Here is a 141,060-nt window from a genome sequence, read left to right on the forward strand (position 1 = left end):
TGACAAACGGAAGCACAAAGAGACTTTCCCAAGGTCACACAGGAAGCCTATGGAAGGGTCTGGGAATCAAAACCTGAATTTCTGGGTTTGAGTCCATCATTTCACTCAAAAGAGAAAATAATAAATGAATGTATAATAAAGAAAAAGTTATTTGCTATATGATATACAATGCACATTCCTTTGCCTGAATAGGCTATGTTGAGGATAGGAGATAAGAAGTTAAGAAGAGAAGCAGCTAATAATGAAAGTTTCCCAGCTATTGCCAGTGCTCATGCCATACTTTCAACTGTTTAAATGGGAAGGGGAAGGTGTGTCACAGGCTGCAGTCACTGCTGTTTGTCATCATTGTCCTGATCCACGCGAATGAGCAAGGATCGTGAAAGAGAGGTGTTTCTGGACATCACTTGTTGCATGACTTTTCTTTTCCAAACTGGTACAGATTATTCGAACAGAGTCTTTTGGTAACAGAGTAGTTCAAGATGCTCATAGCACATAGTGGAAAACACTGATTATATTGTCTTCTTTTTTCCTTTCCTTTATGAGCCTCCTCTTTATTTTTATTTTTTTTCATCTTGTGGTCCACATTACTCATGGACTGCAAATGATTCCCAAGAAAGCCACAGTCAGTGGATTCTCCCTCTGTCTGTAAAAACAAGACTGGATCTGACCTGCCGTGAGGGCATCACTAGCAGCTTTTTTTTGGCTGGAACCAGGCAGAGGAGTCGGTTCACACACACACATTGCCACCCCTCAGCAGGTTTGTGTTGCCGCAGCCTTGCAGCACTCCCACGGGCACTGCCCATGGCTGGGGCTGAGCATGGTTTCTCCGACCACCCCACAATCTGCTGTGCCACGTGGGGATTATGCTTTTAAAACAACTAGGGGTATAAATTAAGGAGGGCACAGAGGAGGACTAATCAGCAGCAGGGAGTGGGGATGGCAGAGTTTGGCCCCTCATGGTGCTGAGCTGCTCAGATGTGGTGGAGACAGGGCGATGGAAAGGGCTCCCGAGACAGCCGTGGGCAAAGTGCCGTTGCAGACCAGGATTATCTGGTTTCCAGTCTGCAGCACTGTGACCTCAGCTCCATTCCCTGCAGGCTTAACCCAGCAATGCTAAATTAGCACCAGCGTCCTGGTTGGCAAAGTCAGCTGAAGCTGTTCTCCTCCCTGGTGGAGACCTGAGTCACTCTGAGGGCTGGGAGCCAGGTGGAGGAGGCAGGGAAAGGTGTCAGTGAAAACAATCATCATTTGTGCTAATGTGCCCTGGGTACAGGGGGCTTTGTTCTTCCCCAGCTTGCACCAAGACGAGAGACCCACCTCTGCGAAGCACAGACATCCCCTCTGCCAAACGGTAGACCGAAGAAAATAGCCATTACCACCAGATGCGCCTTTAAAGGTGGCAGGTTTTAGCTGTTCTTAATCACATTAGAGGGGCAAATTAATTTTAAGTTATCGCAAAAGGTGACAGAGTTGTCTTGCTTATGAACTGTTGCTGATTCTGTGTGTACTGATCTGTCGAGGAGAAAAGAGCCAGAAGCCTTTATTGGCTTCGCTGTGCCTAGCGAAAGTGTCTGCCCTCTTCCAGAAGATAAGTTCAGCCTTGTTTATTTTCCTTTTAGCTATTCAGAAAGCCCCGTTATGTGCCGTACCAGACAATATCGCTGTGCCTTTAAAAAGGAAAGGAAGTGTGGTCCTGGCAAACGTAACCGGAGCAATAAAATATAAATCTTTGTAATTGTTGTGGAGACAGAAAGCAAAACAAACTGTACTTAAGTACATTGTAAGAAAATGTCAGAGATTTGAGGGAATGGTCATTAGCATACGAAATCATTTATCTCCCATGAGTAAGTGAGTTGGACGGAGCCCAACCCATTTAATTTTCAGTATTTTTCCTTTTGGGATTTCTTGGAATGTCAGAACTACTATTTTTTCCTTCAGAAGAGAAGCCTGGCTTCAAGGCTGGTGTTCGGAGACCACAGAAACAACCCAACAGTGTCGGCTCCCCCCGGCCTCCCCGCACCAGCTGAGGGTGCCAGCGCGCACAGGCTCCTGTGCAGATGCCCCGTCCACAGCATCGGGCCCTGCACATCCCATGGGGGCTGCTCGGCATCGTCACCCATCTCCCAGGGGACACACGCCGCCTCCTCCACCATCACCCCCGCCCATCAGGGCTGTCCCCAGGGTTTACATTTGCTCAACTGAAAATTACAGTTTCTCGTAGATTTGCAATCCCCACTGCATAAATGCATCCCGAGAGCAGCAGGATCCTTTTAGCCTCACCTCCGACCACCCGCTGTTTAGCTGGTCCCGCTGGCCCCTTCCCTGCCGGGAAGCCTGCCCAAAAACCACTTTCACAGACGGGCACTTCTTCACCGTGCCTGACTCAGTGTCGACCTACCACCACCACATCTACTTTCTGTCTTTATTGAAAAGTTAAATTATGGAGAGAGAAAGCTTTGGGGAAAAATGTGACATAAAAAATCTCCACTCTCTACTCAGGTCATATCAGGTGATGGGTGAAGGGTCCTACCTCTCCTCAGCCCCCATCTCCCAGGAGAGCCAACGGATGGAGATTGGGGATACGGATGGGAAAGGGGATGGGGATGAGGAAGGGAATGGGGATGGGGATGGGGATGGGGATGGGCATGGGGATGGGCATGGGGATGGGCATGGGGATGGGCATGGGGATGGGGATGGGGATGGGGATGGGGATGGGGATGGGGATGGGGATTTGGATGGGGATGGGGATGAGAAGGGGAATGGGTTGGACCTGACAGGGAGCCCCACACTCGGTTACACAGCTGACGAGCTGAAACGCATGAAGTTATTTGAGACAGTTACGGAAACATTTGGGTACCCTGAACTTCTCCCTGCTGGATTCCTGTCCCAGATGGAAAGAAAATGAAGTTCAGATCTTCTGGGATTAATATAATCAGAGAATCTGGGGGGAAAACTCATGAGTCGTTTTCCTTCTCTCTTTGATGAGAGGGGTGCCTCCAAAGTTAATGAACTGCATCCCTCACAGTAGGCAAAATGATATCACACGTGTTTCAGAGTAAAGCAAGCTTGGAGGTACCATGAAAAAGGTTTATTCTTTTAATTATAGAAGAGGAAAATCACGTTTCAGCTCCCTAGTAAGACTGTTTCTAGCAAGAAAGTACTGAACAGCACTAAATGCAAATATCCTTTTTTTTTTTTTTTTTTTTTTAATAATAAGGTGGTCAAAAGGTCTAAGGGGAAGCAGGGATTTTGGAAGTATGCACAAAGTCAACAGTGCAGTTAGCAATGGGATAGTAAGATTTCACAGCTCTGCTTTGATCAGTATTTCAGAAAAGTGAAGCCATAGTACAGAACGTCCTCTGAACTGAAACCAAGGCAGGCTTTGTCTTTTATCTCAAATATCAGCTAAGAAAATTAGAATGATATGAAAATGCTGAACTCATTACATTTTGTTTGCGGTTTCACAAAACTGCTGCAGCAAGGCATATGGTTTCTTAATGAAGGTAAAAATTGTTGGGACACTCTACATGCTTTGTAGGGGCTATGAGTGAGCCAAAGAAGTCATCATCTCCCCAAAATTTGAAGCTGCAGGCACTTATTAACTGCCCTTGATTTTTGGAGCATACTGGTGGTTTCACTTTCTTTTTAGAAGAGACTTTGAGAATAGTAGCTGCTAGAAATCATGTAGAAAGGGGCCGACAGATTTTGCTTTTCAGCCTAATTATTTTCTCCTTCCTCTCATTTTTAGTCCTTAATGATTTTACTTCTGTGCAAAAGTCTTTGTGATGTCTGCTTGAACAGACATGCAGGAAAAAAAAGTACCCATCCATAATTTGAAGCAGACACAGCTTTGGTACACATAGCTTGGATTGTACCTGAAGGTTGTACTATGGACCTCCCTTCAGAAAATGGTTACTGGTGCCTTTGGTGACTGGTGGATTTGGGTCAGACCTACCAGTTGTACAATAGAAATTTATTTGGTTCTTCCACAACAAAATGGAGTCCATCACCTGTGTTTTCACAGCAAAGCAGAAAAAGCCTTGTCTAGGTAAAGGAGATCCTAATCAGGTGAATCAAGCATGATATTAAGAGCTTTAGCTAACACTTTTCTACCTATTGTCTTTCTTCTAGAGAACTTTTCCTCTGGGAAACAAAGTTATTATTAATAAATAATTAATTGCAGCTTGGAAATGTTCTCTGCTTTCCTCTTATTCATGTCAATGAGTAATTTCAGATAGGAAAACTCCTGCCATACATCTTATCAGAACACCTGGTGACCTACAGCCGGCTCACACTCTAGTGACAAATCTCATCCTCACCTTGCACAAGAGGACCTCAGCCTGTGCCGTGGTGCTGGTCCAGATCCAGACGTCTCAGATGTAACAGGAGATCAGATGGAGCCAGAGGTCAGGGCCTATTTGTGTAATTAAGCAGGGTCTGTTGTTCTTAGCAAAACCACCAGACCTCGCCAGAGCAGCCTCACCCAGGACGCTTCTACCCTATGGGGATAACACGGCAGAGCAAAGAGTTTCATGAAAATCTGTTTTCTCTTCTTTAAAGCAAGCTGAGATTTTTAAATCTTTTCTGAGGCTCGGTGTCTTTGTTTTTGCCTGAAGTGATCTGCAAACAATGAGTGACAAAACCAAACCCATCCTGTGGGCAAGAGCCCAGCCTGGCTGGGGAGAGGAGCGGTAGGCTGTGGGGAAGGTCAGAGCTGTCTCCTCAGCACTCTCTGGTTTCTAATCTACAAATTTTATCAATTCCTCTGAACAGCAGTACCAGACTAAACAATTACTGAACACACCGTGGAAAATAAGGAATGAGACTGTCTCACTCCACGGAGTGGTCCCAGTGGATGCTCAACAGCCCACAGCCTTCTCCAGCCAGCTCAGGGCTCCCCAGCAGTGGAGGAAAACCAAATTTTGCTGTCCCAAGGATGAGGAGCACTTCTTCCATGTGGCAGTGAAGAAAAAAGGGAAACAGTGCAGGGATTGGGGTGGGATGACAATGCTGGAGCCCTGGTGGCATCTGGAGCAGGAACCTTTTGCATCACAAACTTTCCCTTGACACCAGTGCCACCGTCACCTTTGGTTTCCACGGCCACTCTGCTCTCTCCATCAACTACTTTGCTTTGGACTTTGCTAGAGAAAATATTTCTACATTGCATCAGCACATTATCAGGGAAATAAAATCCTGCATTGACACTAGAACTGCCCCATATTAATCCAGTGGGGGGAAGCAACCAGCTCCATCACGCTTGTTTATCTACAATTGGGCTGCTCAGCAAAATACCTGAAGGAGCAGTTTGCAAATGAGTTTAATTAAATGTAGTTTGAGAAGTAATTGGCCTGGCAATAATCCTGAACAGAAAAAGAGATTAAAACTGTCTGGTAAAATGAACAGTTGGCAGTTAATTCTCTGGCCTCTTGCTGAGATGCATCTCCAGCAAGGAACAGGAGGAGGAAGGGTGGTACAGGGCAGGAGAGCGGAGAGTTAAGCTGCTGGTTTGCTGTGTGCTGTGCTTGGACACAACCTCAGACCCTGGCCTTTCCTTCCACGTTACCTTCCCCAGCCCCCTGGGCTGAAGAGTGCTGTGGTGGCTCTCGCAATTTGCCCACATCTTTGCTAGCCTGGATTTTTCCAATAGCAGCTGATTGACTTAAGGTCTCACTTCTAACCCCAAACCAAACCCCGAGCATGACCAGCTCCAGGGAGGTTATTCCAGCCTGGTGATCTGGACAGAGAACAGCCAACAAATGGAGGAACAAAAAACATAGATGTGTTTATCTGGGATGCTCCAGTAGTGGGTGACTAACCTCCCCCTGCCTTCAGCTCTGGGATGCAGCATGGCTCGGTTTTTCTCTTTGCAAGCTGGCAGGTGACATTGCAGCACCACAACCCCCTTTTCCACCTCAGGCTCTTTTTGTGCTGAGACACACCACCACCCTGGGGCCTGGCTCAGCATGAAAGCCCTCAGCTCCCAGCCCTCAGTAGTACCACGGTGGCTCCAAACCCTTCCATGTACCAGCTCTGCACATTTCTGGATGCATCTCAGGATGCAAGACTTGTGGGAGAACATTACCTGGGCCTCCTGTTTGTAAGCTTCCTGATGCACTTAAGGGTTATTTCTCTTATTCATCTTCCTGATGTATGTGGGAGCATTATCAGCTAGTATGAGTCTCCCTCCTTTGAGATATTGAAAATATTCTAAAATATTCAAAAGCTATCTGGACATGGTCCTGAGTAACCTGGTGGTCCTGCCTGAGCAGGGAGGTTGCACCAGATGACCTCCAGATGTCCCTTGACATCTCAATCAGTCTGTGGTTCTGTGATTTACAGATGATGGCCACAGATGAAAGCTGTACATTTTTTTTTTTTTTTTTTTTTTTACAAATTCATTGCTAATCGACCCATTAAATGACATTCATCTTCCTCCTTCTCCTCCCACAGCCTCCTCCAGTTTCTGGTTCAGGGACACCAAAGGAACAACAGCCCACCAGCTCTATGCCCTGGGAATCCACTGAAAACTTGGGGACCCAGTAGTCCCCAAGATGACCCCTGCAACTGCTCTAGTCACAGAGGTGCTGTAGGTTGAGGCAACACAAAGCTTTTACAGACACTTCTGTGGGGGGAGAAACGAGGAAATTTACTCGTTTAAAACTGCATTATTTTTGGGTGGTGGTGGGAACTAAAACAAGGCTTCTGGAAGGGTCATCCATAAAAATGCTTCTCTTTTCATTCAGAAAAAATTGGAACCTTCCCCTGCTTTGGAGGATTTTTATAATAATGAACAATGTTTTCATGTATTTAAACAACTTTTACTTCATTATTTTTTAATCCTGGGGGTTTCATAAGAACCTCCCTGTAGCCTGAGAATCCACTTAAAACCTTGCTGCCCATACGTTTTCCATTGCAGATGTTTTGGAATGATAGACGTCTTTTGCTAAGGGTTTCTCCACAATGGAGAATTTATTAATAGTAATTAATTGCACACCAAATAGTGATCCACTGCTTGGATCCAGCTCACCCTAGACTCCATTTGCTACTCTGTTGTGCACAAGTATCATTGCCTCTCAAGTGGCAAGAAGTGCTGACCTAGCAAAGCTTGTAGGCAGATGCAAAAGTTTAACAACAACAAAAAAAAAAGTTTAACCTCTAAATTTCAATGAAACCACTCCTAGGCTTGGAGTTAAGCATACACTTGGAGTCTTCACTGTGCTATTGCCTATACATAGAAAATAAGGCCAATAATAGTTTTGTTTTTTTTTTTTCCCTTTGGCTTTGGTGGTCCTTGTGTCATCACAATGTGGTGATAGTCAATTTTTTCCCCTGTAGCATCATGCTGGTGTGTGCTTGTTAGAGAGTTTTGTATCAGCAGGATGTGCCCTCCTGAAGAAGCTGAATGGTGATAATCGGATTATACCAAATGGAGCCTCTCTGTTATCAGTGTCCTTGGAGGCACGGAGAGGCAGTTGGCCAAGGGGAAAACAAGCCACAGAGCTGCTCAGCATGATGAACACAGCTCATGGTTCCCTCCACTACTCGATGTTAATGTGTATTAATACAGGCACATTTTTACCTGAACACAGGTTCTCATCTTGCCAGAGAGCTACTGTGGTTGTTCGACTTTGGTTTGTGCCCCATCCTCAGCAGGTAAAGGTTCAGTGAGGTCGGTGCTGACTAAGGAGCCATGTCATTTAGCCAAGTTTTAATAAAAAAGTCTGCTACTATGCTCCTTCCTGACGGAAATCTATGTGTTGGTTCCCTGTTCACAAGAGTCCACATTTTTTCTCTAATCCAAACAAACTCATGAGAATTTACTTCATTGTAATCAGTTTTGATAGAAGTAAAAAAAAAAAGTTCAGAAAGAAAAGTAAGAGGATGAAAATTCCCATGAAACAAAAACTCTATGACAGCAGAATCCATATAAACAAATAAGAAAAGAAATACCTCATTTAATTTTAGTGGGGTGCCATGGCTTTTCTGGCTTGGCTAAATTAGCTGAGAGCGCGAGTCCCCATGCAGTCCCATCCCCGTACAAACAGAGGAAGTGGTTTCCTGGGAACAAAGCCCACATGAAAGTTTTGCTGATGGCACTTCACTTCCCGTCATTTCCTCCTCTCTTCACAATTCACACGTAGACCCGTCAGCAGGACGAGGCACCTGGTGCCCGGGTCAGATTCATTATCTCATGTGAGAAAAGATGTGGACAACAGTCTGCTGGTGTAAACCGAGTTCCACCACTGCTCTGTTCAATGCCTTCCAAAGTAGTAGAGGGTCATCGCAGATTTTTTCCAAATGGTCTCCGTCGTACTAATTACTGGTGGGACAAGAAGAGCTAAAAGCACTTTTGCCCTGTTATTAGCTCTGGTATACATCTTTGTCACGATGCCATGGCTGTGTGGCCCTCAGGTCAAATAGATGTTTTATGTGCCCCGATTTAAAGGGTTGCCATTGCCTTGGCTACTTTCATTTAAGAATTAAAAGGTGTCTATCTCAAGCTCAGAATTGTTGAATCTAAAAGCACTGTTGGAGCAACCAAATGTCTATGGTGTTCACATCATTTTTGTGGTCTCACTAGGATCATACAAATCCAAAGGATAAGGCCATATTACCAGTTTCCTGACCTACCCAATCCTTTCTCTTTAATAGAATACATTAAAGACTACAGAAGGATTAAAGCCTAGTCCCTTCCAGAAGCATGTTTCTCATGTCATGGCAAAGATGAAAAGACTTTGATGGATAAAAGAACCACAACCCCTTCCCTGAGGTCAAGACTGCACCCAGAATATGTGGGTGCAAGAGCAGGGATGTGCATGTCCTCTGAAAAATAGTACTTAACAGTGGTTAACAACAGGCTGTTGATGGAACCACATGATATTTCATCAAAAAGAAAGATAGCGTCATAGGACTGGATGTGAATAATCATGGAGCTCATAATCAAAAAGGTTCTATTTCCAAATCAAGACAGTAATGTTTTTCATTATAAAAATGAGACGGTTTTTGTTTTGTTAATTACTTTACATTAAAACACTGAAAGTCTACATTTTGCAGAACCATGAAGAACAACACAAGGAAAGGTACTCTGCTGAACACCTCAAATGTTAATAATCTGCAGGTTTTACAGTGGTTTATGTCTTGAAAATTAAGCTTTTAACATATGTTTGAAGATTTAAACTTCAGCTGTTTCAGTTAATTAGAAAGCTTAAAAAATGCAACTTAATGAATTCAGTGTTTGTTTATGTTAAACTGTCAAGGAGTTAAGCAATGAAAAAGTGTGATTTGGGGAACATCTGATTGCAGCCCATGTGGAATTCCATATGCCAGAGAAGCTGGAAAGCATTTTATTGAACCATTGTCTAGAATGTGAATTAATTTCCTACTACTTCATGAAAGACTTCTTAGTGGGGTTGACAAAGGATTTATCATAATTATTGCTCTGGCCTGGACAATGTTTATAAATTATACGTGTGTGCATTTTGTTTATAAAATTCCCAGTTTGCAATTAAAACAACCTGTAATTTTCTCTTTCCCTCCTTTCTCGTCAGCGGCTGATCTGGAAATACACCATTTGTTTTCAAAATTAATACCTGTCAAACATTTCTTCTGTTTTGCAGTACCAAGAAACAAGAAGCTAAAAAATAAGAAATGTTTGAATGATTTTAACAGAAGAAGATTGGTACTGAGCTGGTAGAGAATAATAATGCTTCATATTTGTTAGGACAAAAGCTGCAACCACTTTTCTGCGCATAGCTGTTTCATTGCTCAAGAGCCAAATCAAACACCCTTCATTATGTCAACCACTGGCATTTTGTTTGATTTTAATGAAATCACATCTAAGGTTCTTGGTTTTTTTCTAAATTATCACCAAAAGTGTTTGCGTGATTTTTGTTGCAGGTGTGGATGTTGCATGCATGAAAGGTGTGTGTTAAATTAACAGATGACATTTGGATGCAGTTCCAGTCAAGGAACAGAAGCAGCATCATGGGATTTACCTGGCCAATTAGTCTCAGTTGATGCATATTGAGTAGGCATGTGGCATCAAATAAAAATCATATGGTTGTATTAGGACAGAGCTAGGTGAGTGTAACCTACTGTCCAGGCTTGGTGTCCCATGGAAACTGCAGAACACCAGCACTGCCCAGAAATGCTCCACCAGATGAAAAGGAAACTTTGGCATTCATAAATTGGTGAATTCTGGATGCAGAGGGTTAAGGTGGGACTCAGACATGCCTTGGGTCTCTCTGGGGTCAGCTCTACAGCAGTAATGTGACCTGGAAATCTTGGCTCTCCAGCTCAGGACTATTCATGTCCTCTGCTACTCTCATTTCAGATGTACATACCAAACCATAAAGCTGTGCGCTCCAGTAATAAATATATAATAGCATAATTCAGTTCAGGCATAGTAAGTCTTTTGCCTTTCCTCCTCTCCATCCCTACTGCCTGGGAGCTTTCATTTACTTCCCAAACGTTTGACCCCGTCCTTTAGGATGCGCAGGAGGCTGGCTGAGAAACTGACTGATACCGGATTGATGCCTTTGGCATTACAACATTACTGTTATTATTAAAGCAGCTATCTCGTGAAAGTGGAAAATGCTGGTGGAAGAGAATATTCCAAGTCTGCTGAAATACTCACCTGGGGGGGCTGAAAAGAAAAATTTGATGAAGCTTATTCCAAGGTAGCATTTTGAACACCACAAAAAAAAAAAAAAAAAAAATTAAGGTCACCTTTTCATTTTTTAAACTGTGTGTGGTAGCTTTAAGCCTACCACATCTATTTTAAACTCCTTGATACCACCTCTTAAGTTTGCAGCTAGAACCGCAGCCGTCCTGTGCTCCTTGACTGCTGCAAGAATAAACAATTCTGCAGACATCACCCAGCCTGCAAGTCACTTGTGTCACTTGTGGTTTGCATAAACCCATGGCCCACTCTTGGAAAATTTGTTTTAAATGCTGTTGCAAACACTGGTGGTACTGGGTATACCCAAAGTCAATAGATAGTCCATAAAACATAGCAGCTAGCTTTCCCAAAGCTTTTCCCACTCCCAGTAAATTCAGTTCCTATTTTCCATTCACAGAATTTGTGTGTGTGTCTGTGTGTCTGTGTGTTGTTTTTGAAGTTGACTGTTTTGGATGGTGTTCAAACATCGATACATTTTTATCACTTTTTTTTTTTTTTCATATGAAAGTTAAAAGTCTAGTGGGATCACTGCACAGAGACGGAACAGTTCCAGGGGAGGAAGTAATATATGATAAAAAGAAGGGTGTTTGATTTCAAAGACTTCTAATATAAAGTTTCAGAAAACCATGAATAGAAAACACTTAGACTAATACTGCCAGCCTACATTATGTATATCAAATTGGGAAAAAAAGAAAAAAAGAAAAAAAAAAGATTCTTTTTTTAGCTCTTGGGGGAAATTAAAATAACATACTTGTACAGGAGAATATGCAATCTAAATGAATGCTTTAGTTATACTTAATACAAGAGGGGGAAAGTATTCTTGAATTCACCATAACCAATCAAGCTGAATACATTTTGGCACCCTGGACTGACCGTAGCAATGAGCCTCGTGCAGGGCCATGTCCAGAGCTTAGCTTGGGTGCCACCCCACTGATTTCACTGATTTACATCACCGGGCATCAGACAGAACTCAGACGCTAATTAAAACCCCTTTCATAATCTTAAATGTGTTTCAATTCTTCTCACTCTTATTTTTTCTTGTTTGATGTGCAGTTTTCCAGTGTGTTTTTCCTTGGAAACTCCCAATTTTTCAGCCCAGCAGAGGCTTATCAAACCTCATTGCATGGATGAGGCAGGACATTCGTTTCTGTTCATCCCATTTATGGGAAGTGTATTCACAAATTCTTGCTAACTGTAAACTGCAACAGAATTCAAATTTGTGCAATGGCTTTTCTTCATGTCTTTTTTCTTTCTTTTTCTCTGCTAACAATATTTAGCCAGTATTTATTTGTTTGAGTGTTTGAAGAGGGACTTTTATTCATGTGAATATAGGTATTCATCACATAAATGAATGTATTTATTCTATAAAGGCTCACCCTGTCTCTGCTACACTCATGCAGTTCCTTGATAGGAATGTGACAAGAGGAAATTGAATATAAAGTCCACTGGACAGCCAATAAATCAAGCTTATATCTTTCTCTACCTCAGACAGGAAGGAACCCAGCTATTTTTAAATCTAAGGTCCATATAACTAGCCAGAGCTGTTTCTTCTGTTAAAAAAAAAAAAAAGAGATTTTAAATGTCCTGCAATTCCTCCTTAGACTTGCTTACCTGGCCATGTGCCTCCCCTTCCCAGAGACGCACAACGTGTGAAGGACACATTGAAACCCAACCAAGAACCCAGCATTGGATCCGGATCTCACAATGGGAACGCTCCCCTGTCCTTACCAAGAGCTGGATCAGTAACACAGCAGTAAAACCAGTATCAGACCACTGTCAACCCTGTGAGCTCTGGTCACAATTCTGGGCAAACCCTCCCTGCTAGACAGGTCTCTCACCGGGCATTTTGGGGAGAGGTGGTTACACACCCCTTGGCGGAGGGGTTACACACACACAACCTCAGCAGGGCTGCTGGCTCAGAGAGATTCCTTCCCAGCAATCCCCCAGTGAGCATCTTTGCTGATTAACATTTTCATTTGTCTCCCTTTAACAAGCAAGTTACTGCTGATGAGGAGAGGAGGGATTCTTAAGTTTCCTAGAACTGAATTAACTATTCCCACTCAATTCGCTCTGCCTGGACTTACCCCATATTGCCCTCAAGGCTGCTAATTTGAAAAATGCTCTCGGATTTTATTTTTATATTTTTTTTCTATTTTTTGTAGTGTTCCTGATAGAGATCCAAGTGCTAATAAGGAGTTAAGTTACATTTCTTGGTAAGATTTCTTAATTGCCAGTGCTGGCTGAAACTTGAACAGTTCAGAGATTCTGTTGATTATGTCGGCCTGAATATCATTACATCGAATTCCCTTCAGGATAACTGCAGCTTTTGTTGTATCCTTTGCACCATTTTCTTAACGTTGTTCAAACCCAATGTTATAATCATTTTGTGGATTGGAAGGAAATTAACTGTGTCCACGACGCTGTGCCTCTTGAGCAGGCTCTGTATTGTGACTGCCTTGCAGAAGCCTTTTAGCTTGCACAGGGTGACTTGTAAATACACAAAGAGGTTGGCACATAGCTCCTGCTGGACTTCAGAGGCATCTGATTCATCCCTTGTGCCTCCAGAAAGTCTTCCCTTGGGATATTTGCAGATTATTCAAGAAATGGAATTTGGAGGACTACTTTCCCCTGGCTTGAAAATCATCATGTATGTTTGCAGTGCCACCTGAGTGAAGCTTCACAAGATTCTCAAAGAAATATTCACCTCGAATTCTTCACCCCCAAAGCTCTGTCTTAGAACTGTATGGGAGAAGTTTCAGTGTCCCTGAGCTCAGAAGAGAGGGCTCCAGAAGAGTTAAGCTGCAGATTTTCTCCATGGACTTCCAATTTGGGAAGGCTGCTCTGGTCTGGTGGAGATGCCCATTCTTGGGCTGGGGAGATCTAGGAAGGAAATGGACACCTGAAGTGAGCCCACCCGAGACAGATACTTATTTCTGCACAGAAGTAAAGAAGACCTGGGTCTTTTGAAGGCTGATGGGTGATTTCACGTAGCAGATGAGCTGAAGGATGGCTGGTGGTACCCATTCCACAGGGAACACCTCCTGGCACCCCTGTCCCCATACAGCTTTCCAAGCAAGCAGCTGTAGTGGGACATGCCCCCAGCTATGTCACTCATCCCAGTGATGCTTGTCACAATGCCAGGCATGGAAACCAGCAGGGACACCAGGTCAGCCCATCTGCATGAGGTCTGCAGCGAACCTCTCGCTCCCATCAGAGCTCATTTAAAAATATGCCATTTCTACACTTACACCTAAAAAAAAAATCCACCTCCAGACATCTCATCCGTTACTCCGAGTCACCACCAGCTTCACAGACCATTTGTTCATTTTGAAAAATCGTGCCTCCGAAGGTACAATATTGGCTTTAAGCTGCAGCTATCACTGTCTCGTATATCAGCTCATTAAGAACACGGCTCGTCTCGATGGGGCCGATGCAGATGATAAGAGACATCAAGTAGCAGCCCGTGACAGGAGGAGCGCGAGAGCCCGAGCCCGGCTGATTGGACTCAGCTGTCCTTTCCTCCCCATCGCTGGCTCCGCCAGGAATTCACCGCTATTTATTATGGTCACGGTTGCTTTCTGATTCCTCTCGCTCGAGTCGCAGTGTGACTTCTTGTTTGTTTTTACGTTCTTTGCAGGAAATGCATCATTTTCTTCCTTGCCGCTTAGATAAATCGGTGTGCTCGCAAAGTGTCCTCCTCAAGTCCCGGCTCCGCCAAAGAAATGTGTTTCTCGTTTTCCCAGTGTCAGCTTCTCAGAAGCGATTTCTGTGTAAACTTTCCACCCTTCTTCTCCTGCTGTTTTCTGTCTTGTTTTCAAAAGGCCTTAAACGCATCAATTTTCTGCCTCCTTCTACAGTATAACAATCTTTTTAATAAATGGGATAAGCATCTCTGTTGAAGATGTAAAATTAATCCACTGTTGTTAGCTGTGTGTTTTCCCACATGTGGGGTAGGCACAAGGAATAAACAAAGATTTCTTACAACACACGAGGTTAGATTGGAGCTCTGAAATTAATACAAGCACTAGGAAAAATACAGTCAATGTCATTAAAAATTGTCATTTATTCTGCATTTACATCTATGTGTTATTTACAATATTCCCTAAGCCTAGGAGGAGTAGCACAAATCTCATGTTAAATGGAGTCTTTATGGGTGACAAGCTTGGGCAAGATTAATAATATATGGAAGGGTTTTGGGAACTTTTTCTCCTGCAATATTTGCTGTTGTTTCTCATAATGCCTCTCTGAGAGGAAAAGTGGTTGCTTTTGTCGCTCAGATTAAGGAAATCAAGTTTTCAGTCTTGGTTTCTAACTCTGCCACCCACCTCCCATCAGACCTTTTTGGGTCCCTCCATCTCCCCATCCTCCATTTTTGCCTCCAACAGTAAGTTTGGCACTGCCGCAAGAAGCTGGTTGAGCCTGCAGCTAGGAGGAGACACAAAACTGCAAAATGTTAATTTTGGGGTTTGCTCTGCTAAATTTTGGTAGCCAAAAAATAAATAAATAATAATTAAAAAAATAACAAAAAAAGATTTTTTTCCATGCAGGGAAAAGGAGACCAAAACCTTCCTGAGTTGTTTGCTTTCCTCCTTATTCAGCATGTTCATCATTTTGTTCACCGTCACCCAGGTTTAGCCAAAGCCACAATGCTCAGACCCTGCACAGGTCACGCTGTCACATGAATGTCACGTCTGCTCAACGCAGCTTGCTCTTAAAGTGTGAACAGGTTCTTGTGAGGTGAAAAGTTCAGATCACAAATATTTCCATCCCGACCTAATCCTCCTGCCATCAAAACCAATTGCCAGATTTCCACTGACATAAGTGAAAGCAGAATCGGCGCTCGCATAATGGTGAGCTTTGTTTTTTCGTGGTTTATTGTTACTGTCGGTGACTCCTGTGTTACTGAGGATTTATTCACGCTGTCTCCTGGATCTCTCCCTCTCCTCGTGTTCATTTTTCACTTCTTTGCACTGTTCCTACTTGGGCAGATTAGATCACGGACCTGGCAGCGTGCTTTTTTGCCTGTTGCTTTTGGACAGCCTCTCCCCTTATCAGATGGGATCAGAGCATCCCAGATACAGACTGTGACTACTCCACAGCTGGTGCATCTTGGAGGAGCTCATTTCCCCAAACCAGCATGTTCATTCCCTGACCTGAGCCTCCGTTTGGTCGGGGCTGATGGGGGCAGCACTTCTGTCCAGCCCTATGCCCTCTGCATGGCTTTTCTGCAGCTCCCCCACGGCGGGTGGGAGCCCGGGATGTGGGGAAGGAAAGCATCCAACCCTGAGAGCAGAGGCTGTGTGGTAGCAACCACGGGTGGTGTTTTCCAGTCGCCTGCTTTGCTTTTCCCAAATGTCATGAACAAGGGCTGGCCAGAAAAACAAGGAGGGGAAAGGGCTTTTTATTTTTTTCCCTTTTGGTCAGAATCTGAAATGTTAAGAAAGCTTCTGCTGGCTTTCAGAGTAATGTTTGGTCTGCTGCCATTCCCATGTAAATGGGAGAAATTGGGAAAATATCATATAACCTATGACTTCTTAAAGCAAGAGTCTTCTAAAGAATGAGAACCAAATGATTTTCCCCCCCTTTGTCTTTAAAAAGATCACTACCCTCTGATTTGGACTACATTTCAGCTTCTGCTGCAGCTCTGTAGGATGAAATAATCCATAGAGAGTGATAATCTAATTTATTAGGATGAGGGCTGAGAAAGGGAGCAAGTATATGGGACGAGAGAAAGGGAAATACAAAAGAATATATGAGAAGACAGAAACTAGCAAAACTAAACTCAGATTTTCCTGTGACAACTTCTGAAGGACTTTCAGTGATGAGCACACTTTTCAGCACCCTTATGGTCCCACCTCAGAGGCTGAGCTTCCCGTGGGCTTTGCGAGCCAAGGTTTAAATGCCACAAGCCTGTTTGGGGTCCTGACACCTATTTGGGGATCCACAGTGGGAACGGATGCTCCAGGCAGACAGACAACTTTTAATGCACCAACAGACTTGAAATTGCATCATCTTAAGGAGTGAAAATAGTAAGAGCTGAAATCTGTGACTTGATCCTATGGATCTTGTTCCAGTCAGCAAGGGAAACCTTTATCAGGTGAGAAGGTTTTGTGGCATTTCTAAAGACAGAAAAGCTTTGAGTTCACCAGAAGCAAACCTGATGTACTGGGAACGAGTAAATGATTTGGGGACGAGCAAGGCAGTGTGCTTAATCACATACCTTCACCCAGCACCTCCAGCTGGCATCCCACCAAGAGGATTCAACATTCAAAACATTCCTTTGTTTTTCTAGGGCATTTTTTTCCCTTCAATTTCTGAACTTCTGAGTCCCAAGCGCGATTAGGAGCACTACGAGCAGAGCCCAGAGCGCCGTCAGAGAAGACAGTTTGCTCTTCACCAGGAACAGGCGCAGAGGACAATCAGAACATACTTTTGAACCAGATAAACCAGTTCCCCATATTTGTCTTCTGTGATGCACCAGTTTCATTTTGTGCTAAGTGAATAGCTCGTTCTCTCTGCAGAAGAGAAAGAAGATTGATTAAATGAAGGAAAAGAGAACATCCCCAGAGCCAGTATCTCATTAGCAGATGCCCTATCATAAATGGAAGGAAGTTAGAGGATGATTTCTAGCTGTCAGAGCCTTCTCATGGTGCTGAAGAGGGGGAAAAAAACAGGGAAAGTTTAAGATAGGGGTGATTTGTTTAGGAAAAAGATCAAATGAAAGCAAGTGACTGTGCTTGCAGAGAACTTCGCTTAACGATCCGTATAGTTTTCCTCTCTAGGAGCAGTGTGAAAATAAAAGTTTTTTCCCCAGCAGCATTTTCTGCACAGTATGCAGCTTTTGAAGAGCAGACTGAAGCCTCCTCAAAAGGTGGTTGATTTGTTTTCCATGTCAGAGCTTGCAAAAAAAAAAAAAAAAAGTGAATCCTGCCACATATGAGAGCAAACTCAGGGATCCCATGATCTGATCTGTGTTATGCAGGAAGGCTGAGACGCATACTCATAAAAGTTTATGACAGCACCAGCATGCTCTGCCCCTGGGAGAGCTTATCGCTACAGAGGAGAGCGAGGTTACAGCTTCGCCGGGAAGTAAATCTTGTAATGCAGACACTGCTGGTATGCCATGAGATAGCAGCCAGGGGAATTCATTGCCCACCTCCGATTTCTTCTCTAGCATACCGCTTTCCTGGAAGGGACAAGTTTATAACCTCCAACATCCCTTTAGGGTAAGGCAGGGAGGAGGAGAGGTGGGCACTGTCCCTTCGGCTGCTGGTGGGGCCTCCTGAGAGAGTGCCCTGTGCCATGCTTCTGTCACTCAGATCCAAACACCCAAAGGGGCCGAATCCAGAGCTGATTTATCTGCCCTCACTCTCCCGGCACCAGCTTAGCCCAGACCCAGCCAGCCCAGTCCGAGGGCAAGAACGTGCAGCCTCTGTTTTACCCGCTGTCACCAAGAGAGGGATCCTTTCGCCTGTCCCTGGAGGCTGGCCTGACATTTCTTTTAAAATTAAGAAAACAAAGCCATGCGAGTTGAGTGAAAGTGCAATTACACAACGCTTTGAAGCTCCTCGCTAATCCTCCCGCTGCCCCGGGACATGGGGTGCAGGTTTGCAGAGCCACAGCCGCGTCCCTGCGCGCAGGTGGCGCGGTGCTGGGGAGCTTTGCACAAATGCTGATGCTGGTCACAGCAGATGTGCTGGAGGAACTGCTGCCTTGGGACCGTGCTGCCCACACGGGGATGAAAGCAGAGAGGGCTACGGTAGGAACTTGGTCTCTGTACTATTTTAGGATGGCTCAGCACAGCGCCCAGGATGCTCTGCAGATGGTGGAAGGTCAGGTGAGGCTTGTGCAGACCCTACCCTGCCTGCCTTCTTCTTAAACCTCTCCCTGCTCCAAAAGGAGATGTAGTTTCACCTCCTGCCTTCCTAACACCTCCCTGCCTGGAGCCAGGTGACGCCACAGCTGCAAAGAGAGCAGTGTTCCCACCCTACCTCCAGCACCTTGGCAGAGCTTTTGGCCCCAGTCTGTTTACACAGTGCTTAATGCTCTTGATGTCAGTGTGGAGATGTGTTAATAACCCAATTAAACAGCTCATCCAGCTATGTCAAATCCAACCACTTGAGGAAGGCTTGTGTGTTTTGCTTTGTAATTCTGGCGCTGCGTGACAGCACGCAGAGCTGATGTCCTCGTGGCCGACACCTAGCCCCAGCCCATCATCAGCCTGACCTCACGCAATATGAGGCAGTGAGGTGCTAACATCTAGAGCTGTCTTCCGAGGAGTTTAAGAGCTTTTTCTCCCCGGAGAAAAGCTGCTGAGGTTCTTGAGTCCTGGATGAGATGAGCTCCAGCTCCTCCTGCCGTGCTGCAAAGCTCGGTGAGGAGAAAATCCCCAGCCCTTGCAACCCCACCAAAGCCAAGAACACCACCTGCATTCACTCACCACCTCCTCCCCATCACAAGGGAGGAGGAGAAGGGGCACAAAAACACGGGATCAAGCGTGAACCTTGGCAGAGGTGCTCAGGAGCAGGTCGTGGCCCTCTGAGACACAGCACCCGTGGCAGCTGCCGCACCAGCTGCGTGCAGGCAGCGGGACGAAGACTCAGGTCTGCCTGAACATGCCTGTGCATGGTCAGCACGGCGGTGTCTCTGCTTTCCATCCCTCGAAGGAAGGCAGGAATGCTTCCCTGCCCCACTCAGCTGCTTGGGAGGCTGCAGGCCCGCCTGCCTGTGAAGGCACCACAAGCCCAGGATGCAATTTTGCAGGGATGTTTGCCACACAGGACCGGCTATTAACATCCCTCCGTCGCTGGGAGGGACACCCACAGGATGTAAGCGAGAGGCCTGCGAAGAGCAGCACATCTGCAGGTGTGCACATGGCCATATATATCCATATGCATACAGCCCTGACTGTCCTCAACGCTGTCCCCTCTACAAGGAATTTAATACAAACTCTTTCTGAAGCAAAGAAACTGAAAACCCTCTAACATGGTCCCAGCAGAAGAAAGCATCTCCCTGCCAGACAGTTCTTAAGCAATTCTAGTCATGCTTAACTCCAACTGATATCCACCAAGCTGAAAAACACATCAATAAAGCTGAAGTTAACTTCAGCAATTCACTGAAGGGCTATCCTGAACAGGGACTGACTTAAGCATGTGCTTAAATATTTCTTGACTCCAAGCCGATATTAGTGGAAAAGTCATTGTTCCACACCAGATTTTTATATGTCTGTGACTTTAGGATAGTTTAAGTATTCTCCACAGATCGTTTCTTTGGATGGATTCCTCCACTCATCATTAATATTTGGCGTCAACTGTCTTTCTTTCTCATCCATTCCCAGAGACAAGGAAAAATTTTCCCTTCTTTCCACGGATGTATTTATGTTCCCCATGGAAATTCTTCTTTGTGATATATGAACTATTTTCAGAGAAGTTTAGCAAAGCCTAAATCACAAAGGGGAAGAAAACCTCCTCGGCTTGAGTTCATAAGGGGAAAAGTTGGGATTGCAGTGACCTGTGGTGTGAATTTTTTCTTGAGTTTAATTGTTATTTCCATTCAAATCCCTTATATCCTCAGCCATAAATAAGACCCCTGAAAAAAAAATAGAAAAAAAAAATTAATTTTGTCCCCATATCTTCCTCCCTTAAAATTAGGAGGGAATATTTAAGATCTGTCAAGATGACAGAGTGTCCTTTCTGGTGGCCGAATAAAAGAAAGGATATAACTTTGGGAGAAAGCAACATGCTTTTCTTCAGCGTAGGATTTCCTCCACAGAGACATCATCACAGACTGTCAGAAGCTGGGCAACTCTCCAAAGGTTAGAGACAGGGCCAAAACTTATAATTTCTGCTTTACAGAGGGCCATTTCTGTCTCTGAGATTTTAAATACTGTCTCACCGCAGCTGTGAAATTCAGAGCTCGCAGATTGCAGCGAGCACAAGCCGTTAGCTCGCCAGCCTGGGATATTTCATCCCGAGGGCTGTGGAGACTATTTCTAGTAAACTAGCTGGAAATGAGATTTAAGGCCTGGATGCCAGGACAGAGGCAGCCCGATCCCATGCGATGCCTCGCAACCGCCCTGGGAAAGCTCAGCCCCAGCACCCTCCTCCTCCTTCCCTCCATTGCCAAACGCATGGACGGCCCCGCGGGGTGCCCACACCAAACCACCCTCAAACCCGCTTCCCCGAATAACCTCCCCGTGCCCTCTCCTTGAGTGTGGTCCTCTCCATCGGGGCCGTACGTCCGTGCCGGAGGAGCTGAGTCACCTAATTGTTGTTGGGGCGTTGTGTGCAGCCCGGGACACTGGACCCTTTGTGCGAGGAGCTGTGTGGAGACACAGGAAGACAGCGCGGTCTCGGAGAGCTCGGATGTGAAGTTTCCGTGGTGCAGGAGGTCACCCCCTGGTCCAGCCCTTCACTTGGGGCCCGACTCCTACGCCTGCCGCGATGCCTCAGCCGAAGAGCTCTGGTGGAGAGGGGCCGGGCTTTTCCCAGGCCACCCAGGAGACCCCAGTTTTCTCACTGAGGCCAGAAAGTGTGGTGACTTCACCTCTGACACCACATTAAACACCCGTCTAACAGCAGAGGGCATCACCAGAAGATGCAGCCCTCTACAACACGCCACATCCCTGGAGAGACTTGACCACGACCCTGTACAACCTTGACCTCCCTCTTGCATCCCCGCACTTTCCAATCAATGCAACAAAACGTGGGGAGAGGCTGAGCCTGGGAAAGGTCTGTGCAGCCCCTCCCAGCTCCCCGCAGTCATCTTTTGGGTCAAAACCGAGCTGCTGGTCTTACCCTCGCTGAGGCCAAGTGCTCCAGGATTTACAGGTTGACAGGTGTTGCCCTAAGCACGGCACGCACAAGCAAATGAGGGCACGGGAACCCCCGGCTCGTCGGCTCACAGATCCTTCCCACCCCTAGGAAATAAGTGAGGATGGGTTTTCCCTTAGACATCGTTAGTGAGAGAGAGCCTGGGAGGTAAACGTACAGCCCTGGCGCCGGTCCAGCCAAGTAAGCCTGGGATAGGTTTTCTTTCAAGGATTTCAACCCATTCGTGTAGTTTCTTAATGATCCAAAATCTTCAAGGAATTGCCTTTTAGCCTCAGCTCCCTTTCAATATTTGTCAAGTGTGTCAAAGTTGATATTTCATGTTTCCTCCGTACCTTAATGCTCTCAAGGAGAAACTGCGTTTCTTAGACATTTGAAAAATATCTTTTCCCTATTGATTTATTTTATTACTGGAAGGAAAGATAATGACTTTTAAAGTAAGCAGCAAGGAGCTGAGAGTAGAAGCAGCATATCTCTTTTGGAGATTTAATGCTCGTGTCCTAGCATGGAAATCTTAATGAAGAGCTGGAAAAGAATGGGGATTCACTGTTATCCCTCACTATAGTGGATAGAGAAGTGAGTTTGGGGGCAGAAGTGATTTCTTAAAGCTACCTGAGCAGAAAGAAATTAATCCCTTTTTTCTTTCTGGACTGGGGCAGGGTTGGGTAGCTCACACATTCCCTGTCCATGTGCACCAGTGCATCTGCATATATGGGGGCCAAGGCCTCCCACCCTCCAGCTTCTCTCCGTGTGCTTACACCTTTGGAAACTCAAGGAAAGGCCACCAGGTCTTCAGCATTTTCTGAGCCATCAGATGGGTGGAGGACTACTAGTCCTGTCTTGATTAAAGACTTTAGAAAAGCGTTTGATAGAGCAAGGTTGAGTGAACAATCCAAGAAAGCCTTGCTAGATGCCTGCCCAGACAAAGCCAGAGTACTGCAAAGTAAGTGTTCAGTGATGCTTGCCTGAGTCCTGACAGCGGGAGAGGCAGAACCTCTGTAAAAAGTGCCCGCGGCTCCTCCTGGCCCCGGGGGGATCACAGCCAGCCTTGTCCCCAGGGCTGAAGTGGCAGGAGAACACCTCCAGGGCCAGCTCCCAGTCCTATCCCTGCAGCGCTTTCATCAGAGAGTTGCTTTCTCTGCACCAGAGCTGGGATGCTTCAGCTTGCACAAACCCTGCGAACACCAGATCATGAGACATCTCTGAGACATCTCTAATAAAAATTAATATTTTTCCCTCTCTTCGCAGCTTTAGCTCAGTTTGTTTTTTTTCCCAGCAATGGAAATCATATCTGGATGTGAAAAAGATCAGCCCACGAGACTTCAGAGGGCTGACTCACATCTCGCTCCTGTCTTGGACTCTCTCTGCTCAGCCCCAAATCCTACCACACAAAGGTATTTTTGAACACTTCACTACATGATTGCACTTCACACTCTAAACAGAACTACTTTCTCAAATTTATCTAAGCTACAGATACAGATTTGTCCAGCTTTGCTTTGCCATCAGCTGACCTGTGGTTTCTTATTGATGCTCAAGCCATAAGTAAAACATCTCTGAAATGAGCTACAAAAAATTATTCAGTCGAAGGTTTCGAGACCTTCTATCATGCTACAAGGAGCACAGAGCAGCTAGGTGCCTGTTTTAAGCTTTTACTTAGTCTGTTACTATTTACTCTCATTAAATTCAGAGTCATTTGGCTTAATTTGGTTTGCCTGGAATTTACTTGAAGATAATTTAAAGTAAGATCAGAGTCAGTAGGCTTTTTTTTTTCTTCCCTTTTAGGACAGAGGATAATAATAATAATAATAGAGGATTTTTTTTTTTTCCATGAAAGCATATGCAATTTCCTCTATAGTCATCCAAAACAAATAATCAGGAGATTTCCCCATGTTTACAATGGGGTTTTCTACTGACCTTCCCTGCAAAGCACTTTAGGAGAAATCAGTGAAAAATGCTCCATAAGAAGTGGACCACAATTGTTATTGCTACTTCAAGTTTATGTAGAGTCTAATCTGAAACCAGACACAACAATTAAGGGCTTCTCTTTGCCCTTTTCATAACAAAGCAATTATATTTAACAGTAGGTACAGTTAAATTGGAATAAATCTGGTTTGTATACGGAGACATTTCGTGTTTATTAATAATCATTGTGTCCCCACTGCTCAGACCTATTCCAAATATGAGCTATAGCAATGTATAAAAGTGTTTCTCATTGGTGTAATTGGGTCAACATGAATGACTTGGCTCTCCTCCTTTTTCAGTGACTATAATTATATCAGTGCAAAGCTGGATACATGAGCTTCAATTTGTAGTAAAGCACATGATGGACAAAAGTGAAGGTAACTCTTCCAGATCTTCATGAGGAAAGAGATTTTCTGGGACCCTAGTTTGGTGGCTTATAACAAGCCTTTGCAAATTTCTTTACTTAGTACCTGAGCTTGGGGAAGCAACTGCAGGGCTGTTATTAAGTCACATCGCTAGCAGTCCACTTGGGACTCCCTGGTCTAAGTCCACAGCAGAAGGAAAACAATGAGGTCTTCCCTCCACTGCAGCACAACCCAACCAAAAACGGCTTGGAAGAAAAACAAAAAGAGCTTTTGGGGCAAGTTTAGAGAGAACTCTGTTCAGACAAAAGGGGTTTATTGCCCTTGCCAAGCAGGCTGACAGCTTGTCTGGAAGAAGCAATATCTGCTGTGGGTGGATTTCCTCTCCCCTGATTCTCTAAAGTACAGACCTCATATCAGCTGGTCATCCAGCTTCTCCGCATATAACCAAGGGGTGATTTTAACTCCCTAAAGATTGGGCTTGTGGTCATTGGAAGATCTACTCTCTGACGGTGTTTTGCTTTCCTGGAAAATTAGGGAGAAAGCCTGGGTGGCTAGCTTAGATCAGGTGTTGAGCTGTCAGATGACTAGTGTTGATTGAGATGAAATCCACACAAACTGCCCTGCTTAGGCTTGCATGAGTAATGACAGAGAGGTAAAGAGATCTCTGGGAAGTAGCATCCCCACCTCTGGGCTTTGATGTTTGAGGATGTGACCATGATACTTTTATACAACTTGTACCTGAGCCCCGTATTGCCTTTGGGGCTCAGATTGCTGTGGTGGGAACAAGAAAATCTCTGTCTGCTGAGCTCAAAAAGCACTGTTTGGGGATGCTCTTACCAAGACGGGATCTGGCGGATCGCTGAGCTGATGTTCCTACAAAGAACTCTAGGAAAACCTCACTCATGTGAAGTTCTTGCAAAAAGGAGAAGAATATTGCTTCCCCAATGATGGGCAATTGCTATGATATAAATGGCAAGCGTTGAGATCTGATGTGGCTCCAAACAGTCCTGAGAGAGACATGAGCATCTCTGCAAGGACCAGGGCTGGTACAGGCAGCGAAGCACAGCAATAGACCCCCCATACACTCAAGGACCAGCTCTGCCAGTGTTGTAGAAGCGAATGCTGCACAGCTCGCATGCACAGAAGATAAAGTAAGAATAAAGATGATGAAATCTCTACCTTCCCCTGTTCTGTGTATCCACCTTTAGGGAGGTAGGTGCTTTCCGTTGCCGACTCAGCATCTCGCTCGTTAGGTCTCTGCGGTGCTGATAGATGGGTGGATGAGCAGCTGAGACAAGTGGAAAGACAGCACCAGTTTTCGCAATAGATGAAGAGCTCCTTATACACTGCGAGATCACAAATCCATCACATGAAGCCTAATGAGGGGGCCGAGCCAGGACAAATACAACTGTTTAACAGTTTATTTTAACCGTCCAATGAAAATGAAGTAACTTAAAAGGATTCATGTTGCCAACAATCTTTTTTCTTTTTTTTCTTCCTTGCATGGTATTTGTTAGAAATCAGGATTTTCCTTAACTAAATGTCTTGTGGTCTCCTTAGCTTTGTTTCTTAACAGGGTTGTCTTTATGTTAGTTTTCTTTGGCTTCCCAATAGAAGAGTAACAGATTTCTTTTGAAGTTTTTATTGATGAATGAGCTCCTATAAATAACTCTGTGTGGCAGCAGCTTGATCTCAGAGTTTACTCTGGAATAATAGTAGCAATGGGAATGGAGGAAATTTATGGCAGCATGACATGAAATAGTTTAATGGGCTTCATACTGTTTAACTTAATCTTTACAGATGTAAAAACAGAAATACAATTATTTTAACAACTATTATTACATATTGCTTTTGTAATGAAAACAGTGACTTAGTAAGCAACTGAAGATAGATAGTAAAGAATTAAGGGGTCCTCCTCAGTGCAGATCCAGGAAGATCCAGGTGTAGGGTCCATGTGTTCCCAAGCCTTCACCTGCAGGGCTGAGAGAGCTCAACCAACCCTGTGACAGTTTCTTCGGGGAAAGGTGGAGGGAAAGGATGGAGATGCTGCTCCAGCCCTCGGATACTGACCTAAAAAAGGATAATTTAATTCCTTACCGTAACAAGTCTGCTCGTCTTCCCTGCATGTGTTTGCCTCATTTCTCTAAGGCAAACTCACATACCTTAAAGGTGGCCCAGATGTGCCTCTTTTCCCCAGGTGAACTCAGGAAGGTGATGCTGGAAGAAAGGAAAGGAAAAGCTTAAAATCATCTGTCTGCTGTCTATATGGACCGAAGGCTGTAATTTCCAGCAAGGCTGCCTTGTCTCCTGCTTCAATCACCATCCAGCTGAATTAGCTCACGGTAATGTAAAGGAGGCCTTTGTAGAGCACCATGTCCTGTGTTTTGCCGTGCTAGGAGTGTAAAAAAGGACTCAAGTAAATGAGCACGCATCCGAACTGTTGCCTGCATCCAGCTCAGGTGAGCCCCAGCACCGCGGAGCAGCTCTGGCGTGGCTCAGCACCATCCGCGGGCAGGATGGCATCGAACCCAGCGAGGACTTCAGCAAGGGGCGGGGGTCAGATCCAGAGTCCTAAGGACTGGGAAGAGCACAGGACCCAATTCCAATGCAAGATTTCCTTTGCAGGGGTTTGGATCTGGCTCGAGGCCAACCGCAGCTCCGCTGAGCTATTCAGTGCTTTGCAAAGAGCTTGAGTAAATATTGAAACATGTTAATGCCCTGTGTAATTTTTATAACAATAGCTGACTGCTATTAGCGTTGTTTCCTCCTTGAGGGAGTGTTCCTTGAAATGGAATTACAATGAAAATTATTAGCATTGTGTTTTAAGCTGTCTGCTTAGTGGGAAATTTGCATTATTCATAAAGCTTTCCAATCCACGGAAATTGCCCGTGCAAGAAATAACTTGCAAATTCTTACTCGATTTCCAAAAATGTGGGAAAGTTTATTTATTTCTCCATGCATTCCTGATTTGCAATGTGCTCTCTAAAAATGTCGCTAAGATTTAGGCTAACCAAGCTCATGCTAAATTTAGCAACTATATTTTAAATAAACATTCTTTACGCTTTACTGAACTGGCTTTGAAGCTGGCTTAAAACAAATTGCGTTCACATGAACATTAACAATGTTTTACTTTGGACTAAGAGAACATCTGAATAAGTAATAACGTATTATTCAGTATAATCTGAAAATGAGATTTAAGGGTTCTAATTCAGCCAATTTAGGAAAGATTCCTATAAGGAATTCTGAATCAGATCAGTATTTATTTTTGGAAGGGCCGGTTCAGTTCTCCTTGACCACACAAAACTTTCTTCTGGTGTCTTATTAGACACTGCGAGCTACGAGCCTCTGTGAAATCAGCTGTGATTTAGCACGCATTGCATTTGAGGAATCTGGCCCATTTTAAAGCACTTAATGATTTGTCTGGATAAAGCACTAAAAATATACTGTAGGGAGCAATTATGCAATGTCCAGACTGATGAATTGCATAACCTCATAGACCTTTTCCATCTGTAACTTCTCTCATCCTGTGATCTTGTCTTCTTGGTCTTTCATTGAAAATCAAGTATGCGATCTGTTTAATATCCAAGATGCCGTCTCCCAGGAGACCTGTTTTCTGGGTGTGCGGGGCTATGAATCAAGCAACGGAGCAGATCCTCCTGCCCTCTTGTTTCTGGAATTGACAGCTCTTTACAACAGGCTGAAGAGCAATTAGCAGGAGGCCAGAGGGTTTTGGTGTGAAAAGGGATGTTCTCTCCAGTGCGTGTCCTCCTTGGGAAAGGATGAAGGAAAAAGGAATTATTAAAAGGGACCAAAATGAAATAGAAGCAGCTACAAAGTCCCTTTGGGTTGTGTCACCTTGAAATCAGGCATGTGCAGCCAGGAACTTTGAGTGACAAGTCCTGAAAGCGGCTTCTGCACATATGTAAATACTTGATGTTTTATATATATATAAATATACGTGTATATACGCTGTGGGACCAACTTTAAGAGGACACATGCAGTGTGAATTTCAAGATTGGAAGCCCCACTTATGAGAAATAAAACTCCTGAACTGTTTTAATAGGCTGCTATGCAGCGTTTTCAGTTCCCCTCATTGGAAACCTGTGTTCGGAGCAAGGCTGCTCCGAGACCTGAAGAGGTCCGCCACAAACCTCTTCCAGCTCTTCTGTGCTCCAACGAGTTAAAATTGGCTGCAGAGCTCGGCGACGTGAAACCTTGCTCAGCTGGGAGAGGTCATTCCTCCCCGGAGGAACGGAAAAGCATATATATCGCCCACACAAGGAGTATGCTGTTTATACTGCATCATAGGCTATTTTCTCCTTTTTCTTCGCAGTATTGCAGACTTGTGTTTATAGCCAAGCCCAAGAGGTTGGGAAAGCAAAAGGGGGGAGATTCCAGGGATGAGTTAAATACTGGGTGGCAGTTTTGTGTTTGGCAGCTGTTTTTGTTTTTTTTTTTGGTTGTGGAACAGGTGTGAAACCATTGACATTGAATATTTGCAGCTTGTCAGGCCCTTTGTATTTGTAGGACACGGTGTCTGTTTTGTACGGCGCAGCACCAAGATTTGGGTGATGTGCAGAGGAATCGAGGACATTCAGCCCCACGCAGATGCCAGGTACTGGCGTATTGATAGGCACACTTCTTTCTCAGCACCGAACTGCAGTTGTTTTTATTGTACCACTAGTTCTGCTCTTCTATATATAAACATATGACGTGCAAAAGCCTTGTGTGGTTAGTCATTCTGCGAGCTGGCAACAAGACCCTTTTTCTCAGTATTCATCTCCTGCAAGTTACACCGATGGCCTGATCCCAATTAATTCCGAGTTGCCACTCAGAGCTATTTACTTGGTTCTGAGTTCACGCGAGTTAGAGTCACCCTTGTGCAGAACACATGAAGCCTGTTAATTTTTCTCTCCCAAGTGAAACCAAACTCAGGCCTGGTGTAGCTTTTAAATACTGCAGCTGGGCTCGGTCCCACTCCACTCTAACAAAACAGACATAAAACCAAATGTCACTGTGAGCAAAGCTTCAAGGAAACAAACTCCTATCACGCAGAAAAGGTTAAATCCCCCCAAAACACGCCTGTGACAAAAACATACAAGTCAAGCTGCAGTACAACTTCAGTTTTATTCCTTCAGGTGTTTTTTATTTCTTTATTTATTTTGAGCAGGGTCTGCCCTTGTACATAAAGGACTTCGAGGTGGAGGCCATCAGTGAAGGAAATGGTCGCAGTGGCTGCTGATGGTTCCCCCGTGCACCTGGATACACCTGTGTGAGCAGGAAAAACCCAGGTAGCAGGACCAAAAAGGTATTTTGGGAGCTGGAATAGGATCTGAGAGGTCCCAGGACTGGGGCACCACAGGTCGGGGGCCAAGTTAGGAAAAAGGGATCCAGCCAAGGCTGGAGACACGGATAAAAACATGTGATGGGGCTGCCCGGGGGGGCTTTAGTGGATTTTTCTTTGCATGTGGCTGTCCCCACACTCTGTGCACACAGAAGCAAATGGCCACTTGCCAGCGTACCCTGGAGGTGTGCAAATTCCCAGGGACCATGCCCTGTGCAGCTGCAATGGGAGAGCTCTCCCCGGGGCTGGTGGGAACATCTGCTGTGTGTCAGGAGGGGCTTCACTCACAAAGAAAAAGGGTTTTCTGTCTATAAACTTCCTTGTGACTGAGAGCACGAATAGTCATCCGGGGGCAAAACCCTTCCCCAGGCCAGGCTGAAGGGAGACGAAGGATCCAGCATCTCTGCTGTGGGACCAAGCTCTGGAGCTTGATGGAGACCTGGCCTCATGCATCCTCAGAGGCAGGATTAACCCCCCCGTTTCCCACGCGTGACCAAGCCCTATGACATGCAAGCAGCTGGGGGGGGAGGGATAATGGGAGGTCTCAAGGCACCACTGGGCAAGAACTAACCCTGACCTCCCTGCCCCTGCTGCTTCATATGGGTGATGTTAGCACCCAGCCTCCACAGGGCTTGTTCAAACCCTCCTAGTAAGGCTGCCATTTATTTAACTTGCTCCAGTGCCTGTCTGTAATTACACAGGAGTGGCACTGCAGGGACAAGGGAATTGATGAACCCTCCCAGCATGTGCCCAGCTCTGTAGGTGATGGTGGGAGCACAAGTGGCTTTGAACGGGCAGTGACACCTTCACTATCACAAGATTTTCCTGATTTGGTGCCATAGCTTTAAAAAATGGACTCAATTGTTATTTAAACAGAAATTACCAGAAATAGGAAGCATATAGTGAATGTTATTTTGTCTATCTTGCAAATCTATATAAATATTCCCCCTGTCCTTTTTTTTTCTCCTTTTTGTCTTTTTTTCGTTGAGGGTGTTGGCACACTCCTGGGAAAAGCTGTATCTGTGTCTGCCCAGGGATCCATCTGTGAGCATCTTCCTTTTGGGAAACTCAACATCATTCCCACCTTTCAGGGATTTTCTGTACTTCCCCACCTGAGAGCTCTTTGCTTCGTGTTGATCTGAGCCCTGCTAAGCTCCTGGTCCAAATGTCAAGGCAGGCAGGCGAGGTGTTAGGTGCCGGCCATCCTCTGGAAAAGCTGACCCACAGCTCACCTGAGAAACCAGACTTCCATAGCCCAGGTAAGGCCGTGAGAAGGGGTAGGATGGAGGGAGGAGAGAGACAGAATCACTTCAGGAAATATGAGATCACAGTTACAAGAAACAGGTCACTCCCCAAGCCCCTGTATTTCTCCTGAGTCCCCTTTTACCTCCTCCTGGCAGCGTCACCCCACCAGGCTGCACGAAGCGATGGGAGTTCGACAACGCATCAGCCACGGTCCTGGACCAAATGCTTTTATTGGATATAGGTTGGTTTCATAATGAAAATTGAGAATATAGACTTTTTTTTTTTTCCAAAAGGGCATTTATCCATTAATATACAGAAAGCCTCTATCATGGCAAAAAAAAAAAAAAAAATATTCCTGATTGCTCCTAAAGAGTCTTGATATTTCTTTCTTTAAGAAAAGAAAAGAAAAAAAAAAAAACTTTGAGAAACGTAGTTGATGGTTTCTGTTGGTTTGTGTTTTTTTTTCCTGGTAGTTGTCCGGGTTGTTAACACAGCTCCTTTGAAATGCCAAGACCAGCCTCCACAACCCGGCTTCAGTCTTTTTTGGTCAGAAGCAACCGATCCCAGCCACCCAGGGAAACGGGCCGCTTCTCCACGTTCAAAACGTCTTTGCTCATCCGTGCCCCCTCTCCACAGCCACATGAGCGAGACAGAAGTGAGACACCACTATCGCGATACTCAAGAAGCACAAGTGCTGGGCAGGAAAACAGCTTGCGTTAACGTCGTGAGTTATATACAGTGCTGAGTCAAAGCAAGCAGGACTGCGCAGAATGAGCCTGGATTATTTTGTCTGCCCTTGTTTCAGCTCCGGTTACTCTGGTTACCTGCCTTTTACCCACTCGGAGGGCTGGGCTGAACTCAGGAGCGATGGTGTGCAGCAGGCCCCCATGGGTACGCGTGGCAAAGCAAATCTCAGCCCCCTTCCGTGAGAATAAAAGGGGCGGTTTGGGTTTTCAAAAGGAAAAAATAAAGAAAAAATAAAAAAAATAAAGAAAACTGGAGACCAGAGGGGGGTGGCAGAAAGCAGGTCTAAGAAACGTGATGGATGCAAAGGCAAAAGCCGCAGAGCAAAGCCTGCAGGGCGTGGAGGCCAGCGTGGGACCCCCCCCAGTGCCCCCTCTCTGCGCCTCCGCCACCGAGGTGAAAAGAAAACCCCTTTACCTTGCACAGTCGATCTGGTGGGGGGGGCTGGGGGGTGGGGAGAAGCAATCCCTAAGGAGCTCTCCGCAGCGAGACGTGCCTTGAAAATGCCCTGAAATCCTGAGTCACCTCTAAGAGCGTTTTTTGGTCTTTTACCCGCGTGGCGAGGTCCGAGTCCGGGCTCTGCCCTCCAGCGAGCAGCGAGGGGGCTGGAGGGGTGGGGGGCACCTACTGGAAATTCAGTACGGCCTCGGAGAAGTGGAGAGGGAAGCAGGAGAGGAAGGGGATGCCGATGTGGTAGAGCCTGCCGTGCACCTGGGAGTCGAGCATGAGGGAGGCGTTGAGGGCCGGCCCGAAGCCCCCGCTGGCGACCAGGGAGCCGCCGAGGCAACCGACGGGGCTCTCCCGGGCCTTGGGGGCTGCCCCGGGGGGGGGCTGCCGCAACCCCTGGGCGAGGATGCTCTCGATGCTGAAGCTGCGACCCCGAGGACCGCTCTTGAGAGCCGGGGGGGCGGCGGGCGGCCCCCCGGAGGCGGCGGGAGCCCGGGGGGCGGCAGCGGAGGAGCAGCGGGGGGGTCTCCCGGGGGCAAACCCTTCTTCCCCCCCCCCACCGGCAGCCGGTCCCGGAGCCCCTTCGTCGCCCGAGTCCGCCGCCGGGCTGTGCCCCGCTCCGCTCCCCTTGGCCCGCTTGGGCTCGTCGGGGCGGCCGCCGTCGGGGGGCACGGCGCCGCTCCGAGCCTCCGGGGGCCCCGCGGCTTTCGGCTTCCTCTTCCTCCGTCGGTAGTTGCCGTTCTCGAACATGTCCAAGCAGCGAGGGTCCAGGGTCCAGTAGCTGCCCTTGCCCGGCCTCCCCTTCTCCCGGGGCACCTTGACGAAGCAGTCGTTGAGGGAGAGGTTGTGGCGGATGCTGTTCTGCCAGCCCTGCTTGTTGTCGTGGTAGAAGGGGAAGCGGTCCATGATGAACTGGTAGATGCCGCTCAGGGTCACCTTCTGCTCCGGAGCCTCCTTGATGGCCATGGCGATGAGGGCGATGTAGCTGTAGGGGGGTTTCTGCGGGGGGTCCTGCCGGGAGAGAGCGCCGCTGGGGGCGAAGCCCAGCGCGGCCGGGAGGTAGAGCATGGACGGGCTGCCCATGGGGGAGAGGTGGCTGCCGTAGAGGTGGCTCATGGCCGGCGGGCGTGGAGCTCCGGGTCTTCCCCCTCGGAGCCCAGCGAAGGGCCAGGGCAGGGCAGGAACCTGGGGCGAGTCCGCCGGGGAGCTATTTGTGCGAGCTCAGATCCCAGCCCTGCCTCAACGAGCTCGCTCTGCCTCTGTCCCTGCTTCATAGCTCTTAAAAAAAAAAAAAAAAAAAGGAAAAAAAAAAAAAAAAGGAGGGGGGGGAGAAGTTAAATAATTGTTGTAAGTTTGCTATTATATGTTGACTTAGCACTGGAAAATAAATTGTCTCTGATAAACAGTCGTTTGTGTTCTCAGCCCACCCACATTAATTAAAATTTCATTGCTACAAAACTCCAAGCTCTCTCCACGTGTCTTGCTGGTACCAGCCAATGGTCTCCGGGTTATTCCTTCATTTGTTTATAGAATTAGTCTGTTGATAAGTCTGCCCACCCAAGTCGAATCAAGCTGTGTTTATTTGGAAAAATTTCCGGGCACCCAATATATAAACGCACTGATCTGATGTTTGAAATATCACGTCCACCCTTTGACGCTGTAAGCACACACAGCAGAGCAGGATGTGCACTGCTGGAGCTCGGGGAGGAGCGGGCGAGGATCCCCGCAGGAAAACGGGGGCATTAACCAAAAAAATTAAAAAAAAAAATTAAAAAAAAATTAAAAAAAAAAAAAAGGAGAGAAAAGGAAGAAAACCGGATCGAGGAGAGGAGAAAGCAGCGCTGCGGAGGGGAGGAAGGAGCAGGGGACTCCCTGCCGGAGGAAGGGCTCTGTGCGGGGGCCAGGTGCGGAGCGGCTCCGGGCCGGAGGCCGCAGCCTCCCCGTCGAGGACCGGCTGGGGGCGGAGGCCGGGCCCGGCCCTGGCCCCCCCCGTGGCCGGCGAGCGCCGTGCGGGCAGGGGCCGAGCCGGGAGAGACGCCCGGGGGCTGCAGCGAGCTTCAGACAAGGGGAATTTGGCAGGCGCGGGGAGGAGGGTCAGTATTTGTGAATGCGGGCCTGTTGCTTTATATTATGTACTTTCCTGTTTATAACAAGGAGGGGGATTATAACAACTTTACAAGTGCACACAGCTGGCCGGTGCTTACATTAGGAATTTGTGATGCTCTTTTTCTGTATAAACGTCCAGGTTTGGGTCTGTGTTTTCTGTTGTTGGATTTTTTTTTTTATTTTTTTTTTTAATTTACTGATGTAACAGCTTTAATCCGAAGCCCTGAGGTATTCCGATGCGGTTGGAGGTGTCGGCTCTTTCCCCAGGCCACCGCGGCTCAGACCTGCGTTAGAGCCGGCGGTGGAGCATCATTTCTCCGGGGGAGGGAAGAGGAGGCAGGGGATGGGGGGTGTATGGGTGTGTGCCCCCCCGTTATAGGGCCGTGGAAATAAAGGGAGGGTTTCAGGAGAGGGAACGCCAGCACGGGAGATGCTCCCTCCCTGGTTATTTAAGGAGGGGAGCAAGATCTGCCCGGCCCTGGCCGTGCCCCCCCTCTCCTCCCGTCGGGTTTCTCGCCCACCTCTGCCGTTTCCCCGAGCAGTGCAGAGGGCGAGGGGCTTTCAGCCCCGGGCAGAAATCTAACGGGATTTTTATGGGGCCGCAAACGATCCCAAAACCTATAAAGCACCATCACCAGTCCGGGATGCGCAGCCGGACTGCCCAGGGAGGTGGCTTCTGTCGGGGAGAGGGGCTCGGGGCTCTCCTCGCTCACTGGCTCGTCCCAGGCAGGTGGGGAAGGGGAAAAGGAGACAGGGGAGATTAAACCCACCCCGCTAACACCGCCCTTGCGGGGACGCCGCATCCCTCCCCCGCGCCGCGCACACCCGCCGGCCCCCGGCACGCCATCCGGCGTGCCATAAATGCAATAAAAGCCCAGATAAATCAAAGCAGAAGGAGGGCTCGGAGGGAGGAGCGCCTCGAGAGTGGGGACCAGCATTGCCGGGCAGTCTCCCCCCCACACACACACCCCCCCACACACACACCCCCCCCCCGGTAGCATCCTCAGCGGGGAGGGATGGTGCAGAGCCCGGCTGCTCTCACCTGCTCGACGCTCCCGCAGGGCAGCGAGCCGGGGCCGAGGGTCGTCTCCCACCCCCACCCTCCGCACAGCCCCACCTCGGGGAATCCCCCCGCTCCCAAGCCACCCCAAACACGGGTTATTAAAACAATAAATACTCGCGTGGACTGCAGGAGACGGGCACGCGGGCTCTCCCGAGCTCCCTCCCCCAGGAAAATTGTTGCTTCCTCCTCCCCCCCCCTCCCCCCCCCTCCCGGTAGGAAATCCTTGGAGGCGGGGATGCGGCTTTTCTGTCTGCTCCTTCTTCCCAGCCCATGTGCTGCCTGGTGTCTCTCTCCTGCCAGCGGCATCTCCGCGTTATCTGCCCGGGAGCAGCCCCCTCGGACGTGCCTGCAGCCGAGGCGGCTCTGACGGCTGCGGGGTGGCCGGGGAAGCGAGCGGACGAGAGCGAGCAACGCTGCGGAGAAGGATTTTTGTTGTTTTGTTGATGTTGTTGTTCTTCCCCTGAGCGGAAGAAATGCGGAGCCGGCGACGGAGGCGCTCCTGGACGTGTTTCCCCTCCTCTCCAGCTGACAGGCCCCTTTTAAAGCAGCAGCGAGGAGCGCTCCCGCCCGGGGATCCCGGGGGGAGAGGGGGATAAATCAGTGCTCCCCGCTCCCGCCGCAGCCCGTAATGGTGGGGAACGGGGGATAAATAAATCAGTGCTCCCCGCTCCCTCCACGGCCCATAGCGGTGGGGAACGGGGGATAAATCAGTGCTTCCCACTCCCTCCACGGCCCGTAGCGGTGGGGAAGGGGGATAAATCAGTGCTTCCCACTCCCTCCACGGCCCATAGCGGTGGGGAACGGGGATAAATCAGTGCTCCCCACTCCCTCCGCAGCCCATACTGGTGGGGAACTGGGGATAAATAAACCAGTGCTCCCCACTCCCCCCGCGGCCCGCCCCGCCGCAGGGTCCGGGCCCGTCCAGCACTTGGCAGAGCGGTTTCGGAAGGGGTTAAACCCCCCCGCAGGTTTACCAGCGGCAGTGGCTTTCGGCTTGCCCCAGCCCCTTGCCCCAGCCCCTTCCTCCTTCTGACAGATGCGAGCAGCCCTGAGCCACAGCCAAGCGCCCACCCCTCGCCCCGGGTGCTCGGCGCTGTACAGTTGCAAAGTCGCTCGAAATGGGCACAGTGGCACAGTTTGGGGGTACATTTCTTTATCTCCTGGCCTCTCACTGCCTGGTATGGACAGTCTGCAAAGTCCCCTCCGAAGTGACAAAAGACCTAGCGGCCTTGCCCCAAAAGCTCCTGTCCGATGCCTTCCCACGGCGCCCTGCCGAGCTCTAGGGGATTTAGGATGGCGTGGAGGGAAGGCAGACAGCTCCGTGCCCAGGCCTGTGCAGAGGTCGGAGACTTTCCTAAAGGCAGTGAGTTTTAACCGGGTCCTGCAGCTCTTGGGAAAGGCGCTCTCGGCCGGGGCACGGTGACCGCCGGCGTGGGGACATTCCCGGCAGCGCCGCGGGGACGAGCTGGGAAACCGCCGGCCCTTCCCCTCCCGAGCCCCGCAGCTGTCTGGGCTCTCAGACAGGTTTGCAAAACCGTAGGCTGATGGCAAAGCAGCAAGAAAAACCCATCCACCATCCTCATCCGCTGCCCGGAACCGCGCTGGGCCCCGTCCCGGAGCATCCTTCAGCTTCAGCCAGCCCCGCTGGGGCTAAGCTTGGTCCCCGGACCTGCTTGGGGGGGGAAGGAGGGTGCTCTGGGGGTGCTTCAACTGCAAACGTTGTCCTAAGGACGTGGTGGTGGATTATTTGGGGTGGGAAAAGATGCATCAGGGCCGTCACAAGGCCGTAGGCGCTGCCCTGTGCCTTCCTCCTTCCTTCCTTCCTCCCCCTCTGCCTCGGGCTGAAGTCACCTGTCGCGACAAACGCCTATCGCGGCATTGAACCCCATAGCTCGGCTTCTAAATGCAGCCACGGAAAGATGCCTGAGCCCCGCGCTCCTCGCCTCGCCTGCAAAATGAGCCCCAAAAACGCTCCCCTCGGAAAGGCCGGGGGCTCGGGGAAAGGGGCAGACGAGGTCTGACACCCCCCCTCCCCCAGGACACAGGGTGGGGGCTCAGCAAAGGGACCTGAGCCCCCAGCCTCCTCCGAGGGGGCAGCCGGGAGGCCGCCCTGCCCCGGATGCTCTTCCCAGCTGGGGGGAAGGCCTGATCCTGCAGGAAGCAAGCTCCCGAGCTCCTTGCTCTCAGCACCTTCGCGAGGGCTTTTCTTTTTCTGCCAGGCTGCTGAAATCCTGCCGCCCCACGACGGCAGCACAGCGGGGATGGGGGATAGGGCTTGGGAACACCGCACACCCCACCGGGCAGAGCCTTCTCCCCCTCTTTACATCCCTCCAGGATTATTGCCGACATCGGCTGCTGGTGGCAGTGTAAAGGCCACCTAGCCCTGAAAAACCCAGCCGGCACCGGAGGGGGGTAGCTACGGGCTGGGCTGGGGGGGCTGGCCCCCTCCCTGCTGCTTCCGTCGGGGCTGCCCCTCGCCGGGACGGGAGCGAGGCAGCAAAACCAAACGGGGGTGAAAGGGGACCCCCAAACCCTGCTGCAGCCCGGCCGTGTCCCCCAGGAACTGTCCAGCAGCAGCACGGGGGGGGGGGGGACACAGAGCAGGGCAGGCCCCCGCCCGCTGCTCCCCAGCCTGCGGAGAAGAAAACCTGCGAGGAAACACAGGGCTGAACCCGGGGAAGAAATCTTCCCCGCTTTATATTTTTGTTATTATTTTTTACCTTCTTCCTCTTTGAAATAGCTCTTCGGATTTTGTTGCAAGAAAAAAAAAAAAAAAAGGAAAAAAGAAAAACTACCCTCTGAGAGCCAGGAAAAAGGGCAAGAGTTTTACAAGAATGTTCCTTAAAATACAGATCAAGTGAGTGTCGGACATTTTTTCTCATTTCAAACCGAGAGTTTCTGTGCCTCTTGCCAGCTTTCCAGCGCATGCGAAATGTACCCGATCAAACCCAATTTATGTCATCGATTTTAACAGCCTCCCGCGAGCAGAAGGGGCTCCGCGACCCGGCCACGGCGACACGGGACATGGGGGCGGCGGGGGGGGTGGAAAGGGAAAAGGGGGAGGTGGCCCCGGCAGCCGGGCAAGGAGCCGGGCTTACAAACCCTGGGAAAGAAGCGGAGTTTTTTCCCCCCCCACGAAGCCCGCAGCATGCCGTTAGCATCGCTGCCCCCGGCTGAAGTTGCTTTAACAGGTTGGTTCGGGGGGAAGGGGGGGGACGGAGGGGGGAAAAAAAAAAAAAAAGCCGGCCCTAAAAGCGGCTTAGGTAGATAACGAGAAGGTCAAACCCATGCAAACCTTCAGACGGGAGGGGATTTAAAAGCTGTAAAACGATTCCTAAATGAACTTCCCGCATTATTCCTAGACTCCGCGGCGAGCTGGGGTTTAAGCGAGAGCTCTTCTCACCCGCCCCTGCTCGCAGCCCTTCGGGTTTCCTTAAAAGAGGGGAATTGGGGTTTTTCTTTTTCTTTTTTTTTTTTTTTCTTTTTGCCCCGTGTGGAAGCAGCTGCAAAGCGGAGCCCGGGCCTATGATGCAGGGACAGGGCAAGAGGAAAGGCAGCGGCAGCAATCCGAAACCCCTGGGGCCTGGGAAATGCCCCGCCGCAGGGGCTGGGGCGGAGGGAGAGCGGCCCCACAGCACCCAACAGCCCCCAAAATAATCGGAACGAGCCCTCGTGCTGCAGGAAAAGGACTTGGTTTGGGAAAAGAAAAAAAAAAAGAAAAAAAAGCAACGAGTGCCACGTTTTTCCGCGCGAAGGAAAGGTGGAGGGAGAAAACTTGCAAAAAACACGTATATACACACACAAGCGCCAGACTTGGAGCAGAAAAAACAGCATGGATTTATTTTAAGGTAAGTACAACAATTAAGACCACATAAGACAAACGAACTTTGAAGCAGGTTAAAGCAAATAGTCCTTAGGAATGGTCAAGGTGAAATCTATTATACAAAACATCACACGTCGTAAATAATAATAAAAAAAGTATCAGATACTTTGTCTTTTTCTTTCAAAAAAAATCCACCAGCAAAAAATAAATTATTTCCTCGTCTTGCGCAAAGAAGAGCTCTAAAACGAAAGAAACTCTATTGCATAATTATACAGAGAAGAAGAAGAAATCACTTGTCATTAATTTGGAAGTTAGGAGTCGTTGGGCGCGACAAAAATAATCCAGTGAACTCAACTTTAAATATTATATTAATGGCTCTGAAAATTAGCCTGATTAGAAATCCACACATTTTTTACAGCACAACAGAGAACTTAAAAAATACCCAGGACATATATTTATATATATATATTTATATACTTTTTTCTTTAAAATCGTATAAATGGTCGTTGCGATATTGGTCCATAACTTATTTTCTGAGACCCCCTATACTTTAGCATATAAAATTTGCCACTTTGTTTAGATAGACATATATATATATAATTTGTTGGTTTTTTTTTTTTAATTTTATTTTTTTTAGGAGAGATCCCCTTTTCAAGTAAAATTTACTTGCATTTCAGGAGGCCCGAAGGGGGGGGTAGGGGGAAAGGAGGGGGGCTTGGGATCTCCAAACGCCGTGGCTCGCAGGTCCACGGAGAGGTTGTGAGGTCTGTCCTCAGTCTGAAGGGTTTGGTGTGGTTTTATTTCACCTGATTTTCGATTTTTTTTGGGGGGGGAATTGTTATTATCGGTTTTTTTTTTCCTTTCATTTTTTGGGGGTTTTGTTTTGAGGCTTGCCCTAGAGGGGAGGGGGGCGGTGGCTACTCAGTACTTAGTGCAGTCGTAGGAGTAGGGGGCGGCGTGGCGGTATAGGGACGGCGCGGACCTGTAGGGGAGCTGACAGGCGGAGTTGCTGCTCACCTGGTGCTCGCTGAGCGAGGCGCTCTCCATGCCGAGCCGGTGCGACGTGAACATTTCCCGGACGTTGGGGAAAGTCTGCTGCTGGGTGCCGAAAGTGTGCCCGGGCAGGTGGCTCAGCTCGGCTCCGTGATTGAGGTACCACGAGGCTGCCGGTTGCGCCGCCCCCCCGCCGTGGGGATGCCCGGCTCCCAGCGCTCCCTCCTGCCCCGACGGCAGGCTCAGGGCGCCCAGGGGCGACGGGGCGCCCGTGGGATGCTCGGCCAGGCCTTCCTCCAGCGGCGCTGGGGGCACGCACATGTGGCCCGGCCTCTCGCCGCTGTACAGGCTCATGGCCCTCATGCTGCAGTGGTAGCTCCCACTAGCGTCCAGCGCCTGGCTGCACGCCGCGCTGTAACCCGACGGCTGCCCCGACGGCGGGTAGCCCAGCGGCATTGCGGCCCCCGTCCGGCCCGAGGCGGCACTCACCGGGCTCAGATCCCCCGGGGGGGAAGTCCGCAGGGTCATGATGTTCTCCACGCTGAAACCCCCCGGCAGCCCGTTGCCGGCGGGGTGATGCTCGGGCAGGGAGCCCTCGGGGGAGGCGGCGGGAGGCGAGGCGGCGCTGCGGGGGCTGTCCCGCAGGGCCCCGCCGCTGGCCGGGCTCAGCGTCTCCACCTTGGTGATCACCGGCAGCTCCGGCGATGCCGTCTCGCTCTTGATCACCACCTTCTTCTCGGAGGCCGGAGCCGAGGCGGAGGAGGAGGAGGAGGAGGAGGCTTCCTTGGGGAGCTCGGAGCCGGGCAGCCCGGGGGGTTTGGGCTGCTCCTTCAGCAGCCTCTCGCGGGCCTCCTCCTTCTCCTTGGACACGTCCTTCTTCTTGAAGCGGCGCCGGCGGCGCAGGAAGCTGCCGTTCTCGAACATGTTGTAGGAGTCGGGGTCCAGGGTCCAGTAGCTGCCCTTGCCCGGCTTCTTGTCGTCGCGGGGCACCTTGACGAAGCACTCGTTGAGCGAGAGGTTGTGGCGGATGCTGTTCTGCCAGCCCTGCTTGTTCTCGCGGTAGAAGGGGAAGCGGTCCATGATGAACTGGTAAATCCCATTGAGCGTGATCTTCTTGTCGGGGGCGTTCTGGATGGCCATGGTGATGAGGGCGATGTAGCTGTAGGGCGGCTTCACCAGGTCCTTGGGGGCTGCGGGCTGGTGCGGGTGGTAGGGCCCGTAGGAGCGCCCCATGCCCGCCGCGTACTGCTCGGCGTGGCCCGAATAGACGCTCATGGGGTTGCCCATGCCGCCGTACGTCCCCGCCGTCCGGTAGTAGTTCTGCTCGCTCAAATAGGGCACCACTCCCAGGGCGTTGGGGTCCGAGACGGAGTAGCGAGCCTGCATCATGGAGAGGGCTGCCCGCGGGGAGCGGAGCCGCGGGGGAGAGGAAGAGGAGGAGGAAGAGGGGCGCGGGTGGAAGGGCCTCACCCTCGGCAGGGACCCCTCTGCGGAACAAGGAAGAGGGGAGAGAGGGAGAGAGCGAGTCCCGGACACGAGCTGAATCCCAGCGTGTCCTCTAGCAGCGGCGCCGCAGCAGCATCCTTCGGGTCGCCGGGGGCAGGGTGGTCTCTGGCGGCCTCTCCCTCCCTCTTTATGACTGTGATTCTGACCTACACACCTAGCCGTGCCCCGCGGCGGCGGCGGGCGCTGCTGCGGAGCGGGATGCCGACGGGAGGGGAGGGGAAATACGATATTCTCGCGGAAAAAAAAAAAAAAAAAGAATTTAGGAAAAAAAAAAAATTAAAAAGGGAGGAAAAAATTAAAAAGAAGAAGAAAAAGCAGCCTTGCGGAAACCCAGTTCTGCTGACAACCAAGCCGCCCGAACTCCTCCCGGAGCCAGCAGCAGCGGCGGCGGCGGCTCCCGGCGGGCGGCGAGGGGTGCGCGGAGCCGCCGAGCTCCCGGCCGCGCTGCGCAGCGTTCAAACCCCGGCCCGCCGCCGCCGCGCTTTTACTCCCCGCTCGCCCCGCCCCGCGCCGCCGCCGCCCGCCAATGGCGTGCCGCGCCGCCGCCGCCGCAGCCAATGGGAGGGAGGCCCCGGGATGCGGTGGCGCGCCGGGCATGGCGCGCGGGCGCGCGCACCCACGCGCGCGGCCACCCTCGCCGTGCTTTAATCTATATATCCAACCCTATAGATAGAGTTTTTCCCCACTTTTTTTTTTAATTATTTCTTATTAAAATATCTTTATTCTTGTTAAAATACTTCATTATTAAATACTTCATTCTTATTAAAATACATCATTCCTATTAAAATATTTTATGTCTTAATCTTTTATTACCGCTATTACTACCATTTATTATTATTTCATTAAAAGGGTCCCCGCTTTGCTCCCTGCTCGCCCTCCGCCCGCACTCCACCAGCCCTTTTTTTTTTTAACTTTTAAGCCCATTTTCAGCCCATTGGCTCCCCAGGACCGCGGTTGGGGATCCCAGCTCGTTGTGCTCCGTGCCGGTCGGCTCTGCCCCTGCCTCGATAAATTTGTTCGCGGTGAAATAGCCCCGCGGCTCCCCGCTTCGATCCGCCGAAGGCCGCCGGTTCCCTCCCCGGTGGCGGTGGAGAAAGGACCCGGTCCCCGCTTTGCCCCCGCTTTGTCCCGTCTTTGCCCCCCGCTCCCGGCCCGACGCCCCCCGGGCCCCGTCCTTGGGGGCTCAGAGGTTCCTTGGCCTCTCCGGGGCACTTTGAGGGGGGGTTTTAGTTTTTCCAGTGCTCTTAGGTGGCTTTTTTCGTTCCGGCCGTTGAGGCGGATTTTCTCGTGCATGTGAAATCCGCCCCTCTGCCTCTCTCTAATGAATTCATTAGAGGCAATCAGAGCGGGACAATTAGGGACGCATGGTGGCCAAGTGTAAACTCGGGTGCTTGGGGTTGCTGCCGCGAGGTGCCCCGGGCTGCCCGGCGGAGACATGAAGGTGGGAAAGGGCCAGTTCCCCCCTCCCTCCTGGGCCAAGAAAACAGTCACTGCAAAATCGATTCGAGCCCGGAGGGAGCAGATGAGACCGGAGTGAATTCGCTGTCACCTCGGCGGGGCTTCTCCCCGCTGCCTCCCGCAGCCCGGCTGCTCCTGAGCTGATTTCTGAGCTGGGATTTTTTTTTGCTTTCTCACCCTGTAATTCCGCCTTTCCCTCCTTGCGATCTGTGGGGCACCATGAGGCTTTAAAAAATAGATTTTTTATTTTTTTCCCAAAGCCAGAGAGGGATTTTGCTGGCTGAAATGTCCCTTCCCCGCTTCCAGCCACCGCGGACGGGGGGAGACCGCGGCCGGCTGCGGCCGTGGGAACGCGGCGGGGCCGGCGATTGCCGACGATTTTCTTCGTAAGAAAGGAAACGATTTTATGCGATTGCCGAAAAAAAAAAATCAGGGGCAGCTCCCCTGCAAGGAGGTACCGCCAAAAATGATCCGCGATGGAAAAGCGTTCGGGAAGTTTTCGTCGGACGCTTCGAAATTGTTATTCGATTTTGATGGAAATAAACGGAAATTTAGCCGGAGGGTTTCGCCAACTGTGCAAACGTGCAGGAGATTTTTTTGGGGAAAATAAATACTAAATTCTGCAAGACCTGCTCATATTTTTCTGTTAATCTACGACTATCGAGACAACTTTTTTTTTTTCTGGAATAATTTGCGAACGACTTCATATTTTCATCTTCGGTTTTCAAAGAAATCATATTTCTCATAAAAAAACTGGGGCTTTTTCTAAGCGTATATAAGCGCACGGGATTTTTTAAACGATGCCACTTTTTAAAAGCCAGCAATTTTTAACTGCAAAAGCTTGACCAAAGCAACCCCGTCCTGCGGCGTCCTAGAGCTGTCCCTTCCTAGAAGCCTGCTCCGCTCTCGAGAAATAACCTGGGTTGAATCTTACCTCTCCTCAGCTGAAAACTTTACCGAGATGAATTGCTACAGAAAACCGAGGAGCGGCCGCGGGGCTTTGCTCGCTGCAGCTGGGAACTTTAGAGAGACTGACAACAAGCTCACAAAAGCCCGAACTTCAACCGCGGGGAGGAAGAAAAAAAAATAATAAAAAAGAAAAAGAAAAAGAAAAATCAGCGGTATGAAACAAAATGCTTCCGAAAGAGGGGAGAGCAGAGAGGAATCCCTGCAGGCAACAGGCAGGGGCAAGCACTCGCCCCCCGGGCATGGCCCTTTTTTCTTCTCGCCCCCCTCCGGGGCTCCGGCAGCGCCGTTTGCCCGAGTTAAGCCCCCCCCGGTTTTGCCTTCCAATTCTTTTCTTTGCCTTTTTGTCCCGGAACCGAGTGCCTCAGCCCCGACGGTGCCGCCCGTCGGGGAATTTTCCCAGCCCGGCTCCCCCCGGCCCGGCCCCGGCGCCCGGTGCTGGCGCTGCCCGGTGCCGGTGCTCGGCGCTGCCGGTGCCGGCGGGCGCTCACCTGCCCGGCGGGAGCACTGCGCGGCGTGTGCTGCCCCCCAGGGGGCACCGGGGGCTCTGCGCCGCCCGTCCGGCACCGCACCGGCACCGGCTGCCCGTGGGAGCCGGAGCCGTGCTCCGGGAGAGGAGCCGGAGGGTGAGGGATGGGGAGGAAGGAGAGGGAGAAGAAAGGAGAAAGGGGAAAGGAGAGGCAGAGGGGTGAGGGAGCCAGGGGGAGAGGGGGAGAGAGAAAGAGGAAGGGAGGGTGAGAGGGAAAGGGAATGGAGAAGGAACAACGGGCAGATGCGGGACAGTGGCAGAGGGGAGAGAGAAAGATGAGAAAGGGAGGAAGGAAAGGGAACAGAAAGAAAGTGGAAAAAGAAGGAAAGAAGGAAAGGAAGAAAGAGAGAGAGAAAGAGAGAAAATGAAAGAGAGAAAGAAAGAGAGACAAGGAAAGGGAAAGAAAGAAAGAGAAAGGAAAAGGAAAAGGAAAAGAAGAAAAAGGAAAAGAAGAAAAAGGAAAAAGGAAAAAGGAAAAGGAAAAGAAGAAAAAGGAAAAGGAGAAAAAGGAAAAAGGAAAAGGAAAAGGAAAAGGAAAAGGAAAAGGAAAAGGAAAAGGAAAAGGAAAAGGAAAAGAAAAAGGAAAAGGAAAAGGAAAAGAAAAAAAGAAAAAGAAAGCTTTGCCTTGGCAATGCAAACAGTGGCATCACGCCGGCAAAGCCCCACTGATCCTCCTGGCTGTACACTCACACCCCAGTGTCACCTCTGTTCTGGGGACCGACCCCAGGAAGGGCACCAGGGCACAAACCCCACGGCTGTTTGCAGCAGCAGGTGAGGTTGCTGGGCTCAGGCAGGTTGGTCCGGGCCCTAACATCCCTCCTTTGTGGGGTTATTTAGTAAGCACAATGATTCGGTCACAGGCTGTTTATTCACACATGGAAATCCATTTCACAGTGGTCAGAAATACTAATTGCGAGTACCCCAGTTAATGCACCGCAAGGATGAATTTATCATCAAAACAGCTTGACTTAAAAACTTGCAGCTGATTTTTAATTTCAATATTGAAAATGAACATACGTAGATTAGCATTCATCTTTGGGTACATCCTGTCCGCTTTCTGTGGCTGCCCTTACACGTTCGGTCTGTACTCCAGGGCAAGGACTGCTGCAGCACAAGGAGTTTCTTTCTGCATTGTCCGCAGTGCACCCCGGGGTCTGTAATCCCAGCCTGCGTGAGGCAGGCACTCCCTCTTATAGGGTTTTCATAAACTATGAGAGCTCCAGTTTGTCTTCCGTATGAAATGCTTGGATCCTTTTTTGACCTCTTTCTAGAAGTCAAAAATTTTTGACTTCTTTCTAGAGGTCAAAAATAAAAGACCAGACTATTATATTTGGTTTTGTAAAATGAAATCTAGAAGTGATGCAGTCACCTCGAGTGGACTAACTCCACTTACACGGGGTGTTGGTGGCCCTGTACGCTTCCTGCTACAAAGGGACTTCCCAGTGACATCTGTGCGAGCCACGTGAGGCTGTGAGAGCTAATGGGAATGGCTGCATGAAAAAAAAAAGATGCCATGGAAAATCAATTTGGTGCACACAGGATTTCAGAGCCGTGGAATCAAAGCGGTGAATTGAACCGGTCGAAAAAAAACGTCACCCAGCAGCAGACTCCTAGGGCAAAGTATCCTGATCGCTGCAGAGCCAGCTCGGGCCCCTCTTTTTGGGAAGCCAAATCCACGTGTGGGACTGAATGGCCTGCAGGGAGGTTGGAGGGAGCTGTGGGAAGGACCTGAGCCCCCCTGATTGCTATTGCATTAATTGTCACAATGCAGTTGCTCTCACTCGCTTCCCCTTTCCCAGAGGAGAGGAGGAAGAGTGTGTCAGAGCCGCATCCATCCCGGGAGCTGCAGCACGATGATTTTGGGGTGACAGCGGACAGACGGAGAGCGCTGGCTCTTGCAGCCCCGACGGACACGAGGAGAGCTAAATGCCACCCGGTGTCCCAGCACGGTGAGCCCACGTGAGGTCCCTGCACCCTCTCGGGAAGGAGGACGACGCTTCCATTTCCTCTGCCGGCAGCGCAAATCATGAGGCTGACTTACAGAGAGGCCGTAAATTGCTCACCAAAGGCCCAATCCCGAACTCCCCGCTGAGATATCAAAGTCGCTGGGAGTTTTCCGTGAGTAGGAAGTGGAGGAATGAGCTTCAAACATTTAGGCCCAGCTCCACATGGGTGGTCTATTATGCCTGGACGGATTCCCACTGGCTCCAGCAGCACTCGGAGGTAGTGAAAAGGCTCTTCCTAAGCGCACCCCATTGCGGAACCAGGGCTCCGAGTTCTTTCTCCAAATGCTGACGAGGGGTTTCGGTGGGAAGGTGAAGCCCCAGGCTCACCACAGCGTTTAGCCCAAGTCCACGGTATCGGTTTGAGCTTGAAAAACAAATTGTTGGAGGGGGAAAGACTCCCGGGCCCAGTGGAGCCATGGCCTTCGCTTTGCGCTGTGAAAAAAACAGCTCGGCAACCGACAGCAGCCCCAGAAAGAAAATGCGCTTGCATCTGCCCAGCGAAACATCTGCAACTATTCAGAGAAGAGCATCCTAATTTGTTCTGCTTTTTGGGCTGGCAGAGCAAGAGTCAGCTCCGGCCGTGGACGTGTATCGGCAGCACCCGAGCCAAGCAGATCAGAAACCGAACCCCAAAGCCATGTCCCATTCTTCCCTGAGAGGCTTTAAGACAAAGCCATGGCTCGTCGCTCCCACGGCCCTCCTGTCCCGCTCTGCTTTTCTCGGGGTGCTTGGGGAATGCATCCGTCCCATAAATAATAAATCGGGCAAATAAATCGTTTGCCATCCCATTATATGTGGGTGAGAAGCGTGCTTCGCAGATGCTGGCGGACCTGGAATCGCGCGTAAAGGCTGGGTAGTGCTTTATGTATGACTGGATGACTTTAAATGGAAAAATAACTGATGAAATAGTTGATTTGGGAGTTTGTTTTATGAGAAGTGTGCTTTTTTCCAGGTAAAACATATGACTGAAAGGAAGGCTATGGGATCCTGGGGGGCTGTGCTGCGCCCTGTTTCTGTACATAAGCTCTCCCTGATTTCTGCTCTGAACCTTAAGTCAAGACGCGGCCCCTCGGGGGCTGGCAAAGCACGGGGACATGGCCGGGATTTTGGGGCATGACTCAGGGAAAGGCCCATGGGTTGGGCTTGGGGTTTTCCTCACAGCGTGTGGCACTGCAGAAGGGGCTATGGCGGGAGAGGGGGCTTCTCTTTGGGGCGTTCATTCCTATTCCTATTCCTATTCCTATTCCTATTCCTATTCCTATTCCTATTCCTATTCCTATTCCTATTCCTATTCCTATTCCTATTCCTATTCCTATTCCTATTCCTATTCCTATTCCTATTCCTATTCCTATTCCTATTCCTATTCCTATTCCTATTCCTATTCCTATTCCTATTCCTATTCCTATTCCTATTCCTATTCCTATTCCTATTCCTACCCCCCCCCCATTTCCCCTTCGCCCTCGAACCTTTTTGTCCCCTCCGCCCCACCGTAGCCTCCCGGAGCTGTGGGCGGAGCCAAGCCGGGGCCGGAAGCCCCACCCCTGGGCGGCTCTCGCCGCCATGCAGGGGGGCGCGGGGCCGCGCGCGGGTGAGGGGCGGGGGCGGGGCGCGACGTCACGGTGGGGGGCGTGACGTCACGCGGGGCGTTACGTCACGGCCGGGGGGGGCGCGAGGGTGACCGTTGGGGGGCGACCGTTGGGCTGAGGGGATTTGGGGGGGGGGGCGGGGGCTGTAGCTGAGCGCTGCCCCCCGTTCCCTCAGGGACATCTAAGGGCGGTGTCCGGGAGCTGGTGTGGGGCTACCTGGAGAGCAGCGGCCTGGCGGAGAGACCCCGGCCCGTGCACGGCCGCATCCCCAACTTCAAGGTACGGGGGGGAGGGTGAGGAGGTGGGGGTGGTGGTGGAGGTTCTGGGGGTGATGGTGATGGAGGTGGGGGTGGTGGAGGAGGAGGAGGAGGAGGTCCTGGGCGTGGTGGTGGGAGCGATGGAGGCAGTGGTGATGGTAGTGAAGGCAAGGATGGAGGCGGCGGAGGTGGAGCTGGCGGTTGAGGTGGTGGTGGAAGTGGTGGTGGTGGTGGAGGAGGAGGCGATGGAGGTGGTGATCGTGGTGGCGGTGGCGGCAGAGAGCTGAGATCGTCACCCCGTGCACCTCCGGTGCGCTGCGGGTCAGCAAATGCAAAGCTCTGCCGTGCCTGGGGTGTGCCCCTGTGAGGAAAGGCCGGGGGTGTGCAGCTTGCAGAAGGGAAGCATCCGGGAAGACCTCGCTGCAGCCTTTCAATGCTAAAAGGGATAAAGAAAAGGATGGAAGGGGGCTCTGCTTGGGCAGGTAGTGATAGGGTGAGGGGGAATGGTCTTAAACTAAAAGAGAAGAGATTCAGACCAGGCATTAGGAGGAAGTTCTGCGCTGTAAGGGTGGTGAGGCGCTGGCACAGGCTGCCCAGAGGATGTGGCTGCCCCATCCCTGGAGGTGCCCAAGGCCAGGCTGGATGGGGCCTTGGCCAGCCTGATCCAGTGGGTGGTGTCCCCGCCCATGGCAGGGGGTGGGAACTGGATGATCTTTGAGGTCCCTTCCCACCCGAGCCGTTCTGTGATCTCCCACAGATAGGCCGTGGCAGGTGTGCGCTGCATTTTGTTTGTGTTTCACCAGGTTTTCGCACCTCACTCTAAGAACTTAATTTCTTGAGCTCCATATAGGCTTTGCAAAGAGAGACTTGTCCCGAAAGTGGTTCATCCAAAACCAGCCTCTGTGACCTTTGTTTAAAGGAACCTGTTTGTGTTCATTGTCTAAAAAGGGAAATTGCCCTCCAACTTTGAGTCAGGAGTGAATGGAGTCAACTTAGGCAAAGTGAGTGTACCCAGGTCCCCTTTTTTTCTGTGGCCTGCAAGATGTTAGTCGAGCCTTCAGCCACTGTTGGTATGTGTTTCCTTCCCATAGAGAAGGTCACAAAATTAGCAGTGTGTCCCTCTTGTTTAAAATCATGGGAAGTTAGCGTCTCTACAGGATGAAAGAGTAAAAATTTCTCCTCTCTGCTTTGAACTCCTTGGTGATGCATGGTTATTTTATGAAAACAGGGTGCCTCTCATGCTGCGACAAGGCTTCTGGCTTTACAGGAGTTCAAAGCCGCCAATACTGTAAAAATAAATCCCGATGTTCCCCAGAAGAATGCTCGCTTTCTAACACTAGAAGTAAGTGAATGCATTCCCTTCTCTCCTGATTCCTTTCTTCACACAGGGGTCCCACCAGGCTTGCTGCTCTATTAAAGAGCTCGATGCGTTCAGCAGAGCAAGTGTGATCAAAGTGGATCCTGATAAACCTCTGGAAGGCGTTCGGCTAGCCGCGCTGCAGGTAACTGAGTGCCTTGCAGCCCTGAGGAGGAGGAGGAGAGTGGGACAATGGTGCGGTGCTTGGCAGCACCTTGTGGCCAACTCCTGCTATTTTTCCTGCAGGAGTTTTACCAGTCCTGAGCTTCCCAGGGCTGCTCATGTCAGCGTATCATTGCCTTTTGGGCAAACTACAGAGGTTCACATAGAGTTCTGGTAAAGTAGTACACTTCTGTGGAACAACAGCTGTTTCCATGGTTTTGTGGTCTAATTCCCAGAAACACGTCAGGTGGCCTTGCCTCAGATTGCCATAAATTTATCACAGGGTGTATGTCAGACCCATAAATGTTTGTTCGCTTATTATCATGAGTACCTTATTTGTGCATGCATACTTTAGACCAACAGGCATGTTTTGCCCTGTATTTTTTAAATAGTTCCTTGTCTGAAGCTGTACCGTAGTGGAGAGGATTCCTCTACAACCACTACACAGTCACCGATGCTAACGACGCATAGCAAATAAGATGGTTGGCCATATGGAGATCTATGGGACAGTAAAAATGTTTCTTCTGTGTAAAACGAGCCCGCCTCATTTTAATGTGGTGACTCCTTTTGTTTCACAGGCAAGGAAGACTTTGTTGGTTCCCACCCCGCGGCTGAGAAGTGGCCTGTTCAATAGGATTGTGCCACCCTCAGGTGCCACCAAGGAGATCCTGCGGATATGTGCTACTTCTCAAGTAGGGACACAAAACGGGCAAAGTCTGAATTAACATGTGGAGGAGAGTTGTGTTATGACAGTCTAACTTAAAGTTGGAATACCAGATGCTACGTGACAGCTTGTTCTGTTAGTGTGTCACTCCTGGTTTTGTGTACACATCCACCAGGAATACTCTTTTGGCAGCGCTGAAGTCATGATGCAATTTATTTTTTTCATGTCTATTTAATTTATTAATAGAATGGTATATTTTGTGAATGCTTTCTGGAACATTATGAACAACTTTCATAGGTGGTTTGGATCTTTAAGCTTCTAATAAATATTATTCCTGTATTATTTTTGCAGTTTTGAGTTGGTAAACCCCATAAGGAGTATTTCAGTGTGTACAGTTTTTGCCTGATCTGGCCAATAAAATATTTGGAGTTACTCAATAGAAAAGATTGGTTCTTCTACAGTCTTAAGTTTAAAGAAACATAAATTCTGTCATTTGCCTCAACTGGCAGTATAAAAATAATGTATATGTAGTGGTTTACTTTGAAACGTGGTGCGTTGCTGCCCTCTGGTGTTAAAATGTCATACTGTATAGCTAAAGTCACTTGGCAGAGAAACCTGTCTTGGTTTACATACATCATTATTTGATGTGATAATTTAACTTGTATAAAATGAATAGTTCTGCTATATAGTTTTGTTCCCTTCTTTATCTCCTGCTAAACGCAATAAAGTTCTAGAGTAACCTAGTATACAACTGAGGATTGTAAGTGGATGGTAATTAGTAGCAACTTTCTTTGTTGGAAGTTCTATTAAGGTCATTAAGTTTTTCAGGGTTGAAGAGCACTTTTTTGAAAGGGACCTTTCTTTTGACCTGCTTCAGGCCTCGTGTCTGATCTAGGATTTTACCATCACGTCTGTTTCTTCCCCAAATAGGCTTACTAATGAATAAATGCTATTAGTTTATATCGACAGAGCACTGTGCAAACTGATTGTGGCACACTGCTGTGAAGTGCATAGTGAGCCTTATTACTTAAAGTCATACAAAAATTACCAATCTTTTTGGTTTTATGCTTCACCCTGAAAATGTTTTGTTTTATTTTTTATTGTGAGGATTAACTTAGCACGGGGTTGAATTGGTGTGAAAAAGATTTGTTATGCTGTATATGTGTATTAAGAGTGAATGAATACCAAGGTATCTTTAAGTTCTAAACATCTGATGTTTGAAAGCTAAAATAAAGTTCTGTTTTTAATTTCTGCAGCTCTGGACAGAATTTTATTAGGATGTGTCCTTTAGAGAGGAGCCTGAAGGGGGCGAGGGGGCAAGAGAAATTAAGAAAGGTTGCCAGGGCTATGTAAAGCTTTTCTTCTGACTTGTCAGGAATAATGTGGTTTTCTTCATCAGTGTTGTAGTTAGGAAGTTTGGGTAAAGATAGCTTGGCAGTGGCACATCCTGAATAATGGTCACACAGCAAAGTGTTGAGGAGTGCAGTCTCAGGGAACATGTAGGCAGCTTGGGAATGTGCTTTTAAAGATTTGGGTCTGGAGATGCTGGCAGTGCCGTGTACAGTATGAAAAGGAGAGTAATCCAGCATCTGCACCTTGTTGTGCATTTTGGGTACAGTTTAACATCTTCAGGCTGTAGCTGTCTGTCTAAATTAACCTTGTGATTTGTATGTGAGAGCTAATTTAAGAATTTGTAGTGCTCTGGCGTTGCTCATGAATGTGAATCTATATCTTATGACTTTCACTTGGTAGGAGTAGGAGGGTAAGTTTCATTTGCCCTCATTTTCAGAAATAGATGCGGAATTAAGGGTTTCAAATACAAGGTTTTGACCCTAAAAAAGCAACCTTGTTTAGAAAATGGCCCACCTCCCTTAGCTCTCCCTGAAGTGTGCCAGAATCCTTGTCACTGTAGTAGAAAATGTATTCTAGGATTCCCTAGAGGGAATCCCTTTCCAGACATTTACAACTTGGCTATACATGGAAGAAACACTTAGAAACACGGGGAGTCACTTGGATTTATCAAAATACTCTGGACTTCAGCCTCACTGGTTGGAAGACTCTGCACTGTGTGAACCTAAAGCTATGTTTTTCTTGCAGGGTATAAAAGAATACAGTGTGCCTGTAGGTCTTGATGGGAAAGTACGAGTGGACTTGGTTGTTGTAGGATCAGTGGCTGTCTCTGAAAAAGGTAAGATAAAACCTTGTAAGCTTTCCAGGCGGAGGGTGTTACGGTTGTGATTCTCAATGTTACATCGTCACTTTGACAGACCTGAAAATCTCCTTGGAGCTTAATTGTGGCCTTAAGATTTGTCTTTTCTGTGTGTCAAATCACTGATCCTAGTCCAAGCAGGAAGATTCAATGCCTGGTTTACAACAAGTCCCGGTGGCATTGATGGGCAGGCAGCAGTGTGGTTTAGAGCATGCAGGCCACTGTTCTGGCCTTCAGTAGAACTACTCAGGCAAGCTTTTCTTTTTTCTTTTAAAGGAAGCAGGGAGACCCACGTGTTCAGAGACCTGCACTGCTCTAACAGGCTGTATAAAAGAATGGGTGTTGCAGCTGCTGATTCAGTACCTATCTGGGGATCAGATTTTGCATATTCTAGTCTTTTGAAGAACCGCTGGTGGTGAAAAAATATGTTGACTTCACCCATTGCCTAAAAATAAAATGCTCTTTGTATGTGACCCAGATTCCTCTTTACTTACATGAAGTTAAACTGTGCTTGATGTGAGTAGGTGGTTCTAATTACAGTGGGTAAATAGGTTGCTGTGTTAACCAAATTGGATCGGGTTTGGTTTATTCTCAGTGGGAGGATCCTGGCATCTTCCAAGTGTTTGTTGAAACTAACATTTAATTTTAATTTCAGTTTTAATTCAAAGTAAGGTTGCGTTCTGTGAAAGACGTTGATCTGAATTCTTGCCAGGTTATAACTCTGTGCTTGGTTTATCTGTTGCAGAGTGCTTAGTTTAATTTCATGCTTTTGACAGTTACCATTCTTTCCACTGTGCTGTTTGTGTCTACTATCACCTTTTGCTTTTGTGTGTTTTAGGCTGGAGGATTGGAAAAGGTGAAGGTTATGCAGACATGGAATACGCAATGATGGTGTCAATGGGAGCAGTGAAGGAGGAGACACCTGTAGTTACTATTGTGCATGACTGCCAGGTAAGATAAAATACCTGCTCTGAAGTGGCAGCTTGGAATGATTTTGGGGTAGCACCTTTACTTTGTTTCCAGGGTCACTGATAGATTTGCATATGTTACAAGACATCAGGAATTATGCACAATTTTAATGAATTTGTTTTTAACAAATCTCTTGCTTCTTGTAGGTGCTTGACATAGCAGAAGAGCTTCTTGATGATCATGATTTAACCGTTGATTATATACTCACACCAACGAGAACCATCAAGACTAATTGCAAACGACCAAAACCACAGGGAATAATATGGCATAAGGCAAGTTACCTCTGTTAACAATGGTTTTCTGGTACCAATATTCTGCTGATAAGTTCCCCATTTTTACTCCCGTAGGGAAAATTACATATAAACACATTGGTTACTTTGGAAATAATTGGAAAAGGAGCAAATGTGTTTGTTAGATGAAACAAAAATACAGCATAAATGTTCAGTGGTTTGTAGATGGTGATAGTGACAAAGTATATTACTGAAGCTGATTTTATGGTATCCAATGAATTATAGGGTGAGAGTTGCCAAAAACATTATTCATGGAGTTTTAAGAAAGACATCATTTCTTGTAGTTGTTTGCAGTATAACAGCTTATGTAAGATGAGGGACTTCTCCATCTTGTTTTATATCTAATTCTTGAGTGCTTAATAAAACTGCCTGCCTTCTATTTATGAAGGCAGTACTTTGGAGACAACTTTATGGCATTAGACTGTGTGGAATGGGTGGAATACATGCTGCTCCAGTTCTAAAAGAAAAGCGTGACTTAGTGGCTGGTACATTGCTGTTTACATAGCGAATGTATGGGGTTGGCTTCCAGAGGACAGATGAATTTGTAACTGGAGCTCATTATCAGGTGCAGGAACAGTGACTTGATACTGCTTTAAATCATGTATCATTATTTATTGACAACGATTGTATTATGGGTTTGGAGTTGTTGTTTTTTTTTTTCTGGAGATTGTCAGAAACTTCAGTGGTTTCAAAAATGGTTTTGGAAAAGCATTTAGGAAATTATTCTACTGGAATTGCATTCTGTGAAAACGTTTTCTTTGTCATTAGATTTTCATTCCAGAAGTCATCTTGTTAGGGAGAAGACCCTGGGTAGCAGGATAAATGCTAAAATGAGGCATAGCGTACCCTTTCTTTGCAGAAAGCTCTGGAGAAATACTGGTGAATACTTTCAGGGAAATCAGTTGTTTGGCAAGTGGTTAACAAAGTAAAAAGTTGCGTTTGTTAAGGTAATGTATCTACAACAAACAATTCTAGCCAGTACTATTTTTATTCCTATGGTGAGAGAGTGATTTACCCTGACTGTGGTTGAGGATTTGAGGTTAAAATTAAATAAATAAAAGCTTTCTCTGTTCTAGTGCATTTTTTCCATTGAATTATTTTTGAATTATAATTTTTAGGGTATTATTGAATGTAATTGTTTTGAAGGCCTATTCGTTGTGCTCTATCCATCTTGCCAACATACTTTTGATTATAGTCTGTCTCTCTTACTGTCAGACCAGTCTCAGTAAGCAGCCTTGCTAATGCTTCCCCCCCACCTCCCGTCTCCTTCCTTTTGCTGGCAACATTATTTAAGGGTCTGGGGCACAGTCTCTTGCAGGGGCCCTTGAATCTTTTGTGTGGCTTTTGCCATTGGTAGAAAGTCAAGTCAGTCCCCAAGCAATTTATCAAATTCAATGTTTCTTTTGCATTTCTTTGCTTTGCAAAGAAAAAGTCAAGCTTTGTGTTACAGAATGTTGCTCAAAAGCTTACAAAGTATTTGTCGCAACCCCTTGTTTCTAAAGCTTGAGGAGATGCTTAGTAAGAGTTTTATCTAAAGCCTGCACCACATTGACTTCAGCCAGTTTGTGTGTCATAATGAAAGTTTTTCCTATAGTAATCTCTGCGTTAGTGGTGGTGTCTGAAAAATACAGCTCTCATGGAATTTTTTACAGCTTTCACTGAGAACAGAGTTCTTTACACGACCGAGCTTTAAGAGTTTGAGTGTTAATTTAACATATAAAACAGCTTTTGGCTGTTCTTCAGAGCTTGTGTTGACTAGATAATATTGGAGAACACTAGTCAGTGGGGATGATTATGTTTCTGTTATTTTGGGACAACAGCAAAGCGTTGTCTGTACGAAGAAAGAATTTAGCATTATTCTTGCTCAGTTCCCTGTGAAACTTGTATATATGTTGTTTGTGGCTGTGGAGGTAACTGTGATCTACTCCTGCACAGAGGGTCTTGGAGGTGGGAGGTCTAGTTAATTGTCAGGTTGTTAAAATTGTAGGATTTGATTGAGGCAATTTAAGTGTTTGTCCATCAGCTTTATCTGGATGCTTCTACATTATTTTCTCATCTTTTTCTCTACATCCTTTTCTCCTTCAAATCCTGGCTTTGCTGTTGCATTCCTATTCCTCTCAGCAAAACTAAACGAATCAAGAGGTAGTCAGTAAATAAATACCCCACTTCTGTATATGGTGTTTTGTCAACAGAAAGTCGCTTAACTGCTTTGAGGTAGGCAATGTGTAAAATACATTGCAAAAAAGAATTCATCCTTCACTGGATCAAGCCAAGACAATGACTTACAAAATGAATTAAAGGTGTTTGCAAACATGGGATTACTGCTAAGAATTGTTGTAAAGGATGTGCTTTCCTAAAGCTGTTAGGATAAATAGCCATTAATAGGTACCCTCTGTTTTCAGCTCGTAATGAGGTAAAAGAGTACCTACAGAGTAAACAAAATGCATATCTCCAGGCTAGGTTTCTGTGCTCAAAGAGGCACTGTGTTGTCTTGGAGTGTTTGTGGTCCTTACATGCTGTGTAGGAAGGAAGTAGTGAGTCAAGTATGGGAACAGGTGCAAATAGTTATATACTGTGATTTTTGTCATAGAAATGCTGATTTTTTTTTAAAGACTTCAAAGGAAATATAAGAGCTACAGTGTTAGTACCAGGGAAGCATTATCAAAATAAGTACTAGGCACTCTAGAAACACATCTGAATTACAAAGGCAATACTGGAGCATGTATACAGGTAAGCTTTCTGCACTGGAGTTGAGGGGTTTGAAAAATGTGTAAGTGCTCTTGGAGGGCAGCAAGGGCCGCTAAGAGCTGAGCTCTCTGGAAAACTTTATTTGGATACCAGTGGAGAGTTATTTGGCTTCATCTGCCTCGAAAATCCGACCCATTGTTTCTGGGAACTCTGAATTCATGAACCAACTTACTTTCTCATTTAGTATTTTGTATGGGTAGCTGTGATCTTTATCTGCGACGCTGTCAATTATGCGTGTCGCAATTGTGAAGTTATTTGTGCTGTGCTTATTTTAAATTGAAACTGTACAGACCAATTAAAATACTTGGGGGCATGAAGAGGGAAATGAGAATAGTTGGTAGAAAAATCACTAGATTCTAGCAAGCATTTCCTTCTCTTTTTTTTTATTCACTCTTTTGCTGAGAATTTTATAGAAGTAGGATTTTTTTTTTCCCAAAACGAAGTGAACTAGAAGAATCCCTGGGTCTGATGTTGAAAGAGTTTAATATGCAGTGGCAGAGAGACACTGACAACAAACAGCTTTTGATTTGGGTCTGTGATAGAATGGTTGGAAAGTAAAATAATGCCGTTTCAGAGCTCAAAAAATTCACACACTCAAGCTGGCAAAACCTTTAGCAGGGACGTGCTGTTGCCATCAGAAAAAAATTATTGTCGGTTTAGCTAGGGCTTTTTGTTTTGTTTTTGGGGTGGGTTTGTTTTGAGGGATAGCGTGAGCAGGGCAGGCTTCCACGCGTGGTTAAACATCTCGACACCTTTGCAAATCTGACCCTTGCTGCGGAGTCCACGGACTCGGTTTTTGCTGATGGATTCCAAATGTGGGTTGCATAAGTTTCTCCTGAGGGACACTCGCAGACTTCATGGGCTGCCAGCTCCCAGAAATATGCCCTCGGATTGCGTGCACATATTTGGACATTTTATCATTCATTTGCACAAAACGTTCGACTGTGCTGGCCCGTCCTAGCTGTCTTGGCTTTGTGCTTTAAACCCCTGTGAGCAGAGCGCTCCTTGAAACAAGCAACTGATTAAGGAGACAACGTGAGAAGTGGGCTCTGTTCTGGAGGCCTTTATGAGGAGTCTCGGGTCAGGCATCCCCCACGGTGGGCAGGAAATGAATCTTGCAAACACTTTGGCCTTCCAGCCTCGGTACTTGGAAGGGTTGGTGGATCTACTCTACTGAAGATCGTTTGGTCTTGCTCTCAGCCTTCCAGGGCAGGGCAGCAACACCTGTATCCATCGTGAGCCATGTGTTCCTCTATCATTTGGTGTGCCCAGATGGGTAGCTATGAGAAGCAGAATTAAATAACAGACTTAGCATCCTCTCCAATCTATAACTGTCCTTCCCGTACGGGCCCTACATCAGAACTGCACTGCCTTTGCTGCCAGGGAAATCAAAGCAGTGTTTGGCTTGGCCTGCACTGTATCAGGGGTCAGCATTACTCATTCTGTCAGAGGACAAACACATCTTTCATTTTCTCCAGCAAAATATTGAAAGTGGCTACGTTCGCTCTTCTGGAATAACAGTGGCTGAGGAGAGCCCCGACGTTCCAGCAGAGACTTTGCAGAAGTCCATCTGCCACTACGTTGTTTTGGGACCAAACCAGGTGTCGTAAGAGTGGATGCTCAGGGTTAAGTGCTGGGAGATTTTTATTGGCAGGCAGCATCCCAGAGTCTGTTTTCTTCAGGTTTCTGTCAGAGAGGGGCCACATTTCCCTTCTCAGCTTCTTTCCCATAGCCCGGTAATTGTGTGCCAGAAGAATTCATCTACCCTGCTGTCCTCTTTCCCCAAGGCTCTCCCAGCCATGGCAGGGAGTAGGCAGGATTGTTAAATGATTAATTGCCTTTGGTGGAGTTATTTTTAACCTGAATCACTTCAGTTACTGAGTTCATAGCACAGCCCCAGAAGCACTTCTGTTGTCCGACCCCAGAAGGCTGAAGCGTGGAAGCGGCCTGGGAATTGGTGGTCAAGGGATAATAGGAAACTTCTTCAGCTGGCTTCGCTGCCAAAGCCAATCATCTAAATCCCAACACTCAATACAAAGTTTACAAACATCAATAAATGGCTTGGCTCTGACTTTATAGGGAAAGGGGGAGCAAGGGAAGGAGCTTCCGCCACTGAGGTTGCCCAGGTCTGCATAACGGGATCAACAAGACGCGGGGCAGAGCCCAAGTCCCTTGCGTCCTGGCTTAGCTCTAAGTGCTAAGCAAGGCTAGGGAGGAGTGACCAGCCGGCACAGGACCAAGAAACGTGCAGCTTGTTTAAAAGAGAGGAGGAATATCTTTGGAATCTCTCCACATGGAAATAAATCATTGCAATCCTCCCCAGCTCACAAGACAAAAGAAACTTTTTTTCGTGATCGTAATTAGCAACACATTGTACTACCACAAAGGAGTTCTTTTGTTTGGTATTTTGCAACAGAGCAGAGCAAGTTTTTTCTCCTCCTGTGCCACCCACTGCCCCTTTTGCCCTTTTGTCTCTCACCCCCTGCACCCCAAAAAAGGTGGTGAAATGATATTCTGGATTCCTAAACTGAGTTTTTCTACCATTCTTTGACGTAAAAGGAGTGAGAAATAGGGAAGGATTTGAAAGCTTTGGCCCAGACGAAAGATTCTCCTAGACCCCAGGGAAAATATTCTTAAAGGTGAATTCTCTGTCACTCTGTGGCAGAAGGATGTCAGTTGACAGTATCAGAACTAGTTTAATATATTTTTTTTCCAGATTTATTTTTTTTTTTTACAAACAAATCTAAGTGCCAAATCAACTGCCTTTGTTGCTTAGAGGCTTCTTACTGGTATGCCTACCCAGGGCTGCATTTCAGGTAACGATAGGCTTGCTTTGTGGTGTTTTTTGATGATCAGAGCTTCAGCTCTTACAGAGAACTAGTTCGTAGTCCTTCTGAAGACACACATGCTATTGCATGTACATCTGCCTGAGGCTGCAGGGACCCTGAACCAGGAGCTCCAGGCAGATACCAAAAACTGCTGGTCACTCCAGTGAGAAGAGAGGCAGTGCTGCAGCCTGGCCAGTTGAGCTCTCTTTTAGAAAGTATGCTGACCCCAGATTATCTAAGTCTTCTCTTCAGTTTGTCCTTGAGAGACAGGGAGTTCCAGATCCATCCTCTGAGTGGCCCTGCTCATCGATTCCCTTAATCTGCAAAGTGGGTGAGGGCTCGCTCTTGGTAGCATTGCTCTTTCGAGCTAAAACCCCCCGTCTTTGCCTTAGGAGCTGAGTTTAATTTCAGGGTGAAAGGAACTGTGCACACACTTGGTAATAGGTTAAGGTTGTTCTTTGGGTCCAGGAGTGATTAGTTGCATGAGAATAGAAAAATGTTTTTCCTGTTTGGTTTAATTAGCATAGAGCTTACGTTTCACATAGAAATTTGACAGAGGACAACAAATGTTCCTAATTGTTGGCCAGTAAAAACAAAGATGGCTTCAGCCATTGGTTTGATGTTGTATTGCCCAGGGAAGGGGAGTTTGCCGTCAAACCCAGCAGTCTGAATTCCTGGCTGAGAAAAACAAATCAGTCCAGGAATCCACAGAGCAATAAGTCTTCAAAATCTGAAAATGGCATGTACCTTTCAGAGTGCTGAGGCTCCCAGAGCCCCAGAGGAAGTCCTTGCCTCTCTGTACTGGCTGCCAGATCAGGCCAGATTTGTACAGAAATTATTCTCAGCCGTAAAGTTTGCTTGTTTAAAGGGCCTGATCCCAAACACCTTGTCTCTGGGTCTGCAGTGTGGCAGAATGGAGGTTGCCTCTGCCCGCGATGGTTAGCTCTGTTCCGCTGTTTGATATTATATTAACAAGGCGGAGCTGGGCTGTATGGAAATGTATGTATTTAATTTCAGCCTGAAGTAAAGCTTACTTGTTTGCTCCTCAGAAGAGGAGTCCTGCCTGGAAACATTTAAGAAACTCCTGCTAACTGCCTTTCCTGTTACCTAAGCCTAACATTGCCCCCACCCTGTCTTCAATTTTACTCCAGTCACGTCAGAGTTGGGTTCCTTTCCCTAGAGATCTGTGAATTTTAGACTTCTTGTGGTGCAGTTAGATTGAAACTCCCTGACAGAATTGTAGAACCAGGAGTTCAGGGGCTCTGAGCTGAGCCCTGCAGGCATATTCTGGCCTGGGTACGCTGGTGCTGGTCCAGGACAGCCTGCCGAGGTCGTGGCTCATATTCTTGGGCACAACACCCTGCGAGAGTGGCTTGCTCGCACTGTGTGGGCTACTAGCTTGGGACTCTGCTAGCTCAGGCATCACTTCCCCAGGCTCTGTTTTGCTCCCTAAATTTAAGAATTGGATCTTGTGTTGATGGATGTTCTGCTTGTCCAGCAGCCAAGTACGAATTACTGCTGCTTCCAACTGCAGTCTGCAAGCCAAGAGCTAGACCACATTAGCTAGGGAACCACTGCGTTTCCTGCCAGTCACTGAGTGCAGCCTGGGGCATCTCATGCCTGAGATGGATAGGGTTCAGCTGTTGAGAGGAAGAGCCCTTCCAGAAAAGCTGCTTATGAAGTGGGGCTGGATGGAGGGACAGAGAGTTCACAGTTTTGAAGTAAGCGTTTGGACACTCTTCCGTTCTGTGATCCAACCCAGCAGAGTGGTGTGGGATCTGATGAGTAGCTGCGGGTGGTGTGTGAGGTCAGATGGCAAGAGAGGGGCTGTGGTGATGTGCCACAACCAGAGAACGTGCCTCCAGCTGGGCCCACACTCGGAGGAGCCTCGCTACAAGGCACGCTCCTCAGCTGCAAGCTAACACCATGGTCCCTCCTCATTGTATGAGCCAGCCTACGGGATATCCTGTTTTGGGGGGAAAAGAAAGCAAGGAGGTCTGCAGAATGAAAGTGCCTGATGGTCTGATGAATTGTAGGCATGTAAGATTCTGCCAGAGCAGGAGCACAGGCCCTCGGTCAAAGCAAATATTAAGGGATAACAATGAGAATGCAAATCTGAAAACGCCCTGATAAATAAATGTCAAAATCACATAGCTCTGAGTTTGGTTTTGATTTTCCTGCTGGATCTACATTGTACTGCTCGCTTAAAGAGTAACTAATGTTTATTTTTGTCCTGCAGTGTGTATTTAGGGAGCATCTTCAGAATCCAGCCAACAATTAGTAGCATTTTGAATGCTCTGGCACTTCGAATGGCAGCAATATAATAAAGTTCCGCTCTTTTTATGGTACAAATGGGTCCTGATGGTCATCTTTTTCTGGAAAAAAAAATCTCATAATTGTATCTGTCTTCCTCCTTTTTTAGGTCAGCTATGAGATGCTGGCAAAAATCCCCATCCTAAAGAGTCTTCGATACAAAGAGAAACAGACAGGCAAGGATGTTACCCTCCAAGACGAACATCCAGACTTGGCAAACGCCAACAAGTCAGCAGCGTTAAATGAGAAGGCAAGGCCTGGAAATACAAGACCGCAGGCTGCAATGGGCTCGGCTCAAATGGGACAACAGTATGTTGAAAGTGATTCTTTAAGTCCCAGATTAGAGGGATCTGGCACGATTACTACTGTGTATGTGGGGAACATACCTCCCAGCGTAAGAGTGAGCGAGCTGAAATATGCTTTAAGGGAATTCCATGCAACTCCTTTAAAAGTGAATTGGCAGGGAGCGCAGCACAGGGCTTTTCTCGATTACAAGGATAAAGCAGCCGCAGAGAGTGCTGTATCCTCTTTGAAAGGCTTGAGCCTCGGGGGTAATACTTTGCGAGTTGAGCTGGCCAAGAATCAGAGAAACAAAGGGCAAGTAGAAATCAATAGTTAGAAATTAATTTGAATAGAGGGGGAAAAAAAAAGGCATGTTTTTATTGTTTTGCAAGAAGCTGACCTAAGTTTTCAAGGTTATTAGTATAGGCTCTGATTTCTGCAGGCTAAACAACAAAGGCAAAGCCAGCTTTTGAAACAAATGAGGCATACATCTCACAGCTGACTTGCCTGCCCCATTCCTGCAGTTGTACGTGCAAAGTGCATTTGTCAAGATGGATGACAGAGGAGCCTTTTCTCTGAATGGTTGTCCACAAAGTACCCACGTTCTGTGCATTTGTTTTTCATTGGCCCTGGTTTGATTTGCTCTTCAGAGTGTACATCTGTTAGGCCTGGATCAAAAACCTACCCTTTGGTAGCTGCGCGCAGCCACATGGAGCGAGGTGGTTATGTTCTGTCATCTACAGATTGTACCTGCAGATTCGTGCTTGTGAGCTTTAAAGCCAGCTGCAGAAAATCTGTCTTAAAGGTTACAGCTATGTTTACTAAGAAACGGTGTTTGCCTGATGTGAGTTTTCAGCATATTTTTCGTAAAAATGGGGGAAGGGACCTTGGCCTATTTGTGCTCTTAAAGAACTGCTGTAAAAACACTGGCTCAGCCCCCATGTTCTAGTAATAACTATTAACATAAGGTGGAAGAGAAGGTAGCCCCCTTCTCAGGTTTGTTTTGTTATTTCAGCCCTCTGTAAACTTTGTATGTTTTATTTCAGTCTGGGAGAGGAAACTTTCTCTCCCCTACTCCTCCCCAAAACACTTCAGGTGCCTTTTTGATGGATGTAGATAATTATAAAACAGATTATTTTCCTGATTGTCTTGTCTCTTATAATGTGGTGTGATTCCATTGCCTCTGGGAAATTACATTAATAGATAATCATTGTAGTGGAAATGAAAAGCAGACAAACCACAGTCAAAACTTGTTGATGATTAGTCCAGTTCTTTGAAAAGTTGCTGGAGATAGCGGCAAAGCCTGTTCTTACTGTGTCTTTGTCACCACCAGTGTGGTCTTCCTGCACCCACAGCAGCAGACAGTGATGAGCATTAGGGAGCAGCACTGACAAATCTTGTTTGCAGAAGTGCTATCAACTACTAGCTTAAAGTAAGTTTTTACACACACATGAACACTTACAGTGTAGAGGAGAATGATGATTTATGTGGTATGGCTTTTATTATATTTTTTCTTCAGTTCTTCATTCCTGAAAAACAAGCTGAATTTTGGCTGAACCATCCTTTCTAAACAGAAGCAGTTTTGCCATTGATGCTGGGCACATAGTCAAAGTAAGCATCCAAATGGATTTTTTTTTTTAACATATAAGTTGGAAACTTTTTTTAGCCTGAGGGTACTGTTAAGTATATTTTAAGTACATTATTATGCCTCAAGGGTCAGACATTTCATACAGTATTAAATAAAAAATTCTGTTATCATGAGCTCTGCCCAGGAGGGACTCAAGGAAAGCATTGCTTCAACTTTCTGTAAGGTCAGCAAAGGAGAGGTTTCTGAAGAAGCAGGGCTGTGCTCTTAAATGCTCTCTTTTCCTCCAGCTCAAAATTATTTTCAGTGTCACTTAGTATGAATTCAGACATGAGCACTTCAGGGGCCTCTGCATCTTGTTTCGGTAGTTGTGTGCTTCAAGGATAGGAGTCAGGGGTTATGCTACTACTAAAACATACTCATTACATCATTGGCTTAGAAAGCAGGGGAAAGAAAATCAAAAAATAATTACACATCACTGCTTTCCCCTTCCAAATGATGGCGAGTTAAGCAACATGATCATGTGATGTTTTTTTTCGACTCTCGCAATACTGCTTGCATTGGTGATGATGCCCAGGTGACCTCAGCAGTTAAAAAGCATTATTCTGCCAGGGAAAAGTTCAGTCGTCTCTAACTTCCCCTGTTATATTGCAGGTTGAACCAGCCTTCTCTGGTTTGTGGGAATTTCATCCTCTGCCTTATTTCTGTGTTTTTAATCTCTGAAGTTTCAGTGCAGATAAGAATAACCGCTGTTGATCTCATAGGGTTTTTTGGGAGGAAAATAATGGTTTTTTGCTTTCACTGAGGCAGAATGAGTCAAAAGAAATTTATAAGTGATAAATTATTTGTATTCATGTGTAAATACATACTTGAAGGTATTCCTAATATATTTTTTTATGCTAACCTTGGTCATCTCTGTTTTTTGATTGCCAGAAACCACAACATATAGTTCCAGGTCAGCTGACCTCCAAAGGTAATGAAAAAGAGGCATTCATACCGGTTTTCTCTGTCTTCTCCTAGTAAAATCTTACATTATGCCAGGGGAGTTACGTTTGTGGTTCCATAGCCTGAGCTGTGCTAGATCTATATCCGTGTAGCCAATCTATGTAATTATCTTCCAGCCTGTCACTTTTTTCAGTCTTATGCTTTGTGAGGTCACATTTCACAGCAATACCTAATAACCTGTTACTTTTCCCAAAAGGCAATTAACAGTCCAAACCACGCTGCTGGGAAGATATTAACTAAACAGAGATACATAACTGCAGTTAGGCTCTGAAAAGAAAAATAATTACTATACGCTTAAGATAATGGACAATTCATTAGCATTTTGAATGAACTGGAATAATGTTGATGCTGTGATAATATCCAATTTAAGTAGTCCTTTTTGATCCAGGTTGTTAATAAATGGCAAGGTCCTCTAGGCCTTGGCAATGTAAAGTCATTAAAGCTTGTTTTTAATTCAAGGTAGCAGCTGCTCCAGGTCAGAGTTTGGCAGCCCACTGCAAACCCATCTGTATCAGCAGCTTCAGCAAATCAGTAGCAACTAGTGTGGGTACAAGTTCACTTGTCATCTCTGCATCAAGAGCAACATCATGCAGGAACGAATTAGTACAGGCAGCTGCTGAAAATAGAACCTGAAGCTACAGAAGGCTCACCAGGGTTCAGAGCCTCTGCGGAGGGTTTAGTAGTAAGAGGTTATATGAAGGCAGAGCAGTAGTCATCAGAAATCAGGGGTGGCTTCCCCATACTCCTGCAGGTTTAGGGTGGGTGCTTTACTTTCACCAGGGTTTTCTGTTGGCAAATATGACTGAAGAACGTAACCTCTCCCTTTTCGAGATGAAAAATCATAACAAGTCCTAGCGCGTTTATGGATTGATATAGGATTCCCACAGTGAGAACCAGAAGTGATGTTGTAGGAACTTAAGTATTTACATTTTGAAAAGAAAAAAAAAAAAGCAGAATGACTTGCAGCAAAGCTGTTCTACAAGCTAACCTGTGAGATACACCACTGTATAGCTCATACTGTCTGAAATGCACTGTATATTAACACATTCAGTAGGAGTTTGACCTTGCACATGCTGAAGTCAATGTGATTTCTGTCTTGGCCAGCAAGAGAAGCAGTGACAAGGACGATGCCCTTACTGCCGCTTGGGAAGTTGCTCATCTTTAGCTAAGAGACATTTCAATGCAAGATGCTAAATTGCTGTTTAATTAAGTAATGCAAGACTGCCCAAGGCACACGCCTACACGGTTTTCTGGCATCTCTAGCTGTATGATGTGGATTTTTTCTTGCAGGCTGACCAAAATTCTACTTGGGGAGACAGCAGATTTTGAAGAAAAAGTGAATGGGGCAGTTTGCATCTCTTAGATCTATTGTTTCAGGCTCTCTGCACGGTCAGGAAGACATCAGTTATACATGAGTCACTTCTGACTTTTCTCTGAATCCACAAAACTGAAATATAATGCTTTTTAGTGAATCCTTAGACTCTGATCTCATAATGAAACTCGAGGAACTGAAGCCTGCTTATGTTTCACTTTGGCCCAGATCAGGACTACGCAAGATATTTTAGCAACAATCAAACCACAAAGTCCGTGCCCTGAAGAATTTACAGTCTGAATTAACAAGCTTTAAAGATGCGAACTTTTACTAAAATAATAACTCTTCATTTTCTGCTGGTTGTACTTGTGGCCCTGGTGCTAGCACCTAGGATGAACTTGGCTATATATACATGGATAAGGTTTGTGCCTAATCTCAGGTGGATATTGGCCCCTACAGTCCCTCTTTATTGCTGTGACTGAAGCGCTAGTCTAGGACTGTAGAAGCCTCAGTGCTTCAACCCTGTTCTCTGTAATTGCCTTTTGGTGACCGCTCATGCCCAGAACAATGGAGAGAATGTACTTCTAAGCACTTAACCCCCAGTCTCCTTCTGTATGAATGGTGGGATATCCTTGCTTTTTACGACTCTCATGATAAAAACATTTACAATGAGAAAGAAGTGCCTGGGTGCTGAAGGAAAAAAAGAGGTCTGAAATGCCTGTGATAGATGTGCAGTCTGCATTTAATAGGAAATGAAGTGATCCCTAACACAGACTTGATTTTGGTTCACTTGCAGCAGCACAAGAGCCTGTGTTTCACTGCTGTGTGATGAGAAGAAAAGTTCAGCAGTACAATGGGAAATACTTTACTGAGCCAACTTTGTTCAGAAGTAATTAAAAATGAGGTCTTTCTATTCTCTGTGCAGCCTGATGTCCTCGCTTGTCATGTGGTTCGATGCATTCTTTCCAGCTCCTTTCATGGCACAAACAAGTTAGGATGTTGTTATTGCATGCCCCTCTTTTTAAGGGTTCAATGGGGAAAGATGCTGAACAGCTCCGGAGGCTGGTCAGCGTGAGCAAACCCAGCTCAACTTTCATGGCAGCTGAGAGGGTGCAGAGTCCGGCAGCGACCACCCTAGGTGTTACAGCGTGTGTGTATGAGCTTCCCAGAGTGCTTCTGCCCCCTCTGCTCATCTTCTGTCCCCACTTGTGGGAGAGATGCAAAGAGAAAACTGCATCGGATGAATGGAGCCTCCACCAGCTCCATTAGGCTCGAGAACATGGTCACTTTGGAGGGGATTTTCTTTTGTTGAATGATATTAGTCACAGCGTGGTGTGTGGCACAGAGCAGTGAGGCAACATTGTGATCTGCTAACAATAAAAACGAGGTGGCTAAATGCCACTCAGCACTGAAAACTATACAATCATGAGGGTTTTCCTTCAGACAGCTATGTCCATGCATTTCCTGGAACAAGGACAAGGCCACACAGCTTCAATCCACCAAAGACAACAGCGAGTAAACAAGCCATCTTGCTGTGTAGTCTCCTCTGAGTGACAAGAATCAGAGATTGTTTGTTTCCATGGAGAGAAAAAGGAAAAAAAAAGTCTCAACATCAGGGTGGGAAGACAGCAAAGCCTGCTCCTGTGTCACAGCCAGGTCCCCATCCAGCCCTCCAGTGCCTCCATTCACATTTGTCCCTGGTTCCCTCCCGGAAAGCAGTCTTTAAGGACAGAGGACTTAGCTCATTATCATTGGAGACCAATAAAATATCTGGGGAAAGGGATGGTTAAATACTGGCTTGAAGTCATGTCTTTTTTTTTGTTTTAAATTTAATCGTCTTATAGTGCTCCAAAGGGAGAAACAAACGTTTTTAAGAAAATGCTTCCATTGAAAATCTAGCACTGGCTCTGCATTTTTCTCTATAACTGCAGCAAGGGTTGAGGAGGGGGAGGAAAAGCATGCGCTGGGATTTCTCTCATTCCGGTTCCTTAGAAGGAACAGCCCCATGCAGCAGTTCTGGCTCTGGAGGAAACATCTGTGACTGTGACCATGTTAGTCAGGGAAACGTACCCGTCTGTGAGGTAGGCTCTTGTGTATGAATGCCTCTATTTCCTCATTGCCATCTATTAAAGATTATCTCTCTACAAGAAAAGTGCACCATTTCCCATGTTTTTATGTATAATGTCTGCAATGCCTGCTGTAAACATCATGAAAAGTTTCTCTGCCCCTCCACTGACATAGGTAGAAAAGTCACTGCTTTTCATCTTTCAAAGCACTGCAGAAATGTTTAGGGTCGTGTATCCTGCCATTGTTCTGGGCTGGGCATTTCACTGAAGTCACTGGGAGAAATGACTTCAGGATACGGACCTATCTAGTCAATCTTTATGGTGGCCCCAGTAACATCCACATTTTACAGATGGAAAAATGAGGAAGGTGGAACTGGCTCCTGCTAGACCAGATGTGACTGGTAATTCCCAGCACTTGGGGAAACAACTGGCGGGACAGGTTAGAAACTCATCAGAAGCTCTCTCCCTCAAAAAATAAAACCAGCAGGGTGACCTTTTGACATTTCTATGTGACAGGTGGGCATCTTGTATCTTCCCAACGGAGCTGAAGCATCGCACCCACTCTGCCTCCTCACAGCCCTGCTGTGGTTGGGGATCGTGTGATCCTTTGGATCCTCCTGCTCCAGGAGAGCCTTCTAGTCAGTCAAAGCACTTAACTGCAAGCCTCTCTCCAGTCCAGGGACATAAATCACGGCTCTCTTATCCCATGAGACAAGATGGGGGACAGAAACTAAGCTCCTTTCCCTGAGACGTGCCTCCTCCAGAGGTCTAGCAAGTCAACTATGTTGTGGTCCACCCATCCCATGCAGAAACATGTGGGGCTAAAACGGGGCAATTTTTTTCTTTGAGGAATAAGGCAAACATTCAGGACTGTTAGATGAGAGGAAAAAAAGGCAGGGAAGGAAGTGAAACATTCATGAAAGGTTGCAAAAACCTCTGCATTTCCAGGCATTAGTGTATCCACTCCTGCCACTCCTTAGTATCTTTGAGCAATCCGTTAGAATAAAGTTAATCATTCAGACAAGAGTAATACTTAAAGTTTTTCCAGAGGGATATCGTGTTTTCAGAGTCTTTCCAGGCACTTGCACTGCTCAGATTCCAAAGTCTGGTGTTTCCACCTCTCTGAAGGAAGCGATTACTCAGGTAGTTGATCTGCAGCGTCTTTTCTTTACCACCGTATAGGAACACAATCGCTGTAACAAGTCCAGCTCCAAGTGAACTCTTGGTACTCTAAGTCCCTGCAAAACTTTCCAGGCTCTGACATACTGCTTTCTCAGGTGTGTTTGCTTATTTTTTCAGTAATTAGCCTGAAGCTGAGCTGAGCCACAGAACTGCACTTTCTGTACCATTCTGGGTCTTTCAACTCCCGCTGCCTCAAATAAAGAAATGACTATGTCCAGTCTCTAGTATTCATGTCACTGTAAGAAATACTGAAGTGAGGTGGCACTGCTAATGTCCACGCATCTCATTCCTTGATCAAGCAGATCTGATCTCTAAGATTGACATTTGCTCTGATCTATGTTCCTGTGACCATGAATTTCAACCTCTGACCTGCAGGCTTCTTGGGATCTCTCAGAGAACCTGCAGGAAGTGTCTGAGAAGAGGAGATTCATGTTTGCCTCAGATAACAGGGAACTGGTCTCAAAGAACCTCTCATAAGTCTGTGCAAATAGACAGCTCTCCATCCTGGAAGATCAGTAACAATGAGCTTTATTCCTTCTTTTATCGCTCCTTAATAATATTCTGATTTTAGTTGCTTACTGGGCAGGATGAGTACTGGCAATGAAAGTGATTTAAAAAACAACTGAGTTGCATGCCTCTCCTCACTTCTTGAGCCAATCTGATAATTGTTGCTATGAATAACATCAGCTCACAATTGCGGAGCTGCTGCTAGCACTCTGGGCATCTCCTGCTCATCATGGGGGTCTCCTCCAGCCAGACGCATGCTCCCCTACATCAGTTATGTCGCTGAGGTCGAATCCCAGTGCCAAAGACTTTTTGGCACAAACATGCAAATGCCAAGCCTGCAGGAACAACCCTAGCACTGTCTTCCTGCAGAAATTGGTATCAGGCAGGAGTTATGCTTGTAAGCACGCATGGAAAGTGAGCAAATGTCCAGGTTTGGTCTTCTGAAAGCGTGTGGTCTTCCAAAATAAGTCAAAGTCCCCTTTTGAGAAAGTTCCCTTTTGAAAAGTGAAAATTACTGTAACTGAGATCTACTGACGCGTGTAGGTCCCAAACTTCTCGGATTCAACACAGAAGTCAGGCACCCAATTATCCTGGTGGATCTGAGCCTTCACCTGCTAAAAAGTACAGACCAAACTCAGAACTTGGCCTCCTAAATAACCTTTTAAGATTCAAAGGATCTGTTTCCACCAGCAAAGTCTCCAAAGTGCCTAGTTTGCTGCTAGTCTCCGTAACCACCCCCATCCAAGAGCATCACGTGCTGAGTATACATGGGATTCTCTATGCAACCCCATGCCACATATCCCCATCCATCCCACGTGGGGGTAGAACAGGCCTAACCTAGAAGCATCCCATAAAAACGGTTTGTCCGATGTGCTCAAGCGCCAACGTTTCGATGCTAGATTTGAAGATGAAGGAAAGGGCCGTTCACCTTCGGAGCTCCGGCTACCAGAAAGCGGAAGGAAAAAGAAAAAATAAATAAATAAATAAATAAATAAATAAATAAGAAAAAGAAAGGAAAAGAAACCTCAACCCCAAGCCCGCAGCACCCACCCCAGCAGGGCGCACGGAGGAAAGGGCGGACGCCTCCCGGAGCGGTGCGCGGTGCGCGGCACCAGGTGGCGCTGCCGCCAAGGGAACGGCTCCGCGCCGCCCCCGGGCCCGCTCCCCCTCCCCAGGTGCCGCCCCCCGACCAAAGGAGCCCAGCATCGCCCCCCCGACCCCCCCCCCGGCGGGGACCTCAGCCCCGCACCGCCTCTCGTGGGGTTCCCAAGTGCAGCTCTCGCACCCTTGGGGCTTTCCGCGCCCTGCCCGTGCAGGACCACCGTGTGCCCCCCCCCAGAGCAAGCAGCTGTGCGCACACGAGCGTGCAAGGAACAGGGCAGTGAGTGTGCACATCCAGCTTCGTGGCAGGGGAAGGAAACGCCCGGGAAGCATCAGGGCCACCAAGGCTCCTTGCCACCCAAATGCTCTTCTGTGGCACCACCTGGCCCTGCTGCCTGGTGCCTTCTGGGTCCCCTTGTGCCACATATAGTCGGAGGCACCAGGCCTGTTTCTTGCTGTGCATCGAATTTCAGCACAAGAGCCCTGTATAAAGCTCACGGGCCACCGCAGGGCATCCGCAATGGGAAACTTTCCTATAGTAGAAACACCAAAAACAAAGAAAACCAGGTAGTTTTATCACCTATGGATGGGGCAGCGGGTGATGAGTAGTGAGCAGATCCCTGATGCTCAGCGGAGCTACATCAGCTGACCACGGCTTGGAGCTGGACAAGGGGAGGCTGTTGCGTGAGCAAATACCGTATTTCTGAGCAAGCCTACTTCTCCTCTCCTCTTACAAGGCTCCACCAGTGTTTCTGAACAAGCTTATTTCTCCTCACCTCCCAGCAGAGCCCACCCGACCGCACAGACATACACGCAGAGCTGCTACAAAGGGGCCGGTTGTGATAGCAGCTAGGTTTTTTGCCATCCGCCGGGACAACACATGCAGGGAAAAAGCAGGTTTGTCTCGTGCAGAACAAGGGCTGGGGGCAGGAGCCCGTAGGGTTTCATCCTCTCCTCCCTAGTGGAGGTGTCTGAGATGGAGAGCTGCCTGTTTAGACTGCGCTCACTGGCTTGAGGAGTATGTGGCGTCCACGGTATGCAATGGTTCTGTTTTTCCAGGTTTGGCGGCATGGGGCAGGGGAACCGATGGGAGGGAGGAAAATGAATCACGCGAACCTTTGTTGGGGACCAGATATCAAACTTTGCTCAGGCTGGACCCGCGGATTGCAAGGTGTCTGCCTGCCCTTTCCATCCCCTGCAGACACCAAGCTGTGAGCGGATCGATAATACACACAGAGGAGCAAGTTCAACGTGAATCTGAAGGATGAAACGAGTCTTAGGAGTGATAGTGAGATTTCAAGGAAGGAAAAACCACTTGGCAGAGACTGAACTCCTCACCCTGAGCCTCTATCTCAACCACACCTAGCACAGATATGTGCGTCAGGAGCGAAACCTCAGCCTTCAGCTTGTACGTTAAAAAGATGGTAACAACACGGCTCACCTCCAGCAGGGACGGTCAACAGTGCAGGGAACAGAGGGAAGGATCCATCCAGAAAGGCGCAAAAACAGGGGAACCCCAGTAAATGTTGCACATAGTTCGCCATTAGCCTAAGCAGACCTACCCTTGAAAAACAAACACCCAAAAATAATAATAAAAAGAAAAAATCCCGGAGAGAGGCCTCTACCAGCTCTGACAAAGCCTTTCCCACCTGCCTTAATTAGAAGAGCAATTAGAAAGATATTTTGTTGGTTTGTTACAGGCTGAGTTTCCTTTTAATTAAATTCATTACATAAAGCTGAGCTAATTAGCGCGCTGTAACCTAATTTGCCTGTAAAAAGAGAGAAATACCCGACGAAGGAATCAGATTTAGCCGTATGCATCTCATTTTTTTATTGTTTTTACTCCATGGCTGGCTTCGTAGCATGAGCTGATGTGGGCGCGTTGGCCTCCGGGTATCGTAAAAGGGGAATTGCCTTGGGAGAGGGGGTGACAAACCCCACTCGGCAGCCACCGGCCTGTCCCCATCCTTGTCCCCATCCCCGTCCCCAGCCACCCGCTGTCCCGCAGGCACGGAGGGTGCGGGTCTGTCCCCGCCGAGCGCAGCGCGGTGACCCCGCGGGAGCCGCTCCAGCCCCCCGTTCGCCCGCTTGAATTTCTTATTTTTATTTTTTTTAATTATTTTTAATTTTTTATTTCCACGGCGAGGGAAAAGCCTGCGTGCACCTCCGCGGCGCTGCCCCAGCAGACGCGGCTTTGCCGAGCCGGCCCGCGGCCGCTCTCCCCCTGCCGCGGAGGTTCCCCGGGTGCCCGAAGCCGCCGGGGTCCCGGCCGGCCCCGAGGAAGAGGAGGAGGAGGAGGAAGAAGGAGCCGAGAGCTGGGGCTCCGCAGCGACCCGCCACGTCCCCCAGCAAGGAGCAAATTGCTGTCGGGCACCGCGTTTCGCTTTCTCCTTGGGCAAGGCGATAACAGCAGCAAAAAAAAAATTGAAAATCGCCTCCGATTTGCCTCCCTCCTCTCTTTATTCTTCTCGGGGTTTTTTGCCCCAAACACCCGAAGGTTTCCGCGGCCGGGCGGCCCCTCCGCGCCCCGCGGAGCCCCCCGACTCCTCAGATATAATTACGCGTCTTACACCGCATGCTCGTTTATTTGCTGCTCATACAATCGTGAAGCCCATGTACAAATAACATACATGTTTTATTTCGGTCCGATTTTTTTTTTTTTTATCCTTAGGGACGAAACGTACACAAAAGGGCAGGGCGGAAAAAAAAAATAAACCAACAAAAACAAAATCAAAACCAACCACATAATTACAATTTTATACAGTGCAGAAAGAAATTAAAATAGGTGTCACCGAACTGTACAAAGGGCAAAAAAAAAAAAATAGAGGGGGGACGGAGGGGAATAATCCTTCATTATATATATATTTCTATAAAAACATATGGAAGATTGTCTTTACACAAAGACCATAATCGGTTTAAAATTTACAAAGGTTAACTAAAAAAAAAAAAAATCTATATGGCAAATATTGCCAACAGAGCTCCACCGCTTTAATACTGATCAACTGAGACTACTCGTGTCTCGATTATTAGCAACAACAACAAAAAAAAATGTAGAATAAATAACAGAATGAGCATGGCTGTCTCTTTTCAAAGTGCCTTATTCTCTCTGCATAGGGTCTGATCCTGCAGTCTTTATGCAGGCAAAAAAAAAAATTATATATATAGTTACAAAAGAAAAAAATCCCTCTGAGAGATTTTTGCCCGCTGTGTGTTTGCCGGCAAAGAAACAAAACTAAGAAGATATTTCTCGGAAGTAGGGGCTCGAAGTGAGACGGGACCGAAGGGCCGGGCCGGGAAGCCCGGAGGCGACCGAGGGGGCAGCGCGGAGCGGCCGCGGGCACCGGGGGGGTCCTTGGAGCCCCCGGCCCCAGCCGGCTCTGCCCCTACCCACCGGGGTGGTGGCATCGCTCAATGCACTGACTTAGAAAACGTGGTTAGCAAATTCTTTTTCTTCTTTCTTTCTTTTCTTTTCTTTCTTTCTTTCTTTTTTTTTTTTAAAGGAAATAATCAAAACCTCATTTGTCAAACTCTTAACCCAAACTCGCAGTCGGGGATTTCGGGTGAGGAGGCGGCGGTGGGTGTTTCGGGGGGCTGCTTTTGCTTTTCCTCTCACCCCAAGCCGACCCAAGCGGAGAAGCAGAAGAAGGCAGAGACCGTCTCTGATTGAAGACACGTGTTGGGGCCGGGGCCGGTGCTCGGCCGCCGCGCACGGCGGTCCCCGGGGCTCCCGGTCCTTCCTCCCGGCCCGGAGAGACCCCCCTGCGCCCCCAGGGTCCGGGGGGGGGGGGGCTCGGTGCCCGGGTCAGGCCTCGACGGCCCCGGGAGGTGGCTTTTCCGCCCCGTATCACATAACGCACGGCTTGATGTCCTGGTATGTCACTTGTTGGTGGTAATAGGAGCCGCTGCCCGCCGAATGCATGGAGGAGGAGGCCATGGCGTTGAAAGAGAAGACGAATTCCTTTCTGTCGCACATGCTCGGAGACTGGGAGTGATACCGCGGGATGCCTGCGGGACAGGGGGGAAAAGAATTGTCAGCCGTCGTGGGTACAGTCAGTAAAAGAGGTTGAGCACGGCGGAGAAGCCGCCGCCCGCGCCTCGCAGAGCCCGGTTGGGAATTTGGGGTTTTACACCTCAATATTGGGGCAGGTGGCGACGAGGAAAACTCCACGGCCTCGGCTCTCTCTTAGCCGGCCCGAGGAGACTACAAGGAGATGGTTTGGGTTTTGTCTCGGGTGGTTTTCATTTTATTTTAATTTTTTCCCCCCACTTTTTGCGCCCTCGAGGGTGCCGGGTGCTCCCCGCGGGGTGCGGAGCGGGGCAGTGCGGCCGCTCTAAGCCCAGTCCCGACGGGCCGGCCCCGGAAAGCGGCCAGAGAGGCCGAGGGCGAAAAGCAGCCGAGGGCGGAATTTTCTCTGCCTCTTCTGCAGCCGCCTGGGGACGTAAAAAGGCCCCGAAGTGTTGGGGTGCGCTCGGGAGGAGCCGCGGACCCCGGGCCGGCGCTGGGAACCCGGGCGATTTTGAGGAGCTGCTGCCCTCACGCTGCGGGCGGACCCGGCGCCTTCTCCGGGCGGCTTTTTGCTCCTTTTTCCAGCGATTTGGGGTTCGTTCAAGGTCTTTCCAAGCGAGCTGTGCACGGCAGATAACCACCGGCGCGGTGGCGGAGCGGGGACCGAGGCGGGAGCCCGGCGGGACCCCGCAGACGGCCGCTGTCCCCGCCACGGCCCGGCCCGGCTCGGCTCGGCGCTGTGCCCGGGCCAGGCCTCGCTGTCCTCCCTCCAGCGCCTTTCCGCCCTTCCCTCGGCGCTCCTGCCCCGCTGCCGCTGTTTTACACCCTGGCCGCGGGGTTTTTCTCGCTCCCCCGAAGGCGCGGGGATGCTGCGCAGCCCCCAGCCCCGCTCCCCGCACCCCGACAGCCTCCCCGAGGGGACTTTGGACCTCCGCACGAAGGCCAGCCCCGGCCTCCACGGCCCTCCGCAGGCCTCCGTGGTCCAGCAGAGGCCGAAAACACGACACCCCCCCTCCGGGCCAGGGCAAAGCCTCCTCCGGGCAGCAGCAGCGGGGCTGCGGGGGGGCCGAGGCCGGGCCGAGGCTGCGGGGTGCAGGGAGCCCCAGCCTCCGACTTCCGCATGGGCGGAGGAGCGGAGGCCGGAGGGAGGCGGCGGGCCTGGAAAACACAGCCCCGAGGAAAACACAGCTCCGGCAGGAGCGGGTCGCGGGGGCGGTGGGGGCCGGAGTCGGGAGGAACCGGGTGGCGGGCACCCCGGTGGGGAAATCCCCCCCATTTCTCCCTCCGACGTCGCTGGGAGCCTCCGGAGCCCTCGATAACCCTAACCCTAAGGCCTCGATAGAGGTTGAAGACCGGAGCCGAGCTCCCCGTCAGCCGCTGTGGGGCTGCCGGCACCCCTTCGTCCTCCCCCCTCGCCCCTTCCCTGCCCCGTCCCCACCGCTCTGCCCTCTCCTACCTATTCGCTCCGAGCCCCGGCACCCCCGGCACCCATCCCGGGCCTCACCTTCCCGCAGCCCCGCTCCTGCCCGAGCCCACCAGTCCTAGGCCCGGGGCAGCTCCGGCCGCAGAGCAGCCCCCGGGGGAGCGGAGCCCGGGGCTCGGCGGCTCCCGGCCCCGCAGCAGCGACGGGGCGAGCCCCGACGGCACGAACCGCCCGGGCAGCATCACCGTGGAGCCAGCCGGTTCCCCCGGGAAAGGAGGCGAGGAGCGAGGGCACGGCGGCCTCTCCCGCGGCGGGGGGATGCCTAAAAACGGTCCCCGACCCCCTCCCCCCCCCCCCCCAGCTCCGCCGGCAGCCCCCGGCCGAGCCGTCGCGGCGGGCTCGGGGCTCTCCCCACGCGTGTCCGCGCCTCACCTTGCAGCTCGGCGGTGTTGTGGCTGTTCTGGTGCAGGTAGGACTGGTCGAGGGAGTGCGTGGAAAGGCTGGAGGAGAGCGGGTTGGCCGTGGGGTTGCAGGGCGACAGCGGCTGCTGCTTGATGTAGGAAGCTCCCGTGTTCAAGGCGGCCGAAGCGGAGGGAGCCCAAGCCGAGGCCGAGCTGGAGTAGACCGAGTGCGGCTCCATCACGCCGCCGCCGGCGAGCAGCGGGGAGGCGGGCACGGAGCCGTCGTGGTGCGGGTATTCCCCCGCCGAGGAGCCGGTGCAGCCGCCCATGTAGGAGTGCCCGCCGTTAGCGGGCAGGTGGGGCACGGAGTGGCCGGCCAGCCCCATCCCGTCCACGTTGCCGGCCAAGTGGCCGTTCATCATGCCCAAGCCCCCCTCGAGGGAGAGGCTGTTGGGGGGGCACGAGAGCCCTCCGGCCGAGCCCTGGAAGCTGTAGCTGTCGGGGAGGTGGTTGAAGCTGAGCCCGTTCATCATGCTGTACATGGGTTTCAGCGCCTGGCATTTCCTCCTGAAGCCTCGGGGCCGGCGGCGGAACGAGCCCTCCTCGAACATGAACTCGCTGGCGGGGTCGATGGTCCAGTAGTGGCCCTTGCCCGGGCGGCCCAGCCCTTTGGGCAGCTTGATGAAGCACTCGTTGAGCGAGAGGTTGTGGCGCACCGAGTTTTTCCAGCCCTGGTAGGAGCCGCGGAAGAAAGGGAAGCGGCTCTGCAAGAACTGGTAGATCTCGCTCAGGGTCAGCCGCTTGGAGGGCGAGCTCTGGATGGCCATGACGATGAGGGCGATGTAGGAATAGGGCGGCTTCTCCGGCCGCCGGATCCCCGCGTTCGTTTTCTTCGCTTTAGGGCCGCCGCCGCCGCCCGCCGCTCCGCCGCTGCCCGCAGCGCTGCCGGCCGGCCCGGGGGGGGCCCCGGGGGCGGCGTCCATGGCCGAGCTCTGCGGCTGCTTCTCGGCCACGGAGGACATGGGGCCGTAGCTGCTGTGCGCCGGAGGAGGAGGGGGCTGAGAGGACAGAGCCTGCTGCGCTTCTGCAGTCATCTACGGCCAGGTCCGCGGCGGCCAGCCCCGGCCCTCCTCCGCCACCCCCCCCCGCGCACCCCCCCAAAAGGCCACGCTGCTGGGGGCTCGCCGCGACGGCCCCCCCCCCCCCCCTTCCCTGTGCCCCCCTTCCTCCTCCTCCTCCTCCCGGCGGGGTTTGTTTCCACCGGGAGACTTCACCCCTCGGCGGCTAAACAAATGGCAGCGACCCCCCCCCCCCCCTTTTCCCTCCTCCTCCCACTTTATCCCTAAATCCGAGCCCGGCGAGCGAGAGGCGGAGGGCTGGGGGGGAGGCAGCCGGGGCGGGGGGGGGGGGGGGGGGAGAAAGAAGCCGGGCTCGGTGCTCGGAGGGAGAAGCCGCCCCCTCCGCTGCCCCCCGGGCTGCCACCGCCGCCGTCCGCGTCCCGCCGGGCCCACCCCCCCCGTTTAGCTGGGCCGGTGCCTCGGGGAGCTGCTTCCCATCGCCGTGCCTGCCGAGTCTGCCCCCGGCCCCGCCGCTCGCCTTTTACTTTTTATCTCTCGCCGCGGCCGTCTGCCGCTCCTTGACAGACGTAAGAGCGCCCCAGCATCTCCCCGCCCCGAGCGGCTCCCCCACGCCCTCCCGGGCGGCCCCCTCGGCCCTGTCCCGGCCCCCCTCCGCCGCCCGCTCCCCGCCGGGGGGCAGCTTTTAAAGAGCCCTTTCCGCGCCGCCCCTGCCGCATCCCCGCCTGCACAGCGGGGGGGGGGGGGGCTTTGCCACGCGTGACCGCGGCCGTGCGTGGGGGGTCCCCCTTTGCAGCCCCCCCGCCCTGCCCCATTTCCATCCCCCCCCCCAAATTCCCACCGTCACCATCACCCCCCCACCACCACCACCAAGAGCCTCCTCTGCTGGAAACCACGGGGGGAGTGGGAAGGGCCCCACGCGTGTCGCGGGGAAAGGGGCCGGGACGCGGCAGGCCGGGCCCGCGGGGGCAGCGCGCAACTTCCGCGGGGCGCGCAGGGAAGCGGCGGCCGCTCCCCGGGGGCTCGGCGCAGCGCGGAGCTTCACCCACTTTAAACCCCCTCTTCGTGCGCTCTTTTAAGCTCGGCGGGCCCGGGCAGGATGTTTATACTGCGCAATGTAAACACGGGCTCGGGGGTGCTTTAATAAAAAGAAATCGGCGAAAAGTCCCCGCTGCCGCGCGAAATGCCCTTCCCTGCCTCCGCCGCCGGTCCCGGGATGGGAAAGGGCTTCGGCCCCCTCGCCCTCTCCGAGGTTTCTTTAGGGCTGGGTTGTTTGGGGTTGTTTTTCTCTCTTTTTTTTTTTTTTTTCTGGGGGGGGGGGATGTTGTGTATAAATCTGTGCTGAACGTTCGCTGTTGAATGCCAGGAGCCTGATGCTCAGCTCCGTCGGATGCCACAGGCACACACACACATGCGAGGGGTGGGGGGGGGGGGGTGGAGGGGAAGGAGAATGGGAAGGAATAGTCCTCAGCCCCCCTTTTCTCCTCCTACCCCTTCCAAAAAAAAAAAAAAGCTCCTGTGAGCATCTTCCCATCGGGAGAGCTGTCACTCGCTCATCAAGGTAAGTCCCTTTAAAGCTTTGTCACCTTCTTGCTCGTGGAAATCTGCGCTCCGGGGGGGTGCCGGGCGGGTGGGGGGCACGGCTGCAGGAATCCGGGCTTTGCCGGCTGCTGGCTAGGAGCGGAGCAGATGTGCTGGCTGCTGCGGCGTTCTCGCTCTCAAGATTGGGGAAAGGAAGAGAGAAAGGAAGGAAAAAAAAAAAAAGAAAAAAGAAAAAAGAAAAAACTGCCCCCCCCCCTTGCAGGCCGCACCGCAGGGCTGTGGGTCTGCCCCGCTACAGCCTGCGCAGTGAGAGAGGGGATCCCCCAAAACCCCCGTCCTCCAGATTCGCTTTTAACGTGTTTTTTTTTTTTTATGATAATTTAATACCTTTTAAAGGAAAGATAGATACCGATCGGGTTTCCAAACTCCCTTCGCGTTATTCGCGGGCAGTTGTTAGCAGCCTCCAGGGCGCCTGTCACATCTGTGATACAATCAAGAGGGATTTAACATCAGGGGCTTTTTTTTTTTCCTTAAAAAAAAAAAAAAAAACCCTCTCTCCTTCCCCTTCTCATCGTCTGCCCCCTCTCCGCCAAATAAATCCTCCTGTTCCCGGGGCAAACGAGGAGCTCTGGGGATGGAGACGGGCAGGGCGAGCCCGCAGCGCCGTGCGGGGCAAACCCCGAGCCTGGGGGGGACGGGGGGGGGGGGGGGGGACAAGAGATGCCCGTGTTGGGGGGCAAGGGGGGGCTGCTATTGCTGGAGCTTTTCGCTGCAGGCAGAGGACAGGAGGCTGCTCCGACTGCCCGGGCCGGCCGTGGCCGCTGCTCCCTTCCCGGCCGGGGCTCGGAGCTCGGCAGCTGCCCGGGGGGGTTTGGGGGGGCTGGGGGGCACAGCACTGACTCTGAGCTTCGCTCCGCATCGAATGCCGCCCCCCAGGCCTCCCAGAAAGGGGGTTCTTTGCTATACAAAGCTCTGCGACTGAATTCCCCCCCATCCGCCCCCCAAAACGCCCGGGGATGGAGGTAGGAAAACGGCACAAAGAGCTCGCGTAAAGCCCAGCACCGCCGCAGGCAGCGTTTCCACTCGGAAATAAACATCTCCGAGCAAGAATCTCCCCGTGGAAATCAAACCACCCCCCTCCAGACAAGCCCAGTCCCCGCACAAACGCCCTTTCCCCCCTCGCCCCATCTTTTCGGAGTGTGAAGATTTGATTTCCGATGTATTTATTAGGGCCAGCAAGCATTAAAATGGAAATATATTGCCCCCGGTTTTATAGGCCTCGCAGTGGGAATAGCAGAAAATTCGGAGCGTTTTATAAGGTAAACCGAGCCCGTGCATTGGGGAAAGGAGAAATCTGGGGAGGAGAAGCCGGGCCGTGCTGTGCCTGGTGGCTGTACGACCCTCGGCAGCGCTTGGGGGGATAACGGGGACAGGAACACGGCCTGGGGGGGGGGGGCGACGGTGACACTTTATTGCTTATAAACCCCCTCGCAGGTCCCAGCGGCACTTTCAGATTCCGGATCTGCCTCGGACGGCCTTTGCGGAGCCGCAGAGCCGGGCTGGAGCCAGCCCCGCAGCAAAGCGGGACGCGCTTTTGCTCTTGTTTGCTCTTCTTTCGGGGGTTTTAATCGGGCCCGCCCCCCCAAGCCCTCGCCCCTGGGAGGAGGTGGGGGGGAGCGAGCAGGAAAAGAAAAAAAAAAAAAAAAAAAGCTCATCAGGAGCAATTAGCCCTGCGCTAATCCCGGCACCGTTTGGGGCCCGTTTTGCCCGGCACGGCCCCGCCACCCCCCCGGCCCCCGTCCCGGCCCCGCTGCGCTTCCCAAACGGCCCCATCCCTCCCCCGGGCCGCAAGCCGGCCGTGTTTTGTGTAAAAATAGACAAATCCGAGCTTTCTTCCTTTTCCTGCGCCGAAGGTATTTTTACTAGCTAATTGCTTAAGTGAAGTCAACTTTGCGAGCAGGCCGTGTGTAATCCGAGGCTGGAAATGTATATAGGTGGTATTGTTAGAGGCGGGCTGGGTGCTGCTCCGAGAGGGGCCGGGGTGTTCCTGCGAGCCCGGACCACCCAGGGCGAGGGGAGTGACCGGCCCGTGTCCCCCTCCCCGCTGCCCCTGCTTTGCATTTCCCCCTCCCGGAGGACCCCCCCCCCCGCTTTCCTCGGCACCGGCCCTTTCCCTCGGCTGCTTTTTCAGCCATCCGTCCCCGTGGCCGCCGGCCCCGAGCCGGCTGCAAATTGATCCCTAAACGTTTATTTAAGGTCGAGGGGCTGCGTCCGAGAGCGGGGCCGGAGGCAGGGCAGGGGGCTGGGGAGCGGAGCCCGGCTGCGGAGTCACTGCGGAGTCACTGCGGAGCCGCCCGCAGACAGCGGAGCGCCTTTCCCCGGCCCCGGGGGCTGCTGCTGGCGGCTTGGCAGCACGGGGGGGGGCGAGACAGGTTTATTCGGCCCGCTACGGAGTGGGTAGCAGGGCCCCAGCCTGGTGAAACCCCCCTTTCCTTAAAATCGAGCCAAGTGCCCCCCTCGTCCGCTTCCCTCCCGGCTGCACCTGGGTGCAAAACGCCCCCTCCCCAGCCGTTCCTGCGGGGTGGGGGGCCCGGCACACGGCAGCACTTCGCCCCACGCGTGTCCTTGTACGCAGCTCGTGTCCCGATCCCGGGAACCCTCAGCCCGGCCTCCGGGACCTGGAGGAGTTTTTGGGAAGGAAAAAGCCGAAATCGGGAGCGGGTGCAATGCGAAGCTGCCGGAGAGCCTAAGCCGGCTGCGGGGAGGTGCGGGCTGTCTGTCAGCCGCCGTGTGTCGGGCAGAAGTTCAGGCTTTGGTCAGAAAGGAAAAAAAAGGAAAACCTCACACTTTTCTCTCCCCCTCTTTGTCTCTCTTTTCCCCCCCTCTGCCCCGTCCTCAGCCTGCCCCCCCAACCCCCAACCCCCCCCCCCCAAAAAGCCCACATTTTCCATGACGTCCTTCGATGAAATATTGCAGCACAGGAATTTACAGCCCTCTTCAGCGCAGGATTTTTTCGTTTTCTGGCAGCACCCACTCCCCGCGATGCAAATCGGCTCCAGCGATAGTAAGCTCCGAGCGCTACCACTTAGACACAATCGCTTCCCACAGAGATCTTTAAAATATCTCCGGGTATTTATATCCCTGCTCAGGGACGGATAGCTAGAATACTTTCCCGGAGGGATGCTTTGTGGCTGGCTGGGGCTCAGAGCTGAGCACCAGGGCACCGAGACAACCGGCGGGGCTGAGCCGAGCTGAGCTGGGACCCGGCTCGCTGCAGCGGGTGATGCTCCCGGACATCCCCGCTAAAAGAGTTCGCCCTAAAGGCGGCCCGCAGTGTAAATCCAGGTGTAAATCCGGGCTGGCATTATCGCTGGGGCTTTCTCTCACACAGTTTCCCTGCAGGGTTTTCTTCCAGTGACTCCAATCGGAGCTGAACTGGAGGTCCAGGAGGTGCGGCGGGGGCTCAGAGTGGGTCTTTGGGGGGGAGAGGTGGGGACATCAGCCATCCCCGATAGAAACTGAGCTGCTCTGAACGACGGGCTACAGCAGAAAACGTTTGAGAATTATCCCCCCTCGCAGCCTTTCCCCGGGCACCCAGCCGCACTGTGGCCGAGAGCCGCCCGGGGGGCAGATAAACAGGGACCCCCCGCAGCCCCCTCCGTGTCAACGCTTCCCCAGCTCGCCCCGAGCCCCGGGAGCCCAGAGCAAAGGTCGGATACAAAAGGGCCGGGGGTTAAAAGGATCCGAACAACCCCCCCGACGGGAAGGCATCCCGCTTCTCCCAGCTCCTGCTCAGAGCGGTGTGGCACGCAGACAAAACTCAGCTCTTGGGTAGCCATTTCCAGCTTTTCTAGCCCCAAACTCCGGCGGTTGAGGGGCAAAATGGGGACGTCGATGCCTGCGAAACATTTCGTTCCTCCGAGCCTTTCTTTTGGGGCAGGGAGTCGCCTCCGTTCCCCCTGCCCCGACGGGTCCCGGAGCGAAACGCGCGGCCGGGTGGAATTGGGGAAGTCCCCTCGGACCGGGGACGGCGAGGGGCTTCCCTGGGACCGGCCACCCCGCAAGCCTCAGCCTTATTTCCAGGCTTATTCACCTCGATTCGTTGTTTTCTTCCCGACCCGAAAGTAAAATCCCCGACGAAACGGCCCGTCGAGCCGCAGCCCCGTCTAGCACAGGGCAGGCGAGGGCCATCAGCCCCCTCGACGGACTCGTTTCGGGGTTCCCTACAAAACTCATCTGCATGGGGTGTCACAACGGAATAGCCAAAATAGAGGGGAAAAGGGATTTTTTTCTTGCACGGGTGCGAAACGCCACGGGGACGGTGTAATGCCAGCCTAAAAACCAGCCAAGCAGGCGGCTTCGTGTCCTCCTAAACAGTACGGGGAGAAGAGGAAAATAAATGGGGTATGGGAGGGGGGTGGCTTTGCTGTCCCTCGGTGCTCGGTGCCAGGGGACAGCGAGGACACCGGGCTCCGAGGGAGGAAAAAACCCGGGGGGGACCCGCACGGTGCCGGGGCCGTGCAGCCTCCCCGGTGCTGCGGGAAGGGTCCTCGGGGGGAGAACGGCTTTTTGGGGAAGCATCACCCGGCTGTGGGGGGACAGGGGGTGACAACCCCAGGACAAGTGTCCCCAGCGTCGGGGTGGAAAATAAAACCCACTCTGAGCCCTGTAAATCAGGCGGTGCCCCCTCCCGGGGAGAGGGGTGAGGGCTCGGGGCCGTCGCCGTATGCCATGTGTCGTGTCACCTGTCGTGACGAGAGGGGCGACAGGGGTACAGGGATCCGCCAGGCCATCCGGCAAGGCGACCCACGCAGGACACGGAGGTCCCCCGTGGGGGATGCGGCAAGAAGAGCGGCTTCCAGGGAAGGATGCTGAAGGCGAGGCGAGCCCTGTGCCGGGCTCCCTGGGGACCTGGTCGTTTGGGGAAAGCCCCAGGCGGGGCTCGGCGTGCCGGGAGCCCCCCCGTGTGCCAGAGGGGCTTCGTCCCTTTGTCCCCTGCCCGTGGGGTCCTGCCTTGCCCTGCCCGGGGACCGGCCAGACCTGCCTCCACCTGCCAAAACTAAAGTCGGGGCATCCCTGGGGGCTGCGGGGGGAACAAGAACGCCCTCGGGCCAGGGACAGGTTTAGGGTTAGGGTTAGTGTTAGTGTTAGGGTTAGGATCCCCAGGGCATGGGGGGCGCAGGGGGCGGGCGGAGGTGGCCCGGGCAGGCAGAGGCCGGCGGGGCTTTGCAGGGCGGTCGGGCTACAGCCTGTGTCCGAGGGGGGAACCGCCAAGGGTTTTTAACCTCGATCCTATAATATATCTCGCACCTCAACCCGTTCTCATCCCCCCGCTCCAGAGCCCAAAGGGGAATGTGTTTTCGGGACTGTTGTTCATAAACAAGGAGGAAAAACCCCGCTGGAAACCATTGCGGCTCCCTGCTCGCTTGGCCACTCTTCGTCAAGAGGTGCGGAGGGCTTTCCTGGGGTAAAAAAAAAAACAAACCCACAAACTGTTTTCCTGGATTCTTCTTTCAACTATTTAATTCCCAATTAACGATGTATAGCTTAATTGCGGGACCCCGGCAGCTCTATAATGCACCAGCGGGCTCTGGAGCCACGTTACGGGATGCTGCAGATTCGCGCCCCCTTCTTTGCTTTACGATTATCAGCGCAGAGATAAAAAACGCTAAAAATTGGTTAATCACCTTTCCCACTTCATTAGAAAAAGAGAAGAACGAGTCGTAAAACGACCCCTTTTACACGGCTGGTCCCCCAGCTAAACATTATCAACGATTTTTTTTATTTGAGGGTTGGGAGGGAGGCTTTCAAAAATATTCTGCGGGGAACAGCGAGCTCGGTTGGCATCCTCGGGAAAGGTGCTCAGTGAATGCCTGAAGCACCCGACCCTAGGTGGAAAGGCTTTCCGGAGCACTGAGGATTATACCCTGCAGTTACACGGCTTCTGCAGCAAAGCAGCTGCTTTTTGTGAGAATCAGGCTGATAATGGGGACCGGCGCATCCATCGTCTGTTTTTTGGGGAAGAGGGTGTGCGTGGGTGAAAGTCGGGGAAGGAAAGGGGAAGAATATCTGGAAAAAAAAAATCAAAAACCAAAACCAAAAAACCAACACCACTGCGCAGATCTAGCCACAAATTCGAACAACGAACCCATGCGTTATTTTGTTTTTCCTGTTTTCAAAATCGCCCGCTGAACCGTGAAACGTCGCAGCACGTTTTGCAGAACACCCTCAGCTCCGCGCTCTTACTCTCCCTTAAATTCCAGTTCTTAAAACGTGCAAAAGCATTTTGCATCTAACCCCGGTAAAATCGGTGAAAGAGGGAGCTTCTTCCTTCCTTTTCCAGATAGAGGCGTCCAGTGCCTTTCTCCAGCAGATTTTGGGGGGCTACCTGCTGGGAGATGCTGCCGCAGGGCCAAGTTACCATGTAAAAATTCTCCTTACAGGATTATTCGTTTCCCCTCTGGAAACGACCTAAGTGGGAAGCTCAGAGCCCCGCGGGGGCTTCTCCCAGGCGGAGACCCCCGGGCTTAGGGATTTTGCTCCCACCCCAGCGAAGGGCGAGGAGCTCCCGTGGGTGGGGGCCGGGGGAGCCCCGGGTGCCCTGGCCGGGAGCAGCCCCGGGCCCCCCGTGTCCCTCCACGCGTGGGACGGGGAGAGCAGCCAGCGGGGCCGTCGGGGCACGGTGCTGAGCCCTTAAATCGCATCGAAATCTGCCGTCCGTGGAGCCCTGGTTTGGGGGGACGGAGCGGGTCCGACCCGCGGGGGCGTCCAAACGCCCCCCATTGATGCTAAGCCGCGGGGACGAGCAGAGATGCGGGTGTGCGGGGGAATTAGCGCTCGCACCTCGGGAGCGCCTTTCCCTGCCTTTCCCTTCCCTTCCTTCCCTTTCCCTTCCCGGGAACAGGGAACCGGGCTGCAGCCGGAGGGGGCCAGGGGCCGAACTGGTCATAGGTGGGGAGAGAAAAGGTCCTGGGGGAGAGGAGAGGGGGAGAGGCAGGGTGAGGAGGGAGAAAGACGGGAAAGGCAGAGAGACGTATGGAAAGGGCTAGGGCAAGGCAGGGAAAGGGAGAGAAAGGGAATGAAAGAGAGAGAGACAGAAAGGCAAAGAAAGAGAAAGAAAGAAAGAAAGAAAGAAAGAAAGAAAGAAAGAAAGAAAGAAAGAAAGAAAGAAAGAAAGAAAGAAAGAAAGAAAGAAAGAGAGAAAGAGAGAAAGAGAGAAAGAGAGAAAGAGAGAAAGAGAGAAAGAGAGAAAGAAAAAGAAAAGAGAGAGAGAAAGAAAGAGAAAGAGAGAGAGAGAAAGAAAGAGAGAAAGAGAGAGAGAAAGAGAGAGAGAGAGAAAGAAAGAAAGAAAGAAAGAAGAAAGAAAGAAAAAAGAAAGAAAGAAAGAAAGAAAGAAAGAAAGAAAGAAAGAGAGAAAGAGAGAAAGAAAGAGAGAAAGAGAGAAAGAAAGAGAGAAAGAGAGAAAGAAAGAAAAAGAAAAGAGAGAGAGAAAGAAAGAGAAAGAGAGAGAGAGAAAGAAAGAGAGAAAGAGAGAGAGAAAGAAAGAGAGAGAGAAAGAAAGAAAGAAAGAAAAGAAAGAAAGACGAAAGAAAGAAAGAAAGAAAGAAAGAAAGAAAGAAAGAAAGAAAGAAAGAAAGAAAGAAAGAAAAGAAAGACGGAGAAAAAGAAAGAAGGAAAGAGATAAAGAAAGAAAAGAAAGATAGAGGGAAAAAGAAAGAGAAAAAGAAAATAAGGGAAAATAAGAACGAGAGAAGAAAAGAAATAAAATATAGAGAGGGGAAACAAAGCATGATAAAGAAAAAACAACCACTGTAAAGAAAGTAGAGAGAATAATACAAATAAACAAAGAAAACAGAAAAAGAAATTCAGACAAGGAAATGAAGAGAAACAGAACGAGAAGAAGAGACGGTGAAAGAAAGAAACGGAAACAGAGAGGGGAAAAAGGGAAAAACAAATAAGAAAAATAACGAGAAAGAGAAAAAATAGAGTAAAAGAACGAAAATGGGAAGAAGGAAGGAAAGAAAAAAAGGATAAGAAAACGAGAAAATGAGAGAAAAAGTAAAAATAAATGGAGAAAAGGAGGTAGAGGAAGAGAGAAAAAGAAAGAAAGCGAGACGGAAAACAAGAGAAGGAAAGAGGGGAAGGGACAAGGGTGTCCCGCCGGGCACGCACACGGCGGCGTTTCCCTGGCCCGGGGGGGACAGAACAGCCCCGGCCTCGGGGCTTCGGCTGCTTTTTTTTGGCTGCTCGGTGCTTTTTGGCCTCGCTCATCTCCTCCCGGAGCGGGGACGCGAAGGGGACCCCGGCCCCAGCCCCGCTCCGCGCAAGTTGCGCGCCCCGCGCAGCGCCCGCTCCGCGCCGCCGGTGCCCGCGCCGAGAGCGGCGGGAGCGGCTCCTCGTTTACTTCCCCGGCTTAGTAGGTGGCCGTGTATATTTTTGTTGAAGTAGTGTTTATGTTAATGAAAAAGGCTGAGATTACAAACAGACCACTGAATGCCCGGGATGTTGCTGCCGGATTGGTCTAAGCTGTGTACTTTAAACCTAATCAGTTTCTGGGAGCAAATATGATTTTTTTTTCCTTTTTTTTTTTTTTTTTTTCCTTTTTAGTAGAAACACATTTGGGATGTTCGGGGAGCCCCGTGCCACCCCTGCCCCTTCCCCTCCGCTTTCGGAGCTGTGTTTCCCGGCGCGGCGGGGACGGAGCAGGGCTGCAGGGAGAAGCATCAAAGCAACTCGCCGAGAATTAGCCGTAAAAACAACGAAAACGAGCCCTCGGCTCCTGGAGGCGGGCAGGGGAAGGGGGGGCTCAGCTCGTCCTCCCCGAGCCCCCCCCTGAGCCCGCAGAGGGGTTTCTGCGTCCCGCTCGCAAACGGGTGCACATCCCTAAAACCTCGGCTGTGCGGGCTGGGGCATTGTCGGGGGTTTTCCTTGCCGGGTGGAGCTCAGAAAAACCTGAAATCTGTTCCAAAAAATCCCCGATAATTTGCCATTCAGAATAGCTAAAAATATATAAATTTAAAAATATAATATAATGTAATATAATATAACACAATACAATACAGTACAATACATATGATACATATATACATAATTTCAGTCTTTTTTTTGTGCAAAGTAAGCAGTAATCAAGTAATCAATTGCACAAAAATAAAAATAATTTTATTTTTTTTTTACATTTTTTAGGGAGGGAGAGAGCAGTGACTTTGATTTCAGAGGCTGAATTTTGGGGTCCATTCGATTCTGGTTTTCTTAGGAAAAAGATGTCTCCAAAATTATCCCTGGCACCCCCCCGTTTCTACCCAGCCTGTATTTGTGCGCTTGAACTGTTGCTAGCGATAGTTAAAAAATCGGATTTTGACAGCCTTTCTTCTGCCGGTCGATAATTTGCCAGCTTGCAGGGATGCACCCTGGGTCCCAGCGAGAGGGTTTCTTTCCTCCCCCCCCCCCCCCCCGGGAGCTTGGCGAGCAAACGTGCTCGCAGCTTTGGCATCTCCCTCCTTTTCAACACTTTCCTTTTGTGGGCAAAAGCTCTCAGCCGAGCAGCCTCTCCGGCAGAGCCAGGCAAACCTGGAGGATTTGTACGCTCGGATGTTTTACTACTGTTATGATTCCTCATTGACCGAAGTACAAAGAAAATCGCCGCGTAAACAAGTTGCCCCCTGAAGGGGGACGTGAGCAAAATTTGGGGCGAGTGAAACTTTAGCAGGGAAGGGATGTAAGGAAACGAGGAAAAACGTGAAAACCCTGCCCCAAGGTTTCCCCAAGCAATGGCAGCTTCACTGTAGAGCTTCAGGGGGAAGATTTTTCTCCTTGTTTTGAGTGGCCGAGGAGAGCCCCCAAAACAGCTTTTTCTCCCTCAAAATATCTGGGGGGGAATCAAACCATTTCCCGGTGGAAAGGGGACATTCCTAGCATGGGGCTTAGCACAGAGCCAGGGGTGTTCCTTTGTTCTCTCCTGGCACCTGGAATTAACCTTTTTTTCCATGATGCTTTTCTTTCTTTCTTTTTTTTTGGGAGGGGGGAAATAATTTTTCCCTGGCGACATTAAGCAATGCAGCGGAGGGTTTATCAAGGCAAAATAAATAAATAAATAAAAGAGTACAGCAGATGGCTTTGGAGAAAACATCACCAAAATTACAGCAGAGCTGTTAGGGCCAGGTAGGCCCTGTGGAGGTGCCTGGGGTGGGGGCAGCAAGGTGGTGGGCTCTGGGTCCCCAAGGCGCTGGGTGCTGCGCTGGCCCCTGTGCCCCTCGGTGCACGCAGCCCCGCGTAGGGACCAGCCACAGGATGTCCCCTGCCCCTGCACACCCACGTGCAGATGTGTTCTCAGGGATGCACGCACACGTGCACACACGTACCCATACAAACACGTACCCACAACACACACACAACCCCTCCAAACCCCGCGGTTGAGCGCGCCGCTCTCCTGCAGCCCTAATGATGCTGCAGACCAGCTATGCGGTGTGAGGCGAAAGCAGATGAAAGTGATGTCACATTAATGTCAGCTCACAACTCGAGCCCACACAGCCTTGATTGCTCTTATTAATCTTGCCAATTTGTCTGTCAGCACTTGGCTAATCCCTAAATAGCCTCCCAACAGGTGCTTTATGCTTCCGCCACATCCCTGCTCCCCGGCACCCCCCCCCCCCCCGGGAGCCCCGCTCGCCCTCCCCGGTGACACCGGCTTTCTCCTGTCCATCTGGGAGCGGCTCCTTCCCCCGGGAGGGCTGCAGGGGAGAGAGGCGACTTTGCAGATGTTGTTTAGTCTGTCCAGGGGGCTCGGAGCTGTGGGCTTCCCAAAAGGAAGGGAGGAGATCCTGGAGAAGCCGGGGGGTGCCGGGGGGACATTACCTGGTGGTAACTGGGGGCGAACCAGCCCCTAGCATGGGGGTCAGCCCCACGTTGCTGTCAGAAAACACGTTTTCGGCACCCACTGCCACGATTGCTCCATGATAAGAAGTTGTGTTGTTTTCGTTTGTCGCGGCTTTGGTGGTTTTATTGAGAGGGGAGTGAAGATTAAAACGAAAGGTCCAAACTGGAGCTGCAGTGGAAAAGCCACATTACACCCTAAGAGTTTTATCCTGCAATTAAGCGGAGGGTCAAACATTTTCTTTCCTATGCTATCAGAAAATCCACTGGTTTATTACAGTGTATATTTAGCCAGAAGTACCCGCGGAGTATTGAGAGGAAGACTGAAATTATTGTGCTGCAAGGCTCCAGCTTCCTTGCACTGCTATTTAGCACAGTAGCCTTAAACACAGGTTTTGTGTGCAGGAAACCCTACTGACTACTAGAGCGGAGTCCGAGCTGCTTTCCTCTCTCCACAATAAAAAAAAAAATAAAAAGTTTTATTTTTATTTGGCAGCTCAGCTGCATGAGAGGGTTCACACGCAGCCTGCAAGCCCTGTGCACCGCCGTGCTCTCCTCCCCGTTTCACCTGGGAGATGCTCTCCGCTGGAGGAAGTGCTGCCAGAGCCGGCGGAGCAGGCTCCCCTCTTACATCCGAAGTTGGCTCAGGTTATTTCCAACCCTGCGCTCCACACAGCAGGAAGGAAGAGCTTTCGGGAGCATCTTCAGCCATTTCTCCAAGAGCCTGGTCCAAAGTGGTCACCAAGGGAAGTAGATCCACTAATTGAGCTCAGGGCTGGTCACTGTTAACCCTTGGGTGCTTCGGATCAGATCCTAAAAGCTCTCGAAAAGTCCCATACATGACTGCAAGTTCTTTCACTCCATCCTGACCTGGATTTATTATCGGCAGACAGATAGATTTTTTTTTCTTTCTCCCCAAGCCATTTATTTCCACCAATAAGACTATCCATCACGGGGCGCTGGAACCGACCTACGATCCGAGGATATTCTTAGATACGCAGCATGTCAGGAAACGGCTAGCAGCCCCACTTGTTGCAAATATTTGGACGACCGAGAGGTAGGAAGGATTGTCCAAATGTTTACTGAAGGCTGTTGATAGCCTAAGGATTTATAACTGGCGTATAATGTCTGCCCCCACACAGCTCCTCTAGCAGGTGCATCCAGTTTCAGCGTGACACATGGTATGTGTGCGCTCTGGGAAAGGGGATGCAGGAGAAAGCAGCTTCGCAGCTCTCACCTCCCTTTTCCCATCTCCATTAAGGTTTGGAGGCCAGGGAGAGGCAAGATGGGAGCCCAGGATCAACTCCAGTGCTGCAGAGCCCTGACAGCAATTCAAAGCACCACTATAATTTAAAGACAAAACGCAAGCATTGAGTGTGTTTAGTCAGAATTTCCTAAGTGAAACCAAGGCTCTGAATTATTGGGGCCCATTGGTATGTTCCCTGTCGCAGTCCTTCAGTGCTGTGGTGGAGGGAATTCATGACATCGTGCTAGTAATAGTTCTTGCCATTTCACTTCCTAATTTCCACCACCTGGACTGGATCTCTTTTGTTTCACAATAAGCCCTAATTACGGCTGCGGACACCTCAGGAGTGCTAACAGATTGGCTTTAACTGCTGCTGGTGTCCAAGCAGCTACAGCTTTTCGGTGGCTTTCAGGACCCTGCTGGAAAAGCCCTGGTGCCTGCAGCCTGGTAGCCTCTAACCACCCTTCCCTCCCAGCCCAAAAAGCACATCGGAGACAGACCAGGCTGTCTGCCTAGAGCTGGAAATATAGCCAAGGAAAGTTTCAGTGCCTTGCCCAAGGCCATCTGGTGATACAATGGCAGGGAGAGAAAGGTCAGCCCCATCACCTTGACACCCTGTCCTGTATAACCTATAACCTGTATAATGCCACTGCCTCAGCATTGATACATGGGATCCAGAGAGACCTCATAGGGCTCCCAACCAACCTCTGCTCACAGCAGGTCCATTGCCAATGTGAGGTCGGGTCAGACGTGGCTTTGTTTAACTGAGCCTGGAAAACCTCCAAGGACATAGTCCGACAAGCACAAATACGGGGAGCTCAGGCAGCAGAAGCTGTCGGTGCCCCCGTGTCCATCCCACCAGGCTCTGAAGCTCTGCTGTCAGAGCAGCCGCTACAGCTGCAAGCATTCCTGCTACCACATTATTGGGAATCATATGAAACGGGAGAAATGAGCACGGAGCTGAGTCACTCACGTCTGCTAATCGCCTTTCCCTCAACTATTTAGTAAATTTGACTATGCTAGGAACATGAACGCATGCATTTAGCATGCTGCAGATGCCCAGACAAAGTGCTTTTCTTAGTAACGAGCAGCAATTGTATCTGCTGCAGAAAAGCCCTTAATTCATTACAGCCCCGGACCAGCAGAGTTTGCTGACTGCTCAGACGGGGAGCACAATGGCCTTATTGTTTCGCCAAGGGGAAGATTTCCTAGTTGTATGCTGTTGCATAAACTGCATGTTTGCTATTTGTTACCTGATTCATTTCAGTGAGTTTCCTTGGGTAGGTTTAAGACCGTTTGCAGCAGTGAGGGGAACTCTTGTGGCCAGGTTATCAGCGTTACCTCTGCTGGGCTTGTTGGAGAAGAAGGAAGAGGACCTGGTGTTCTCCAGGGGAGCAGAAATTGTGTAATAAGATATATGGGGAAAAAAAAGTTGGAAGTGCTCAAATTCCAAAGTCATCTGCTGTGCTCAGCGAAGGATTTTTTTTTATGTATTGAAAGAATTCAGCCCTGGTTTTGATGTCACATTCCCAGTGTGACCTTGAACATGGAGTCGTAACTCAGACTAATCCAGACTCTTTTGTCCTCAAACCTATTTCTCAACAATCACCCAACAGGGTGGAAATGTGTTTCCTAGACAAGGATCTTGAGCCATCAACTGGCTCCAGGCCGAAGGAACCGGGGGAAGAACCAGCCACATCTGGGAAAGTGTCTGGCTGATGGCTCCAGGATCTCACTGGGGCTGGTGGCACCTGGACCGAGTTTCTCAGGAACTTGCACCAAAGGGGGGTAGCTGCAACCTCAAACCTTCCCAGCAGAACAGAGGACCTGCTGCAGGTCTATTCTCCAGCCTGTGTCCAGCAGTTTTAGGAGAGGAAGGCCATGGACTTTGGAGTCTGCTTTGCCCTTTTTGCATTCACTGCGTTCCTCTCAGCTGGCCCTAAGCAGCTTCACTTGGTGTTTGCTGATTTAGGTAGGGGTCTGCTCTCCTTGGCGGGGTGATTAATCCATTTTCAAAGCCCTGACCCTCCCCAGGCCCCAAACAGGGATTTTAAGCATCCCAGATGGGTTCTTCTCACTCGGAAGTGTTGTTGCTGCTTTTTGTCTCACCTTTTCTGCTGAAGCCCAACCAGGAGGAGGTTGCAAAACCAGGAGGATTTGAGCCAGGCTTAACCGAAGCAGAAATAAATTAGCTCAATCCCTGGTATGTTCCAGTGCGTTCGGGCTTGGAGGCTGTGAGCGATGGCTTGTGGTCCAGACCAGCATGGTGCTTTTAGCTATATATAATTAGATGTTTTTCTAAAGCAAACCATTACTGACAGATTGAAAGGGTTTTATTCCGCAGGATTTTTCCTGCCTCGCCTGCCAGGGAACACGCAGGCCTCATTCAAACTCCGCTTCCTTGGTGTAAATCACGGCGTGGGGCCACCTTATCTCCAGCAGAGAGCCAGTGCAGGAATGCTGCACTGCTCAGCCCTCGGGCCACCCACCCCTGATCCCAGGCTCTAGCATCTGCTCCAGACCCAAGCCCTGACCCCTCAGAGACATGTTTTTCGCAAGGTCAGGAGGTTGGGTGGTAAAAGGGGAGTGGGGAATAGCAGAGAGACGGTGGAGGCTGGCTCTGCAAAGAGATTTCAAGGGGATGTTTACACTGGCCATTAAGTGCAGACTCGGAGCCTGTTCTCCTCTCCAGACTCGCCACCCATCTGCACTGCTTGCATGCAAGCACATCAGGCACAAAGCTTCAAAGCCCTCTGGATGAGGGTGGCCCATGCACGCTCTGCACCCTTGCTCTTCGGGCATGCAATTTGGGCCCAGCAGAGCAAGGCAGGGCCAGGCGAGGCAGCCAGCCCCGCTAGCCATCACCTTATCCCTGGGTCCTTCGTAGGGTGACAAGGTTTTTAGCATGGCTAAAAAAATACAAACAGAAAAGCCATACGAAATGGGGAAACGCAGGAGAAACGGCTCTGTCAGAGAGAAGGAGATGGATGTCCCTCTCATCTGGGTGGAGACACAGCTCTGCGTAGTGCTTTCACCCAGCACAGAGCATTTCTTTTCTTTTCGTGTTGTGTTGTGGTGATTCACCGCATCCTAGCTTGTCAGCAGAAAGGATTAAAGAGGATACTATTGCACCGAACGGACAGCCAGGGTCCATTTTGTACACATTGAGGAAGCCTTCTCCCCTGCATGGAGATTGTCCTTTGGAATTAGGGAAAAAAGTTATTTTAGGCGAAGTCACTCTCTAACATTTCTGTCTGCATCTGTTTGGAAGGAGCAAGTAACTGGCTTCATCCATGAAATAGCTGCAGAAGGGGTTTCTGAACACGGTCTGTCCTGTGTCTGACGAGGCTACTTGTATGTGCATCACACCAGGACGCATTTCAATAAAGAGGGAATGTTCCAAGAAAAATTCTGATTTTCTTAAACTGCTAAACTGAAAACAGATCATTACTTTTTGCACAGCCACTTGTGTATAAATCTTTCCCGAGTGAAGGGGAAAATGTCACTTCCTTTCCTATCAGGGCTGGTCTCGACACAGGAGATGGAGACTCCAGGCCATTGTCCAGTGAAATAAGGTTTCATTGTCCAACAGAGTGGGTTGCACAGTGAATTCTTCCCTAACTACTCATTAAAGCGAGCTACCCTAACTCCTACTGAGCCTTCGGAGCGAGTGGCTCATTTTCAGGACTGAATTACTAAGCCTGCTGTCCGGGAAGCCAGCCCTGTCCATTGCTCAGCCCAGGCTGCACCTCCCCGGGGCTGGGCGCCATCCCCAGCAGTCCCATCCCTACCCAAGCGAGCAGCCTCGGGGCCAAGCCACCCACCACAGCGTCCCTGAAAGCAGTTCCCATTTCAGCCCTCGCTTTCCCCCGTGACAGCGCATGGGAGTCTCCCTCCCTCTCTCCCTCCCTCCGCCCTCCCCGGCGGTGCAGCTGCTCGGCTCTGCGAGGGAAAGGCTCCCAGATGTGCTCGGGAGGGAGCGGGCAGAGCCCTGAATTCCACTCCATGCCGGGCGGACTCTTTGTATATTTTGTTTTAAGGAGAAAATATGCATCAAGTCCTTGGAGAAAGGCTGGGGACCAGGCACGTCCCTGTGAGCACACCAACCACGGGGCAAGCCATCCGCCCTTGGCTTTCCTCTGCCTGCAGGATGGCAGCTCTCAGCATCACCGGCAGCTGAAATCCATCTGCATCACCCAGCAGGTCCCTAAACCCTTCCCTAGAGATGAATCGAGGCACCCAGACCCTCAGAGAAATTGGGAACTTCCACAAAAGTCAGCACGCCCTACGGCACCTGAACACCAATGTTTGAAATTTGGGGTATTTTTGGCTCATGAAGCACATGCCACATCAGATCAATAAATACTCACACACTGGTAAGGGCTTTATGGATTTGGTTTCCTTGCACTTCAAGCGCATTTAGCTGTGGCACTTGGTAGCTCCATGATTATTGCGTGAGACAATACGTTTATGAAGTGTTGGCCTTTACTTAGTTAATCATTTCATTGATGTGTAATATAAAAATAGTATGAAACTAATTGTTTCTATGGAAACAGGAACCCAGCAAATTATTTCATATCACAGCTTGGCAAAAGAAAAAGAAGAAACTGCTGTAATTGTTCCCATTAACGAAAAGCGAAGGATTCATGCTCAATCTCTGCTACACTCTGCTTCACTTCTGCTGTGAATTAGGGGATGAGAAGTCAGCACAGAACCACATAAAAAAGCACTGAAACAAGCTGCGCTTTATTGAGTATTTGTAGTTCTGCCACCAAAACAATTTCCCTTCTGCTTTATAGGTTTCTGGCCAGCAACTCCAGCGACTGCCACGGCCACGCTGCTCATTTGGGGATGTCGTGCACCAGGCTTCGATCGGGTGCCAGCCGTGTGGGGTGGAGGCATCCCACCCTGACCCTGCTGCAGGACCGGGCTGCGGGTGGAGACAGGACAGCCCTCACCCCCTGGGTGAGTGCCTGGAAGGTGTAGGAAAAGCCAGTTTTTGGAGCAAGTGATGGGGGCAGCCCACCTCGATGTGGGCTGCACTGCAAGTCAGCCTGCGTGTGCCCCAGATGACCCAAAACTCATATTTACGGAGGTTTTCCCCTCTTCTATTAGGGCGTACTGATGACAGAGTCAGCTCTAGGGTTTTGTTGCTTTAGGTAGTCCCCAGTGACATGGCACTAAAGGAAAACTTGACTTTTCCTGTTCCCCGAAGCTCCCACCATCCTGAGATTTCCTCATCCTGGCAGGTCCCAGCAAGGTGCCTCCTGGTCCAGATGTCATGGACCATCACTTGCACGACCAGCCCGCCTGGTTTTAGTAGGATTAATGCCTCAACAACGCCATGGGGTGGCCCGGCTGTGCACTTTCTGGAGGTGTGAGCCTCCCGTGCATCCTCCCGTCCCCAGGGTGAGGCCACCTTCACCATCCCCACGTTTACCCCAGGGCTCTGCCCCCAAACCCAGCCCCACCGTGCACGGTGATAGAAGAGAACTGGCAGCACAAAGCCCGCCCTGATTTCCAGCCCCATGGCCACCCAACCCTATCGTCTTCTCTAGAAGAACTGGGCGACACAGACCTGCTGTGCCCCAGGGTACCGCTAATTACCGCTAATTGCCCCACTTTGCTATCTCGCCAGCCTCACCGTGAGCAGGGCTGATAGGATATCAGCAAGATAAGGAGCACAGGTAACGGGGCTGCAGTGGGGTTATCTCTGCTGGAGGAGCTCCTCTGGGGACACCACGGCCCTACAGCTGTGCAGGGGGGAGCAGGGACTGGCATGATCCTCTGAGTTTTTTGGGAAATGCTACAGGGGGGTTGCTGGCTGCATGTGCAGGCACTAGCAAAGCAAGCTGGCATTCATTTCATAGTAATTCCTTTAAATTTACTTAGCATGCAGTTTATTCTTTTGAGTTGTTTTTGCTGTTGTTAATTTAACACTGTGGAAATGAAGGCTTCATCATTTTTTCTTTTTTTTTTTTTCTTTTTTTCCCCCGCAGAGAAATAAACTCTGTTCTTTGACCAAATGCTGTATCTCTCCAATCGTTTATTTCTCACCATCTCTGCTGGCCTACTTGCAGTAGTTCAGCTCCTAGACTGGCCTCAGCACTACGTAGGAATTATTATTAGCACCTGCTTGCCAAAGAGGACACTTGGAGAAGGTGCCATCGTGGTCTGGAAATACTTTTGCGATTAAATACTTGACAATTTTGCAGAGAAATCTTGTGTAGGAAATGTATGTCACACCACCTGTGTTGTCTCCACAGCATGTACAGCACATCACACCTGGCAGGTACAGCACACTGGTACGTGATGCCACATCAATACCTACAATTTATCTTGTGCTCGTGTGTCTCAGTGCTTGCTGATGCTACGAAAACCTCGCTGCTGCATTTCCTAGATAAATCAGCAGAGTCAGGTGCATACACAGCTCATGCACGGCTGTCAGCAGCAGCTGGGCACATCACGCACCTTGCACATCCTCTGGGTCCTCTCACCTGCACCATGGAATATTTTCCATGTCCATCTCCACATGGAAGAGCAACACAGGAGACTCACGAAGACGGGTAGGCAGGCAGACAGAGCACTTTCTTCTTCAAGGTACCTCCATCATCTGCTTTTCCTTTCACCCTGCGGAGTCCAGTCCGCTTTCACTTTGGTTCAAGTTACCAGAGTTTCTCAGCCTGTTACAATAAAGCTCATAACAGAGTCTGTGGCCAGCTCTTTCTTTGATAATTCCTTTCCCCCATTTGTTTATCTCAAGTACTGAGCTTTGTTCCAGGCCCAAAACCAAAAGCCTTTCTACCCTGTTCTCTTCTTGACTTGTTGCAGATGTAACGAAATAAATCTTTAGAAAGAACAAACCTTCACTTCCTCTCTCCCGTCTGATGCAGTCACAAACCCCAGGAAAGAAAAATAAATCACAACGTGAGCTCGCCCGCTCTCGGAGGATACCACATCTCCTCCCGTAGGCCACCGTTCAAACCAGGTGCATCCATCCCTTGGAGAAGTCAGACAGCCTAGCATCAGGCATCGAACCAGCCCCAAAAACAAAGCCACGTGCACTGCCAGGCACCCGTCCCACCAGCTTTCCACGTTACTTATCCCCTCCGCGGTCTGATAGTGGGGCAAAGACCTGGGAACCATGAAATCCCTAGTTTGAGCACGGCCAAAGCCAATGGTGGGTAAAAACTTGCTGTGATTGGGGCTGATGTGATGCTCAGCACTGGTCGTGAGTGTGGCCACGACACCACTGAGGTCCTGGGGCTTGTCCCTTGGGCACAGAAGGCAACGTGCTTCACTAGCCGGTCACACAGCCCCACTGGCTCTGCCCTTCTCATCTCCCCCGACACCCACCTAATGCATTTCAAACCGTCACTGGAAAAATCAGCCGTAGGGTGTGTTTGTTTTTCTAAATGGCCCATGGCAAAGAGGTAGAAATACACCTCCAAACAGTGTTCCTGCCTGTCCTGTAGGAAGTCTGCATAAAGCTGTGTTGATCGTCAATTAGCCACTACAAGGTCCCTAAATGTGACCAGGTTCCAGTGGCTGTGTCTTCACTTGACACAGGTCTACGTTAAAGACAGAGGGGCTTTAAGTCAGGGAATGCAAACTGTATAAAAGGGATAAGCTGGATTTACATCAGGCAGCACTAGACTGTCATTCCTATTCCTTCAAGGATATTCATAGGGAGATGTACAGAACCATGAGCTGTGCTGAAATCAGAAGACGTTTGGGCTACCCTTCTGTCCCCAGACTCCTTTAGTCTGGATGAACTGAGGTTTTTCTCCTCTTCATCTTCCTTTTTTTTTTTTTTTTTTAAACAAGAGATCTTTGCAGCTTTGAAACAACCCGTACAGTTAGCGTTGAAGAAAGTGTAATTAGACACTTTGAGAACTGGAAGAAATTAACTCCAACCACAGACCGTCACTCAGACCATTATTTAATTATTCTTTCCAAATGTGCAAAGTACTTAGTTTTAGAATAACAGGAAAGAAGCCTAACTCCTCACTGGGAGCGAAGGCTCTGGCCGGGGACACGTGCACGGAAAGCCACCAGCTTTCCCAGCCAGGGGACATCGATGGGGACTGACCCTCTCGGCCAGGTCCGTGAGGGATGCGATTGCCATCCCACAGCCCCGTGATGCTTGCACGGCTGGAACGGAGTCAACGGGAGCGCCCAGCCCGAGGTGCAACGGGCAGCAGGAGAGAAGATCGCCTTCAGTTTCCAACATGCCAAGGAAACCGCTGAGAAATTGCTGTTTTCCTTCTTCTACAGCACCGGGCAGAGCCGTCGGCTCACCCTGCACTGGAGAAGCCCGGCTAGAAAGAGATTATTGTGATTTCTGCCTGTTTCTTTCCCAACTACAAAAGGCCCCATTCATCCGGGCTAATTTTGACGGGAGAGCAAGGGGTATCAGTAGCATGAACTGTATCTGAGCGTCTCGACCACATTTCAGCAAGCCACGCTTGTTGGCCAGTGAAGCCCGGTGAAATGGATATCCTTGCGTTTGAAACTTTTTAGTGGATCGTTTCTCTGCTTCTAAACAGAGGTATCTTTTCTGGCCGTAGCAAGTTTGAAAAGCCCTGACGAAGCAGGGACGGCCGTTTTCATGGTAAAAACAAGAGGCCATTCAAAAGGTGGGGAAAAGGCAGTCCTGGTGGTAGGTCCATCCTTCTGCTGCTGCAGTCAATGCACCTACATTCATTCACCCAAACACACCACATATGTGCAATGAGGCCATGTCCAGAACAGTGAATCTCTGCCTTATTTCAAAGGGCTGAACAAAAATATATTTTTTTTTTTCTTAAAAAAAAAGAATACGTGATGCTTGATTTGCTTAACCACTAGTTTTTGTGGAGCACAACTGGGACTGCCTGTGTGTGTGGGAAGAGCTACAACATAATTGCTTTCAGCAGAATATCACTGCAGTCTATAATTAAAATATACGAGGTTGCCAGTTTCAAAATTTTTAAGTGATTTCATCTGTATTTGGGTGATCACATCTCTCCGAGTGGCTCATTTAAAATGATACTTCCAGTTTTCAGTGCACAAAATGGTTGCCGGGTGAAAAACAGTTTTGCCCTCTCCTTCTTGCCAGTCTCCTAGAAAACACCTAACGTGGGCTGGGAGGCAGAGCTCACATCTCGCAAGCACATCCGAGGACCAGGGAAATCCTGGGGGAAAGCTGCTCGTGAAGTGCTGCTCCAGAGATGGAGCAGAAGGTGTCGAGAAAGAAGAAAAAAAAAAAAAAAAGGAAAAAAATGACTAACAGAAAAATCTGGCACCTCCTAAATCAGAGTGACAATTTCAGCACTGTGTTTACACAGGGCAGTAAAATAAATTGCCTGAGACTGATTGTACCCACATGCCACTCGCCAGGCAACAGGGATGTCCCCTGGTATCAGAAAACAAACTTGAGGGCACACGTATCAGCGGCGATCCTCACCCCTGTGACGGCATCAGGGCCAGCACTGCTTCATCCCCAGCATTAATAGGTGGAAACGGCAGTGGAAGAGGGACCTGCCACTCCTCCCTGCCACAAGGACCACGGACAAATGAGCGATGTGCATTCAGGGCATCCTCAAGCTTTGATAAAATAAGCCTGCATGCTCATGAGCCCTCGTGGTCCCGTTCGGTTTGCAGCCACGACCTTCCCCGAGCCCCAGGCAGAAGGGAAGGGACCTGTCTGCATCCTCTCTGCAGCAGGAGTAACGGCAGGGGGGTGTGCGCTGTCCCTTGCCTGGCTGCAGAGGAACAAGGGTTGGTCCTTGGCCAGGCTGGGGAAGCAGAGTGAGCAATGTGGACACTGAGTTACCCTGCTTTAAAAAAAAAAAAAAAATATATATATATATAAACCCTTGCTTTTAAATATATATATATATATATAAAAAAAAAAAAAAAAAAAGGAGACAAACCACCTGGAGGAGAGTTTTGAGCAAGAGAAGACACTACAAGCACGCTGATTGCAACACGCCTTCAGGACATCCTGATGCCACAGATATACCCAGAATAAATTCTGCCCATGTTTGGGTCACTTTGGGGCTTTTGGATGCAAAGCATCTCGACGCCACGGCTCTCAGCAGAGCGACAAACCAGCTGGAGATGAGCACGGCTCCCTCCGACACGCCAAGGCCGGCCGTGCCCTGCCCCAGGCAGCAGAGGTGCAGGCTCACGGCTGCCCAAGGTATGCACGACACGCAGAGGTTTTGATCAAAACGAGTCATGTAGGAAGGCGAAGACGATAGCATCACCGTTATAATTGTAATGAGTCACAAATGCTATTTTGATGGCTCCCTTTGAAAGGAGTACCCAAAACCCAAGCGATTTAATTAAAGATCTCCGAGGCTTTGTAATCAGCACGGCCACAAATGAAGGCACATCTACTTTCATGTGGCAGAATACATGAGTAGTTTTCCCATTAAAATTAAAAAAAAAAAAAAAAAAGGAAGAGAAAACAAAGAGAGAAAAAAAAAGGAGAGAGAAAAAGACATTTTAAAGGGTTTTGTTTGTAACAACACCAGAACATGACATGAAGGACCCATGTCCCCCATGTGATAGAAGGACTGTGATTAGCTCAGATAAAGCACAGAGCGCTCTTTTTTTTTTTTTTTTCCTTTTTACAGTTCACGAATACATGCATTACCTCACACGTCAGCTTAACATTGAGCACATCTGCAAGGAGTTCTCAGGCAAATGCATTTGGGAACACGAAAAGGAAGCGACTCCCTGAGAGCCGCAGATGCTGTCAGGTAGTGAGCAGTGCAGTCCCTGACACCTCCCTGCCTCCATCCCTGCACCAGCGACGGGGCTAGCAACTTGCTCAGCAGTAGCCGGTGCTGAAGAAGAGTGGGATGAAGGCAAGGCAGCTCTACCACAGCCCCAGGGTTGTGTGTTGGTGGCAGAGCACCCTGAGGTGTGGTTTGGAGGGGGGGGGTACATTTGTGAACGCATCACAGACAGAAATTTCAGTGAATTGGACAAAGAGGTGAGAATAATCCAGGATTAATCCAGGCAGAAATGTAATAATTAATAATCCGACCCACTCACTGAGGCACAAATGAATCCCCAGAGCCTTTCCCTCTGCAAACCAAACGCCATCTCCTTGCACGGGGTGTCTGCGCTCAGCCAGCTCAGTTTCAGAAGCCTTTTCTGAATTTTTTTTTCGGAACCAACGCCTAAAGGCTGGATGCAGAAGCAGCCTTTGAGGCCGCTGAGATGTTTAAACCAAAGGAATAGGATGGGTCGCTCAGCAAAACAGTTTTTCTTCTTGGCAAGCAAGCGCTGAGCATGGAGAAAGTGAACATTTTTTGACCTAAGCGCGCACGGGGCTGTGACCACCTGGGACTGATCTGCTTGGAGGAGCAGGAAACACCCTGCGGCTTGACCCGATAGAAATAGCTACTGTTTCCTTTGCATCCCATGGCTGCTGTGCCTGTGAGGTGCACACTATCCCTGCGTGCATCCAACATTCGCTGAAAAACATCAGGGAAATGGCGGGAGGGCAGATTAATCCCGCTTGCGCTGAAGAAGCCCATGATTAATGCAACTTGGATGGTGTTGGAGGAAGGGGGATGGCTTAAAAAGATGGAAGGAAGTCTGTGGCTGTCCTTAGTCGATACTATATATGGTATTTGGTCAGTTCTGCTTTAGAAGCTGTAGCCAGAATCACATTTTTATTGTATTTCTTTTTAAAGCAGAAAAAAAAAAAGGTCAAATAACTTCACCGAGCTCAAAGAGCCCGTGGTGATGGATTGCGCTGCGGTGGCAGCTGCTAAGCTTCCAGCCCTGCTGGGGGGCACCACGGTCCCCCCTGCCCCCTGCCGGACCAGCCAGCCCTTAGCCTGCGTGGCCCATCTCCCTTGGGACCCTTTTCCCTAATTTTGACCCCTGTGGACAGGTTCGGTGGGAATGTGCCGGGTTTGACCCATAAAACCTCGGGATGGGAGCTGTAGGGTTTGCAGGAGACAGCTTTGAGCTGGCAGGAGGGAGGAAGGAAAGGGGTTTCTTCTGCTGTTGTCGGTGCCTGTCACTATGGCATGGGTGACATCAGGACAGTGGCAGCGCTAGAGGCTGTACGGGCAGTGATTGATGCTGTTCTGGCTGCCCATGGGTGCTGCTCACGGGCAGTGAGATAGCTGATGGCCACGGATGGATGGGGACACGTGGGACAGCACAGCTCAGGCAGACAGCAAGGAGACAGTCTCTGCCTACCTGGGAGAAGTCCCAGCGGATAACAGCTCCTTCCCTGTCCCATCTCACTACCGAGAAAGCCAGAAGCTCACTGTGACTTACCTCCAGTGCTCCTTCAGCCTGCACAATAGCTCCGGTTTATCTACCAGGATGGGGCTTTGCTAGAAGGACAGGTCCAACATTTATTCCCACTACAAACCTGCCGTGCTAGCTGGCTGATTTCTCAAGGCACACATTATTTGCTTGTCCCAAGTCCTCTCCAACAGCCCTGGCTTAGGCTCCAGAGCATCCGGGGTCTGTGCTTTTTGCAGAGCCTGACAGCCCCTTCACACTCTGATCCAAGCGGCACTGATAACCAGGGCTGCTGAAAGCGCAGGAACATCCCCCCTTCCCTCCACTCCCCTTTTACATCTGCTCTACATTTGCATCTCAGAAATTAGAGAACTTAGTTATGCGGAATTACATAGCTCGGGCTGGAGTATGGAACTGATTGGGTATTCAAGCTAAATAAGACGAGTTTAAAGATCTTTCCAGGAAATTGAGTGGAACACCCAAACTGACATTCAGTATTAAATATTATATTTGTGCAGTTGCTCTTTATAGCCCGTTGGCATTGAACATCTGGGAGCACGATTTATAACATACAGAAACTGAATACCTGCTCAAAATTATGCTCATCAGAGCTCAGAAATTAAAATATTACTCTGTACACTCCGAGCCAGTCCGTTCCTAAAAGGTAGGGCTATTAAAATATGATTAGTTGAGCCATATCTGGTCTCAGAAATGTCATACACCATTACAAATGAAAAGACTTTGATGCAATACTATTGGCAAAGCCCCCTGCTCGATCAGCAGTGAGATGCCAAAGAATGAACCTTGCAAATACTTGCCCCAGCACCAGAAGGGGAATCAAAAAGAGAAGGGGAGCTCTTGGCTGTAAGGACTGGTTTGGGGCTTCTCCTTCAGCAAGAACTGAAAGATTGAATGTTGTATTTTTTTTTTTTTATTTTCTCCTGATGTGGAAAGAGCCCTGCTGCCCTTTTCTGCCTGTAGCATCAGGCTGCTTCATCCTTCCCCGGGGCAGAGGCGGGGGTCCTGTCGCAGTCCCCGGCCGTCGCAGCTCCTGGCCCCGCCACCGTCGCGTCTCCAAGAGAGCCGTGTGCTCCGTGGGTGGTCGGGATTGCATTTCCCCCCTCGCCGGGGAGTAAATCCAAGGAACAACCACAGAAAACCTGCAGGGAGCGGGCTCAGGTTGGGGTAATTACCATCTTCCGCTTCTTGCAATGCAAAAAAGGATACACATATATAAAATTATATATATATATATATAAAATCTTTTGGAATTCATGATTGTCTCTTCTAATGAGGTAGATTGCCTGAATCACGGCACTGCACAGCATTGATAGCTAAATATTTCTGTGCTGAAATCTCTGCAAGAGCAAATTACTCTAGGGCTAGCGTTCAAATCTGGGGCTGGCCACAGGCTTCAAGGTAATCGTCTGCCCTGGCAAACCCACGGCCGGGAGTGGGTGCCATGCTCTGATCGGACAGTGTGATTGCAGCAGCAGCAAAATCCCCCAGAGCCAGCCCTTGTCCTCTGCAACTGAAGACATTTCCCATAGTCGAATGGCTCTTTTTTATTTATTTTTATTTTTATTTTTATTTTTATTTTTATTTTTATTTTTATTTTTATTTTTATTTTTATTTTTATTTTTATTATTTTTATTTTTATTTTTTACTTTTATTTGATTTTATTTTTATTTCCATTTTTATTTCTTTCCATTTGTATTTATTTATTTTATTTATTTATTTATTATTATTATTTATTTTTAACAGACATCCTAGAAAGATGCAATTTGGAAAAAAAAAACAAAAAACAAACAAAAAAAACCACACAACAAGGCAAAAATGCTGATATTTTCCTTCTGGCCTCGGGACCGAGACCCCAGCCCCATGCCCCAACTTTTTGTGCTCCCTGCCCGCCCTGCAGCCGCCCAGCACCTCCTGCCTCGAAGGCAGCGCCGTGTGCCCCGGCCCGGCGGGAGCTGCTGCTCCCTGCCTTTGTCAGGGCTTATTACTCCGTGTTTTCACACTTATCCCCAAGGTGTTGAACTCGCCCTGAAGGTTAATTAGTAATTTATTGCGCTGTCATCAGTTCGAGGCTACTAATGGCTTCAGTTTAGCCCCAGGGCTTTTGGTTTTTTCTTTCCTTTTCTTTTTTTTTTTTTTTTTCTTTCTTCCTCCCCTTCCTTTCCTCCTGCCTGGTTTGTTGCAGCCGGGAGTTGCAGTGCATGGGAAAGAAGCAGAGCTACCAGGAAAAGCACCTGGAAATAAGGTCCCAAGGGGCAGCCGAAGATGGGGGGGACCACAGCAGTCCCTCGTGCTCAGCCCAATCTGCAAGAAAATGATTTAAAGCAATTTAGGCAGAAGAGCAGAGCCGAGGCTGTGTCTGTGGTCAGCAGCATCCCCTCCTGCCCCAGCAGGACACGGGCAGGCAGAAGGCAGCCTGCAAGGAGGGGGACACGCGGAGCCCATCACCCTGTCCTCTAGGCCCCTGTTTTTGTGTTATGCACAGCCGCAAGGATTAGCTGGCGGAGCAAAGAGAGCTGCTGTGGTTTGATCCGGTGAGGGCTGGGGGCGGGTGGCACCAGGGAGCTGTTTTGCCCTTCCCATAACGCCCCTCCAGTGTGCCTCAGTTTCCCCGTTTCTTTACACAGTGGTGGCAGAGCCCAGCAGGACAAAAACTGGCTGTGGGATGCCACCATCGCCTTTTATTTGAGAAAAAAAAAAAAGCTTTGATCACTTTTCTTTGAGAAAAGCCCTCTGACATGCAGCTCTCCATGCAATCTGGATAGCAAAGCACTCCCCCCAAACCCACGTGGTAGCCCCAAAACCACTCTGCCCACCTGGATAAAACTTAAATACTGCCCCAATCCCTCTTTGTCCTGCTCTCTGTTGTTTTTTTTTTTTTTTTCCCCCGCCATCACAGTGATACCAAGCAGAGCCCCAGGGATGGCACGTTGGCTGTCCCCTGCAGCGTCCCCCCGTGTCCCCACCAGCCCCGTCCTGTCGATGGAGCGCTGCCTGCGAAACAGCCGTGCACCGATTTCTTTTTTCTTTCATTCTTTTTGGAAAATAACCACGTTTCCTGTGTTTATACAGGCCATTAGGTAAACCGGCCGCAGGAAGGGGGGAGCGAAGGGATACGAGATGGGGGTGAGGTCTGTCTGGGGTGGCTGTCCCAGCGCCACAACCCACGGCCAGGTCAGCGAGGGATGGCTGCATGGAAATGTTGCACGAGTGTGTCCCATCAGGGATGAGCTCTGTGGGGCAGGTGGCATTGGGTGGCCTCATGTGGGTGCTGGGGACACTGGGGCAGCAAGAGCGGGGTGGTGCCCGGGCACCTGTGGGTGCTGGCTGGGCTCCCTGTGCAGCATCCTCCCTGCTGGACCGGGATTCAGCAGAGACAGGGCTTGGGAAAAGGGAAATCGGATGATTTTAGGAAAAAAAAAAAGGGATAAATCAGATCTCATCAAGAATACAAGGGTTTCTATCAACCTAAAGGCTGTGACAAGTCTCCTGCAGCATGTGCTGGGAGTAGTCAGGTGGTGGAGCGGGGGCAGCAGGATGCGTGCAGCCTGCCCAGCTGTGGGACTGAGCATTTGCTCACACCACTGCCAAGGGATGTTTCAGCCCGGGGAGGAAGGGAGAAAGGTGTGTTCCTCAAAGTGGTGTGACCTGACTCTCCACCGGAAAGGAAAAAGGTACGGACATTTCTTTGGATTTCGATGAAAAAAATAATTTTTTGAAAAAAAAATCTATATTTAGCCTTCGACTTCAGACACACTATGTGGATTCCTATAGTAACATCTGCTATTCCCCTCCCCTGTTTAATTTATGGCCATTAACTTTAGGGCTAAGGACAGTTTATGGAAAAAAACACCTGCTTTCTCCTACTCCCAGGGCAAGGGTGGAATTTTCTCTGACTCTGCATCCTAAATAAAGCTCCGTTCCAGGCCCCGATGATTCATAGCACGGCTCACGCACACATGCCTTATGTTAGGAGGCCCTGTCAGATGCTCATGCCCCTCTCTCGAGGACTTGAGCAGAGGCTCTGTGCAGAGCTCATTTATACGCATCACCGGGGCCATCCGCCGGGCCTGGGGGAAACCTGAGCCCTGGGGCTGGATGCCCTGGCCTTGGGGTAACACCATAAAGGCTCTGTCTGCCTTACGGTCACTGGGACTGCAGTAAAGCCACCTGGTTTTTGCTTACTCATCTGTTTTCGCTGCATCGTGCACCTAACCCAGCAGGCTCCATCCTTCCCATCTCTTTTCCAAATGCACCTTATGCATGCACCAAGCTCAGCCTTTGCCCTGCTTTCTCAGCAAGTCACTATCTCAACACAGATCCCTGTTTCTGCTGCTGTCACGAAACATTGCCTTCCCACGATGGAGCTTCCACTCACAGCCGCTCATCAAGAAATAAAACAAATCAGCAAGGAGAATAAAAAAGAAAAAAAATGTCAAAATGGGAATTATTGGCAGGGAATGGGAGATAAAACCTGGATGCTCATCCAAGCTCATATATGAAAACTGATAGCTGGAACTGGGGTGGCACACAGGGACCCCCCATGCAGCCCAGCACCCTGGGCTGGAGCATCCTTTGCCTCACCAGCACCCATGGGACACCCCACACAGCGGCCACGTCGGCTCCTCGGCCTCTTCCCGAGCGGGGAGCAAAGCGAGGTGGCGGCGGCGGCGGTGGGGAGAAGGCTCTGAGTAATCTTGTAACCTTTCCTTTTAGTGTTTAAGAGAACCGGAGTCTGTTTACAATAAAAGGGGGTGATATTTTTCATCCTTCCAAATGGAACAAGGGTTATATAAACAAAGTAACCTCAGACACAGCAAACACCTGCTGAAGGGAACTGGCTTGGAAAGACACGCACAAGCTATCTGTCCATCTATCAAGGCCTCCCGTTGACTTGTGGTCAAGTTCAAGTCGAAGTGCACGGCTCAGATCTGCTGATGGGGGAAGGCTGCGATAAGCAAAAGCATTAGTGAATGCCCGTGGTTTTTGCTCAGGAGGTGAGTGGAGGAGCAAGGAATGGCTTTCTGCCACTTGAAGCCAAGGAGTTTAGGTCTGCATGTTCCTAGATAATTTCCCAGCCAGCTTGGAGCAGTTTTCCCTGTTCTCTGGTATCTCACTTCCAAGAAGAAACCCCAAATCAGGAAGTTATGGAATAAACTGTCACAAATCTCCCTGTCTTCCTTCTACTCCCTAGCTCAGGTTTCAGTCCTGCACCAAAACATGTAGGCTTTTATTTCTTCCAAACTGCTGTGGTTTTGATTTTTTTCCCAAGCTAATCAAATTGAACACAACTGTGTGCACATAATCCTACAGGCCGGGTTTGAAATCATTAAGCTCGTTGGCTTCAGCGGTGTCTCGTGGTGGTGAGCCCCACAAATTAATTGTGCATTTCTTGCCACAATATCAGGCTACATCATATCTTTACTAATTACCAACCTAAAGTGACTAAATCAGCTATGTCACATCCTTTTATTTCGCATTTTTTTCACAAAAGCTTGTCAAAAGCCCACTTCCCTCAGCAGAACCATGCCAGGAATGTCCTACACCTGCGAGCCAGCCCCGGTTTTAGGAGGAGCTCTGAAGCAACGCAAGGGTGGAAGGCATCCAAATCCTGGCTTGGTCTGCTGGCAGGTCCTCTTAACATCCCTGGATCTCGGGAGCCTTTTGGGGAGGATAATCCAGGAGAAACCCAGCGATTCTTCCTCTCCAGTGGTGCTCAGGCTTGCTGGACATTGCAGCTGCAGGACACCAGAGCGGAACCAAGGGTGGAAGCCCTGGAAGACCAGCCCTGATGAAGGATCAGTCCCATAGCCTGGGGTGGTTGGCAGCTGGATGTTTTTTTTAGGCTTTGGCACCTTCCCATGAAGTGCAGAAGACATCAGCAGGAGGTGCACTTGATGACTTGATTTATTGCATAGTTTGATTGGGATTGACGAAATGAGCACAGACTTCTCCAAAACTGAGCCGGAAGAAGGCATGCCCTTCTCCAGAAGCAGTTCCCCCCGCCCTGAGAAGTGATACTCCCCGTGAGCCAGGAGAACAGGAATTTTCAAAGCTATTGTTCAAAATCATCAAATTCATCAGATTCATCACGACAATTTCATCCTTATTATAATCTTTTCCCCATTTGCCTGCCCCAATAGCGAGGCAGGGAAATATTATCTGTTCCGGCACACCACGAAGCAGATTTCCCAGCTTGCATAAATCAGCATAGCTCCATCGAAGGATGCAGGCCAACTTGCACCTAATTGGGAACCTGGTCTTGGATTTTGACATCTCGGATTTCGGCAGGCCTCCCCTGATGAGGCTGAGGAAGGCTCCAGCAAAGCACAAACTACCTGTTTGCCTGACATCCCATCCCCATTTACAGCATAGGACCATGTGCACTGGAAACATGGCTGATAACACGCAGAGAAAAATGCTGTCTTCTGCCTTGTGCATGCGGTTGTAACTCTTCCGAAAGCCTTGCTAAAAAAAACATTTTTTTCACCTGTAACGAGAGACGCTGTCTTGCTTTGCCTGGGCTCTGTAAGTGCGTGCTGACAGGCCGTGTGTAATGTCATCTCCCTGCTCTAAGCCCTGTTCCAAGTTCGGAAATCAGAGAGCTGCTCTGCTGAAGGGGGAGGTGGCTATTTTGTTTTGAAAATTTTGCCCCATTGCCTGATTTTTCAGTAGCTTTCAGACTCTGGCAAAGGCAAAATTTGTCCCAAACCCATACAGAGCACCCAAGCCAAGCAAAACAATAAACTGGGCCCACCTTTATTTCTGCACCAACATAAGACGTGGTGTTTCTGCAGTACAGAACAGAGGAGGTTGCTTTTAGTCCTAGCCTACCAAGTTGATACAGGTGCTTAATAATCACCATTAATGGAAGTCAAGTTGTCCTTCAGGCCAGAAAACATCTGTGGTTACTTGGTATCCCATTCACTATCCACCTACTGTAGCCTCTGCACTCATTTCATATGCAAATATCCAAGATTTTGCTTCACGTGTACCTATAGTTTATAAAATTAATTAATAATCACAACCCACTAGGGTCAAAAAATAGATGAATTAAAGACTAGAAATGATTTTTGAGCTTGTTATATTGTGCAGGGCTGAAGGGTGGTATTTCACCAAGACACTCGCTACCCTGCAGTATCAAGCCTTGGACACAAACACCTCTTCTTAATTTGCACCAGTATCTCTTATCTACCAAGACCACAGCATTTAATTAGCAAATAAGAACTGCAATTTGTTTTCCTGGTGCTGCATGTAGGACACGCTTTCTTCCCTGTTCCTTGCTCTTTTGGTTTATCAGTCTTTTCCTGTAAAACTTTCCGTGTATATGTTGGGAAGGAGACAGTAAGTCACAAAGCTCTTAACATTTTCTCTTTGTGAAGAAATCTGGCATTTCATCTTTAAATACTTATTCCACTTGTTCCTTGGTATAGTCTTAATATAGCCACTTTACTGTGTTCCAGTAACAGCCAGGCACCATCTCACAATAGTGACTCATCTTCTTGTCCAAGACCATACATATTCCTTACAAAAACACACCGCTGAGCGCTCTTCAACGTTTATCTCATCTCCAGAAAAGAGAGGGGCCTGGTATCATTAGGTCTGAGCCAGAGTTAGCATCCAGGTTCAGATCCCAAGTTCTCAGCTCACACTGCATTTTCTAGAAGGGTCAAATCCGAGCACCCAGAGCTTGCCTCTTGGCTCTGCTCAGAGGTTTTCGTGACGTTTCCTGCACAGCAGTGGAAAAGCAATCCTGTTTTGGGGGCTTGGATGAACCAAATAGAGCAATGACACCAGGTGAGTCCAGCATACGCTTTGTAGGTTCATTCCTGCAGGAGATTCTTAAGGGACAGGAGGATGATTGGGTGCCCTACAGCCCCACATCTCAGAAGTTTCCCTGCCAGAAGGAGTCCTGGGAGGAGGGAGCAGGACTTCAGCTTTGAGTTTCTAATATGACACAGTAGGATTGACTTGCTATAGATCAGGTCAGACCAAGTTCTGAGCCCACTTCCACTGATTTTGCAACATTGCAAAAAGCACCGACGCTAGCCAAGTTGTTCCCATATAAACAAGAACAAAAGCAAGTGGATGAAACTTGGATCTGGACAAGGATGCTCAGATCCAACTCGTTGGCTTGAGCTTTCCTGTAATTAACATCCAACTTGGGCAACGAGAGCAGCAGAGCAGAACTTGCATGACTTTCTCTCCTTCCCCAGCCTGTCCAAGGAGTCATCGTTGTCCCAGGCAACAACCATCGTTTCTAACACTCAGTGCTTTCTGTATTTACACATACACACTCCCTCAAGGTCACCTTTTGGCTGCTTCTTTCCCCCCTCCTGGAGTCCAGCATTATCTCTGCTGATTGTTTCCAATTATAACACATTCTTGATTTTTTGAATTTTCAGATAACATTGAAACTTCTTCCAAGCTGCTTTGTCTTCCTGCCAGTACCTTTTCAAGCTGATGGGAGATGCATGTGTCTTGTGTCTCACAAGACTGGCTTCTAACTCTAGGCATGTGGGCAGAATACGGTGATTGTGCCAAAGCATTACATCTAACAGCAAACTGGGCTAATACAAAGGAGGCTGTAAATGAATAGCGGTTCATAATGTATCAATATTTTCAGTTTGTTTCCTAGGCTCTTACAAAGCCAAACAGTGAAGGCACAGACTAAGAAAACAATAACAACCACAGACCGGAATAGGGTAACATCTCCCCAGGCTGCCTCTTACACGTTCCTGCGGGGCAGGTTGGCTGCCTCCTGGATGGAGCTCCACGCAGTTGTGGGTGGCAGCAGCCACTGTAACTCGAATTCAAGCGCTAATGCAGCATGTATCCAGGTGGTCCTACCACGGGCTTCGCAGGATCACAAGTCTGGACCAGCTCCAGATGAACAACTACTGCTGTTCTGTCCATATCAATTCTCTGGAGACCCCAGCTGTAGCCATTACCTCCTGGCTCTGTCCCTCTGTCTTCACCCTCCCTTCCAATTCCTCCTCCCAGCACAGCAGCAGCAAGAGCCCAGCTTGGCTCTGCTTCCTTTAGGCAGCATCACACGGCTTTGCCTAAGCTGATGAGAAACCCTGAGCTGCTTTCTGAAAACCCCGCTCCCTCCCAGGCCAGAGCATCAGGCCCTCAGTGGCTGCACATCTCGCCGAGGCCACCAAAGCCAACGGAGCTGCGCAGAAACACGCCACCTGACTCACTTGGCTTTGAACCTTTGATCGTTGACTTCAATGGGAAGAAACTCGGGGCCTCCGTGACTTTTTGCTGACCCCAGAAGAGTTTAAGCAATAAGCTGTTCTCTTGTCATGTGCAACTCCCGTAGGATCTCTCAGTTGAACAGAGCATTAGCGTGTGCAAGGTAAGCAGCCCAGCACTTGGAGAGGACAACAACAGCGCTAGGGCTGAGAATGCTAATTGTTCTCCATCGCCCCCGGTGATCTTAGCATTTCATAATTCCTCCGCTGGCTGACAGCTGGATTCTGCTCTAATTAGAAACCAGTTGTAGTTGAAAAATCAGACATTTCCTGGAATTTAAATAGCCAATTTTCCACTAGTCAGAATCCAGCGACACGATCCTACAGTTCCATTCTAAACATGCTGGAAAAAATCATAGGAGCATGTTGGATAAGTAGGGAAAAAGGGACTTTTTATGGCTTGTCTTTCCCGCATTCAAACACACACATTCCTAGGTCTTCTATTCCAGCTAATCTTGCAATTTTTTAAATTTATTTTTATTTTTATTTTTTTTTATTTTTTAAGGAAGGAAATAATATTCATTGATGAAATTGTAATTCAAAGTTTTTAAAAGGCAGCATGTTCTTAAACATTGTGGGTAAATCTGCTAAAGACAGGATTGACAGCTGACTATATAATTATTCATTTATGCCTTGGGAAACACAAGGAATTACATGCCTTTATTCATTATCAAAGCACAATAAATAAATCCTTAACTGGTTGCTGCAGGATTGGTCCAGTTTCTCTCTGTTGCGTATTGGTATGATAGTAAAGGATGCAAAACTCCAAACTCCCAAGCCTTCAGCTATTGAAAAGGCAAAAGGAAAAGGCCTTGGACAGCTGCTGGTCTCCAGGAAACACCACGAGCAGAGACCTACGGCCCTGCATCCTAATTACATCCTTGGGGAGCAAGAGAGAAGACAGAGCCCCGAACACTCACACCAGTGGAGGCAGTAACGGTAACACCATTTGACAGCACATCTTCTCAGCTGCTTTATTCTCTTCCAGAACCCACAAATGCGTTTTTCAGTCTATCTCTTGTGGTCATGGGAAAGAAATAACCCTTCAGCTGTAAGTGCTTAAAGGGGGTGATGCTTGAGTTTGCAAGCAGCCTGAAAAGAGAGCTGGTAGAAGTTTGCAGAGCCTACCTGTCCCTGTGAGCTGTGTACCATGACCTTCTGAAGGGATGCCACTTAACCACATCTTTGGCTTAATTAAGAGAGGACATCAGCAACTGGAAAATAAGCATCATGTACTTAACTGACCTTTGAAGCTGTGACTGCATGAAGAAGCTGCCCCAGACTGGAAACCATGAGGCAGGGGATCGGAATTCATTGCATCTGGGGCATCTGCATACCAAGTGCTTTCCAGAGAAAGCTAATCTATTTGGGAAAGAAATTACTTAATCAAAAAACATATATGTTTTGTTTTCTTTTTTTTTTCTTCCCCTTGGGGCAGCTGGGCTTTCCCCAGAATATCCCATTCTCATGGTCCTGTCTATTTCAGCATCACAACTGAGGGATGTATGAATGAAATCCACTACCAGAGTCTTCTGACAGAGTCAAAACCCCTCCTTCCTAGAGGATGGATCAGAAGAACACCTCCTGCTTGCCAAGACAAAAGCTGTGCCAAAGGACCTCTATTTTGCTCACTTCTCCTTGAGGAACAGGGATTCCTACACAGCCCAGCCCCGTCCGTCCTCAGCCTGCGAGGTGCCAGCTGCCCCCCTGGGAGCACGGTGCTGTGCACAATGGTAGTGGATTTCATTCATACACCCCTCAGTCGTGATGCCAAAATAGACAGGACCATGAGAATGGGATATTCTGGGCACTGGGCTCGGGGAAGGCACCTGCGGTGGCGGCAGGTATTTGCACATGTAGACACGCAGAGACAAACCAGAGGCAGCTGGACACCTCTCTTCTCACAGCACTTGCACGTCTGAGACCTTACAGCATCACCCCAGCTCGTTTAAAGCACAGGTGAGAAGCTGTGGTGAATGCTCTGGAAATGACACAGATCATCACGCTCTCTAGTTTGTCCCCAGACAGCATCTTTTCCAACGTAAGGTTTGCCAAAGGCATTTAAAAAACTTCCTTGGCCTTCAGCGAGGAAAAGGGAAAATAAGGAAGAACACCTGTTTTAAGGAATAGGAACAATTCTGGAGAGCATATGCAGAGGCTTCCAGAGGGGTTTTAAAATGGACTTGTCAAGCAACTTAAATGGAAATGTTATTCCTGAAGTTTATTCTAAGATTTGTGCATACTTAACCCATAAACCCACAGCAAACAAACACTGTATAAAAGCCCCATGGGTAAACAGAAATAACAAAACCCACATAGATCGCTATGGCTGTGTTGGAGGAAATCTTTTTGGAAGAGGCTGCTCGACTCGTTTTCAGTCTTTCTGCCAGTGCTCAGTTTTATATAGCGCACAGGAGAATATATTTCATCCCGTGAAATTCTGCTTAGCCGGGGTACAGGAGCCCGCTCAGCAAAATCTATGGTGCCAAGCTAAATGTTAGCCCAGTTATTAGTGCTCGAAAGGTATGTGAAGATTTTTAATAATAAGGAAGGCTAAACAGAGATGTCTGTTTTTCATAATTGCACAGTGCTCCCAAGACAGCTGTTCAGCCATCTTGAAAATCAATGTTTTGATGCCCTTTGAACCTTCTTTTCCTGTTGAGTGTCTCTCCTACAGGTTGCTCCCCAGGATGAAAACAATAAAAGCAAATATATAACAGTAAAGGCCTGAGGTTAATGTCTTTAACAAGATAATGTTACTTAAGGGAACTGTAAACCAAATCATTCCTAAATTCCATTTGTTCTTTGCAATCTAGGATATATTATGAAACCATATGTGTGCGTATGGATGTGTATGCAATGTGGAAGACTTTTTACAGTAACACGACTGCGTTTTCACATTCTGTATTTCAGTTTTCCCATATCACATGGATTGCTGAGAATTACTATTATTCTAACTATTAATTGCTTTATTAATACCGTGCCATTGGAGCTGTGTTAGAAAGGATCACACAGTTGCGTGGCTGGCTACAAGTCTAATGTAAAAGATCTAAAAAATATTACACTACTTCTACCAAGCAGAATTTATTTCTTTGGATTTAATATCAAAAGGCATTTCTTTCCAACTAACTGGCACATGCCCTTAATATTTTTTAATTTTCACCAGAGAAGAACTTAGTAAAATTACTTCAAGCTGCATTCTTTATGTATATTGGAACATAGAGAAAAAAAAAAAAAAAAAAAAAAAAGAAAAGAAAAGAAGAGAAAACAGGAAAGGATAAATATTCTCCTGATGCACATGTACTGTTTTTATACCCAGTGAAAATTTGTCTCAAGAAATGTTCAGGTTACTCTCTCCAGAAGTTACTTTTGCAACATTCTTAGATATTCCCAGCAATTCAATTAGCTTCAGGCAAATTTGATATGGAACAAGACTCTGACCCTCTGTGTGTGTTTTTTCTTGATTTTCATGGAAATGTTAGATATAAATAAGTGCAGACCAAAGGAGCGAGACTAGTTTATTTAACTTTATATTATCTACAACACTATAAAACCTGGAAATAAAACAGAAATATAATCCTACCAAAACATTTTGGAGGTTGTCCAGAAAAATCTAAGGACACTTGTTTCTACTGATATCTACATCACTGGACTCATTTCCATTAACACAAGTTAATGGAAATTTCTGCCAGTGGGAATCAAAGGCTATCGTAATCGCTCCACAGTGACATGAGTCTCAGCTCCACATCCCTTCAAACTGCAAACCTATGCAGATGCCAAGGCAAAGGGTAAGAGAACTGAGGATGTGGCCACCATGAAACAAAGCCCTGACAGCTCTGGAAAAGCTGCCCTGAGACCATGTCTTCCCCTCTTTGCACAGCCTCTTGTCCCTACCCATGCACAGCACTTGTGTGTCGGAGGGCAGCAAGTATTTGGCGTGAGGTCTGCTGCAGGGATCAGGCAGGAGGGTATTTTAATGCAAATCAAGGATCTATCCAAGTGGTCAGGGTGGAAGAGAGAAAGCCCAAGACCATAAAGCCAAGGGCCTGCATCTTTTGCATCCTCGCATGTCGGGTTATACATGCCTTCATCAGTGCAGTATCCAGAAAGATGTAGGAGAGAGATGCTGTTTAAAAGCAGCAGGCATTTTCACACATATTTATGAAATGTAACAGATTAGCAACGGCACAGATTTTCCTGATACAAAATCTATTCCTAGAGCTGATTGATGGTCTCCTGTGGAAGATTAAAGGAAGACTTACAGTCACAGTGTGACTATAAGAAAAAATGGCAAAAAAATTCAGTCACTAAGCATAAAGTTTTATCCTGGGAATAAAACCTGATCCATAGCTCGGAGAAAGAGTAAGCTAAAGGGAGAGGGTGATGATTTGATAAACATCAAATTATGAGTGGCAGACAAGGGGCATAAGGAACAATTTTCCACTATTTCTTAGAGTCTGGAAACTTCAATTTAAATGATCATGCAGTGGTTTCGTAACTTTTTTTTTTTTTTTTTTTTAATCAATAGGTCTGAAGAGTCAGTGAGAAATTCCTGGAAGGAAGACCCATTGGAGGCTCGGAGGCTCTTGGCTCCATGAAACAGGTGCAGTCACAGGCAAAGGAAAAGTCACACCAGGGTGGTCTTCAGACCTCGCTTCCCTTTTCCTCTTTCTTGGGTGCTGACCACGAGGCAGCAGCAGACACGATGCTGGGCAGACCCAGACTGAAGAGTTCACCTCTCCCTCCAAAAAAAGACAGTGTGAACAATTATTTCCATTTTAAAGATGGGAAAGCAGAGGGATGCACAGATGTCAGCTGGCAGAACCAGAGCTCTGTGTTTTATTAGACAGCAGAGAATCGCTGTCCTCTCCACTGCCTGCCCCCCCCGGGGTACCTCTGGGTACAAAAATGTAACCTTGAATAAAATTGGCATATTTAGATCTAAAAACCTTTTGGCATTTCGGGTTTGAGCTCTGTTTCCTCTGATTAAATTTTCCTGTTGTTTGGCAATTGATTTTTAAAGAGATCATATACCTTAGGTTTTCCCTGTACATTTACCAGAGTGAAAAGAACCTCATTAGCACGGGATTTGGGATCCCTGGATGGGGAAACATATGTATTTGCAGCATTTATGCCAGAAAGACAAACTGACACTCTATGCTAATAAATATATTTTCAAACAACTGCAAAGAAACATTTACTTTGACCTCCCAAGGACAGGTTTTTTTTAGATTTATTTTTTTTTTAAGAAAAAAAAAAGCCCCCAAAATCTTTTAATCTAATCTTGGCTATATTTTATCTTCTATTGCCTAAGGGATACAAGATTATTTATAACAGGAAACCTTTGATTTTTGAGCTTTAATGCTTTTGCAATGTCCCCGTTCAAACTTACCAAAAAAAAAAAAAAAAGTGTTGATTTTTAAGCAAACAGCAAATTGCAGCATGCACCTCGGGCTGAGTGTCCTGCTCACCGGAGTTACCCCTGCCACCCCCGTACTCCTAGAGCAGAATCAGGCCCTTGCAAAGTGTTTTGCTCATCACCCTTCAGCGATACAAACTGTGGAGCACACGAGAGAGCAGCATCCCTTTCTGTGCCTTACAGGAACAGCAGGAGACGTGGTGACAGATGCATTAAGGACCCCCCTGGGCATTTCTCTTCCCATTAGCCCGGACAGAGCGAGGTTTGTGTGCCGGGTCAAGGCAGGGAGCGAGCATCTCCCTGACAACAGCACAGCTGAGGGGTCCTCCCCCTGTCTTCCCGAGCCCGGTGGAAAGTTTCCCACTGACTTCAGAGGTTGGAATTAGGGCCATGAGAAACATGTGGATGGCACTAGCCCATTTTTCTGCATTGCAAACTATGTGTGCATGCAAGAGTAAGAGTAAAGCCCAGCCCTGCCTCCTTGAGAGGAGCCTCGTGTCTTCCCCATCCTCTCCAGAGCCATCCAAATGGCTATGAAACCGCACTTGAATAAGTCTGTTTTCTTCTCTCTTAGAAGACCTTGGTCCACTCATCTCCCTTCAAGCTTTTCCCGTTTCTTTTATCTTTAGTATCACCTCTCCGGTCCTAAAGAAGGAAGCTCCTGCCTTTCTGAGTGACAGCTGTCAGTCACTGCAGTGCTAGCGTGGCCTCAGGGCATCCAGCAGACACATGGTGTGCTCGTGCCAATTGCTGTTGTCTTCAGTAAAGTTGTCCCTGCAGGACAATCTGCTGCTGACAAAATTTCAGCTGGATGGGGGCCCCTACAGCAGAGAAGACCTCGGGATCGGGTGTTGGATCCCCATCTCCCCATGATTTTCTTTTCAAATTTAAATGAAAAGCCTCTTTGACGCCTCCGTCCTTATGAGGGCTCAGAATAATGGCATGTTTATTATGAGAGATTAATTCTTCTCTCTTGGAAATTTCTGCTTTGATTCCTCTAATGATTTATAAGCTTGCTGAAAGCAAAATGAGGGTAAGAAGCTGCTCGGTTGAGGAGATCTTACTGCCAGGACCTGTCACTTCCATCTTGGGTTACTTTCTACTCATATAATGTACGTTGAACAACATGGGTAAAAATGGGTGGGGAAGACAGAAAAGTTTCTTTGCATGCTTTAAAGAAATATATATACATCTACGTATGTGTGTAGATACAATTAGGTCTTTGCAAAGGGTAGAATGAAAGCCAAGCTCAGCTTATGAGGGGCAAATCAAATTTCTGCACACAGAAAATTTCCTCTCCTACTACATGCAAGTTAAATGGGAATTTATTAAAGGCACTTAATCAGAGCCCCGATAATTCAAAAACCAGCAGCTTCACGTGGTGCCTTTTGAACCTCAGCTTAATTATGGCTATGAAGAGCATAATAATGGATTTTCTTTTGCTGACAAGCTGATGACAAAAACCAGAGCCATCACTTATGCCCAGCAGAGAATTCCCTCTTGCAGGAGAGAAATTGGTAAAGCTAATTATTATTTTTATTATGAGGATAGGAACTTACTCTTGTGGGGTCAGAGAAGATGTGGCAGAGAAGCAGTGAAAAATGTGGACATCAGGTCCCACGTCTGGCTGAAGCTGCAGAGCGTTGTCCACACGTGGGTGGAGGCTTGTTCTGGTCTGCTTTTTGTACATTTCAGAGGCGGCCAGCTATCAGCTAGGGATCCAAAACCACAGACGAGAATAAATCTTCGAAGATCACTTTTAACTCGCAACAGTTAGAATAATAAAAATAAGAAGCCTGCACCGAGCACCGGCAAACCCATTCCTTTATAAGTTTACTTCTTTTCTTTCCCCATGAAAAATGATGGTTCTCCCTGCCTTTTCTCTACCTTTAATCCCAGCAATGCTGCGTTTATTCTAGTTGACCATGTACTTTCCTTCTCCTCTCCCTCCCTCTTGCACCAGAGCACTAATGAATGGGAACATTTTTCTTGCTTCCAGAGACCTTGCAAAAGGTTTCAAAGTAAATTCTCTGGAAGCCCAACAAGAGCCCACACTTCCCCCTGTAGTGCATTCATGGCGAGGAACCCAGCGAGGAGAATCACCGTGACCCCATCTTCATCAGGAAAAATAAATACATTTTCTTCCATCTGAGCTGCAGTTCTGTGTGGAACCGTTTAAGCCTTTCCTGCCACCTCCAGACACTGAGGTTTGTAATTGAAATCCCGAAGAACAGAGTTGGCCAGCAGGCAAGAAAGAAACTGTCACCCCTTTGTATCTGCTTTGATTTTGGATGATTTAAGCCGTCAACTGATCTTTGCTTTTCATTAATATTTAATATTTTTCCCTCCCCCCTGAGCTGGGCAAGGTGTTACAAGAGTTACACTTTGGAAGCAGGAATGAAAGCTTCGATCGACCATTCTGTTCTGCTGAGCTACCTCCAGCCCAGCCTGGAGACATCCCTGTGGGGGGACGGAGGAGAGCATCCGGCACTTTGGGGTGCGTGAAGTGCTCAAATTTTCTGCCAGAAAGCACCCGATCAGTGCCAGCTCCTGTAGAAGGCTTTCCATTTTGATGCCTGCCTGCAGGAAATCAGGGGGACCTGAGCAACCTTGGCTCAGCTTCAAAGCTGAGCCTGCTTTGACTGGCACCAGGGGACCTCCAGAAGTCGCTTCCAAGGTAAATTATTCTGTGGCTATCACAACTGCCTTGGCCTAGGAATCTCAATATTCCATGAGACGGCAAAGCCCAGGGGCAGGCTCTGACCTGCAAACACCTCATGGCACAGTGCCACGCTTGCACAAGTACAGAGGCTTGGAAGCAAACATCACCAGGTTTGGGTGCAGGTTTCAGTCTAGGAACGAGGATCCCTATTTGTTGCATCTGCATTTGTGGGTCACACAGCTGCAAAATGCTCCAGACCAAAGGGATTCAGCATGTTGTGGAAAATGAATCTCAAATCAGGAAAGTGGGGAGAGGGAGGCTGGGAGGAACCAGCCTGGTGGGTTCCAAAAACCTGGAGGCATCAGGCTCCAAGCCTCCAGTACCCAAACTTTGTCTGGGGTTCCTCCAAACACACCCCGTGCCTGAAAGGAACCAAAAATCCCTTCAAAGGACACCCACGTCTAAACAAGAGGATGGCAGGTACCGGCAGAGCTGCAGTAAATTCCTGCAGACCTCCTGGCTTATTTACGAGGCGTCTCAGGCACTATAAACGGCTTTACTTTTTTTTTTTTTTTTTTTTTTGTGAACCGTACCAGGAAAGGAGGAGGGGAGCAGGCCTAAAACAAGGAAACTTGGCTTGAGAAGACACCCAAACACGTCAAGATGAAGAAGCTGTGCAATGCCTGGGGCAGGCGTCAGGCCCGTCCTCCGCTCCCCCGTCCCTCCTCGACTAGTGCTGGGCTCCCTCGTGCGTTACGGCTGGAGGGGGAAGGAGAGGAGGAAAGCAGCAGTAATGTTCATTGCTATTTACCTTGGCCTCACACTTATCCACAACAGGCTACTCATCTGCCTGCTCTAGGTGACCCTGACATAAGCCTTGAAGGAACATCAGCAAGTGATATCCCAATTAAAGCTAGCTGGAAGCTATTCAGCACATATTTTCCCCTTTCCAAGACAGCAAGGTTTTGGCTAACCGAAGACATTTGGAAGAGGTCTTTTGTTTTTCCTGGGCACAGATTTTTGTTTTTATTTATTTCCTCCTTTTTATTGGTGAAGAAAAATGGATGCCCAGACAATTTCTTCAGCACAGCTCCTCTTCTTTATTTTGGCTTTCTCTGCTGTTTTTTTTCATTTTTTTAGCCAGTTTGGGACTGTGCTTTTGAAAGAGTGAAACCCTCCCTAGATATATGGGCAACAAAATGGGAAAAAAAATAATAAAAAATCTTGAGTTATGAGCAACCCTGCAAAGCTCAGCTGACATCAAATAAAGCATGCAGATCCATCCTCTGGGCTCATCTGCTGCCATCACTTGGTACTGCATACACTCAACACTTTCTGATATCTGTTAGAGGCCCCCTCCCAAATGTCAGCCCTATCCCAAAGTGGTTCCCTTTGCATGCCCTCCAACCTGCATGCCATTTTACCTGTGAAGCTAGAAATGACTCTTGTTGGCTGCCAAGGAAATCCTGCATAGCTACAGACATCCCAGAAATGGTTTAATCCCTATACTGGATTAATTTTACAAGTGCCCTTTCCATGTATGCCTATTAGATGCATTTGCTGCATAGAAATAAGTCTAATGGTTCTTTATAATACATCTTAGTTAAATCTGCACCAGCCCTTTGGTTAACTGTCTCTGAGTAAAGGAGCAGACAGCTTTTTCCATGAACAATATCAGTGTGGGAAGATCTCCAGGCTGCCACAGGACATCATGGGAAGCTTTGGGAGAAAGCAACCAAAATGTACTGGACAGAGAGCGCTCATTTTGGTCCTTCCAGCTTCCTTTTCCAGATCTAAAGATCTTCTTTTTTACTGCCTAGGATTCTGAAAGTTTTGATGCCATCTTAGGAAAAAAAAGTCTCTGTGTACACAGATTTGAAAAAGAATATATGAAAAGACTATCATCTTGCTGCACTGTATATTCTACAACAATGAGCACTTTAACGAATGTAAATAAAAACAGCTTTTCCTCTTCTGACTTGTCCCATGAAGATTTAGTTGGGCCTTCACGTAATCCATGGGATTTCTGAAGCTTTTAGTTTTAACTAAGTAATTTGTACGGCTGCCTGAGATGCTTCCAAATGTGCGGTAACTTGATTTTGGTATGCTCCCAACCACCTAATTAAAACCATGGAATAGAATCATTCGGCTTAGGTGATTTTTAATTCTTCTTTCTTCCTCCTTTTATTTTTTAATCAAAAGAAATCTTCTGAGTCACATATCTAGGGGATTATTCTAAACAGCACTTTGGAAAGGGCACACACTGGAAATCCTATATAGCAGCGGAGGAGTGTTGTCACGCATGTGTGTAGAGCTCATTTAGACTGGATGCCAAAGGTTATGGTACACACAGGAAAAAATCAAATTGCTTGTGATCCTCCTCTTACTGCAGCATCCCTTTCAGAATGATGTAATGAGGAAAAGAAGATTTCCCCTTCCAAAGCCTTAATGAGGATTTTGGAACAACTGATGAAGGAGCAGCCCTAGGGGAGCCCAGGACGGACGTCAGACGTTGAGGAGCCCTGGGAATTGGAGCACAACTCCAGCAAAGCCTCACACACCTTGGGAGCATGCCACAGTCTACCCTTCATGGGGATAAACTCGAGCAACAAGATGCAAAGTCTTTCCCCCAGCAGATGCAGTCTATTTGGAAACAGCAGCCTGTGAACAAGAAATGGCTTCTCTCTCCACAGTGTCGATATAGCCAGCAATCAAGTTCTGGGCCCTTTATTGTAATTGTTCAGCACAATAACACACAGATTGAAGTTTGGTTTTCGCGGTATCTGGCTAGGCATGTCGACCTGATGTGGATCAAAGGCTACATGGTAGAATTAAGCAAATATAATCAGTGTAATATGATTCATTCTTGTCCTGCTGAGCAGATGTTTGAACAGATGTCAGGTAAAAAAAAAAATGTGCTGGGGAGTTAGCGCATTATTTTAAATTAGTGCATTTAAGAGAAGGGAGTATCTTTGTTAATCCCGTTTAAGGTGAAAGCGAGTATTTATGACTTTTGTTGCTGGGAACTTATCCTCCCTGTGCCTTTTAGTGGCCAGCAGTCACTGGTTTCCCTATCAGAAACACAGCACTGCTGGTGGGCTAGGACGCTTGCCCATCAGCTTGCTCCGCTTAATTCTCCATCACCTTGGGAAACGACGTTTTACGTGTTAAATAAAGAGAGGGTTAAAAACTTTGAGTCACTATTGGCTGACTATCTGAGGAAAACTTTCCGTTTGGATTGTTATACAGTTACCATCATTATATTCTTGGGAGCTTCCCAGGGCCCTTTTTTTTTTTGCTATTTGATAAACATACCTGCAGAAACCTAGCTTTTTCTGGCATTTCTAGGTCAGCAGTGAAACTCAGAGAGTCCTATTTTACACCTAATTAGTCACAGAATTAGAGTAACTGGGCAAAAATTTGGTAATTATTGAGGCAATGCTAAACCCCCCACACACATTTAGCTGTATATTTGCAGTCACGGTAGCCACACAGAGATCCCACCACCCAAACTGAAACCCATAGGCACTGTTGGAGTAGGCCTCGAGCGTGCACGCTTTGCGTGGCCAAGAACATTTCTGCAGTGTTTAAAAGCTGAACCTCCTTTGTTAGTCCAGCCTCCACCACCTCTGAAACTTGTAGCCGATAAGGAGGTCCTTGGAAGAGTGCCTGGAGATGACTAACCCATCTCACATCCTAGATATTTGGAAGAAAACTGCCAGGCCCGCAAGAGCAGTAGTGCAGGACAGGTTGGAAATGAATACCTGACATATCCAACGAGATTTTTGTTTGATTAGATTCCAGATTTTAGCCAGCTGATGGGAAAAACTCGGGTCACGGTTGGCTTTTGCTTACCAGCTCTATTGGCCGGGGAGCTGACGTACTCCAGTAACTGCCCTTTAAAAAGGAGAACGCAAATGCAAACTAATAAATGGGGAGGTTTGGGGTGACTTTGCTCCTCCACTCAGCACTTTTCTATCAGAGAGGAACATCAAGCCCTTCATCTTTGAAGGTCATTAATTTCTTGAGCGATCCTGGATGGCTTCCCTACACATCTCTATGGAGATGATTCTTTTTATAACCATCTCATGTCATAGGGAAAGCTTCTCCAGCCAGCACATTCACTCAGCCACCAATGCTGCTTAGCGCTCACCCTGTGATGTGGCTTTGTTTGCTGCATCTGGCTATGCAGAGGCATCCACATAAGGTTATTTTTTGGGAGAACAAGCAATTCCACAGCCATATTATCTTAAAGCATCAGCGCTTGGTAAACCAGGCTCCAACAGCAACCCTGAACCTTCCTATTAATGTGAATACTTCTCTTCTATTTTATTCCCTCCTCCTGTTTAATTTGCCATCAGAATATATTACAGCTCTCCCCATTGCACACTTCTGTCCTGCTTTTACCCAGGAGTTTCATCATGATGCCGCTGGTGGATCAGGACCATGGGGTTTATTTTAATTTTCAAAAACAAAAGAGACAAAGAAATGCTCCAGGCAAAATTCTTGCACACGAAGTGCTCTAGGCCTAAAGGTGTGATGAAAGCATAATCCTGCACATAACCCTCAGTTCTGCTGCCTAAAATAATACTCCAGGATGCTGGCAGGGGAATACTGCGCTTCCTGTGAGTGTTTCAGTTCACATTCTCCCAAAAATAACACAGCGACTGTTAACACCTGCACTTTTCAACGTTTCCTTGCTAACAACAAGGAGATTAATGGGTTCCATTCAAAAAGACCTTTTTGACCTCATTTATGATGTTGAGAAACTCAGGAAATTGCTCGCTAATCCAAACCTTGATAATCCCAGTATTCTTAAAAAAATAATAATAAAATCACTGCTTAAAGCATATGTCAGGAGAGGCAGGAGGGGATCTACAGGGCGTCTCGGCGGGTGGATCCCTGCATTGCACACAAAGCCAAAGAACAGCCTGGGGATGCAGGGGGAGGGGTTACCAACCTGCCCAGCACCACAGACTATGTGCACCACTTCATTTGACCAAGATTTAGCACCTATTTTGGAAAGCTGAGGAAGACGGGCACCCAGGAGAGGTTCCAGCAGCTCCCCAGAGCTCTTGGCAGGATGAGACCGAGCTGATCATGCAGGTGGATCCCAGGGTGATCCAGAGCCATCTGATCCAGCAGCTCCTGATGGCTCAGGAAGCTTGCATGGGGACTGGGAACTGCAGGTTGGACTCTTCTGGACTGGTTCAGCCTGGCCCATGGCATCACAATTCGCAGGATCTTAGCCTGGGATTTTCAGAGGAAATTCTCTTCCATTTTTTCTTGAACAGTTTCAGCCTTCTGCTTCTAATTTTGCAGAGGACTGGGAGGTTTTTCTGTTTCTTTTTTTTTTTCCTTTTTCTTACTGCAAAGAGAAAATGGACCCAACCCCAAGATGCTGCCAAAGAGGTCCACTCTTGAGCAACATCCTGTCCTGGACTCTGCAAAGTACAAATACACCCACATCTCTGCCTGCCTCTGCTTAAACAGGCATTAACCCAGCTGCTCAAGTGACACCTGAGTGTTTAAGACAAGTGCATACACAAGCCAGGTGAGGGATAAGGATCAGGACCTGCCCAATACCTCTGCAACAGGAGAGAAAACAAGAAAAAAAAAATAAAAAAAAATCACCCTCCGGGTTCAGAACAGCCCAGTCACCAGGGCTTCTTCAGGGTGGCACCACTTCTGCTGGGGGACATGAAGAGGATGCTCCTATAGAAAGGAACAGCCTCAAAAAAAAAAAAAAAAAAGAGGTTTGTACAGAACAGAGCCACTTCTATCTTCTTTTTTATTTTCCTACAATCCTATGCTGCAACAGGGGCAAGGCAAAGAGCAGCAGGCAGATACAAGGCTCCGGCTTTCTTCTTTGAGCAAAGCTAACAAGATACCTTCACTGTCAGGGAGGAAAAGCACATCCAGAGGGGTGAACCCAGCCCAAAGATCTCCTGAAACTTCAGGTGGCCAAAGCCAGGCAACACATTCCCAGTGCTGGTGCTCCCTCCCTGCTCAGTCTGATCTTCCTCCTTGGTTCCCATCACCTCTCTCTTGTTTATCTATCAACCTTAAACAATCATTTCAGGTCTCTGTCTGACCACCAAGAGTGTCTCTGTTTGGTCCAATTAGCAGTCTTAATGAGCTCAGACGTTATCTTCAGCTTGTGCTGGTTTAAAGAAGCTTTCCACCCTCCTGTAATGTTTAGATTTATCAGTCTGAAAAGTCCACTTGAACCAAAGTGAATCACCCATAACAACCTCTCTGCTGCTTTCCCAGCCTGGCAGATGCTCTTGGCACAACAGCACTTGCATCGCCCCAACTCAGTAATTGTTGTGCATGAGACAACCACTGGGCACGTCATGCAGGGCAACATCTCACACGGTCCACCAGCTGAGCTGGTACAGCTGAAGACATCTGTCTCTTCTCACACAGGAAAAAGAAAAAAAAAAAGAAAAAAGGAAAAAAAAAAAAGACTCTTTCACTGTGCACCAAAATGGATGCAGAGCTCTTGCACAGTCACCCACCCAGACCCAGCTGCAAGCACACGGGGGCTTTCTGGTGTCCAGCCATGGCAAACACAGAGGAAGCAAAGAGAATACAACACACTTAGCTGCATCCCAAAATGCTGCCATAAAACACTTTCCATAACACCTTTTCCAGAGTTAATTTGTGCAGTGCCCTGCAGAGCCCAGAGGCAGTAGCAGTGTTTTCCCTGGTTAGCATAGAGTGCAATATTATCAGGTGTGTGAGCAGGAAATAACAAAGTACCACTATTGTAGGGATTTTTACAAATTGTACTAATCGTGTTGTTTTGTAGGTACCAAACAGTTGGGGAGAGGGAAAACGATGTGGTCATTTTAATTCGTTTGCTTAATAGGAAGTTTTTAGGTGGTTTCAAACAATTGGGGCTGAGAAAGTACAGCTGATGTTGTGTGTGTACACAGCGATTTGCAACCAAAACGTGGAAAGGTCAAAACATTTAAGGCTGAGAGCCTGAGCCCATTGTTCAGGAGCCCGGGTTCCCCGTGGACCTGCAGGAAGCACAGGGTAAAGCTAAGGCTACCCTTGCCAAAGTTTCTGCAAATATTTTCCCAAGCCAAAGGTTGTACACTGCTTGCAAAATAAATAAATAAAATAACAGCATTGTCAGCATGTCCACTGGTACAAGGAAAAAATACCTTCAGACAATAAAGCATGTGCGTGTTTTCCAAATGATGATGTACACGCAACGTAGGAGTCTTGGTAGGGCATTCTGATCGAGAAAGGATGGAGCTCTGATCATGTCATTAGAGATGCTAATGGCTGTGCAAAGGTGGCCTCCTTGGGCATAAGCATCTCCCAGATCTAATGAGTAATTTCAGCTGGGAAACTATCCACACCTTCAGCACAGTGAGAGGGATTTAAACTCATTTGGTTACAGTGTCTCCCCTTCATGTCGCTTTCTTGGTTGGTCATCTAAAATTAAAAGAAATCTGGTCAAAAGTGAATAGAGACTTTACCATCTCCATCTGACCTGTTTATTCTCAAGACAACACCAAAGAATGAGCCCTGTCACTGCAAACAACAGTGAAGACAGGCAGAAAGCTTGAAATAGTCAGTCAGGCTGAGATCTCTTGATGTTCTTTAGGTTCCATCACAAAACCCGTGTCTACATTTAGCTTGGTCATGCTATTACAAAGTCCCTTCAACCCCAGTGGTTAGTAGTTGCTGCAGTGTGACCTCCTCCATCTAGAATATAAACTAGGATAAATGAAAAATATATTTAAAAACAATTTGGGAAATATTACAGGAAGTATGTTAACTCTGAGCAAAACAAAAGCAAAGTTAACATTTTCATCCCAGAAATATGTCAAATCAAGAGGTGTGATGAAGAAGCTCCTTCGTTAAGAGAGTGGAAGGAGAGGAAAGTGCTATAAGAAACTACAGGGTAACATCACAAAACCTGCGCATGAGGTTTCCTTCAGTGCTATTGCCTGGATGCATTACTGACGTCTATCCTGATGCAGTGTTTTCCCAAAGCCCAGCACGTGTTTTTGTTCAGTCTCTAGAGCTGGCTACAAAGTCACTAGCAAAGCATAACATGATCTCAGCCCCCGTGCAAGCCCGTGTTTCAGCATAGCATCGAAGCGTTTGTGCTTCACTGAGCAGCAGTAGAGATCGCTTTCAAAAATCGAAAAAAGATGGGGAGAAACCACTGTTTCAAAAGCTGGAAATATTCTGCCCTTCAAGGGCAAAGAGTAAAATAGGAAAAACAAAAAACAGAGGTCTGAACAAAACATTACTCCAATTTTATGTAGGTTTTACGTAGGTGGGATAATTCAGTGTTGATTTGGGAGTCTCAGGTTTCTTCCTGTGTAAGAACAAGAGAATGAAATTCAGGGAAGCCTTCACACCATAATGGTCCTACCCATACCTGCACTTACCCCAAATAATGTCATTGTGGGGTCTGAAGACTCTTGGATGTACAGGAGCAATTTCTAAAGGGTCCAAGAAGAGCAAACAATCTTAAATATATAAAACCTGCTCTGTCTCCAATGATGAGAAAAGCAGGACCTGAAAATCCTCCCTCCAGAATCCCAATAAATCACTAGGAAGTGCCACTGGATTGAACGATGAGTTGCCCCACTGCAAAAGCAGGATGAGGCTCAGGTAGCTCGGATACAACAAGTCTTTCTGTGTGCATGGTGGGGGAAGCTGAACACTGATGGGTCTCAAAAGCAAGAAAGCCAGGCTACAGCACTGGCTCCACCCTACCATGAGTAATTAAATATTTTTCAGTTATTCTAAGAAATGAGATAGTTGATTCAGAGATCACGTTCCTTTCGCAGTCCTCGCAGGACAAAGCAACTTTTCCCCTGTTGGTCCAGCCTCCGCTGTGGGGTTCCTACATTCTGCATTGCCTGGATGCCAAGGCAAACACAGATACTCCAAAGAACAGGAGGGATTTCGAAAACCTGCCCTGCTTTCAGGCAGAATAACCATAAAGCTGTTCCTAGACATGCACAGATCATTTTGTGCTAATCAGAGAGCAAACTCCTCTGCAAAATATTATTCATGGGGCTGAACATCAGCCAACTGCAAAAACATTTTCTTAGCTTGTGGATAAACAGTCGCACAGTATCTGCTTAAGATAGAATGGCCTCCACCTCCCAACATTAATGTAATTTCACACTTTACCAAATAAAACACCCAGAGGTTCCTGAGCCGCACGCAGGAAAATCGCAGCAAATTGAAACATGCGGCGACTCAGCTTGGGCTAAACTGCTCTGGTCTTTGTTTCAATTTCTTTGCCTGATTTAATCTGAGCTACTGAGTTAGGAACAGTGAATCTGGGATTTTTTATTCTATTTTATTTCTCCAAAGATACAGTTTTAGGGGAGGGTGTTATTTAGCGAGCAGAGGGCAGGGAAAGAGGCCTACCAAGGTCAAGGAGGAAAAGTCAAGTAGGAACTAAGCAGAGAGAGACAGATTATGTCCAACAGACGACAAATAAATCCTTCCTGTCTGCATCCATCTGCTGTCTCATCCTGTATTTGGGTTTGAGATGAGGGCCAGGGAACCCATAACAGAAATTTTTGAAGAAGTATGCACCAGTTTTGGAAGAAGCATGGATGTACATGCGCAGCATCAGCAGTAATTAGAAAGATTTCTAACACTGCACAGATATTTTTATTTTTTATTATTTTATTTTATTTTATATCAAGGACAAGTTCAGCAAGACCGCACTTTCTGTTCATAAAGCTCATTAGTTAATACCCTGCTGGACAAAATGAAAGGAAGCAAAACCCTGCCTTGGACACCAACGACTTTCCCCATCCGCAATCCCAGCCCATATGTCAACAGTCACCTCTCCAGCTTCTCAGTGCTTGGATCTGTACGAAGCTGAGCACAGCTCACCGTGTTGCGATGACCCCAGAAGAGGAGCCCCAACACCTTCCCTAGCTCTACCGAGATGCAAGGCAAGCCCAAGGCTGCAAGCCAGGTCTGAGCACCACCACATTTAGGGCTGCTGGAATGTGACCTCTTGATTCTGGCCGGTGGCCGAGAGAAAGAACATCTCTGCGCTGGTCCATCGCGCCTTCTGAGCATCCGACACGTTTCAGCTCATTTTTCATCCTGCTCTTGACATTCAGATTAGTTAGATACCTCGAGCCCTAGAACATTTAATTATAGCTCATGCCATCACTTACCTTGTCCACTAAGCCTTTGATTACATTAGGCAAGAAAGAAAATTTAATCTATGTTATCCAGTTATTCCTAGCATGATCCTTAGGCTGAAAATAAAACCAGAATTGGCTGGAAAGAGGTGATATTTTTCTTCAAGACAGCTGAAGGAAGCATGGAAACCGCTGTCCAGGATATCCGGAACTTGGCTGGTTCTTTTCTCTTCCCTGAGTTTGCTCACCAAATGATTTTTGTTTATTTTATAGAAAGTCTGTTCCTCTTTGACAGGTGTCCTATAGGCAGAAAATGTGTCTTGGCTAAGGACACTGTAGGGAATTAGTTCTGGGCTTCTTCTAGGGAGTAATGGGAGTTTCTCTGCTAAAGGCCCAGGCATGGGTAGCAATATCCCTTTCTAAGTTTATGTGGTGCATTCATGCATAGAATTTCAGAAACAATTGATTTTTCTGACAATTGAAAGACTACAATAAAAAGGGAAGCGAACATGTTATGACAGGTGAAATAGGATCTTTAGAATTGTGAATTAACCTGAGCAAAAAAAATCAAATCAGGTTTGCAGAGGTTTGGCAATTTTGGAAAGGGATTTTGCAAATTCAAAAGTAGAAACTAAAAACCCAAGAGACAAATAGGTAGTCAGCCAGCACTCACCTAACCTCTAGTTGGGTTGCTCTGAAAAAAAACCAACAACAATCACATAGCAGTTTTTGCTGGCTCAGGTCAAACAAGTTCTAGGGCCAGCAAAAATGGAAGAGATGGGATAATACGGGGTAACTGGGGCAACAGTGATGGAGATCTATGCTGTTGAACTTCACCTACAGTATTTTTAAGGACGAGCATTTATAGGAGCTAACATCTCCTAGACGGTAAAAGCCAGTGAGCTGGAGCTGCTCTTTTTATTATTATTGTTTTTCTTTTCCACATAGCAAGCCCAGGGAAGAAACAGGAAAGGAATGAATCAGCTAGCGCTGGGAAAGGGTATCAGATTAACAATGCAAGTCAGGGGAGGACAGAGAGTAGCCGTACAGATCACCCACATGAGTATAGCCCACAAGACTCAACATAACAAAGCGCCAGAGCTATGCCTGACTTTAAACACGTGTTTAAGACCCACTCAGTCAGTTGCTTAATCACAGTAATGAGTACAAATGGCCTTCAGTGTTTAAGTGCTCTCCTAAACATGAGTATCCAAGGACCAACGTTGCTAGAGAAGACTCTTTTGCCCCCCCTGGTAAGGGTGAATCAGGATTTCTAAGAAGTTTCGTAACAGACAATTTGTACCTTGAGTAAAGGTACCAGGACCCTCTGTGGAAACTATATTTGCATCTTTTATCCTCTCTATTGAGCTACATGTTTGAAAGTCTTGTTTGAGAAAAAAAAATGCAGGGAAAGAGCACTTAAGCAGATTTTGCAAGCAGTGGACAGCCTTTACAGCTTTGGTGACCAAACAATTTAAATTTCACCTCTCAACACTTTTTGTAGGTCCCTAGCACTACAGGACTAATTAGGAATGCCCTTGGTGAGCCCAACAGGACTGGTGGCTAAGAGGCAGATGTACTTCATTTTTCCTATCAAAGTTTCCTTTACCACTACAAAATTCTTTAGTCAAGATTCTCAGCAGCTGCAAACTGCACAGCATTGAACTCAGAGGAGCTGTGACCAATTTACTTGAAGATCTGTTCCTCGGGACCCATCAGACTACATGGTCACCTTCAGCCTGCATCATAGTCGCCTTTGGGGCCTAAGAAATCAGATGGCTATTCTTTAATGTGGGAGGGAGATTTTAATGATAGATGGTATGAGTAAACCAGAGCTCAGCCAGCCATTTTAAGTGTATTTAGCATATTTCAATAAGGAGAGCTTTCATGCTATCCAACGTGCGTCAAGCCATCCTCTTGACCTGGCAAGCATCCAGGCGGCAGCTCCCCTCCTCCCCTCCATGAGCTGGGGAGAGAAAAGAAGTTAGAAAGTGACATGGCAAATCTCCAGTCCTCTCTAAATATATTTTACTAATATGGCAATTAATATCATGGACCAGTGCCTACTTCATAAAAGAAAATTCAATATGTCGGTAAGAATGTAGAGTGCTAGTGATTTAGAAACTACTATTTCTTGGACAAGGGCATACTTAAAAAGCATGATCTCATAAATCTGTGGTTTCTCTGCATTTTTAGGTTGTGTATATGAGAACTCCCACACCAGATAGCAGGACGTGTAACATTCTTAACTCCATGAACTCCAGTCACATGATGGTAATTACTGAAGACCTTGAAACAAAAAGACCAATAAATTCAGCATTAAGAGCACAGCTCCTGTTCAGTTACACACAGTACAGGGCTGAATTTGGCCAAGACCCATGTATGAAAAGGTCTTATCCTTTAAAGCATCTTGATTTCTCAACATGTTGTTGATCATTTGTATACTCTGTCTACGTTTAGATGTATGAAGTCCAACCAAGTGTCTTTACAGGTCCCAGAGATCATCTAACTCAGATATTGCTGGCTCCTAATTCCCAGGGCTTCTTCAGAAATTCAACGTCAGTAGCTTTGTGGGAGGAATTACAACCAAGTCCAGCTCAGCGGAGGTTTGCTTTCCAAAAAGAGGTTTGTCAGAGCATGGGGCTGAGTATCCTGGACTGACCTGAGGAACGTAGGACCACTTATGTCCCAGGGAAGAGAGACCAAATGTATTCTGGTGGGGGAAAACTGATTGAACTGAGGAAACTGGTAAATTGGTAAGAACAGGACAGCAAGCACACAAAAGGAGGAGGAACAGAAGTGCAGTCACCACCCACTGCAGTGGATGACAAACACCCACAGCTTAGCATCTCCCAAGGTGAAACTCCTACAGACGAATGCGGGATATTGTACAAAAACTTCCACATCCTTCTCTTTCCAGAGCTGTCGACAGAGATTACTATAACGAAAGTAAAATACATTCTTCTCTGCTCTTGCTGTGGGTCTGCGCAAGCTTAGTGTTGTGACTCATTAACTGAGAGGAGCACAACTTGCCCCAGTGTTTGACTCTTCTGCTATGGGTAAAGCCTCCAGCTCTTTGAAGGAGATAATAGGTCCAGCACTCAGCCAGGACAAATTGGCATCTCTCCACTGTCTGAGATTTACATATGTATTTTTAAAATGAAAGAATCATTAAAATGCTGGTTCACTCTGATAACTGCAATTATCCCATTCTTTCAGTGGCCCACTGTAAACAGAGAGTTCACTGTCTTGTCTTTTGCTCTAGCCATAGAGTCATCTCCATCCCAGGACTTCCTCTTTGGCAGCAGGCAATCCCATCTGAATCACTACCCAGCTCTTGCTTCATCCTTAGACTCTGATGGTCTGATAACATTTATTCAGGACTATAAGCAATTAAAACCAAGATGACACATTAAAACAATCTCAATTTAGAGTCCATCTTAAAATGATTATTTAGAGCTGATTGGGAAATGGAATTTCTGCTCTGCAGGAAGTTCAAACATTTCGAAATTCCCTTTCATCACAGACTGGAATGCAACCTGAATTTGGCTTAAATCCCATCTTAGTTGGACTTTCGGCACCTGGGACTTGGAAACTGCTTAATGTCAGCCATCACTTCATCCTAGAGAAAAGTACAGATGTTTCCACATGGGGCGACAGAGTAGCCTAGACTAAAATGCACTCAGCACTGTCCCATTAGTTATACTCAATATAGACAAAAATCCCTGCTGTCTTCCCCAAACCTGCAGATGGGCACAGCTGTGCCCAGACCACACCTCAAACTTTAGGACTGCACAGGACAAACCCAAAGGGACAAGAGTGCAAAAAAGAAAAAAGGTGAACTCTTGCCCAGTAAAGCCAGCACTTTTCCAGGAAAGTGGGAGTTGTCATCTGAGACCTTTCTGAGCTGGATGGAGATGAATTCTTTATCTCCCCCTTTTCAAGGAGGGATTCACTCACCAATTTAAAGGGAAGGTCATGACAGGCTTTCTCCCATCCTCTCCTATTGCATAGGAACAGAAGGAACGCATGCAAGGAGTCTCACATTGCATGAAGCAGGGATTCCCCCAGCAGACGAGCACTGCGGTCCCTGTTCTCACTCTTTCACACTACAGATAAAATGAATCTGCAGACCCCAAATGCCCTACAGCAGTGATGAATCCATCTGACACAGCAAGATCCAAACTTGGGGGGAAAGTCAGTGAGATGGCATCAAAATGAAGCATGACCATATTGCCATCAAGTCCCATGCCCTATCACAACAGAAAACAGGATTTTTCTTTGAAAAAGTTCTGCTCTTTTAATTATTTAGAACTGCCACTTAAGGCTTAAACCTTGCTCCACCAGTCTTTGACCAGGTTCACTACCATTTCTGGTCCCTATCCCACTACTTTTTCTCCTCACTTCTGTGCATACAGCAGAGACGTTACAGCCAGTGCCACTTGTGAACAAAACCCCCAGTGTTCAACAAGGTTAAATACACACGCATACATAACTGCTGCTCTCCAAGCAAGGTTCTGCAGTACAGCTTCGGGATATTTCCAAAGCATGGGATTTTGAGAAAGAACAGTAGACCTGGGTCAAGATTTCTCAGCAGCACAAGCAAGACCGAGCTGCTGTCTCAAGGGTGAAGGAGCATGGTTGGATGAGGACCAGCCAGTCCTCCATCCAAGGCAAGGGAGGAAACAGAGCGTGACACTTGCTGCTGGAGGATGGGGGGGCAAAGGGACTCCCTGCAACCCATCCAGGCAAGTAAGAAAATGAGATACCATGAGGAAAACTAGCAAAGTGCAAAGAAAACAAAACAAAACAAAACAAAACAAAACATAACAAAACAAACAAGAAAAGCCATGAAAACTGAGAGTTTTCACTTCTTAAAACGAGCCACCAGCTTTTGTTTTGCGTAAGTGAGGTGAGCACAAACTAGACAACTCTCAAACTCAGGCATAAGGAAAGAAGTGACTGTCTTTTCTTTAGTCACTGGGACTGGAAAACATGAAGTGGGGATTTTATTTTCAGGGATTATGAAATGTCTCCTGTTCCCAAGTGTGCACAGGTGGGTGTCTTAGACCTTGCCTATGGACCAGAGCAGGAACTGACTGCTAGCTCCCTCTGCCCCTTCTCCTGGAGGTGGTGGGGTGGCAGTGCAGGCAGGGGGCTGGAGGGAGGCTGCAGCAGATGATGGTCCCATTCCCTGTGTGGATGATGAAAAGCCCCAAATCCTTCCCTGGGCTGCACAATTCATCTGCTGCAGTATTTGGGCATGCCTTAAATTTTTGCCCAAAGCAGGACTGAAATTGTGGCTATTAAGAGCACCATTCTTCACCTATGTGCTGTAAGGGGCTCTTCTTTCACAACTGCTTGAGTGATAGGTCATTACTCAACTGCCTTTACAGAAAAGCTATTTTTATTAAGTTTATTGCAAATCAAATGACTTTCTGGCTAACTGAAATTGCATTGGCTTGAGAATACGCTTGTCATCACCAAGTCCCTTAACTCCTACAGCAGAAGAGCTTCAAGGAAGTTTGCCATAGTTGTGCAGGTGGGGAAAGAGGGAGCAATGGCCTTTTATAGGATGAAAACACATTGCTGAGTATGAAGTGCTCCTGAGGAAGGAGTCAGAATATGGGCTCCGATTCAGCAAAGCAATTAAGTACGTGCTTTAAGTCAAAGCCTTGCTTAATTCCTTTGACTCCAATGGGATTTAAGCAAGGACTTAAGACTGAGCTGAATGCAGGTCTAAAAATTCCTCTTGACATTTTTCCTTCTGGATTCTAGTGAAAGAAAGTGGCTATAGTGCACGCCTTGAGAAACAGAGGGGTGATGAACTGTGATGCATATTCAGTCTAATGTAAAGCTTTAAAAATGACTTGGCAGGAGCCAAGTAATAAATTCAGCCACTCAACTGATCATGCTTTGCAACCAAAGCCATTGTCTTCTGAGGGCTTGAGCAGTACAACTTCCCAACCAGCCTCAGCTCTGCTGTGTCCGATGAGAAGAAACTTTACACTTGATAAGTCCTCTAATATGCCAGGGAGAGTTCCTCCCTCCCCTCCCGCTCTCCTCCTACCTCTTTAATGAGCATCACCATTAGCTTTAAAGTACAAAGGGAGTTCACTTTGTAAGCCTTTGTGTTCTTTGCATGTTAGGATAGCTAAGGAGCAGTTCAAAAAGCAATCTGCCCAGAAACCACAGTTTATGAGTCCCAGAAGTTTCATTTGCTCAGGTCAGACTGAAAGCTTGGCTGAAGATACAGTAGAAATTTTTCTCTGTCAGGCAACAGAAAGCAGTACAAAGAACCCAGCTGTTAGGTCTCATAGCCCAGGCCTCTAATTAAAACAGTGGAAAATTAGATAACTTCACAAATTCATCACTGCCACCACTGGCTGTCAAAAAAAAGCTCGGGGGTTACCACCCACCTTTTGTTTATGTTGCTAACCAGTGTCTCCATCGTGTGTGTGTGCACAGAAGAGGGTTTTTCTCCCTCCCCCCCTGCTTTCAGCCACTTTTTGCACCTCATTCAAGGAAACTTCTGATGGGACTGGAAAGCGAGCTGTAAACTCGGCTTGCACACATGCCTCCCTAGTCGGATTTTCAGAAGGGCTCTGCTCCTCCAAGGGAAGATGAAAAAGCCCCAATTTTATTGTTCTCAAAGGAGGAGGAAGAGGTGTTATTTTTCCCTATGATACAAAATGCGGCTGGTGCACTGCTTCTGAATGTCTGGCCTGAGGTCAGCAAATGTCACTTGTAGCTCGCAATCCAGTCCATATTTAAAGAAAAAAAAAAGTTAAAGAAAAAAAAAAAAAGGAAAAAATAGAAAACAATACCTCCGTCCCTTAAAATAAAGGAGGAAAGAGCTTGTAGTGCAAGCACTTCCACAAGAGCCAAAAAAGAAAGCTTTGCTTCCTTGAAAAATTAAATTCACATTTTAATTACAAAAATAGCTGTCAGGACAGACTGATTAAAAATCTCTTGTATTAAGCCTTGTTTTTAAGACAATTTCCTCTTTCAAAGAACAAGGGACAGACTCTCCCACCTTAACAGCCAAGACAGGAAACAGCTTCTTCTGTAGAAATTCTGCAAGTGGGACCACAGGGTTCTCAAAAACACAGACCATGGCACCACACAGGGCAAGGGCCAGATGCAAAATTCAGACATTTTACAAATACTTAAGTGGAAAACATGGTTAGGGCTAGGAAATGGTCTCAGCTTAGCTTTCACTGGGGACTGCAAGGTAGGGGAGCATCAGCGCAGATACTCCCTTCCACCGTCGGAAATCCAAATGAGATAACCAGCCCTGTGGTTTGGTATTTTCCTCGGTTACAAATACTGCTACAACGCCTGAATGTGAACCTTTGAGCAAAGCCCAAGTGCAGTTGGTTGCAATCTTCTGTCCCATGCATCCGTGCAGAGAGGGGTCGAGGCTGGGTACCAGCAGCCTGTGTTGCTCCTCTGCTTTCGGTGCCTTGCTCTCCTATGGCACGTGCACTTGGGAAGGGTGGAAAATGACTGTCGTTCTGGCGTAAATGTAGGATTACCAGCACACGGGGAAGAACAGCGCTGACAAAGATGGTCTCCAAGACAGATGAGGCATAAGCTACTTCAAGACATGGGACAGCCCCAAAAAAGCTCTGTTAGTGCATGAATTATTTTCCATTCACTGAGCAGGAATAACTACAAAGTCATAACTTGCCTCAGTAGTGAAATAAAACACATTTGCTTAAACCATTGCAAGGCCTATACATAAAGCATGCATGGTTGCTTCAGCCATGCACATTTTACCTCCTAACCAAGGGCTCAAGGGGCCATACACACGACTGCTTCTCGGGCAGCCCAAACACATGCCCACCTCCCCAAAAGACAGAGCTAAGGATCAACATGTGTCTGCTCACAAACCTTGTTAAATCCACGACCGCTGCCTTCAGAGCTATGGCTTACAACAAGCCAAATAGCCCCCAAGGTTCTGCGGTGATGTGTGCCTTTGGATTTCTATAATTGGCAAGATTTTTCTAAAAACAAAAAAAGCACCAACAATCCCTTCCCAGTTCTCACCAACAAAAGGTAAAGACATTGAGAAGGGCAGCATTCTCTTGTCACATGCTACCTTCTAAATCTTGAGTCTCCCTTTGTACTCTGACAGTAATTTCACATATAGACATGGCTGCCAAGCGAGGTTTGTTTGATGTTCTTTCCTGCCTTTGTAATGGAGTTTCCTTTTAAGCAGGAGGAGGCGGAGGGAGAGGGGATGACAGGGGCTTATAAATATGGAAAAGACACTTTTTGGCATAAAATTCTCGTCGCATTTAAAATATCTCTATGACTCTCTCCTTTTTCCCCCGTTAAGCTGGCCACCTTTGGGATTGTCCACTTGGAAAATGTAACGTTAAAAAAAGAAGCACAGAAGGGAAAATCATCATCGCTGGAAAATATTCAAAACATTGGGAGCCAAGGCTGTTTCACCCAAGGAATAGCTCTTAACCAAATCCTCTACAAATTGTGGAATTGTGTCAGTAAAGCCTCCACTACTCCGAGAAACCATTCTGTCCCCGACAGACCTATGACAGCTGCAGTCACAGAAGCACTAAGTGACTTCGCTTCTCTGAAGTGACCACATCTTGGTTGATTTACGCAGACATGAGGAGAAGTTAAGACCTACCAGGAGCGTTGTGGTTTACAATAAGGTCTGGGGAGGCAGCTTTCGTGTTCACCATTGATGAGACAAAGCCAGTGATGATCCAGGTGGCCAGGATAGTAGGCAGGGAACCACCCTTTATAGCTGCTATCTTACATCTTATAACAAGTGATCTCAGAGACCTGAGTGACATGTCCAAGGCTACCCTCTAAGACTGAAGGAGAGGGAGCTAATTGTCATCCAAAAGTGGCTGCTGTGTCTTCCCAATCACCAAAGTCAGCTCAAAGTTCCCACTCCTGAAGCCAGAGGACCAGAGCTGAGATGCTTTCACATCCAGGGCATGAGAATGACTGCTCTGAAACAACAGAGGAGCAAAAGGGCACATCACACTTGCTCTGAGGGCAACACAGGACTTAATTTTGTCATCCAAAGAGAAATGAGCTGAAGTAGGCCAGACCAGTGAGCTGCTATCCACTAGTGGCTAGGCAACTCGAAGTGCAGTTCAGCTCAGCTGCCTACTTGTGCCTGGCTTGTCTGCATTTCCTGAAGCTTGCTCAGAGACGGAGCTTCTCAAGAAGGATCTGCATTTTTCCCTGTTTTTAGAAAATAAAGTATGTGCATTTCATTTATCCCTCTGACTGTTTTCTTTAGATTGCTCTTGACACTACACACTTTGTCTGACACATGAAGCTCCCCCCCCCCCTTTGATAAATTTATGTGCCTTATAAACACACGCTAAAAAATGTAGCCAAAGGCCCCACAGCCCTGCCAATTCAAGCATATGGAAGAACAAGAAGATGTCAATGGATTTTTTTTTTGGTAGGAGTTCTAGAATATGAAACAGAAAGATCCATTAGTTCACCTAATGAGGGATTGTTCCCTATAGTATATTCTCCTCAGCACTAAATGACTCAAATGATAGCCCTTCCAACACTTCCCTGGGGAAACTATTCCACTGCCTAATAGATCACACTGTCAGGAGTTTTCAGCCAGCTGTATTTCAAAGGAAACAAAATGTGCTCGAGTGTTTGACTTGGAAACCCTTTAAACAGTTTTTGACTCTCATTTTTGCGATACCACAAGCATGACTTCAGCTGTTGGACCACACCATCCGAGCATTGCACACCTCTGTCCCGTGCGTACACTCCCACACGCATGGGTTCAGCACGCACGAGTTGCTGTGCAGGGAAAGCTGCTGCTGAAAGGAGATCTGAGGGTTTGGTGCTGTATGGGCTGCTGAAGTCTGAGCCATCCTGCAAGTTTGGAGGACTCAGGCTGACATATTAAGTCAGGGAAAAAAATAATAATCAGGGTATTCAATACCAGATTGCCAAGAAATGTCCACACTGCTACTAAAGAAATTTGGTTTGCACTCTGTATTGACCTGCAGCCCAGGACCTGGCAGACAAGCTCCTGGTTTTCTGCAGGTGGACTCCTTTTAGCCTGAGTTCAGGCAATATGTAAACCCAGCCAGCTCTGCAGCAGGCGAAGGCAGAGCTGACTGCTTTGCAGAGCTCATTCTCCCCTAGTCCCCACTGCCCTTTTGGCCTGATAGCATCACTGCACAAGCAGGGCATCTGGAGATACTGCACCCATTC

General features: G+C 48.5%; 4 protein-coding genes and 1 long non-coding RNA gene across 19 annotated transcripts; 2 read left to right on the forward strand and 3 right to left on the reverse strand.

The window, feature by feature from the left end:
• Positions 1-25,985: 25,985 nt before the first annotated feature.
• On the reverse strand, positions 25,986-41,563 carry FOXC2 (forkhead box C2). Its single transcript, XM_083851581.1, has 2 exons — positions 39,627-41,563; positions 25,986-26,054 (listed from the first exon to the last, which is right to left on the reverse strand). Exons 1-2 carry the CDS (start codon positions 40,989-40,991, stop codon positions 26,001-26,003), a joined length of 1,419 nt encoding a protein of 472 aa, XP_083707707.1. The 5' UTR covers positions 40,992-41,563; the 3' UTR covers positions 25,986-26,000.
• FOXL1 (forkhead box L1) lies at positions 29,956-34,875 on the reverse strand. 2 transcript variants are annotated; one of them, XM_083851583.1, is made up of 2 exons: positions 33,822-34,875; positions 29,956-32,895 (listed from the first exon to the last, which is right to left on the reverse strand). In XM_083851583.1, the coding sequence occupies exon 2, from the start codon at positions 32,731-32,733 to the stop codon at positions 31,795-31,797; it is 939 nt and encodes a 312-aa protein (XP_083707709.1). In that variant the 5' UTR covers positions 32,734-32,895; positions 33,822-34,875; the 3' UTR covers positions 29,956-31,794. The 2 variants fall into 2 exon arrangements, with proteins under 2 accessions (XP_083707709.1, XP_083707710.1); XM_083851584.1 differs by having other exon boundaries at positions 34,766-34,825.
• Positions 41,564-47,540: 5,977 nt separating the features above from the next.
• Positions 47,541-67,113, forward strand: MTHFSD (methenyltetrahydrofolate synthetase domain containing). Of its 13 annotated transcripts, none has more exons than XR_014588981.1 (11): positions 47,541-47,655; positions 47,829-47,932; positions 49,299-49,412; positions 50,008-50,121; positions 52,191-52,281; positions 53,141-53,253; positions 53,418-53,543; positions 61,560-61,759; positions 63,252-63,343; positions 64,251-64,290; positions 64,782-67,113. XR_014588981.1 is itself a non-coding variant. In XM_083851574.1 (10 exons), exons 1-9 carry the CDS (start codon positions 47,628-47,630, stop codon positions 64,264-64,266), a joined length of 906 nt encoding a protein of 301 aa, XP_083707700.1. In that variant the 5' UTR covers positions 47,541-47,627; the 3' UTR covers positions 64,267-64,290; positions 64,782-67,113. The 13 variants fall into 13 exon arrangements, 8 of the variants coding, with proteins under 8 accessions (XP_083707700.1, XP_083707702.1, XP_083707703.1 ...); XR_014588982.1 differs by having other exon boundaries at positions 65,427-67,113; XR_014588983.1 differs by having other exon boundaries at positions 65,613-67,113.
• Positions 67,114-73,056: 5,943 nt separating this feature from the next.
• Positions 73,057-77,517, reverse strand: FOXF1 (forkhead box F1). Its single transcript, XM_083851582.1, has 2 exons — positions 76,352-77,517; positions 73,057-74,495 (listed from the first exon to the last, which is right to left on the reverse strand). Exons 1-2 carry the CDS (start codon positions 77,412-77,414, stop codon positions 74,335-74,337), a joined length of 1,224 nt encoding a protein of 407 aa, XP_083707708.1. The 5' UTR covers positions 77,415-77,517; the 3' UTR covers positions 73,057-74,334.
• Positions 77,518-78,298: 781 nt separating this feature from the next.
• LOC310905384 lies at positions 78,299-97,916 on the forward strand. 2 transcript variants are annotated; one of them, XR_014588985.1, is made up of 3 exons: positions 78,299-78,648; positions 95,853-96,018; positions 97,053-97,916. It is a non-coding gene; the product is annotated as an uncharacterized lncRNA (long non-coding RNA). The 2 variants fall into 2 exon arrangements; XR_014588986.1 differs by lacking the exon at positions 78,299-78,648 and adding an exon at positions 78,774-78,957.
• The last annotated feature ends 43,144 nt before the right edge of the window (positions 97,917-141,060 follow it).

This window comes from Anser anser (genome assembly GCF_964211835.1).
Source record: "Anser anser genome assembly, chromosome: 11".
In the NCBI taxonomy this organism is placed as follows: domain Eukaryota; kingdom Metazoa; phylum Chordata; class Aves; order Anseriformes; family Anatidae; genus Anser; species Anser anser.

Excerpts from the sequence above, each read along its gene's own strand:
- FOXL1 (XM_083851583.1), bottom strand. The coding sequence starts at position 32,733 with ATGAGCCACCTCTACGGCAGCCACCTCTCCCCCATGGGCAGCCCGTCC.
- MTHFSD (XM_083851578.1), top strand. The coding sequence starts at position 47,628 with ATGCAGGGGGGCGCGGGGCCGCGCGCGG. Across the intron at positions 49,253-50,007 it reads CTCGCTTTCTAACACTAGAA|GCAAGGAAGACTTTGTTGGT; the intron begins GTAAGTGAATGC and ends TTTGTTTCACAG. Across the intron at positions 53,254-53,417 it reads CTATTGTGCATGACTGCCAG|GTGCTTGACATAGCAGAAGA; the intron begins GTAAGATAAAAT and ends TGCTTCTTGTAG.
- FOXC2 (XM_083851581.1), bottom strand. The coding sequence starts at position 40,991 with ATGATGCAGGCTCGCTACTCCGTCTCGGACCCCAACGCCCTGGGAGTG. Across the intron at positions 26,055-39,626 it reads CCTCGCTCAGCGAGCACCAG|CATCACCTTCCTGAGTTCAC; the intron begins GTGAGCAGCAAC and ends CCTTTCTTCCAG.
- FOXF1 (XM_083851582.1), bottom strand. The coding sequence starts at position 77,414 with ATGACTGCAGAAGCGCAGCAGGCTCTGTCCTCTCAGCCCCCTCCTCCT. Across the intron at positions 74,496-76,351 it reads CAACACCGCCGAGCTGCAAG|GCATCCCGCGGTATCACTCC; the intron begins GTGAGGCGCGGA and ends CCTGTCCCGCAG.